This window comes from Pelophylax lessonae (genome assembly GCF_965119305.1).
Source record: "Pelophylax lessonae genome assembly, chromosome: 8".
NCBI classification, from domain to species: domain Eukaryota; kingdom Metazoa; phylum Chordata; class Amphibia; order Anura; family Ranidae; genus Pelophylax; species Pelophylax lessonae.
Genome location: NC_138775.1, coordinates 251,009,163 through 251,153,341, shown reverse-complemented (window position 1 = coordinate 251,153,341; position 144,179 = coordinate 251,009,163). Strand labels below are relative to the sequence as shown.

At 44.6% G+C, this 144,179-nt stretch overlaps 1 protein-coding gene across 1 annotated transcript; it reads right to left on the bottom strand.

Annotated features, from left to right (window-relative positions):
- Positions 1–67,475: 67,475 nt before the first annotated feature.
- On the bottom strand, positions 67,476–128,756 carry LOC309562238 (calcium-activated chloride channel regulator 1-like). Its single transcript, XM_082266359.1, has 14 exons — positions 128,670–128,756; positions 115,838–115,978; positions 110,651–110,801; positions 110,125–110,233; positions 106,864–107,041; positions 93,740–93,964; positions 91,929–92,156; positions 87,926–88,106; positions 82,943–83,049; positions 78,084–78,305; positions 76,389–76,659; positions 72,897–73,061; positions 69,921–70,145; positions 67,476–67,912 (listed from the first exon to the last, which is right to left on the bottom strand). Exons 2-14 carry the CDS (start codon positions 115,973–115,975, stop codon positions 67,491–67,493), a joined length of 2,622 nt encoding a protein of 873 aa, XP_082122485.1. The 5' UTR covers positions 115,976–115,978; positions 128,670–128,756; the 3' UTR covers positions 67,476–67,490.
- Positions 128,757–144,179: the final 15,423 nt, after the last annotated feature.

Below are 144,179 nucleotides of genomic sequence, written 5' to 3'. Positions count from 1 at the left end.
CATTGACGGACACAGCACCCACCCCTCTATTGAGTTGGGTTATATGTTATTCTGACACTGCTTGTTAGAAAACTGACCACCTATAGCAGGAAGTGGGAGTATACCCCCTGGGACTGCCCTATAGGCGTAGTCAAATTTTTTTCCACCTAGTGTCCTACTCCTGTAGGGGGCAGCATAAACCCAAGGGTCAAGAAGATATGGAGCTGTGTCCATCAATGAACATCCGAGAAAAGGATTTTACTGTAAGACAAAAGTCCAGTTTTTTCATTTTGAATAGAGCACGGGAGGGTTATAACCCCGGTCAGATTTTTTTTCGACATCTCTGTCCCATTGTGGAGATTTTTCATAATTTCCTGTTCCATAGCCAAACAGAAAGTGAGACCAAATCCCTTCAAATAAAGAGAATTCCTTGGGGACCCCCAGGTTACCAGAACTAGTGTCCCCAATGGAAGATTCCCCCTCTATTACTTTTCTGGGGAAAACCCGAAATTTGGGATTTTCTTTTACTTTCACTTTCAATGATAATGGTAAACAGGACAAATATAGAGGTTGAATCTCTTCAACGGAGGCACAGACAACAATAAAAACTGACGGGGGTTGTAGTCCCTCTCCACTCTATCCAAAACAAAAAAAAAAGTTTTGCCTTTAGTTAGTACAGTGGTACAGTACAGTGTAGTGGTTAGCGCTTTCACCTAGCAGCAAGAGGGTTGCTGGTTCGAATCCCAACCACGACACTACCTGCCTGGAGTTTGCATGTTCTCCCTGTGCCTGCGTGGGTTTTCCTCCGGGCACTCCGGTTTCCTCCCACACTCCAAAGACATGCTGGTAGGTTAATTGGATCCTGTATAAAAAAATAAAAAAATGGCCCTACTGTGTATGTATGTGAGTTAGGGACCTTAGATTGTAAGCTCCTTGAGGGCAGGGACTGATGTGAATGTGTAATGCATATGTAAATCGCTGCATAAATTGACAGTGCTATATAAGTACCTGAAATAAATAAAAATAAATAAATAGTTATCCTTTGAGTTACTATCACCCTAAAATCAGTTCGCAAAATGCAGTGCAATTTGCAGAATCGGATAGCGTTGGTGCGAACATCTATGCAATCTGATTCTGGTGTGGCAAAAAAGGGTCCTTTTTCGTGCAGATGAAGTGCGTTTTGAGCCATACAAAATGTATGGGCTCAAATCGCACTGCTGCAGAATTGCATGGGATTTTAACAAGAATGCAGTGCGATTCCTATCCAAATCACATGCTGTTACCCGCACCTCAGCAGTGCGAACCGGGCCTAGAGCGGAATTAATCCCAAAAGCAAACTTTTATTATATTGCAGCTTACCAATTCTTAGATGTGATGGCCGCATATGTTTTTTGATAGTCTCTTTCCTTTTTTTTCACCTAGTTATCTGGCCAGCAAGTCTTTTTTTTTTTTTTTTTTCAAAAGAACAAGCTCTCTTGCAGATGTAGTGGTAAGAGAGAGCGTTGTGACAAGCTACTTAACACTGGCAGGTGTGCTTACAATGATCAGCTTTTATTCATGTCATCCTAAAAGAAAAAACAGTTTGCTGTAACTGCTTTTGAAGTATTAACTGGAACTTGGCTTAAATGTGTTTATTGTATTCAAATCTGCTGGTACATCTTTATACTCCCTCCTCCCAAACTGACAATGCTGCTGTCCAAAGGTGCCCCCTGTGCTCCTTTATCCAGAGTGGGGGCACTCTAATACAAGATGTGGGCTACTCGCCAGATCATCGGGTGAAAACAGAGGGAAAAAAGTATAAAAAAATAGAACTAATGCAGCCACTAGAGCTGCACGATTAATCGTTAAAAAAATCGCAATCTCGATTCACCCCCCACCTCGATCTTAAAATGGCATTTCCTTGATTCATACAGTGCAGAGCTGTTCTCTGCTCAGTCACAGCTGTAAAAAAAAAAAGAGCCTCCTTCAAATGTTTATCAACATTGGTAAGGCTGAGATACCTATAAACACAATGTTTTACAATGTATCATTTCGTTATTTTAGATCAAAGGAATGAGCTTAAAGAGGAAGTAAACCCTCCTCAGGAAGTTGTACCTATAGGTAAGCCTATATTAAGGCTTACCTATAGGTACTGTAAATATCTCCTAAACATGCACCGTTTAGGAGATATTTACCTTTAATGCAGCCAGTGACGTCACTGGCGCATGCGCTCTGAAGGAACGGCAGATCGTGCCGTTCCTTCAGAGCCCCGTGCCGTGACCGTCGGCTCCCGCGCGCGTGCGCGGGAGTGACGTCACCGCGGCTCCGGCCAATCAGATGGCCGGATGCCGCGATCCCGGAAGACGGGCGACTATACATGTCGCCCGTCATACAGGTAAGCGGACGGCACGGCGGGGGCTCGTTCTAAGGTAAGTATTTCATAATGAGCTAGTATGCGATGCATACTAGCTCATTATGGGTTTCTCTTTCAGGATTTAAAGAAGAGAAAAAAAAAATTTCTCGGTGTACAACCTCTTTAAAGGAGGGCAGTTTAACCTCTTAAAGACTAAGCCTTTTTCTGACACTTGTTGCCTACAAGTTTAAATCAGTATTTTTTGTTAGAAAATTGCTTAGAACCTCCAAACATTATATATATATATATATATATATATATATATATTTATTTATTTATTTTTTTTTTTAGCAGAGACCCTAGAGAAAAAAATGGCGATTGTTGCAATCTTTTATGTCACACTGTATTTGCGCTTCAGTCTTTCAAACGCAGTTTTTGGGAAAATAATACACTTTAATGAATTAAAAAAAATAAATAAAAAGTAAAGTTGGCCCAATTTTTTTTTGTATAATGTGAAAGATGATGTTATGCCGAGAATCGTGATCTTTATTCTTAGCAAAAAAATTGTGATTCTCATCTTATCCAGAATTGTGCAGCTCTAGCAGCCACCACATCTAATGATTGGTAGAGATGTACCGAACTGTTCGCCGGCGGACAGTTCCCGGCGAACTTAGCATGTTTGCGTTCACCGCTGCGGGCGAACATATGCGATGTTCGGTCCGCCCCCTATAATACATCATTGAGGCAAACTTTGACTCTGAACTTCACAGTCAGCAGGCACATTTCCAGGCAATCAGCATACCTCCCTCCCACACCCTCCCACCTCCTATAAATAAGCAAGGGCAGCATCCATCTTAGATTATTCTGAAGCAGTGTGTTAGTGAGAGCAGGGAGAGCTGCTGCTGCTGCTGCTGTTAATAGCTAGGGACAGTTGTTAGTCAGTGTTCCTGGTCTTGCTAGTCAGTGTTCTTGGTCCACTACTGCTGTAAGGACAGCATCCTGACAGCACCCCAAAAAGCCCTTCTGTAATTTTTATATATATATATATATATATATATATATATATATATATAATCTAGTGTCCCCAAAAGCCCTTTTTAGGGCTGGTAATTGAGTATTTTTTATATATATATATATATATATATATCTATTGTACACTGCAGTTGCCTGCCCACTGTGTGTGAGAGGCCACAGATCCACCACAGACTGTACTGTGTGCACACCACACTCATTTCGGGTGGCACAGGCACAGTACCTTGCATTTTAAAAAATATTTTTTTTTTTCCTCTGTCATAATTGCAGTGAGTGCTGTGTCAGGTCCACAGAGTGCACTGTACCCACTGCAGTGCACTGCCCACCACTGATATATATACGGTGGCACAGCATCTTGTTGCAAATTGAAAAAAAAAAATATTTTTTATTATTGCAGTTGCCTGGGCTGCCAGTGACTGTCAGGTCCACAGAGTGTACTGTGCCCACTGTAGTGCCACTGCGTGCCTACCCACCACTGATATATATACGGTGGCACAGCAGCTTGCAAAGTAAAAAAAAATATATTTTTTTTATAATTGCAGTTGCCTGGGTGCCAGTGACTGTCAGGTCCACAGAGTGTACTGTGCCCACTGCAGTGCCACTGCCCACCCACCACTGATATATACGGTGGCAGGCATGACTTTTTTTGGATTAGTGTCTGGGGGGTCTAAAAAGCGTACCTGTGAAGTTTCAGCTCTGTAGCATGTCCAGAACCAGAAAAAAAAAGATCATATAGGTGTAAAAGGGGTTCCCACCATCCCTGCTCTACTGAAAAATGATCTTTTTTTCTGGTTCTGGACATGCTACAGAGCTGAAACTTCACAGGTACACTTTTTAGACCCCCTAGACACCAAATCACACAAAAAAGTTCTTAAAAATTGTCATTTTTGACAGAGAGCCAATTATTGGAAAAATTAAAAAAAAAAAACTTAAAAAAAAAAAATTTCTTTGGATTTATTGTCTGGGGGGGGGGGGGGGTCTAAAAAGTGTACCTGTGAAGTTTCAGCTCTGTAGCATGTCCAGAACCAGAAAAAAAATAGAATTAGGGTTAGGGCTAGGGTTAGGGTTAGGGTCAGGGCTAAGGTTAGGGTTATTTTTAGTGCTTAGGGTTAGAGGGTTAGAGTTAGAGGGGTCGGGGTAGGGCTACTAACTCTAACCCTAAGTATCTCACCGTAACCCTAACCCTAGCCCCTAACACTAAACCTAACCCTAACCCTCTAACCATAACCCTAACCCTCTAACCTTAACCCTAACCCTCTAAGCCTAGCCATAAAAATAACCCTAACCCTAACCCTAGCCCTAGCCCTAACCCTAGCCCTAACCCTAATTCGTAATTTTTTCTGGTTTCCGGACATGCTACAGAGCTGAAACTTCACAGGTACACTTTTTAGACCCCCCAGATGCTAAATCCAAAATTTTTTATTTTTATTTTTTTTTTTTTTCCAATCATTGGCTCTCTATCAAAAAGGACAATTTTTAATAACTTTTTTTTTGTGTGATTCAGTGTCTGGGGGTCTAAAAAGTGTACCTGTGAAGTTTCAGCTCTGTAGCATGTCCAGAACCAGAAAAAAAATTTGAATTAGGGTTAGGGCTAGGGTTAGGGCTAGGGTTAGGGTTATTTTTAGTGCTTAGGGTTAGACGGTTAGGGTTAGAGGCGTAGGGGTAGGGTTACTAACTCTAACCCTAAGTATCTCACCGTAACCCTAACCCTAGCCCCTAACACTGAACCTAACCCTAACCCTTAAAGCCCAGTTCCTGTCCCATTTTGGTCGGTTCTGGTCTGTTTGCGGTTGTTTGCGGTGCGTTAAACGGGGAGTTTGGTCTGTCACTGTGAAGCGGCTGTAACCCTTACACTACCTGATCGAAACAACATCATACCTGATCGTATACACACACTGGATGTTTTAAAGCACATTATTCCAAACAATTTAGGAATGTTAGGTGATTTATGCCCTTTATGGAATAAAACCCGACTCTGCGTCAACTACGTAATTTTCCATGGCAGTTTTGCCATGGATCCCCCTCCGGCATGCCACAGTCCAGGTGTTTGTCCCCTTGAAACAACTTTTCCATTACTATTGTGGCCAGAAAGAGTCCCTGTGGGTTTTAAAATTCGCCTACCTATTAAAGTCTATGGCGGTTCACAATGTTCGCCGGTTCGCGAACATTCGCCGATGTTCCCGTTCGCGAACGGCGAATTTTATGTTCGCGACATCACTAATGATTGGTAAGCTGCAATATAATACATTTTTGGTTTTAAGTTTGATATTACTTTAACCTAAAACCTCCCTGGAGTTTTTATTTATTTATTACAGCTACTTATATAGTGTCATCAATTTATACATACAGTATCTCACAAAAGTGAGTACACCCCTCACATTTTTGTAAATATTTATTATATCTTTTCATGTGACAACACTAAAGAAATGACACTTTGCTACAACATAAAGTAGTGAGTGTAGAGCTTGTATAACAGTGTAAATTTGCTGTCCCCTCAAAATAACTCAACACACAGCCATTATTGTCTAAACCTTGGCAACAAAAGTGGGTATGCCCCTAAGTGAAAATGTCCAAATTGGGCCCAATTTGCCATTTTTCCTCCCCGGTGTTACAAGGTCTCAGGTGTGAATGGGGGGCAGGGGTGTTAAATCTTGTGTTATCGCTCTCACTCTCTCTCATATCGGTCACTGAAAGTTCAACATGGCACCTCATGGCAAAGAACTCTCTGAGGATCTGAAAAAAAGGATTGTTGCTCTACATAAAGATGGCCTAGGCTTTAAGAAGATAGCCAAGGCCCTGAAACTGAGCTGCAGCACGGTGGCCGAGACCATACAGCAGTTTACCAGGACAGGTTCCACTCAGAACAGGCCTCCACCAGGTCTACCAAAGAAGTTGAGTGCATGTGCTCAGCGTCATATCCTGAGGTTGTCTTTGGGAAATAGATGTATGAGTGCTTCCAGCTTTGCTGCAGAGGTTGAAAGGGTGGGGGCCAGCCTGTCAGTACTCAGACCATACGCCGCACACTGCATCAAATTGGTCTGCATGGCTGTCGTCCCAGAAGGAGGCCTGTTCTAAAGATGATGCACAAGAAAGTCTGCAAACAGTTTGCTGAAGACAAGCAGACGAAGGACATGGATTACTGGAACCTTGTCTTGTGGATAAACTTATTTGGTTTAGATGGTGTCAAGTGTGTGTGGCGGCAACCAGGTGAGGAGTACAAAGACAAGTGTGTCTTGCCTACAGTCAAGCATGGTGGTGGGAGTGTCATGGTCTGGGGCTGCATAGGTTCTGCCGGCACTGGGGAGCTACAGTTCATTGAGGGAACCATGAATGCCAACATGTACTGCGACATACTGAAGAAGAGCAAGATCCCCTCCCTTAGGAGACTGGGCCACAGGGCAGTATTCCAACATGATAGCGACCCCAAGCACACCTCCAAGACGACCACTGCCTTGCTAAAGATGATGGACTGGCCAAGCATGTCTCTTGACCTAAACCAAGCCAAGCATGTCTCTAACATCCACCAGCTCTGCGTTGTTTTCATGGAGGAATGGAAGAGGACTCCAGTGGCAACCTGTGAAGCTCAGATGAACTCCATGCCCAAGAGGGTTAAGGCAGTGCTGGAAAATAATGGTGGCCACACAAAATATTGACACTTTGGGCCCAATTCGGACATTTTCACTTAGGGGTGTACTTACTTTTATTGCCAGCGGTTTAGACATTAATGGCTGTGTGTTGAGTTATTTTGAGGGGACAGCAAATTTACTCGGTTATACAAGCTGTACACTCACTACTTTACATTGTAGCAAAGTGTAATTTCTTCAGTGTTGTCACATAAAAAGATATAAAAAGTTTATAAAAAAATATTATCAAAAATGTGAGGGGTGTACTCACCTTTGTGAGATACTGTATATTGTACATTTACATCAGTCCCTGCCCTCAATGAGCTTACAATCTAAGGCCCCTAACTCATATTCATACATACACATACTAGGGCCACTTTTGACAGGAGGCAATTAACCTACCAGTATGTCCTTGGAGTGTGGGAGGAAACCCACACAGGCAGAGCGAGAACATGCAAACTTCGTGCAGATAGTGTAATGGTCGGGATTTGAACCGATGACCCTAGTGCTGCTAGGTGGCAGTGCTAACCACATAGCCACTGTGTTCTAGGCCTTTCTCATCCTGAGACAAAACTGGAATAGTATTTAGTATATGTACACTGTATAATCAGTTTCCAGTGCCTGCACTGCTTTGTAGTCTTTTGGGTTTGTGCAGATAGGTACTTGGGTACTCTGATGGTTTGCAGAGAGGTATTCGGGCACTCTGATGGCCTCGTGACAGGTACTCGGGTACTCTGATGACAGGTACTCGGGTACTCTGATGACAGGTGCTCAAGTTTTAGGAAAGTGTCTATAGGAATGTTTGACCATTCTTCCAGAACGCATTTGTGAGGTCAGGCACTGATGTTAAACGAGAAGGCCTGGCTCGCAGTCTCCACCCCAATTTATCCCAAAGGTATTCTATCAGGTTGAGGTCAGGCCAGTCAAGTTCCTCCACCCCAAACTTGCTCATCCATATCTTTATGGACCTTGCTTTGTGCACTGGTTGGAGGGGGGATTATGGTGTGGGGTTGTTTTTCAGGGCTTGGGCTTGGCTCCTTAGTTCCAGTGAAGGGAACTCTTAAGGCGTCAGCATAGCAAGACATTTTGGCAAATTTCATGCTCCCAACTTTGTGGGAACAGTTTGGGGATGGCCCCTTTCTGTACCTGTTTATGGTCCAAAAACACATGGATGAGCGCGTTTTGGGTGGAGGAACTTGACTGGCCTGCACAGAGTCCCTACCTCAACCCAATAGAACACCTTTGGGATGAATTAGAGCAGAGACTGCAAGCCAGGCATTCTCGTTCAACATCAGTGCCTGAACTCACAAATGCACTTCTGGAAGAATGGTCAAACATTCCCATGAACACACTCCTAAACCTTCCCAGAAGATTTTAAGCTGTTATGGCTGCAATGGGTGGGCCAACTTAATATTGAACCCTACGGTCTAAGACTGGTCAGCCATTCAAGTTTATGTGTTTAAAAGCAGGCGTCCCAATACTTTTGGTAATATAGTGTACTTTAGATGGAAAAAAAGTAGTGGCTTTAAAAAAAAAAAAATGAAGGCCCCATTCTCATTGTTACGCTATTCTGCAACAGTGCACGCATGTTAAAAGCTAGGTTCACCTTTACTTACATGTTACACCTGTATAGAAAGTGCAAATCTTGCAGCAATAAGGCCTGGTTCACACCTATGCATTTTTTTGTGCGTTTTCAAACTAGCAGAAACACACTACAGTCCATTTAAGATAGTTTCCTATGGGTCATGTTCACATCTGTGCATTTTATGGAAAGGTCCAGGGACTTTTTTCTGGTTTTTGGTTCCATAGACTCCAATTGATCAAATATGTGTATTGAAAAATGCAAAATGCACCTGGAATATGCAAACTGCAACCTGCATAGGTGTGTGAACCAGGTCTAAAACCTAACAGGGTTTCTAAATCCCTCACCAGAAGGCTGAACAAAAGAAAAACTAACAGATTTCCCCATCTACACAAGCGAAGTCGATGGAGGAATCCCCCTTGCAGAGACAATGGGGTTTATTTACTAAAGGCAAAAATACTGTGCATTGCAAATGCACTTGCTCCAGAGCTCAGTAAATGAAGTAAAGCTGCACTTTGCAAAAAATACCCAAACACATGAAAGAAAAATTAAAAACAGCAATTTTGTTTGCACATGATTGGATTATAGAAATCAGCAGAGCTTCCCCTCAGATCTTGAGCAATTGCACTTGCAGTGCACAGTATATTTGCCTTTAGTAACCCTTTAGAAGCCCTGTATTCTAACAGCGGCTTCTGCTTCTGTCAGAATACACTGATTAGTGACTGCAGCCAATTGGATGCAGCCGCTGATCAACAAACGTTTTCCAGAGTGTCTGTTCAACAGATGTCGATCCAAGGATCGACTTCTGTCAGGCAGGGAGGGCCGCACACAAATCAAAATTAGTCTGGTCCCTGCTTAACTGGCTAAATTTCGATCCATCTTTGCCAAACCTTGGCTTGAGTGTATTGACGAAGGCCGGCCATACACGGTTCGAATCTCGGCTGGTTCAGCAGGAACGGGCCGAGATTTGAACCGTTAATGGGCAGACTGAATTAATCTGATTAATCTGTCAAGTTGGGTACAACCAGCCTGCCAGATTCTCTTCTTGCGATTATCGCTAGTGGCTGCTATAGCCACTAGCAATAGTCACTGTGTTCTATTGGGAACGGCTTCCCCCGCCGGGAAAAGATAATTGCTGATTCCCTTGTCAACACTGTTTGTATTGATAGGGGAATCGTACACGGGTTGCAGGAAAGAAATTTGTACCGTGTATGGCCGTCCTTAGGCATTTTGTGTGTGCATATTTGTATGCACATTTTTGGCAGGACAATTGTTTACTTTTGGCCCCATAAACTTTTGAATAGGAACTACTGAAAACTGTGTGTAAAAAAAAAAAAAACATTTTTCAGGCACGCCCGTTAACGTGTATGGGGCTACAAATGCGCAATTCTATCCCACAGAATCTCATGTCGTTTTTCAAACTTCAGGCAACAAGTGACACAACACTCATGTGTGAATGGGCCCATTGAGAATAATAAGATTCTTCATCTTGAGCATGGTCATGATTTGGGAATCCCGTAACAAAAAGCTTAGGTGTTTTGCATAAGATGTAAATTAGCAGATGCAGAGATTTAACCTGGGTTAGGTTTTAATTAGACACTGTCAAGAAACCCCTTTGGGCCAGAGCGGCAGTGTCTCTGCAAAGGGACCCCTAATCACTTGCCGACTGCTCACAGTAATCCTACTGCGGCAGTGCGGCTCCCCTGGGTCCAGCGACGACCTACGTCGCTGGACTCTTAGCGGTCTCGGTGGCGCGCTCACGCTGTGTTTAGACATGGCGGGAGTCGGACTAGAGGGGGAGAGGCGGCGATCGACGCCTCCCTTCCCAGATCATCGGGGAAATTGTGAGAAGACCCGCCTGCTTATGTAAACAAAGCAGGCGGATCTTCTCAGTGACAGAAAGGGAGAGATCACAGGATTTAGCATAGCGATCACCTGCAATCTCTGTCTGTGTCACAGAACCCCCTCCCCCCGCACATGTCAGTAAGCATGAGGCATACATTTAACCCATTGATCACCCATGGGGTTAACCCCTTCCCTGCCAGTGTCATTATTACAGTAACAGTGCATATTTATAGCACTGATTACTGTAGTAATGTCACTGGTCCCCCCAAAAGTGTCAAAAATGTCAGTTAGGGGTCCGATCTGTCCGCCGCAATGTCGCAGTCCCGCAAAAAATCGCAGATCTCCGCCATTACTAGTAAAAAAAAAACCAATAAAAATGACATAAATCTTTCCCGTAGTTAGTAAACGCAATAACCTTTGCACAAACCAATCAAAATACGCTTATTGCGTTTTTCTTTTACCAAAAATATGTAGCAGAAAACAAATTGGCCTAAAATGTTAAAAAAATTTTGATTTTAAAATTTTTTTCTTGGGAATGTTATATAGCAGAATGTGAAAAATATTATTTTTTTTTTTTCAAAATTGTCGCTATTTTTTTTGTTTATAGCGCAAAAATTAAAAATCGCACAGGTGATCAAATACCACCAAAAGAAAGCTCTGTTTGTGGGAAAAAAAGGACGTATATTTTGTTTGGATACAGCATCGAACGACCGCGCAATTGTGTGTTAAAATAACGCAGTGCCGAATCTCAAAATAGGGCCTGGTCAGGAAGGGGGTAAAATCTTCTGGTCTTAAGTGGTTAACCCAGTTATGATAACCTTACCATCTGTCCCCTGTCATTCCTCCCGCTCTTGCAGCTAGTGATGATACATGTTGATTCTGGGTATGAGGGAGCATGTGATCCCCTCGCTGGTGAAAGTGATGGGGTCTAGTAGCCACTTGCTAGGCCAGAGCGCTCTCACATAACCAAGGTAGCCACATCACCACTCCCCCAGTTCCCAAAACTCTTGATTCTAGTGCCGGCTGCGATGGAGGAAGGAGTGCTGAGGGAGCCCTAGTAAGGTGAGTTGGTAGAGCCCTTTGCAGAAAAACTGTCACTGTTCCCATAGTTGCCAACATTTGAAAAAAATTTCCAGGGACACTTTGCAGCACAGCTATCAATTACTTACCACACCCACTTCCCTGAAGCTCCGCCCATTCTGCATAATTAATCTCCGCCTACCTATCAGATTATAGGGTCTACTTCATAAAGAGAGAATTACAGGAATTTGAAAAGGGAATTGAAAACTTGAGGCCAAAGTAGCAGAGTTGGAATAATTCTCCCATTCAGATGCACTACTTCTGCCTAAAGTTTAAAATTCTCATCACAATTCCCTGCAATTCTAAAGTCTCAGCTTGTCGGAAGGTGCTCTGCCTCCCCCTGCTGGCGGATTTCGGAAAGTGCACCATGCTGACACCCTGCCTCCGGTGACATGTTAAATTTGCGACAGGCGGGAAGAGTGAGCAGGCACCCAGAGAGAGACAACCTGCTGCCAGAACTACAACACCTAGCTGGGGTGAGAGCGACACTGTGTGAAACAAAATTAAAAAAAAAAAATGATTTAATGATTTACATTGTCCCTGATTAACAGGGACAATGTAAATTACCCGGGACAGGCTCCTATTTGCCGGGATTGTCCTGGGAAAACGGGACAGTTGGCAGGTATGTGTTCCCTGAGTAGGAAACATCTCTTTAAAGCTGAACTCAAGGTGTGTTGTTTACTGCATAGTTACATTGCACCAAAGGGTAGTTGATGCTTAGAATAAACTACCAGCAGACAGGCAACAGTAAACGGTTTCAACAGAGGCGTAACGAGAACCTTCAGGGCCCCGGTGCAAGAAACCATGAAGGGCCCTCCGGGCCCATGGCTGGAGCCCTTCCCTTTAAGCCTGGGGCTCTTCCTACTGATCCTGGGGCCCTTTACTATCATTGCGGGGCCCTTTATTATGGTCCCGCAGCGGGACCCTTCGTAAGTTCTGCAGTGGGCCCTCTTCCTGCCATCTTGGAGCCTCCCCACGGTGGTGGAATGCCAGGGCCCGGTTGCAAGTGTGACCTTTGTGATCCTGAAAGTTCACCCACTGGTGTCAGTTTTTATTTTTTTGGTATTTTTATTGTATTATGTTTTATAATTTTATTTTATTTTTTTACAATGTCACTGACTATGACTCTGTCCATTCAGAACAGGAAGGAGCTGGTAAATTACATATTTACCGACCCTTCCTGGTTCTCTATTGTGACACATCCCCTGCAGCAGTCGGCAGGAGAGGGGAGGGAGCACGGGGGGGGGGGGGGGGCAGGGGGGCAGGGGGGCACACAGGGGCCTAGAGGAAGCAGAACACAAGTGAACTGGATAGGAGGAGTGGCGGGGGAAGCATACAGAGGAACCAATCTCCTCCATTTTCCTCCTACAGCTACAAGAGGAAAAAGGAGGACAGTGATTTCTCTACATTCTGCCCCCGCCGCCCCTTCTATCCAGGTGTACATGGAGCATGGGGCCCGGTAGCAATTGCAACCCCTGCAACCCTGTAGTTACGCCCCTGGGTTTCAAACATGCTTGGGGCAAACCTAGATCTATAGTCAGACAAAAAATGTAATGAATAAAAACAAAATTAAACCCTCCTCCCCCAAAAATGTTTTTTAAAAAAATGGGCAGACTCGATGGACTAATAGATCTTTTTTCTGTCATCACTTTATGTTTCTATGACCCGAAAGACCATGGCAACCACTGTAGTAGCCTCGACTACTACAATCATTGTCTGCTTCTACAGCGGCCCCACATGAGTGGAATATGTATGATTACATTGTCCAAACTGGACCAATGTGACTATTCAATAAAAAGCATTCCTGGAGTTCAGCTTTAAATAATATGCTGCCTATATTGAAAAGGTAAAGTCAGGACTCATTTGCAGATTGTGACTGATCAGTTCTAGGATTTCTTATTACTGAACAAGGGATGTTTAGCCAAAATGTCACCCTAAGGGTGTAGGGGCTTGACTGGATCATATATCATTATTGCCCAGAATCTCTCAGTTAAGCACGTACACAGCACATATGGAATTGTATCCAAATCACATGGGGTTAATGTAGGTAAAGGAAGAGGCCTGGGGCAGTAAGGCAGAGGAAAAAGTGAAAACATATTTTATAATAAGTGATTGAGTTTAAATTCTGTTGCCAGAGTTTCCTAAAATAAAGATGATACTATGTCATGACATCATATTTTGTTGGTTTGTAATCTTTTAAAAGGAATCTTACTCAAAAAGACTGAGGGGATTTTAATCAAGTTCAAACATTTATCCAGCTTATACATGACAAGAATCTCATTGAAGTGTTTAGGACAACTTTGGGGTTGATTTACTAAAGGCAAATAGACTGCGACCTTTGCAAATACAGTTTTACTCTGCAAGCACAGTTGCCCCAAAACTTAGTAAATGAGGAAAAGCTCTGCTGAGTTCCATCATCCAATCATGTGCAAGCAAAAATGCTGTTTTCTTTTTTCCTTGCATGTGATTCGGTATTCTTTGCAAAGTGAAGCTTCACCTCATCTACTAAGCTCTGGAGCAACTGCACTTCCAAAGTGCACAGTCTATTTGCCTGTAGTAAATCAACCCCTGAATGTTTGGGAAGAAGCTGCATTATGTTTAAGGGTTTGTAATGCCCAGCAATTATTTATTCTCTTTTGGTTTGTTAAATACTACTGTAGTATTGAAAGTGTTTTAAAGCGTTTGCGTTTGTTACCCTAAAAAAAAAAAAAAGGATCCTGTTCATTTAAAGCATGTTATGCAGCACAGCGCTTGTGCTGTGTCATTTTGGCTCTTTCTATCATCTGAAATACCTTGCTGATCCTACCATGCCTTCCCTGATTTAAACTGACCACGTTTCTATTGGCTTCTGAGCCCTGACACCGTGGTCAGTTTATGTGCCTCTGTCATTCGCAGCTCTCCTCTGTTGTCCTTTCCCCTGTTCACTCTCCCCTCCCCTCCCTACCTGTCAGCTCCGATCGCTCCCTGGCCCTTCCTTATTGCTCAACTTAGTGTTGAGGCTACAATCCCCTCAGTGGATTTGCCCCAGTGTATGTGTTTTGTAAAAAAAATATGCCACTAAATACCTTATTTTATAGTGCTGCTCGGCTCTCACGTACCTCTCTTCTTCTCTCCACCTCCTATCTGATGTCAGTGGAGGATTCTCAGCCCCGCCCACTTTGCTGTCAGTTTAAGAGAGGAGAGAGGCTGCCGGTCACGTGAGCGCCGAGCAGTGCTAAAGAATAAGGTATTTAGCGGCATATTTTTTACAAAACACATTCACTGGGGAAAATAATTTATTATAACAGAGGGGATTGTAGCACCAACACTAAGTGGCTTAACAGCCAATTTGTTATACTTATTTGATAAATGCAAAGAAATACCAGTTTATCCTGCTAGAAATGTTGTCAGCTGATAATTTCCCAAACTCAGCTCTGCTGAGACGTGAATGGTGACACTTGAAATGAGGAAGTGAGCAGGCAGTACACTGAAACCTGCATCACACCTCTCTCTGCTGGACCTCAACACTAACAGCAACCCTTAGCCTAGGTTCATACTAGTGTGGGTCGTGCATAATCGCATGTGTAGTGCTACCCCCACAGGAGCCGCTTAAGTATGATTGGTTCTGTACTCTGCTTCTCAACCCCAAGAACAAGCTCCGCCCCTCTGTCACACCTGGCAATAGTGTAAGTGCAAGACCAATGAAAACACACGTTATGATAAAACACAGAAATGTCTTTACCATAAGGTCTCTGTGTAAAAATGACAGACAGTAATAGTGTATTCTTGAATGAATTAGCAATCACCGAGATTAAGAGCAATATAACTCAGTGTATTATATCAGACTGCTTCTAGGGGATTCCACATCCGTGAACTATCCCAGAAGCAGAGATAAGCACTTAAACAAAAATTAATCACAATATAACAGGGCTTTAATAAGACCCAGGTTCTGGCAAGTGAGAGCAAAGTAAAATAACTCTGTCTGTGTGCAGTGTCCTTGTTTCCTTCAGATGGGCAAGTGCCCCCTCACCAATCCTGCGGTCAGGGCCCAACAAATATCCCAGAACAGGCATGCTCTTCTGATAACCCGAATGGTCATCTCACACTGGAGTGATTCACTCAGCTGAAGCAGGTGCGTCTGAACAGGCACCCGGGATTCCCCTTTAATCAGGCTGGATGTCTGGAGCACAGCAATGGACTGACCTGGAAGGCAACACCTCTCCCCTAGGTCCAGTCTATTCCCCTGCTTTGTGGTAACTGCCTTCTCCTCAGCAGATCAGATGGGGTCCTTCATTCCTTCCTTTCCAGAGAATCCTGGGGTTTGTAGTCCTGTCCCCAGTGATGGATCCACCTATTTTGGGAACTACACATCCCAGAGTTCTTTGTATCTCTACAATCCTCCCTGGATTGGCTAGTTCCTTCTGCAAATGAGAAACAGGGGAGGGTTCTAAGTGCCTGTGAATTTCTCTCACTCACTGCACAGTGAGAAGAAGGAGAGGGGGGGGGGGGAATTCCCCCACAGCTGCTGGCAGACACTTTGTCCCTTTAGTGAGAGCCTCAGTCAGCCTGGCGTGGAAGCTGGAAAATGCGAGGCACCCGCTACACATGCATTCCCGAGCTGCAAAGAAACGCACAGCATTTAGCAGACGCAGTCGTGCCATTCATTTTTAACCACTTTACCACCGGAGGATTTTGCTGTTTTCCGTCCAGGCCACTTTTTGCGATTCGGCGCTGTGCGAATTTAACTGACAATTGCGCGGTCTTGCGACGCCGTACCCAAACGAAATTTACGTCCTTTTTTCCCCACAAACAGAGCTTTCTTTTGGTGGTATTTGATCACCTGTGCGATTTTTACTTTTTGCGCTATAAACAAAAAAAGAGCGTTTATTTTGAAAAAATAACAATATTTTTAACATTTTTCTATATGAAATTCCCCCCCAAAAAAATGTAAAAACCAATTTTTTTTAAAATTTTTGGCCAATTTGTTTTCTGCTACCTATGTTTGGTAAAAAAAATCACAATAAGCGTATTTTGATTGGTTTGCGCAAAAGTTATTGCGTTTACTAACTAAGGGAAAGATTTCTGTCATTTTTGGTGTTTTTTTTTTAACGCGTAATGGCGGTGATCTGCGATTTTTTTTGCGGGACTGCGACATTGTGGCGGACAGATCGGACCCTTGACTGGCATTTTTGAAACTTTTGGGGTTACCAGTGACATTACTACAGTAATCAGTGCTATACATATGCACTGTTACTGTAAAAATGGCACTGGCAGGGAAGGGGTTAATTTTATTGGAGAGGGAGGGGTTAATGTATGCCTGGTGCTTACTGACGTGTGGGGGGGAGGTGACTTTGTGAGACAGGGACAGATCGGATGTCCAGCTATGCTGAACAGTCCGATCTGTCACTCCCTGTCACTATGGAGATCCGCCCACTCTGTTTACACAGGCGGGCGGATCTCCTCACTCGCTTCCCCGACGATCGGGGCAGAGCAGCGGCGATCGCCGCTGCTCCTCCCCTGGCCCGACTCCCGCTGTGAATGAAAACAGCGGGAGCGCGCCTCTGGCGGCGCGCGAGCACCGCCTACAGGGGGAGGAGTCCAGCGACGTAGGTCTACATCGCTGGACGGGATCGTGCCACTTTGCCGCAGTACGCTCCATGTGAGCGGTGGGCAAGTGGTTAATGGTACCCCCACACATCGGTACCCATGGCCGATTTAAAAAAAAAAGGGGACAGGGAATTCTTTCTCTGCGTTTTTTGCGAGGTGTGCACAAAAGCATGCCGTATGCGAGGTGTGCGCACCAGGGCTTAAAGAGTGCAATGAAATTAAACCATTTCCCATTTTTGTTGTGAAACATTTTAATATTAATGTTTTTATTTTCAGTTTTCTAAATAGAACTTGCAATCCTGTGAATGGCCTTTTCTTCCTATCCTGATGGTTTCTGCAGACATTCCACCAGTCTCAGTATTGTGAGAGAGAGGATGGATCAAACCACATGAACATTTTTATAGTATTTCCCTACTGTCACTGGGTTGCTACAGGTCGAATTGTATGTAAGTGGCTAAGTCAGCAGTTTGCTTCTGTAAAGTAGTCTGTTTCCATTGCAGAGTCATAATGAGTTTTTCAGACGTTGATTTAGGAAAGGGCCTCACATAATTATATTTCCGACAATTTAAAAACCACACATAGATGTCTATTCACAATGGAATAACAACATTCAGCTGGGCAAACCTTACATAATTGTCTGTAACAGCTACTGCATACTGTGTAAAACACAGTTGTGCATGTTGTTTGTAAGAAAAAGACAAACTGTCAAAGCTCAGTCCGTTTATAACTAACTGAGAAGGTGTAGAGGGGGGGAGGGTCCATTAGTGACGTCACGTCACGTACACTACTATATACAGAGGATCCCTTGCATTTAAAGAACCCTAATGAAAACCTGCTTCTGAAATGTCTGGTTGAACTGTCATACAGGCAGATTCAAAGGACACTAGTTAAAGCAGAACTTTAAGCAACAGCGGAGGTTTTGCTCTACTTCCACCTCCCCACCCCCTTCTTATCATTTGGGACATCATTTTTTTGGGGGAAGGGTTACCTGATTTTGAGAGGTACTTGTTTCCCTTCTTCCGGTCAGTTCGCCGGAAGTTCCGCCTCTCCTTCCCCCGCAGCTTTCTGCGACATGTCACATGTCCCAGAAAGCTGCGGGCCAAATTTAAATAGCGCAGCTCGTCTTGCGCATGCGCAGTGAGCAGAGAGCAGCTGGCTTTGAAGCTGAAAACAATCACAGCTGGCTGCCCACAATTAATATGCTCCTGGGACCGAAGCCCAGTGAAGAAACCGGCCGGGTGAGGACTTCGCTGGATCCTGGGGCAGGTATGTGTCCTATTCTTGAAACTCAACAGCTGCAGTTTTTTTAGTGTTTACTATTAATTTTTGATCAGATGCCTGGAGGACTGCTTTAATGCTGCTCTCTATTTATTACATTAATAAGGTTTGGGACTTTGAATGAGGTGGAGACCAGAGAGCTAGGAGACATGGGTAATAGAAACATTTTATTACTGTAACCAACAGTTGGCAAAGTACAACATATAAAATAGCAATTCATGTATAGACAGCATATTACAAACATTTGGGTCAGTCTGATGCATGTGCAGGTACACAAAAAAAGCATAAAGGGTATGGGGACTATGGCACTTCGTATTGGCCACACATTCCAAAGTTGCTACATTGTTGCTGTACTGTAAACGGTCTGCAGGGTGCAACATGGTAATGAATGTTGAATCATAAACTTGCTACAGCAGTCATGGACCTAATATATATGGTGTATTGAATTACACAAAATTGCAATGTATATATTCATTACCATGCTGCACCCTGCAGACCGTTTACAGTATGGCAACAATGTAGCAACTTTGGACTGTGTGGTCAATACGAAGTGCCATAGTCCCCATACCCTTTTTGCATATTTTGTGTACCTGTACATGCATCAGACTGACCCAAATGTTTGTAATATGCTGTCTATACATGAATTGCTATTTTATATGTTAATTTTAATGTTTCTATTACCTAGGTCTCCTAGCGCTCTGGTCTCCACCTCATTCAAAGTCCCAAACCTCTTCCTTTATTCATGTAACCAGGAATGGGGGCACAATAGTTGGTGCTCCATTTAAAGTCCCAACTTTTTGTCCTTTTTCTAGTTTTACTCTATTTATTACATTATTATTATTATTAATATTTTGTTTTAATGCAAGCAATGTAAGTACCTGAATTAGACTTGGCAATAGAATCTTGCACACTTAGCAGCGCTTCACTGGCTTATTGCTCACGGGCTAACAATGAACAGTAAGGAGAGAGCAGAGTGAGGGCTAGGTTATACTAGCATTGTTTTCTGAAGAGCGGTCAGCATTTAGATCGCTCTGCAGAGAACATTTGAAAAGCAGTGAGGAGGTGCCTCCTCAGTGCCTGCTTTAACCCCCTGAACCCCGAACTAGTGCGCTGCACCTGCATGCATTGCATGTGGTTACAGAATGACCGCCCATATTCAGATGAACGAGTCACGTTCAGCAGGTGTTATTGCCTGCTAAACGCAACAGTGGGGGTCGCTTTTGGAGCACTGCAAAGCATTGTGGCTATGACATATCTACCCCCCCCCTTCACTACCTTTGCATAAGAAGGAGCAATTGGGGGTGGGGGGTAAAGCGTGGCTCAGACACATTTTTATTGTCCCCCAAATGTGTAAATGAAGTCTGATAGAGATGACCTTGTCATTATTCTGCTTCTCCTTTCAATGTCTAGTCACAGGGCGGGGAAGGGACAGGACATGTACAGTAAGTTTTTACCTAGCTACAGCAGGAAATATCAGGTCTCCTCCCCTGCTAGACAGGGAGATGGTTTGCAGCAGAGCTATGTAAATCTGAGGACGGGATAGACTTATATACAAACCCTTTGGCACCTAAAACAGATCTCTTTATATGTACAGTATTTAATTTATTTATTTAGCAATTTGCTTGGAGTTCAGCAAACTGAGGTTTCAATACACATGCCAGCAGTGGCGGCCGGTGCATAGGGGGCGCTAGGGCGCCGCCCCCCCTGAAAAAAGGAAGAAAAAAAAAAAAGATAAAAAAAAAAAAAAAGATTGCAAAACGAGCAATAAAGTTTGAAAAAAAAAAAAAAATTGCGTTCGCCGCCGCCGCCGCCAGCCGATGTGGAGGGGGTGGGGGGGTGGGGTTACCACCCAGAAGAGGCGCCGATTGGCTGCCTTCTGGGGGGCGTGGGGGGCGTAACCTGGGCGCAAGGCAGATTCCTTGGAAACCCCCACTTCGTGGATTCCTGGCTGTGATTGGTCCAGCCTCCAGCCTGGACCAATCACAGCATCCAGGACATCCAACGCTGACCCCGCTGACGTCACTCGCAGCAGTGGACCGGACCGCGGGCGATGGAGTCGGGTGGACACCGGACGGGAGTGACGGCGGCACCGGAGAGGAGACCAGACCACCGGAGGTCATCTGCTGGAAGAAGACATCACCACCGGTGAGTCCTCCTGTCCTGTCAGTCCTCCATGACCATCCATCCAGCTTTTCCACCGCCATCCCCCTATGCTCTGCCTCATCCCATGAGTCATGGGATGAGGCAGAGCAGAGGGGGATGGCGGTGGAAAGGCTGGATGGATGGATGGTCATGGGATGAGGCAGAGCAGAGGGGGATGGCGGTGGAAAGGCTGTATGGATGGTCATCATGGGCCATGACCATCCATCCATCCATCCATCCAGCCTTTCCACCGCCATCCCCCTCTGCTCTGCCTCATCCCATGACCATCCCTCCCACCGCCATCCCTTTGCCTGATCCCATCTCTCCCACTGCCATACCTCTGCAGGGGGCATGTACGCTGGTCACTGTATTGAAAGGGGGCATGTACGCTGGTCACTACATTGAAAGGGGGCATGTATACTGGTCACTACATTGAAAGGGGGCATGTACGCTGGTCACTGTATTGAAAGGGGGCATGTACGCTGGTCACTACATTGAAAGGGGGCCTGTATACTGGTCACTACATTGAAAGGGGGCATGTACGCTGGTCACTACATTTAAAGGGGGCCTGTATACTGGTCACTACATTGAAAGGGGGCATGTACGCTGGTCACTACATTGAAAGGGGGCCTGTATACTGGTCACTACATTGAAAGGGGGCATGTACGCTGGTCACTACATTGAAAGGGGGCCTGTATACTGGTCACTACATTGAAAGGGGGCATGTACGCTGGTCACTACATTGAAAGGGGGCATGTACGCTGGTCACTGCATTGAAAGGGGGCATGTACGCTGGTCACTGCATTGAAAGGGGGCATGTACGCTGGTCACTACATTGAAAGGGGGCATGTATGCTGGTCACTGCATTGAAAGGGGGCATGTATGCTGGTCACTGCATTGAAAGGGGGCATGTATGCTGGTCACTGCATTGAAAGGGGGCATGTATACTGGTCACTACATTGAAAGGGGGCATGTATACTGGTCACTACATTGAAAGGGGGCATGTACGCTGGTCACTGCATTGAAAGGGGGCATGTACGCTGGTCACTGCATTGAAAGGGAGCATGTACGCTGGTCACTACATTGAAAGGGGGCATGTATGCTGGTCACTGCATTGAAAGGGGGCATGTATGCTGGTCACTGCATTGAAAGGGGGCATGTATGCTGGTCACTGCATTGAAAGGGGGCATGTACGCTGGTCACTACATTGAAAGGGGGCATGTACGCTGGTCACTACATTGAAAGGGGGCATGTATGCTGGTCACTACATTGAAAGGGGGCATGTACGCTGGTCACTACATTGAAAGGGGGCCTGTATACTGGTCACTACATTGAAAGGGGGCATGTACGCTGGTCACTACATTTAAAGGGGGCTTGTACGCTGGTCACTGTATTGAAAGGGGGCATGTATGCTGGTCACTACATTGAAAGGGGGCATGTACGCTGGTCACTACATTGAAAGGGGGCATGTACGCTGGTCACTACATTGAAAGGGGGCATGTACGCTGGTCACTACATTGAAAGGGGGCCTGTATACTGGTCACTACATTGAAAGGGGGCATGTACGCTGGTCACTACATTGAAAGGGGGCATGTACGCTGGTCACTGTATTGAAAGGGGGCATGTACGCTGGTCACTACATTGAAAGGGGGCATGTACGCTGGTCACTACATTGAAAGGGGGCCTGTATACTGGTCACTACATTGAAAGGGGGCATGTACGCTGGTCACTACATTGAAAGGGGGCATGTACGCTGGTCACTACATTGAAAGGGGGCATGTACGCTGGTCACTACATTGAAAGGGGGCATGTACGCTGGTCACTACATTGAAAGGGGGCATGTATGCTGGTCACTACATTGAAAGGGGGCATGTATGCTGGTCACTACATTGAAAGGGGGCATGTACGCTGGTCACTACATTGAAAGGGGGCATGTACGCTGGTCACTACATTGAAAGGGGGCCTGTATACTGGTCACTACATTGAAAGGGGGCATGTATACTGGTCACTACATTGAAAGGGGGCCTGTATACTGGTCACTACATTTAAAGGGGGCCTGTATACTGGTCACTACATTAAAAGGGGGCATGTACGCTGGTCACTACATTGAAAGGGGGCATGTACGCTGGTCACTGTATTGAAAGGGGGCATGTACGCTGGTCACTACATTGAAAGGGGGCATGTACGCTGGTCACTGCATTGAAAGGGGGCATGTATACTGGTCACTACATTGAAAGGGGGCATGTATGCTGGTCACTGCATTGAAAGGGGGCATGTACGCTGGTCACTGCATTGAAAGGGGGCATGTACGCTGGTCACTGCATTGAAAGGGGGCATGTATACTGGTCACTACATTGAAAGGGGGCCTGTATACTGGTCACTACATTGAAAGGGGGCATGTACGCTGGTCACTGCATTGAAAGGGGGCATGTACGCTGGTCACTGCATTGAAAGGGGGCATGTACGCTGGTCACTGCATTGAAAGGGGGCATGTATACTGGTCACTGCATTGAAAGGGGGCATGTATGCTGGTCACTGCATTGAAAGGGGGCATGTACGCTGGTCACTACATTGAAAGGGGGCATGTACGCTGGTCACTGCATTGAAAGGGGGCATGTACGCTGGTCACTACATTGAAAGGGGGCATGTACGCTGGTCACTACATTGAAAGGGGGCATGCACACTGGTCACTACATTGAAAGGGGGCATGTACGCTGGTCACTGCATTGAAAGGGGGCATGTACTGTGTGGTCTGTGCTAGGGGGTCTGTACTGTGGGGTTTGTACAAGGGGCCTGTACTGTGGGGTTTGTGCCACTCTGTCAGTGTATCCCATAATAGGGCCCCTGCTCCCTATTATGGGATATACTAGTACTGATGGACCCCTTAATATGTGATATATTGGGAGAATTGGTTCACGCAAGCAAAATACAGGGGACAAAATGGGTGGGGTCTAAGGGGTGTGGCTTCTGAGAAATGGGAGGGGCCAAAATAGAAGGGCGGGGTCTTGCGCCCCCCCATCTTAAAACTTCACCAGCCGCCACTGCATGCCAGCATCAAGTCCCCTCAGTACAGTGTGCTCCCTACACTGATCTATAACAGAAGCCTCACTGGGGATTTGCTGTATATAGCAGTGTATAACCTGAAAGCAATCTTTTGTTGAGGTTACCCCTTGTGTCTTAACAGTGTAACTGCATGCAGGGTCCCCCTGTTGACTCATGGAGTCTTTGGAGCACATTTCCCCACCCGATCCCCTCTCAGAGGCTGTGGGGCCCTCCTGGTCCCAATCATCCATCGATGCACTGACGCCGGTCCTGGAGTCCATCGTGTCCCATGTGGAGGTGGTTTTTGGTCGTCGGTCTAGCAAAAAGCACCCCCTTACTTCCCCTGCCTCATCTGTTTCCTCAGATCCTGAATCGTGAGACACTCTGCTGGGTCTGCAACCACTCGCCCTGAGTTCTCAGATCATGAGGATGATTCCTCCACTTCTGCAACCAGGCATGAAAAGGCGCTGATAGATGCACTGATTGTATCTGTGCATGAAACCTTAAAAATGGAGGACGCAGGTGAAGCTGCAACCGAGGCGTTGGTTCCCTTTGGCACTCACAAGCCATCCAGAGCGACAAAGGTCTTTCTATTCCCCGCCTATTTTGACAGAATTGCTGCTAAAGAGTGGGAACAGCCAAAACGTCCCCTTGTGGTCCTTAAGCAATTTGCTATGCGGTACCCCTATGAGGAGTCCCTTCCTAAAAAGTGGACTGTTCCACCGGTGGCGGACCGTCCGGGCTCCATATTGAACAAAGCAACCATGATTCCGGTTGAAGGGTCCACAGCCTTTAAAGACCTGGCTATCAGGAAGGCGAAGGCTGTGGCCAGCAATATGTACACCCTGGCTGGTTCGGCACTGAGGCTGGTATTTACCATTGCACTGGTGTCGCAAACTCTGACCGAGTGGGCTAAGCTTTTACGCCGTGACCTGGAGGGGAAGCAGCTCCCCCTGCCTTTGCTGAGCTAGCGGACCTGTTGGTCCAGGGGCTGTCGTTTATCTGTGATGCCTCTTTGGATGCGGCTCCCCTAGTCGCTAGGCTCTCTGTTTCAGCAGTGGTTCTTTAACGTATTTTTTGGCTCAAAGGCTAGTCTGCGGCCCAGACTTCTAAGAAGGCCTTGAGTGATCTTCCTTTTCAAGGAGATCGCCTGTTTAGAGCTACCCTGGATGACATCCTTAAGGGTCTCACGGGGGGAAGAGTACCTTTCTTCCACAGGCTACCAAGGGCAAGGACCCTCGTCGCAGATGTGGACCATCCTTCCTCGACTCATAAGAAGTTCTTTCATCCCTCAGGGGCGACTGACAAGGGATCAAAGCCGTTCAGAGCCCCCTCTGGTGGATCCAAGCGAACTTGGTCTGGCAAGTCGAGAGCGGGCTTATCCAGACCCACGGACAAGGCTCCTTCAGCATGAACGTGTGCCCTCACCCGTATCAGGGGTGGGGGACGTCTTCGCTGGTTTCCAGACCTGTGGACTTCCCTGGTACAAGATAAGTGGGTCCACAAAGTCATACAGCCTGGCTACAAGATCCAGTTTCACTCTTACCCCCCCCCCCCCCCCCCCGCAAGGTTCTTTCTTTCCAACTTGCACCTGTCCCCGGACAGCTTACAGGGTCTGTTTGGGGAGGTACAAGACCTGTTACTTCAAGAGGGGATTGTCCCGGTTCTGACATCAGAACGTTTTCAGGGTTTTTATTCAAACCTGTTTACAGTTCCCAGGAAGGAAGGCAAGGTGCATCCAATCATGGACCTCAAGGCGCTGAACTGCTTTGTGCTCGTGCAGAAATTCATAATGGAGTCCATTCCCATGGTGGTGGCATCCCTGCATCAGAAGGATTTTCTTGCCTCTATCGACATCAAGGATGCTTACCTTCACATTCCAATATGTGCCGGTCACCAGAACTTCCTCTGCTTTGCCGCGGGAGAGGAGCATTATCAGTTTGTGGTGTTACCCTTTGGTTTTGCCTCTGCTCCTAGGGTCTTCACAAAAGTGTTAGCCCCAGTGCTAGCTTTGTACGCCAATGGGGGAACGGTACAGGGCTACGTTCTATCACACGACGGCCATGTTTTTGAAGTCTATGGAGCGGTGAATCGGTGGTGGGCCTCTTTGAGTCCTTGTGGGTGCTAAACGGCTCCCTCTTTCTGCTATAGCGGTATTTGGTGCGCTGGGACTTGTGGTGCCGCTGGGGCAGCTGTGGGGGTAACTTTTAACAGCAATTTTTACACTTCTTGCTGGCGGTTCCCAGGTTAACCATGTAGTCCCTGGAGCAAGTGTCACCAACTGACCCCCTCTCAGATGCTGCAGGGCCTGCAGAGTCCCAGTCTACCTTGTCTGCTATGATGGCGATCCTGCAGTCACTGGTGTCCAAAGTAGATATAGCCCTCCAAAATAGGATGAGCAAAAAGCGTCTTCCGCCTTAACCTGCACCCTCTTTCTCCTCAGATTCTGAGGTTGATTTAGCCGCCGTGCACGCCAGTCACCCTATGGGTCTGCGTCCACGCACTCTGAGTACTGAGATAGTGAGGATGATTCCTCTTCCACTACAGCCACACCAGTGGATGCGCTGATTGAAAAAGTGTTAGTGGATGCGCTGATTGTATCAGTGCAGGAAACTTTGAAATTTGAGGACGCAGCTACTGCTGCGTCGGCTGCGCAGGTGAAATTTGGTAACTGCAGAGCCTTAAAAGCGGCAAAGGTGTTCCCCTTTCCCACCTATTTCGACAACATTGTCGGGAGTAAGTAGAGTTCTTCCAAATGCACTGTCGGGTCCCTAAGCTCTTTGCTAGAAGGTATCCCTTTGAAGAGTCGCTGTTAAAGAAACTAACAGTACCACCTGTGGTGGACTCGCAGGTTTCCAGGTTGAATAAAGCCACCCTTCTCCCGGTGGAGGACTCTTCATCCTTTAAGGACCCTTTTGACAAGAGAGCTGAATCTCTGGTCCAATACCTTTTTTAACATGGCAGGTTCCATACTGCAGCCTGTTTTTGCCATAGCCTTGGTTTCCCTTAACGGAATGGGCTAAGCTCCTGCGCCAGGATTTGGAAGGGGGACAGTCCCCTCCTGACCTGGCAGAGCTGGCGGACCACTTGGTCCAGGGGTTGCAGTATATATGTGATGCCTCTCTGGATGCGGCCCCCTTAGTCTGTAGGGTGTTCATGACAGCGGTGACTCTTCGTTGCATGATATGGCTAAAATACTGGTCTGCAGACCAGGCTTCCAAGAAAGTATTGACTGATCTCCCTTTTGTAGGAAACCGTTTGTTCAGAGATTCCATGGAAGAGATCATTAAGGGTCTTACTGGAGGTAAGAGTACTCTGCTTACACAGACTACCAGGAGCAAAGAGTCTCATCGCAAACGTGGCCCCTTCTTCTCAGCCTATAAGCGGTCCTTTGGTCGCTCGGGATCTAAGGACCAGGGATCAAAGACCGCCCGTAACCCCGGGTTCCAAGAGACCCTGGCTCGAGAGCGGATTCCTCCGGGACTGCAGACAAGCTCGCTTCTGCCTCAAGGGGCGCCCTGATCCGTATCGGGGGTGGGGGGACTTCTTCGCTTCTTTCCGGATCCGTGGACCTTCTTGATTCAAGACAAATGGGTCCACGAGTGGATTCAGTCTGGTTACAAGATCGAGTTCCAGTCCTTGCCTCCGGCAAGGTTCTTCCCTTTCAACCTGCATTTGGCCCCAGATCGCCTAAAAGGTCTTCTTGGGGCGCTACAGAATCTGCTTTCACAGGGGGTCGTTGTACTTTGTAAGGCAAAGTCAGTCCAATTCTGGACCTCAAGGCCCTGAACCGTTTTGTGTGGGTTCAGACATTTCAAATGGAGTCCATTTGTATGGTAGTGGCATCCCTTTATCAAGGGGATTTCCTGGCCTCGATCAAGGACGCTTACCTTCATATTCCAATAAATGTCGGGCATCAGCGTTTCCTTTGCTTTGCCGTGGGCGAGGAGCACTATCAATCCGTGGCATTACCCTTCGGTCTTGCCTCGGCTCCTCGGGTGTTTACAAAAGTGTCGGCCCTGGTGTTTGCTTAACTGAGGCAGAAGGGGATTGTGGTACTGGGGTACTTGGACGACCTCCTTCTGCGAGCAGAGTCTCCGAATGCCTTAAAAGACAATCTGGACATTTTTGTGCGAACTCGGCAAGAGTTCGGATGGAAACTGATTTTCCAAAAATCTGTTCTAGTCCCATCAACCAAGCTGGACTATCTGGGCCTGACCCTGGACACGGCCTCAGCCCGGGTGTTTCTTCCGGAGGCGAAACTCCAGAAGTTGCAGGATATGAAATGGCTCCTGTTGTCCAGCCGGCGGTCATCTCTCAGGACTTGTATGCAAGTGCTGGGCTTGATGGTCTCCACCTTTGAGGCGGTTACGTTTGCTCAGTTCCATACCAGATCTCTGCAAAAGGAGATTCTTGTTGAATGGAACAAGAACCCATAATCTCTAGACAATCTGATCCTGTTGAGCTGGGGTACGAGGGGATCCCTCATCCGGTGGCTCCTCTCTCTGGCGATTCAACAGGGAAAATCCTTTCTCCCCCTGTACTAGATGGTGGTCACTACGGATGCCAGCCTGTCTGGGTGGGGAGGTGTCTTGGGCACAGATTGTGCTCAGGGGGTTTGCACTCTGAAGGAATCCAGCCTGCCGATCAATATCCTGGAAATTCGGACGATCAGGCTTTGCCTAACCAAATTAACGGTTCCTCTGCAGGGGTGCCGGGTAAGGATTCAATCAGACAATGTCACGGCCATGGCAAATGTCAAACATCAAGGGGGCACCAAAAGTGTCCTAACGGCCCAGGAAGTAGCCGGGATTCTAAGGTGGACAGAGTGGTTTGTTCCAGCCATTTCTGCTGTGTATATTCCAGGGGTAGATAATTGGCAGGCGGACTACCTCAGTCGGCAGTTGTTGGATGAGGGAGATTGGTCTCTCTAGCAGGAGGTGTTTTATCGACTGTGTCTCTGGTGGGGGACTCCTGATGTGGACCTGTTGGCCTCTCATCTCAACAGGAAGGTTCGTAGATAGATCTCGGGATCTTCTGGCCGACGCCACAGATGCTCTGGTGCCTCCTTTGGGTCAATATCGTCTGATGTACGCATTTCCCCCGATAACTCTTCTGCTGGGATGAAACCCATAGTTCAAGTAGAACGGACTTTGCTTCGTGGTACTGTGGGTTGCGTTGTTGTAAGCAAATTCTGCTAGAGGAAGGAGATGCACCCAATCATCCTGCATGTATGATGTGTAGCAACGTAGATATTGCTCAATGCACTGGTTGACTCTTTCAGTCTGTCCGTTGGTCTGAGGATGGTAGGGAGAAGTGAGCTTTCGCTCAATGCGTAAAATTTGACAAAGTGCTTGTCAAAATTTAGAGATGAATTGTGAACCACGGTCGGACAAAAGAGTTTTTGGAATTCCATGCAACTTAAACACATGTTTCATCAGTAGTTCTGCTGTTTGTTTAGATGAAGGTAATCTACGGATAGCAATGAAATGTGCCATCTTTGTCAAGTGGTCCACTGACACTAGGATGGTATTAAATCCTTTAGAGGGTGGTAGTTCTACTATGAAATCTAAGGATACAACTTCCCATGGGACCTGGGGTATTGGTAGACTACAAAGTAGTCCAGATGGTTTTGTAGTGTCAATTTTGGACCTTGCACAGATGTCACATGAAGAAACAAATTTTTGTACAGACGTCTTCATATCAGGCCACCAAAACTGCCTGGTGAGCAAATTAAAGGTTTTCGTTATACCCATATGTCCTGCCATGGGCACATCATGCGATAACTCCAAAATCTTGGTGCGCATAGTAGGGGGTATGTAGAGTTTGTCATTGTAATAGAGGAAGCCTTCTGCATCAGTACTTAGTTGTGGTGGAGGTGAATCCATTCTTATACTGTGCAAAATCTCTTCCTTCAAGGAACGGACAACACCAATAATGCGTTCATAGGGTATTATGGGAATGGAAGGGATTTCGGCGCAGTTATCTTCGGTTAATCGTGATAGCGCATCCGCTTTTTTATTTTTGTCTGCAGGCGTGTAGGTCACTAGGAAATTAAATCTTAAAAAGAATAATGACCATCGTACCTGTCGGTGGGAGAGAGTCTTGTTAGTCTGGAGGTATTGAAGGTTTTTATGATCTGTATATATGAGTATTGGTAACTGGGTATCTTCGAGCAGATGTCGCCAATTCTCCAGTGCCAGTTTTATGGCAAGCAACTCCTTTTCACCCACTGGGTAATTCACCTCTGGGCTGCTTAGTGATTTTGAAAAGAAAGCAACTGGGTGGAGTGATGAAGTGTTTGTTGGTCGTTGGGAGAGAACTGCTCCTACTGCCATATTTGACGCATCTACCTCTAGAATATATTGGAGGGATGGGTCTGGATGGCGTAGTATGGGAGCAGAAGTAAAGCTTGATTTTAACAAGCAGAAAGCTTGATTTGCTTCTACTGACTATTTGAATGTTTTTTTTATACTTGTCAGTTGTGTGAGAGGTCTCACAATAGCGGAAAAGTTCTTGATGAACTTCCTATAGAAGTTCGAGAATCCAAGGAATCGCTGTAGGGCCTTACGAGTTGTTGGTATAGGCCAGTCTAGAATACAGGATATCTTACTCATATCCATCTTAATTCCAGTTTTGGATATGAAGTATCCTAGAAATAATATTTCTTCTTTATGAAATCGACATTTTTTTAATTTCACATATAGTCTGTGTGAGAGCAGTCTGGACAACACAAGTCTTACATGTTTTATGTGTTCAGGCATAGATCGAGAATAAATAAGTATATCGTCTAGGTATACTACAACACAGACATCAAGTAAGTCTCTAAAGATGTCGTTTATGAATCTTTGGAAAGCTGCGGGAGCATTACATAGCCCGAATGGCATCACAAGATATTCGAATAGTCTGTATCTGGTTCTGAATGCTGTTTTCCACTCATCCCCGTCACGGATTCGGATTAGGTTGTATGCCCCTTTCAGGTCTAATTTGGTGAAATAAGTAGCCCCACGCACCTGTTCAATAAGTTCAGGGATGAGCAGCAAAGGATAGCGATCCTTTATCGTAATCGTGTTTAATTGCCTATAATCGATAATAGGCCTGAGACTGGAATCCTTATTGCGGACAAAGAAAAGTCCTGCAGCAGTGGAAGAAGTAGAGGGTCTAATGAACCCCTTTGTCAAATTCTCATCTAAGTATTCCTTGAGATGAGAAAGTTCATCCTGTGAAAGGGGATAAACATGACCGAAAGGCAATTTGCTGTTAGGGAGTAGATCGATAGTGCAATCGTAATCCCTATGGGGAGGCAACACTTGAGCATTTTTCTCAAGGAACACTTCGGACAGATCCTGATAGCATAGTGGTGCAATTTCATCTGACACCACAGACAGAATCTTCCCATAAGATGGGAGGTTACACGTATTCTCACAATAGTGAGAAGGGAAAACCAAAGTCCGTTTTTTCCAATCTATGATTGGTTGGTGTGTGTGTAACCAGGGAAGTCCCAAAATAATAGGAAAATGGGGTGAGGATAGTATGTCAAAGATGATGGTCTCCACATGTGATTCGTTGGTAGTAGCAAGGAGTGCCTGTGTCTGGTTGGTGATTGGACCAGAAGACAGTGGAATACCATTAATGAAACTAACAGAAACAGGCTTAGATTTTGAAATAATAGGTATTTTATTTAAGGTAACAAAGCGTGTATCAATATAGTTTCCACAAGATCCAGTGTCGACCATAGCCTTGGTGGTGATCCTAGTTTGGTCCCACTGTAATATTAAATGAACAAAAAGATAGGGGTTAGAAAAGGAAGTCGTTAATCCTCCCAGCAAGACATGTGAACACTCACCCTCTTTTTTGCGGACAAGGGGACAGGTGTTTATCAAATGATCCGAGGATGCGCAGTACATGCAGAGATTTCTGGATGTTCTTCTAGCTCGTTCAGTAGTCGTTAAAGGTGGGCGTATGGTTCCTACATCCATGGGAGTAGGGTCAACGGCCGAAATCTGAGAAGGACTAGACAATGGCATTCCCATCTTTTCAGCCCTTGTTTCTCGCAGTCGTCTGTCGATGTTGATACTAAGTTGTATCAAGGCCTCCAAGGTGCCAGGTAAATCCGCTCGGGCGAGCTCGTCTTTAACAGCTTCCGATAACCCGAGTCTGAATTGAGTTCGCAAAGATGTGTCATTCCACCCTGAATCAAGGGTCCATCTTTTGAACTCAGATACAAAGTCTTCTACAGGTCTCCTTCCTTGTTTTAAGGCCCTCAACTGAATATCAGCAGTACTCTGCCTATTGGGGTCATCGTATAAACTAGCGAGTTCCGCTAGGAATAAGGAATAGGTGTTGAGAATCTGATCATTATTCTCAAAGAGAGAGTCTGCCCAGGCCCGTGGATCACCCGTCAAGTATGAAATAACGGTACAGACTTTTATTTGATCAGTGGGGTATGTACGAGGTTTTAACAAAAAAAGCAATTGACATGCGTTTTTGAATTCACAAAATTTTTTCCGATCACCTGTAAACACTAGAGGAGGATTTATTATAGGTTCAGGAGGCTGAACAGCAGTAAGCCGTGAGAGCTGGGTTACCTGCTGTGTCAGAGTCTGATTCTTTTCTTGTACGTCAGTCAGAGCAAGTATTAACGTTTTTACTTGTTGTGTTAATTGTGTCACTTGAGTGGGTAATTCTGCTGAATCCATTTTTAGGGTTCGTTCAATCTGTAACGCTCCTGCGTTTTTATTATAGGCTGGATTTGCAGCTGCAAAATCTCCACTCAGTAGTCATGTAGAGATGTGTTGAATACCAGATCCAACTCTCCAGGACTCATCACCGTGGGCCTGTCAGCTTCAACATACAGATATATACACACTCAATGAGATGTTCCTGGAGTGATAGGATGTATATGATAGTATGAAGGTGATGTGCTGAAGGGACAGGTGTGAACAGTGACAAGGATGGTAATCACTTGATAGGTTTTGTATAGGAGAGTTCAAGATGGTATTTAGGAATGCAGATAGGTTAGTATCGAGTATGCTAACAGGTGGTGAGGACAGCAGATGACAAATACAGGATAGACTAACCCAGTGCAAGGATAGATAGTAGAAGACAGGAGAGCTAGCAATCTATGCAGCAGTGCAGATGATAGATGGTAGTAGGCTGAAGAGCTAGCAATCTATGTAACAGTGCAGATGATAGGATAGTATGGATAGGTAGTAACAGTCCTTAATGTGCATAGGTAGATAGTGCAATAAGGTTATGGAGGGTTCCCCTGCGGGGTACTTATCACTTGTAATGTTAGTAGTTTAGGGAGGTCCAGTAGATTAGGAATGATCCGGTAGCGAGATACAGGGATCAGTATCGAGGTTCCGGTCTGCTCCAGGTAAAGGGAATGGCTGGAGGTTCCGATCGAGAGACAGGCTTGAAAGCATGTGGATAACAAGGCAGGTTGAACGAACAATGTGAGTGAGACCGCCGGCGGTTGAAATAGCCACTCTGCGGCGCTCAGCAGTGACATCATCGTTCTTAAAGGTATATGCGTACCACCTGAAGAGAAAGGTGGGACGCATTACAGAGAAAGTGGTGATTAAGGGTACCGGAGGTACCAGAATCTTACAGTCTGGAGGGCGTACATTGCTTGGTGTGAGTCTCGGGGGGTCTCCCCCCAGTTCCTTTTCAGTCTTGTGTTTTGGAGTTTCTCCAAAGAGGTGTAGATCAGCGTTTTGGCCTTGGGTACCATCAATGGCCAGATTTCAGCCCTGGCGATTTTCTTTCAGTGCCCGTTGGCCGCAAATTCCTTGGTTCACACTTTTGTTTAGGTGGTCTGCCACCTGGCTCCCCCAGTGAGATCTCCGTTACCTCAGTGGGACCTCAATTTGGTGCTGTCTGTTCTTCAGAAACCGCCTTTTGAAAATATTCATGAGGTTTCTCTGCTTACTTTGTCACAGACGGTAGCCTTCTTGGTGGCTATTACATCTGCGTGCAGGATGTCAGTGTTGGCTGCGTTGTCTTGTCGTTCACCCTATCTGGTGGTTCACAGAGACAAAGTTGTGCTTCGTCCCTGCCAGTCGTTCCTTTCTAAAGTCGTCTCTGGTTTCCATTTGAATGAAGACATTGTGTTGCCTTCCTTGTGTCCTAAGCCTAAACATCCTAAAGAGATTGCCTTATATTCTTTGGATGTGGTTCCGGCAATCAGGGTCTACCTGGCGGCGACTGAGCCATTCCGAAAATCGGATTCTCTTCTTGTTCTTACGAATGGACCCCTTAAGGGGCTGGGCGCGTCTGCTGTGACCATTTCTAGATGGATCAGGCAGACGGTGGTGCAGGCCTATTCCATTAAGGGTCAGGATCTTCCTTTCCCTGTTAAGGTGCATTCTACAAGGGCACTTAGTGCCTTATGGGCCTTCTGTCAACAGCCATCGGTAGTGCAGGTTTGCAAGGCGGCCACCTGGTTGTCCATGCACCTTTTCACAAACCTTTATATGGTGGATGTGTTTGCATCTGCGGATGCTTCTTTTTGCTGCAAGGCTTTGCAGGCCACTGTTGGAGAGGATTAGTCCTCTTTAAGAGTGTTTTTTGATTTTGTCTGGTGAGCTCCAGTTGTTCCTGGTTGAGCTCCTGTTTTACCTGGTTGGATATATTTAGCCTTTGGGAAGTGTGTTTTCTTGCTGTGTTCTTCCCACCCCTCATGTTGATACAGCTTTGGGATATCCCAAGGGTCAAGAAGATCTGGAGCTGTGTCCGTCAATGAACGAAAGAGAAACTGGATTTTTGTCTTACGGTAAAATCCTTTTTTCGGATGTTCATTGATGGACACAGCACCCCGCCCCTCTATTGAGTTGGGTTTTTCTGTTCTTCTGACACTGCTTGTTACAAAACTGAAGACCTATAGCAGGAAGTGGGAGTATACCCCCTGGGACTGCCCTATAGGCGTAGTCAAACTTTTTTCTGCCTAGTTTCCTACTCCTGTAGGGGGCAGCATAAACCCAAGGGTCAAGAAGATCTAAAGCTGTGTCCGTCAATAAACACCACAGAAAAGGATTTTAGAGTAAGACAAAAATTCAGTTTTTGTGAAGTATCTTCAGGGTGGTCTCATGACTCCCACCCGCTCTGCTACTACGATCCAGGGCTACAGCAGAAGGAGCTGAGCTCTCCCTCTGACGTCAGCCGGGAGACACGTGACTGCTGAGCTGCCGCTTGGCTCCTCCAGCTGTAGCCCTGGATTGTGTTATCAGAGCGACTGGGAGTCACGTGACTGACCTGAAGCTACTACACAAAAAGGTATTTAGAGCCTTTGTTTCTTACAAATACTTTTACAGTGCAGGATGGGAGCTTGAAAGAGGGGGGCTGGCAGCAACATTTTACTTTTTTTTTTACCGCAGCGGGGGAGGGGGGTGGAGACAGAGACACAGACTCCCAAGCTGACAGGCAGGGAGGGGAGAGGGGAGGCACGCAGGCAGACCACAGTAGTCAGAGCTCAGCAGCCATGATTATCGTGGTCAGCACACAGAGGGGGACACAGGAAGTGGCAGGATCAGCTAGGTTTTTTAAAAGCTTCCAGAGGGGCAGGTTAGACAGCACAAGAACTGTGCTGTTTAACCTGCTATAAGGAAACAGGATCTCTATGGGCTTATTTTTTTTTTAGGGTAACAAACACTTTAAATCTGATTATGACAGATTCCCAGGAGTGATATCTTTTCATGTACTGGGTTCTACCTCATTAGTCTAGGGACCTGAAATGAATTTCTGTCTTATACCACCAACAACCTAATGTACACTAGCCAATGGTACTAATTTAGACCATAACTGCAGTAGTGAGCTGAGCTGAACATGACCACATTGCTGCTGTGCCTCTGGCTACATAGGGGCATGTAGGAACTTAACACTAAGTTTGCTTTTATGTAATATTTAGGTGCAAAGAGATGACACAGGTGGATGCCTGCAGCAAGTTTCTTTTTTAAATTTTACATGCATTGAAGCTGTATACACATACAGACGTTTACAGGTTTCAGACAGGTTGCCAATAGATATTTGCCTTTCTATACTTTATTGTATCAATACGCTGCCAGGAAAGTATTTAGCAGGATACAGACTATAGAGACTATACAGACTATCCAGTTAAATAAAACAAAATTAATGTTTGTGGTATTTGTGGTGCCTCAAGTCAAGGTGGGATTTTAAGGGCAGGAGTAAAGGGGATATCGAAGGTAGTATAGTAGGTAAAATTTATTTACAAAGTATGAATATAAATACAAACATTCATAGTGAAAATGGGTAAAGGCCCATTGTGCCAGTGAGAGAAGAAAAGTTCAGATGTGATAACAAGTGACAAAATTGTGACTTGAGTTGATTTTGGTGATCCTGCTCTGCTGATTCTCATGTCAGAAGACCGGAATAGACGCAGAGGAGGTAACCAATCGGTTAATCCGACATGTTTCGGCCAACTATGGCCTTTATCAAGGATCTGTCACCGATTCTAAAATAATCAAAGAGATATATGGTATCAAGTAATGGCAATTTGAAGAGAACCGTAATTGTAAGGCAAAAGCGCACAATATGTGAGTACATACATTAACCACTTTACGACCGGCGCACGACGATCTACGTCGGCACTCAGCCCCGGCCAGGCAAACTGACGTAGGCCTACGTCAGCACAATTTGCCGGCCCTGTGCGCGCTCCCGCGCGTCTCCGCCGCCGATGATGACTCGATTGGGTTCAGAACCGATCAGTCATCAGGTCCAGGCCAATCATTTTTGGTCTGGACCTGTTGATCGGTCCTGCCCAATCAGATCATCCTCTAAGCCTGTGAAATGTAAACACAGGCTTAGAGGAGATGTGCCCTCCCCCCACAACGGTCTTTTTGGATCCAGCGTGAGAGGAGAGCACATCTTACTGTGAGTACTGCACCAAGCACACCCACACACAGTTAGATAGGCACATTTCACCCCTGATCGCCCCCCCCAATTAACCCCTACAGCACCTGACACAACACACACTATATACAGCATATAGCATATACCTATATACCTGTATAAGTGTGATTTGTGAACAGGTGTAGCCCTTGCGACCCCCCCTTTTCCACTCAAATTACCCCCCACCCCCCCTAATAAAGATTTAACCCACTGATCTCCCCTGACCCCCCCCTGATCACCGCCGTTAACCCCTACACCCTCTGTCACATCAGCACTAATACAAACGCAATATACGGTGTTATTGTATTTTTGTATTAGTGTCATTGTGATCAGAATTAGCGCAGGCGACTAAGTTTCTGTCCCAAGAAGGTTTAGGGTCCCCGCCACCCGCCCAATAAAGATTTAAGCCCCTGACCCCCCCCTGATCACCCCTACACCCCCTGCCATAACACACACCGTATACAGTATATAGCATTTTGCTATATACCCGTATAAGTGTGATTTGTGGTCAGGTCTAGCGCTTGCGACCCCCCTTTTTCCACTTGAATTACCCGCCACCCCCCCCTAATAAAGATTTAAGCCCCTGATCCCACCTGATCCCCCCCTGATCACCGCTAGTTAACCCCTACACCCTCTGTCACATCAGCACTAATACAAACGTAATATACTGTGTTTTTGTATTTTTGTATTAGTGTCATTGTGATCAGAATTAGCGCAGGCGACTAAGTTTGTGTCCCAAGGAGGTTTAGGGTCCCCGCCACCCGCCCAATAAAGATTTAATCCCCTGATCCCCTCCTGATCACCCCTACACCCCCTGCCACAACGCACACTGTATACAGTATATAGCATTTTCTATATACCCGTATAAGTGTGACTTGTGACCAGGTTTAGCGCTTGCCACCGTTCCTTTTATCCTTAGGATACCCGCCAGTCCCTTCCAATAAAGATTTAAACCCCTGATCCCCCCCTGATCACATCCCGTTAACCCCTACACCCTCTGTCACATTAGCACTAATACACACATAATATACTGTTTTTACTGTATTTTGTATTGGTGTCATTGTGACTTGAGGTTGCGCTAGCTAGCTAGTTTCTTTCCCAAAGGAGGTTTAGGGTCCCCGCCACCCCCCCCAGATCCCCAGCGCATAGTTTAGAAGTAACCCCTTGATTGCCACACACGCACGCACGCACGCACACACGCACCTACACTTCCATTTCTAGTATAGTGTTTGAACAGATCAATATCTGATCTGATCAGAACTATACTAGCGCCCCCATAGTTTAGGGTTCCCAAAACGCGGTGTTTGCACGATCAGTACTGATTCCGGCCAGCACCTGCGTTTAACCCTTTCACCCAGGCAATTGTAGTAATCAATAGATTACTGTCACTTGCAAAAAAACACAAGACACAAAACCGCTGTGTTAGCAGAGTCAGGCCTGATCCCTGCTAGCATTAGCAGTTTTTTTTGTAGCGCTTGAAATAATCTTCGACAACCAGGTGCTTTTATTACCTGTGAGTCGCATCACTGTACGAGTAAATTTAGTTACCAAAATGACCAAACGTTCGTACAGGGATGAAGAGCTTATCAGTTATATGCTGACCGAGTCATCTGATAGCGAAGGGGAAGCTACAATGACCGAATTAGTGTCAGTATATGAACCTGATGACGGCAGCGGCTCCCTGACAGATAGCTCCGACGACAGATGGGTCCCTGTTAGACCCAGGCGTACCCGACCCCATTCTGAAGTTGTTGTGATGCAGGAATCGCAGGGTGCTCGTATGGAGCAGAGTGTGGGTACTAGTGCCGCTCATCCTTCTGGCGACCTGGCAAGCGCCAGCGGCCTAGTACAACCTGGACCTAGTACAACCAGCACTGCAGTAAGACCTGGTGACGTGGCGAGTCCCCTAAGTGCAGTTGAAGCTGGTGCGGTGGCTAGCACAAGTAGTGGCCCGCAGCCACCGCGTATTCGAAGACAGGCCCGTAGAGCCCATAGTGCCCTCCCTGATGCGCTGGCATTTCCTAATTGGCAACCCACTGATACTACTGCGCCAGTACTTCCCCCATTCACCGCCCAACCTGGAATCCACGTGGAGACAGCTGGTTTTACGCCCCTGAACTTTTTTGAGCTGTTCTTCACGGAAGATCTTTACAGATCTATTGTGGATCAATCAAATTTATATGCACAACAGTTCATCGCCGCCAACCCAAATTCACACCTTGCCAGACAATTCGGCTGGAAACCTATAACGGTTTCCGAATTTAAGATCTTTCTGGGCCTTTCCCTCCACATGGGCATAACTAAACAGAGTGAATTGCGGCTATATTGGTCCACTAGCCCAGTTCACCATATGCGCATGTACTCTGCCTCTATGTCCAGGACGAGATACGAGCAAATTCTGCGATTTATGCATTTCAGCGACAATGAACTCTGTCGTCCTCGGGGAGACCCTGCATACGATCGGCTCCACAAAATTCGGCCCCTCATAGACCACTTCAATCAGCGGTTTGCAGCCTTGTTTACCCCCGAACAAGTTGTCTGCGTTGACGAGTCCCTGATTAAATTTACTGGCCGCCTTGCTATGAAACAGTACCTCCCCAGCAAGCGTGCCAAGTACGGGGTCAAACTGTATAAATTGTGTGACAGGGCCACAGGCTATACAGTTAGTTTCCGGGTCTATGAGGGAAAAGATAGCTGTGTGGAGCCCCCCAACTGCCCAGACTACATAGGGAGCAGCGGTAAGATCGTTTGGGACTTGGTGTCACCCTTATCCGGAAAGGGGTACCATTTGTACGTGGACAACTTTTATACAAGCGTGCCACTATTTAGTCACCTTCTCGATTTACAAATTGGCGCATGTGGCACCGTGCGACCTAATCGCCGGGGCTTCCCCCAACGGCTTGTAGATTCCCGTCTTAGTCGGGGGGCGAGAGCCTGCTTGAAAACGGACAAATTACTTGCGGTGAAGTGGAAGGATACACGGGATGTTTATGTTCTGTCCTCCCTTCACCCAGACACGACGATCCAAATTCCTACGGCAACTGGCGTTATGGAGAAACCCCTCTGTGTCCACGAATATAACCTTAACATGGGAGGGGTGGACCTTAACGACCAGCTTTTGGCGCCGTATTTAGTTGCCCGTAAAGCCAGACGCTGGTACAAAAAAGTGTCTGTTTACCTATACCAATTGGCTATGCTGAACGCCTTTGTCCTATACAGGGCGTCAGGACGAACTGGATCTTTCCGGGAATTCCAGGAAGAGATCATCCTTGCCTACCTGTACCCAGGAGGCATGCCTGCCCAACTTCCCCTTCCAGATGCAGTGAGCCGGCTGCATGAGAGGCATTTTTCACATGTCCTCCCGAGTACCCCTACCCAAAGATGGCCCCAAAGAAGATGTCGTGTCTGTAGCAAGCGCGGATTTAGGCGTGACACCCGTTATTATTGTCCCAAATGTCCTGACCAACCTGGTCTCTGCATCGGGGAATGTTTCGAGCGCTACCATACACTAGTGGATTATTAGCGTAGGGTACAGCACGACACAGTGTAGGGCACATAAACACAGGGTCTCGAAGGATGTTGGATGTCCATCGACATATTGAGAGACCCAAGCTGGAAGAGAAGATCGCAGATGATCGCAGTCCCTCCCAAATCAAGAAGTAAAGGAACAGTTAGAAAGAAAAATAAAAGGATCCAAAAACTGTTGTGGTGTCAGTAATTTTATATGTCCTTCTACTCCTTCCTACTATACTTTTTTTCAATGTCCTTTGTTTGTTTTTTCATTCTTTTGTGACCTGTTTCTCTTGCAGGTCCCTCGTCGGCTACCACGCATTGATTTTATATATTCTGACACAAACAGCGTTTGCGCTCAGCATATATGGATACCTTTGCTGATAGCAGCTGTGGTGATTTTCTGATTTCAGCACTGCAGTTAAAATCCTATTTTGGTATACGTGGATAGCGCCGTGTATACCCATCATTAAATTCAGTGGGTGGTTGTTTGGGCGGTTAATGATGAAGATCCAAAAACTGTTGTTGTCAGTCATTTTATATGTCCTTCTACTCCTTCCTACTATACTTTTTTTCAATGTCCTTTGTTTGTTTTTTCATTCTTTTGTGACCTGTTTCTCTTGCAGGTCCCTCGTCGGCTACCACGCATTGATTTTATATATTCTGACACAAACAGCGTTTGCGCTCAGCATATATGGATACCTTTGCTGATAGCAGCTGTGGTGATTTTCTGATTTCAGCACTGCAGTTAAAATCCTATTTTGGTATACGTGGATAGTGTCGTGTATACCCATCATTAAATTCAGTGGGTGGTTGTTTGGGCGGTTAATGATGAGTAATACTACGCATTATTCCTGTGCTGATTTCTGATAGGTTCTCTTTTTTTCCGTTCAGCCCACAGGCTGCATGAAAAAAAAAAAAACCTATATGCCAAACAAGGACCAGCAATGTACTGGTACGTTGCTGGACTTTGAGTGGTTATACCAGGATGATGCCTGCAGATTTAGGCATCATCTTGGTATCGTTTTTTACAGCCAGCGGTCGGCTTACATGTAAAAGCAATTCTAGCAGGTAATTGGCCGCTAGACTGCTTTTACATGCAGTGGGAGGGGCCTCCCCCCCCCACCGCCGCCTTCCGCAGCCTTCCATGGTTTTTCTCTGGCTCTCCTGTCCCACCGGTTAACCCGAGAGTGCAGCCGGTGGTTCAATTATCTAACCATAGAGCTAATTGGAGATGAGAATGGCTCCAATCATCTCTATGGCCTAAGATGCCGGAGGCTACGAGCATTTTATGACTTCTGTTTCGCCAGAAATAAACAGGGCCATTGGGAAATTGGGAAAGTATTTTATCACACCAATTTTGGTGTGGTCAGATGCGTTAAGGTCAGAGGAGAGATCTAGAGTCTAAAAGACCCCAATTTTTTTAAAAAAGAGTACCTGTCACCACAGATTGCTATCATAGGGGATATTTAAATTCACTATGATAACAATAAAAATGATTTAAAAAAAAAAAAATTAAAGGAAAGGTGTCAAAATAACATAAAAAAGCAAAAGAAAAAAGAAAAAAAAAAAAAATTGAGCCCCCCCCCTTACCCCCGGTGCTTGCGCGCAATGGCGCACGCAAGCGGTGGTCTAGTGTCATATGTAAACCACAATTGCAGCATGCATGTGAGGTATCGCCGCGATCGCCAGATCGAGTGCAGTAATTCTTGCAGTAGACCTCCTCTGTAAGTCTAAAGTGGTAACCTGTAGAGACTTTTAAAGGTTTTCAAAAATGTACATACGTTTTTGTCGCTGCGCAGGCATGCGCAATTTTTAAAGCATGTCATGTTAGGTGTCTATGAACTCGGCATAAGATCATCTTTTAAATTTTACCAAAAAAATTGGAATTATATAGTGTATTTGTGCAATAAATTAAAAAAAAATGTATTTTTTTCGCAAAAATTGCGTTTGGAAAATCTGTGCGCAAATACCGTGTGACAAAAAAATTTGCAACATCCACCATTTTATTCTATAGGGCCTCTGCTTTAAAAAAATATATAATGTTTGGGGGTTCAAAGTAATTTTCTAGTAAAAAAAAAATATTTTTTCATGTAAACAAAAAGGCACAGAAAAGGCTTGGTTTTCAAGTGGTTAGAAGAGTGGGTGATGTGTGGATAAGATTGAGTATAAAATGCCGGAACTGTTCAAACACCCCCCTAATGACCCCTTTTTGAAAAGTAGACACCCAAAGCTTTTTTCTGAGAGGCATGGTGAGTCCATGGAGTATTTTATATTTTGCCACAAGTTTCGGGAAAATTATTATTTTTTTTTTTTTTGTTGTTTTTTTACAGAAAGTTGTCACTAAATGATATATTGCTCATGCATGCCATGGGAATATGTGAAATGACACCCCAAAATACATTCTTTTGCTTCTCCTGAGTACAGGGATACCACATGTGTGAGACTTTTTGGGAGCCTAGCTGTGTACGCGCCCCCGAAAACCAATCCACATCTTCAGGTTTTCTAATGGCGTAAATTGCTGATTTTACCCCTGACTACCTGTCACAGTTTCAGAGGCCCTGAAATTTCAAGATGGCACAAAACCCCCCCAAATGACCCCATTTTGCAAAGTAGACACTCCAAGCTACTGGCTGAGAAGTATGGTGAGTCCATGGAATAGTTTATATTTTGCCACAAGTTTCGAGGAAAAAATTTTTTTTTATTTTTTTACACAAAGTTGTCAGTAAATGATATATTGCTCACACAGGCCATGGGTATATGTGAAATGACACCCCAAAATACATTCTGCTGCTTCTCCTGAGTACAATGATACCCCATGTGTGAGACTTTTTGCCAGTCTAGCCGCGTACAGGACCCGGAAAACCAATGCGCACCTTTAGGCTTTCTAAGGGCGTAAATTGTTGATCTCACTCCTTACTACCTATCACAGTTTTGAAGTCCATAAAAAGCCAAGATTGCACAAACCCCCCCCAAATGACCCCATTTTGCAAAGTAGACACTCCAATCTATTTGCTGAGAGGCATGGTGAGTATTTTGCAGCTCTAATTTTTTTTGGAAAATGAAGAAAAAACAGGAAAATGCATTTTTTTTCCTCTTTTTTCAATTTCCAAAACTTTGTGACAAAAAGTGAGATCTGCAAAACACTCAACATGCCTCTCTGCAAATAGCTCAGGGTGTCTACTTTCCGAAAAGGGGTCATTTGGGGGGGGGTTGTGCTGTCTTGGCATTTCATGGCCTCCAAAACTGTGATAGGTAGTCAGGAGTGAAATCAACAATTTACGCCCTTGGAAAGCCTGAAGGCGATGATTGGTTTTCGGGGTCCTGTACTCGGCTAGACTGCAAAAAAGTCTCACACATGGGGTATCCCTATACTCAGGAGAAGCAGCAGAATGTATTTTGGGGTGTCAGTTCACATATACCCATGGCATGTGTGAGCAATATATCATTTACTGACAACTTTGTGTAAAAAAAAAAAAAAAAATATATATATATATATATTTCCCGGAACTTGTGGCAAAATATAAAATATTCCATGGACTCACCATGCCTCTCAGCAAATAGCTTGGGGTGTCTACTTTCCAAAATGGGGTCATTTGGGGGGGTTTTGTGCTATCTTGGAATTTTAGGGCCTCCGAAACTGTGATAGGTAGTCAGGAGTGAAATCAACAATTTACGCCCTTGGAAAGCCTGAAAGTGGGGACTGGTTTTCGGGGACCTGTACTCGGCTAGACTGCAAAAAAGTCTCACACATGGGGTATCCCTGTACTCAGGAGAAGCAGCAGAATGTATTTTGGGGTGTCATTTCACATATACCCATGGCATGTGTGAGCAATATTTCATTTACTGACAACTTTGTGAAAAAAAAAAAAAATATATATATATATATATATATTTCCCGGAACTTGTGGCAAAATATAAAATATTCCATGGACTCACCATGCCTCTCAGCAAATAGCTTGGGGTGTCTACTTTCCAAAATGGGGTCATTTGGGGGGGTTTTGTGCTATCTTGGAATTTTAGGGCCTCCGAAACTGTGATAGGTAGTCAGGAGTGAAATCAACAATTTACGCCCTTGGAAAGCCTGAAAGCGGGGACTGGTTTTCGGGGACCTGTACTCGGCTAGACTGCAAAAAAGTCTCACACATGGGGTATCCCTGTACTCAGGAGAAGCAGCAGAATGTATTTTGGGGTGTCATTTCACATATACCCATGGCATGTGTGAGCAATATTTCATTTACTGACAACTTTGTGAAAAAAAAAAAAATATATATATATATATATATATGTATTTCCCGGAACTTGTGGCAGAATATAAAATATTCCATGGACTCACCATGCCTCTCAGCAAATAGCTTGGGGTGTCTACTTTCCAAAATGGGGTCATTTGGGGGGGGTTTGTGCTATCTTGGAATTTTAGGGCCTCCGAAACTGTGACAGGTAGTGCAGAGGTGACATGCACAATTTACGCCATTAGAAAACCTGGGAGTGTTGATTGGTTTTCGCGGTCCTGTACACAGCTAGGCTCCCAAAAAGTCTCACACATGGGGCATCCCCATACTCAGGAGAAGTGGCAGAATGTATTTTGGGGTGTAATTCCACATATACCCATGTCATGTGTGAGAATTTTATCTTTTAGTGACAACGTTGTGTAAAAAAAAAAAATAAAAAAAAAAAATAGTAATATTCCCAAAACTTGTGGTAAAATATAAAATATTCCATGGACTCACCATGCCTCTTAGCAAACAGCTTGGGGTGTCTACTTTCCAAAATGGGGTCATTTGGGGGGGTTTTGTGGTATCTTGACATTTCAGGGCCTCCTAAACCGTTAGAGGTAGTGAGAAAATGCAATGAAAAATGTACGCCCTTTGAAATTCTGATGGTGGGGATTTGTTTTTGTGGTCCCGTACACAGCTAGGCTCCCAAAAAGTCCCACATATGTGGTATCCCTGTACTCAGGAGAAGCAGCAGAATATATTTTGGGGTGTAATTACACATATACCCATGGCATGTGTGAGCAATATATCATTTCAATGACAACTTTGTGTAAAAAAAAAAAAAAAAAAAAATTTTTAGTCATTTTTCAAACACCTGTGACAAAAAAATGAAATATTCAATGAGCTCAACATGCCTCTCAGAACATTCCTTAGGATGTCTACTTTCCAAAAAGTGGTAGTTTGGGGGGGTTTTGTACTGCCCTGCCATTTTAGCACTTCATGAAATGAGATAGGCAGTCAAAAATTAAAGCTGCGTAAATTTCTGTATTTACACCATAGTTTGTAGACGCTATAACTTTTGCGCAAACCAATAAAAATACGCTCATTGAATTTTTTTTTGTCAAAGACATGTAGCTAAATATATTTTGGCCAAAAAAAAATACATAAATTGAGTATATTGGATATTTTTTAAAAGACAAAGTTGAAAATGTCATTTTTTTGCAAAATTTTCGCTCTTTTTTTATTAATATCGCAAAAAATAAAAAGCGCAGAGGTGATCAAATACCACCAAAAGAAAGCTCTGTTTGTGGGAAAAAAAGGACGTAAATTTCGTTTGGGTACCACATTGCATGACCGCACAATTGTCAGTTAAACTCACGCAGTGCCGAGTCGTAAAATACCCCCTGGTCGGAATGGGGGTAAAATCTTCCGGGGCTTAAGTGGTTAATTAATGTATGTACTCACATATTGTGCGCTTTTGCCTTACAATTACGGTTCTCTTCAAATTGCCATTACTTGATACCATATATCTCTTCGATTATTTTAGAATCGGTGACAGATCCTTGATAAAGGCCATAGTTGGCCGAAACATGTCGGATTAACCGATTGGTTACCTCCTCTGCGTCTATTCCGGTCTTCTGACATGAGAATCAGCAGAGCAGGATCACCAAAATCAACTCAAGTCACAATTTTGTCACTTGTTATCACATCTGAACTTTTCTTCTCTCACTGGCACAATGGGCCTTTACCCATTTTCACTATGAATGTTTGTATTTATATTCATACTTTGTAAATAAATTTTACCTACTATACTACCTTCAATATCCCCTTTACTCCTGCCCTTAAAATCCCACCTTGACTTGAGGCACCACAAATACCACAAACATTTTTTTGGGATGGTGGCAGACACAACTATTGAACCTCCAGTAGATCCAAAACCCTATATTCTAAAACAAAATTAATAACAGCATCAACAAGATCTCCCTAATTAAAAAAAACTGTTCTGGTTGCTCCTTCTCCTTTACCTCTTTTCCAGTACTGTCCCCAAATTCATGATGATGATGATGTGCATGTTAATGCAACATCCAGGACAGTGCAGTGCTGGAGAAGAAGTGAAGAGGACAATGCAGTGTCACGTGACCAGCCTGAAGACATCTGTAACATGGAGAGATAAAAGAAAAAGTCATAAATACATATTGGGGTGTCATGTTAACTTGTGGAGTGACTCACATTAATTGTGTGCAGTTAGTCCTCATTCACACAGGTGCTGTGGCCATACAATTTGAATCAGCTATTTACTTATATGGCTGGAGCCACCAGGAGCTGCATGCAGGCAACCAATGTAACGCTATGGAGATGCAGTGTCTGTATGGATATAGCAGCTTGCTCTAATTTAACAAGCGTGCAGGGTGGGTGAATGGCCTCAAACGCAGACAGCTTTACATAAACTGCCTGCATGCAGCTCCTGGCGGCTCTAGACACATAAACATATAGTCAGATTGCTTTGTATGGGCCAAAGCACCCTTGTGAATGAGGTGTAAATCACTGGCCTTGTGAATGATTTGTAATGCACTCCAACCATCTGAATTCACCTTTCAGTTAAAAAGGGAAGGTGAGTGTTAGGGTTACAGGAAGGGGTAGTGTATGGCTTGTGTCAGCAAACTTTGAGCCTGTGTCAATAACACCAGTTTGAGATGCTTCTGAAATCACTCAGAATGTATCAATAGGTGCATTTGACTTGCAGGTGACCTGCAACTGGCTTACATTTGATCTGCTTCAATCAGGATTGCATTCCGATAGATAATGTACCCATCGACAGGGTCACTGTAAGGGGTAGTGTAAGGATCAGTGTTAGGGTTACAGGGAGAGTAAATAGGAGGTAGAGTATGACATGGATTTCTGCATAGGGAGCCCTGTGCTACAAACATCTCTCTGGTAATGCACCATACTGTTTTTAAAGCAGTTCTAAAGGCTGAAGGTTTTTTACTGTAATGCATTAGGGTTAAAAAACCTTTTAAGTGCAGCTATCCCCCCCCCCCCCCCAGCCCCCTCTTATCTTATACTAACCTGAGCTCGATCTCGATCCAGCTATGTGCACAAGAGCAGTGGCTCCCTCTGTCATTATAGGCTCAGAGACAGCCATTGGCTCCTATTGCTGTCAATAATAGCCAGTGAGGAGATGAGGAGAGAGCAGGGGCCAGGGCTGAGTCGGGCTCTGTGTGTCTTTGGACCAGGAGTGCCGACCCGAGAAGAGGAGGATGGGGGCTGCTCTGTGCAAAACCATTGCACAGAACAGGTACGTTTCACACGCTTGTCATAAAAAGTAAGGGTTTACAATCACTTTAATAGCCTAGGTCAGGGATGCTCAAACTACGGCCCTCCAGCTGTTGCAGAACTACACATCCCATGAGGCATTGTAAAACCTTGACATTCACAGACATGACTAGGCATGATGGGAATTGTAGTTCCTGAACAACTGGAGGGCCAAAGTTTGAAGACCCCTGGCCTAGGTGGAAATGCCTAAACCTTTAAACATTTGTATATAACAGAAAGTGGGAGGGCTTTTTTTTTACCATCCTTTAAAGTTCTGCATTTTTTTTTTCTTAAGAGTCATACTTGCCTAGGTGGATGCTGCATCTATTCCCCGCTGGCTCTAAGACTGACAACTGAGCGATCAAAGACTGCTGATCGTTCAGTTCTCAGTGCTCCGTAAGCAGAGAGCTGGTGACTGTCAGGGTGCAGGAGCGGCTGGCTCAAGCTCTCAGTGGCTCGCTGAGAGGCCGAGCCCGGTGCTGGTCCAGGGTTGTGGGCTTATCCTGACCATATTGTTGCAATCTTTCCTTAGCCTGGACAGGCACTGTGACGTCAGCCGATAGCAGGATTCAGTCCGCTGTCTGCTGAAAATGGGTCACAGCAATGCAGAATAAACTGCACTCCTGTAATCCATAGGAGAAGTACAGCCAAACAAGCTTTGGCTGTACTTCTCCTTTAAGAAGATTGATTTCCTTTTGTATCTTCAATTTACTCAAGCTGCTTGATCCTTATCTACATGTAGTGCTGAGCAACTTGCCTTAATAAAGAAGTAAACTTTAACCACAGCATATAAACTTTAACTGCTGGGTGAATTTCCCTATAACTGATTTAAGCAGTGTATTATTGAGGGGATCAATGGATTTTGTCAGATAAGGCTCTGCGTAAATCAGTCCAACTGAAATCAAGCCAAGGCTTTAAAATAAACCAAATGATACTTTTAACTGTTATTAGTATCAGGTCTTCATAGAGCACACAGCCTGTGTTTAGGATAGGGGCCTCTTGGATTTTGGCAGCCTTTGCAGAAATCATGAACTGGATTTTATGTTTTTCAGATGTGATAAGAATGCTGTGTATGAAAATATTGGATAGTTCATAATGGATGAGGACCTTCTTGTGCCTATTAGGGGTTCTTCCTGGAAAATAAAGAGAACCTTCCGCCTTGCAACACTCGGGTCCTTGGTTTGAATCCTGGACAGTACACTATCTGCATGGAGTTTGCATGTTCTTCCTGCGTGTCCTTCCATGCATGTGAGATAGGGACCTTAGATTGCTCCTTAAAGTGGAGTTCCGCCCTAAAATTATACTTACCTCCATCTTCTCGCTCTGGGTCACCTAAAAAACAAATGGATAATCGCAATTTTTTTTTTTTTACTTACCATGTTTAGAAGAAAATATACTTACCTTACTTCCTCGCCGCGGCGAGTCGTCACTTCCTGGCATGCAATGATTCCTGGGAGCTGAACGTCATCGCTCCCATTAACCGCTTGCCGACCGCCGCAAGTAAATTTACTGCGGCGGTCAGCCCTTGCCAGGCAGAGTGACGTTAATTAACGTCACTAGCCTGGGAGGGTCTGGGGAGCGAGCACGCGCCGCCGGAAGCGCGCTCCCGCGCGGTCACGGACCCCCCCCGCGCGTGTGACCGGCGGACCCGATGTCCGCCGCTCACTCGGCGATCGTCGGGGGAGAGGGAGAAAGTCAGGCAGCTCGTGTAAACGAGCTGCCTGTCATTCTCCTCGGTGTTAAAACACTGATCAGACAGATCTACTATGTAGATCTGTTGATCAGTGTCCTTTCACCTCAAGCCACAGCCAATCACAGTTAGAATCACGCCCCTAGGGACACACACAGCCCCTCCCTCCCAAATAAAGTTAACCCCTTCACTACCAGTGTATTTTTACAGTAACAGTGCATATGTATAGCACTGATTACTGTAGAAATGTCACTGGTAACCCCAAAAGTGTCAAAAATTTCAGTCAAGGGTCCGATCTGTCCGCAGCAATGTCGCAGTACCGCAAAAAAAAAAAAAAACGCAGATCGCCGCCATTACGCGTTAAAAAAAAAAACAACAAAAATGACAAAAATCTTTCCCTTTGTTAGTAAACGCGATAACTTTTGCGCAAACCAATAAAAATACGCTTTTTGCGATTTTTTTTTTACCAAACATAGGTAGGATAAAACAAATTGGCCGAAAATGTTAAAAAATTTTGATTTTTACATTTTTTTTTTGGGGAATTTCATATAAAAAAATTTGAAAAATATTGTTATTTTTGCAAAATTTACGCTCTTTTTTTGTTTATAGCGCAAAAAGTAAAAATCGCACAGGTGATCAAATACCACCAAAAGAAAGCTCTGTTTGTGGGAAAAAAAGGACGTCAAATTCGTTTAGGTACAGCGTTGCACGACCGCGCAATTGTCCGTTAAATTCACGCAGTGCCGAATCGCAAAATACCCCCTGGTCGTTTAGCAGGAAAATCCTCCGGGGCTTAAGTGGTTAATCAATGCGCCTGCACCGGCCCCGACGTCAGTTCCGGTGCAGGCGCCGTCATACCTTGCAAAACAGCTTCTGGGCATGCCCAGAAGCTGTGCAGGGATGACGATGCGGCACTGGAAGTGACGGCGGGGCCGGTGCAGTGCATCGTGGGACCGAAGAAGACGGAAGAGGACACAGAAGAGGATCGCGCTGGCTTCAAGCTGCCCACACCTGAGATGGCAGCGCTGGAGAATGCATTTTCAAGGTAAGTATTTCTTCTAAAAGGTAAGTGCAACCCGGGACAGTTCAGAGGCTAGCCATTGTGGAATGCACTAGCCCTGACTGTCCCGGGGGTATTTTTATACTGGGTGGAACTCCGCTTTAACCGGTTGCTGACCGTCGCCTTTTTATTGCGGCAGTGCGGCTCTCCTGCGCGAAACGACGTAGGTCTACGTCGGTCGTGCGCCTGCAGCTAGGGGGCGAGCGCTCGTCAGCGGGGACTCCGATGCACGGGCATTCGGCTCCGATTGCCGCCTGACACCCGCGATCGTTCCCCACTGAGAGAGAAGAACAGTCAGCTGTTGTAAACACAGCTGACCGTTCTTCTCCCTGGAATGATCACAGAGCGCCTGTGATCCTTCTATATAGGATCACAGGTCTCTATGATCATTTCACAAGCCACGCCCCCCTACAGTTAGAATCACTCCCCATGGCTCACATTTAACCCCTTGATCACCCACAGTGTTAACCCCTTCCCTGCTAGTGTCATTATTACAGTAACAGTGCATATTTTTAGCATTGATCACTGTAGTAATGTCACTGGTCCCCCCTAAAAAAAAAAATGTCGGTTAGGGGTCCGATCTGTCTGCCGCAATGTCGCAGTCCCGCTAAAAATTGCAGATCGCTGCCATTACTAGTAAAAAAAAAAAAACAATAAAAGTGACATAAATCTTTCCTGTAGTTAGTAGACGCAATAACTATTGCGCAAACCAATCAAAATATGCTTATTGCGATTTTTTTTTTTACCAAAAATATGTAGCAGAAAACAAATTGGCCTAAAATGTTAAACAATTTTGATTTTTACATTTTTTTTTTTTTTGAGAATGTCATATAGTAGAAATTGAAAAATATTGTTTTTTTATTTTTAGAATTGTCGCTCTTTTTTTGTTTATAGCGCAAAAAATAAAAATCGCACAGGTGATCAAATACCACCAAAAGAAAGCTCTATTTGTGGGAAAAATTTTATTTGGGTACAGCACAGCACGACCGCGTAATTGTCCGTTAAAGTAATGCAGTGCCGAATTGCAAAATATATTGCAAAATATAGCCTGGTCATTAAGGGGGAAAATCTTCCGGTCCAGAAGTTGTTAAGGGCACGGACCGATATCAATGTTTAGTATGTAAAGCACCCCCTAAATTGTCAATGCTATATAAATCGCCTCCAGGTCGCCCCAAAGTAGTACAGGACCCTTTTTCTAAGTCGGAGCGACTTGTGTCGCTCCTATTAGAACGGGTCCTGTGCTAATCAATGGCAGGCGACCGACTGCGACTTGTCAGGCGACCAAGTCGCCTGACAAGTCGCGCTAGTGTGAATGGACCCTTAAGGCATATGCCATTCAGAGCATCTGATACATTTGTTGGGGCCTGCAGATTCATGGAGAAAAAGGACTTATACAATTACAATTTTAATTGATTTCCCTATTTTTTTCTTTTTCTTTTATTGGGAGTCTGAATCAGTTAAGGGAAGGACTGGTTCAGCTCCTCTCCTATCCCATGCACCACTGTAGCAATGCATCCCTTATACTGATGTACTATTGCTCAGTGTTGGAACTTGGCAGCAAGCAGTAGAGGAAGTGGCAATGACATTTCGCATTACACCATGGTACTCCCCCTTTTAAGCACATTTCAGAAGCATGTTAGCAGCACTTTGTGCTGGAACTCTGCTGTCACTGATAGCCAGCAGGATCATCACTTATCCCAGTCAGGACCTGCTGCAGTCACTGAAACTGGATGCTGTCTTACACTGATGTGGGGACAAAAAAACACTTATCCAGGAGCTATTGTTAAATGGCTGCCTAAATATAATTTATTAAAATACCTGCCCTCCACTACCAGGCTTGTCATAATTGGTATGAACTGTACAAGACAAAAAAAAGCAAAAAAAAAAAAAAAGCTCACAGCTCACTAAGGCAGGCCATACACAGTTCGAATCCCGAATGGTCAGCAGGAACCAGCTGAGATTCGAATCGTGTATGGGCAGGCTGAATGTACCAAGTTGATCGATCAATCAACCAATCAACCAGCATGCTGGGTTTTACCTGCGATTATCTGTAGCAGCTGCTATAGCCGCTAGAGCTAACCACTGTTTTCTCCCAGCAGGGACGGAAGAAAGAAGACAATAGCCCAGTAGGGGGAATTCCTACATCATCACTGTCTGTGTTGATGGAGAATCTAGCGAATTTCTTCAACCCATGGTTGCAGGAAAGAAATTTGCTCCATGTATGGCTGGCCTAACTTGTCCTGTGAATAGGCTACAATCTAGATGAGAGGTCCTCCTTGGTCACTGCTCTTCTTTAACCACTTGCTGACCGCCCCACGCAGATTTACTGCAGTAGGGTGGCTCGGCTGAGCATAATCACGTACAGGTACGTGATTTTTTGCACACGGTCTCAACAGCGCTCGAGCGCCGCCGGTGCCGCGCTCGAGCCGTGACTAGACATAGCGGGAGGCAGACCGCGGGAGGAGTGGGCTTGATCCCTGCTGGCCTCCCACGATCTTCGGCAATACTGTCAGGAGAACCGTCTGGTATGCAAACAATGCAAGACGGCTCTCCTGTCAGAGAGGCAGGGAAAGATTGTGTGATCTCTCTCTCTGCTTCTGTTAAATCCATCCCCCCACACAGTTAGTAAGCACAAATAGGAAACAAATTTAACCACTTGATCACTCCCAGTGTTAACCCCTTCTCTGCCAGTGTCATTTATACAGTGCATATTATTTAGCACTGATTACTGTATTAATGTCACTAGTCCCCAAAAAGTTTCAAAAATGTTGGTTAGGGGTCTGATCTGTCTGCCGCAATGTCGCAGTCCTGATAAAAATCACTGATCACCGCCATTACTAATAATAAAAAAAAAAAAAGTCCATAAATCTATCCCGTAGTTTGTAAACGCTATAACTTTTGTGCAAACCAATCATTATACGCTTTTTGGGATTTTTTTTTTACCAAGAATATGTAGCAGAATACATATTGACCTAAACTGATAAAAAAATGTGTTTTTTACATTTTTTTGGGAATGTTTTAGAGCAGAAAGTAGAAAATATTGGTGTTTTTTCAAAATTGACGCTCTTTTTTTGTTGTCTATAGCGTAAAAACGAAATATCGCAGAGGTGATCAAATACCACCAAAAGAAAGCTCTATTTGTAGGAAAAAAAGGACATCAATTGTATTTGGGTACAGCACACGACCGCGCAATTGTCAGTTAAAGCAACGCAGTGCCGAATCGCAAAAAATGGCCTGATCATTAAGGGGGGTAAAACCTTCTGGAGCTAAAGTGGTTAAACTTGCCTAAAAACAGGCCCCTCCCCCACACCTCAATACTTGAATCTTGTTAGGATTGTTTAATGCAATATGGTAAGGCATAATTAGTTCACAGCAAGCCATACTGTAACAACCTTACTTTTTTATTAAATTATTGAATGGGACTATGAAGGATTAATATAAATATTGCATTCAGGAATAGTTTACTGTTTGGGATGAAGACACTTGGATTACTGGGATTGGCATTGACAACACAAAAGATTTTACAAAAGTAACAAATGTAACTGCTTAAAAATGGAGCTTTGCTCTCAAGGAATGATTACATTTTAATTTTGCTGGGTGCCAGTGCCATCTAGTGGCTTTCATAGGTGCATCTAAACCTGACTAAAGCTGGTCATACATACACGATTGAACTGATCCCTGCTGGACCGGCCACATTTCGATCAGTCAATTGCCAGAAAATTTTTGAATGGTCAGCGGCTTTAGCCACCAATCCGCGTTTTCTTCATCCACCTCACATTGGCTGAAATAAAAACTCACCATGTATGGCCAGCCTAAAAGGCCAATTTATAAAGCAGCAGTATGGCCTTACCACTGCTTAAAAAAGAAAACATTTTTAATACCTGATGGTGTGTTTTATGGATTTGCATAGCCCTTTGCCTTGGGGCTTTAAAGCCAATGGAGCCTCTTTCATTTTCACGAATGGGGAAAGGGGAAAGTATTGGGAAATGCAGAGCCTGGTCACTGGACCTTTCAAAGTCATGTGTCAGGCCTTTTCTGCTAGTCCTCTCGTCATCATTATGCAGAGAAAACACTGTAGGACATTAAAAGCTCCACATCGCGGCCCACATTTTATGCATTACTTGCAGGCGTTCTTCATTCTAAAAAGGCCCTACTATGTGTGGTAATAATTGGATTAGCTGGTGGTTCTCACCTTCCGCCTCTAATTTAGCTCCTACCAGTGGCGGCTGGTGAATAAAAATTTTGTGGGGGTGGCAAAACCAACCCCCCCCCCCCCGGCGGGACGGCAATCAAATCTACCACCCCTTCCAGGGACGGACGGCCAGCACCTTTACCTGCTCCTACCCCGAGCGGCAAAACCAAGGCCCCCCCGACGGGTCGGTTATTAAATCTACCACCCCCTCCCAGGACGGACGGCTGGCTGACCGACCTGCTGGCCAGCCGAACAGCCAGCATCCTTACCTGCTCCTTCCCCAAGCGACTGTGAGTCTCCTCCGGCCGTACATCCCCACCCTCTTCCTGGCCAATGGCCAGTAAAATCACTTCCCTTTTTAGCCACGACCCGCTTCCTGATTGGCTTGGAGGAGAGTCAGTGTGATAATAGCGAATATTCATTTGCTATTGTCATACAACTGGGTGGGCTCAGGGCACAGTGCTCTGCGCCCGAGCCCACCCTTTTTTTGAAGCCTATTAGAGCCTCAGGCTCTAATCACGTGCTTAAAAAACCCAAAATCCCCTATTGAAATCCATGCGTCCGGCGCCCTGCATGTAGAATAGGGGGCTGGACGCATGGATAGAGTGGTGGCGCCCCTGCGCCCCCAATGGACGGGCCGCCCCTGGCTCCTACATCATTTTTTTTTGCCATAACTTTTTTGTACTGAGACACATACAGATGCATGGAAGACGAGGAGCCCGGATATTGCAGACCCAATCCTGATCATACACATGACAATGTATAGGCATCTTCAATTACTTTTAGCTGAAAATGACTGTATGAAACTGTATGATCAAAGCAATCTGCCTCAGTTTTGGTCGTTTCAAAGTGCTGATAGAAACTGATAGTGATTTTTGTTAAAAATAATAAACATGTCATACTTACCTACCTACCCTGTAAAGTGGTTTTGCACAGAGCAGCCCGGATCCTTCGCTTCTCAGGTCCCTCACTGGCGCTCCTGGCCCCTCCCTCCTGTTGAATGCCCCCACAACAAGCAGCTTGCTATGGGGGCACCCAAGCCGAGCCGAACCGCAGCTCCCTGTGTCCATTCAGACACAGAGTCGTGGCCTGGCCCGGCCCCCTTTTTCTCCTCATATGCTCACTGAATTTTGTGATAGGTTGCCTTGACCTGTTTGGACATTTTTTTTTACAATAAAAACATTTTAAATGATTAAAACATCTAAACCAATTCCGGACTGCCCACCCGCCTCAGTTTTACGTCGGTACTTTGATGTTAAATCCCTGTGTTATGGCACAGGAATGCATTTCGATTTCTGTGTGAATCACATGCTGTGTGCTGCACTGCTAATATGTGAACCAATCTGTAAAGTTAGTAAACCATATCTAAAGTCACATTTTTTTTTTTTCAGTTTTGGATAGAGTAGGCAAGGGTTAAGACCCTCATTTTTTTTTTACTTCCTGCCCTATAGACACAGCAGAAAGTAAGAAGAGATCTGTTTAACTACTTCCAGACCGCCCGCTGCAGTTTTATGTCGGTACTTTGATGGTTAATACCAGGGTTATAGCAGCAGATAGCTTATAGTGCGGGCGGTCCTCTTTACATAAAAATGGTCCCAGCGGTGGATTCGCTGCAGGATCACTTTTATGGGTGGTGGGAGAGGTGCCTCCCGCCGCATCCCGGTTGGTTTCCCCGCTTACCAGAGCCGTCGGTAGCTGCGAAAATGATCCAGTCCATGTCCCAGGCAGGAAGTCGAGTGAGGACAAGATGGCCCCCACTCGACTCTATGGCCTTGGAGGACTGGAGCGATGTCATGCGTCGCTTCCTCCCAACGGACTTAAAGGTTCCATATTTTTTTCTTGCTAAAAAAATGACATTTTTTTTCTTTGTTTTTAAGGGTAAATGTAAGATCTGAGGTCTTTTTGACCCCAGATCTCACAATAAAGAGGACCTGTCCTGCTTATTTGTATTACAAGGGGCGTTTACATTCCTTGTAATAGGAATAAACGTGATCAAAACATTTTTTTTTAAAGGGACAATGTAAAAATAAAAATGAAAAAGGTAAAATAAATAAGAAAAAAAAACAAACAAATGAAAGCGCCCCGTCCCTCTGAGCTTTCATGCAGAAGCGAACGCATACACAAGTCGTGCCCACATATATAAACGGTGTTCAAAATACATGTGAGGTATCACCACAATCGTTAGAGCGAGAGCAAAAATTCTAGCCATAGACCCTCTCTGTAACTCTAAACTGGTAGCCTGTAATAATTTTTAAAGGGTCAACTTTGGAGATTTTTAAGTACCAATGTTTGTCGCTATTCCATGAGCCTGCTCAGTTTTGAAGCATGACATGGTTGGTATCTATTTACTCGGCGTAACATTATATTACACATTTTAAAAAAGATTTGAGCTAACTTTACCGCATTCTTATTTTTTAATAAAAAAAAGTGTCATTTTTTTTTAAAAAAAGTGCGTTTGTAAGAGTGCTGCGCAAATACAGTGTGACATAAAGTATTGCAACAATCTCCAATTTATTCTCTAGGCTAGGGTTTCTGCTAAAAAAATATATAATGTTTGGGAGTTCTAAATTTTCTAGCAAAAATATTGATTTTAACTTGTAAAGAACAAGTGTCAGAAATAGGCCTGGTCCTTAAGTGGTTAAAACTGTTGCATGTATGGTGCTTGTATGTGCATCCACAGAAAGTGAACAAACAGGAGAAGAAATACACAGAACTTGTGGCCAGACTGAATATGAAAGCTTTTGCTTTCATATTATTAATAAGCAGAGCACATTGGTTTGGAGTTAAGCATGAATAAGAGCCTTAGAATTTTGTGGGTGGCTGGCTGGCACCCTGTTGTGGGTAGGTGGCTGACACCTGGCAGAATGGGTGGCTTTTCTGGCACCCTGTTGTGGGTGGCTGACTTGTTGTCACCCTGTTGTGGGTGGCTGGCTTGCTGGAACACTGTGGCGGGTGGCTGGTTTGGTGTCACCCTGTTGTGGTTGGCTGGCTTGGTGTCACTCACCCTGGCCTGTTGTGGGTGGCTGGCTTGCTGGAACACTGTGGTGGGTGGGTGGCTGGCTTGGTGTCACCCTGTGGATGGCTGGCTTGCTGGAACCCTGTTGTGGGGTGGGTGGCTGGCTGCTGGCACCCTGTTGTAGGGTGGTTGGCTGGATGCTGGCCTGGCACCCTGTTATGGGTCGATGGCTGGCGGCTGGCACCCTGCTGTGGCTGGCGGCTGGCACCTCGCTGTGGCTGGCTGGCACCCTGTTGTGGGGTGGGTGGCTGGATGCTGGCCTGGCACCCTGTTATGGATTGATGGCTGGCACCCCGCTGTGGCTGGCTGGCACCCTGTTGTGGGGTGGGTGGCTGGATGCTGGCCTGGCACCCTGTTATGGATCGATGGCTGGCACCCTGCTGTGGCTGGCTGGCACCCTGTGGTGGGTGGCTGGCTGGCACTCTGTAGAGGGTGGCTGAGGCTAGGGCCTGTGGGTAGCTGGCTGGCACCGTGACCGGACTGCAGCTGCACAGTGTCCGAGGCCTGGGAGGTGGTCTTAGAAGGCAGAATGTGTCAAATTATAGGCCCAGCGCGCGGAGACAAGTAAAGCAATACGCGCAATGATGTCACGTGTGCACCGCACACAATATCGGCAATATCTGTAACTTCCGGGGCCGATTCCGATATATCGGGGAGCCTTTACCTCCATGGGACTTGAACTTGGTTCTGTCCGTGTTACAGCGTGCTCCCTTTGAAAATATCCGGGAGATATCTTTGCCTCTGCTGTCTAAGAAGGTTGCCTTTTTAGTGGTGATCACTTCGGCTCGCAGAGTATCAGAGCTGGCGGCGTTGTCCTGCTGCTCTCCTTACTTGGTAATTCACAAGGATAAGGTAGTCTTGCGTCCACATTCCTCTTTTCTCCCTAAGGTGGTTTCTGAGTTTCACCTTAATGAGGACATTGTCCTGCCTTCGCTTTGTACGAAGCCTAAGCATCCTAAGGAGGTTGCTTTGCACTCCTTGGATGTTGTCAGGGCGATCAGGGTTTACCTGTCGTCTACGGAATCCTTTCGGAGGACGGATTCCCTCTTTGTCCTTCCTGAGGGACCTCGGAAGGGCATGGCTGCGTCTGCAGCAACTATTGCCAAATGGATCAGACAGACCATTGAACAGGCTTATGCTTTGAAGGAACGGGTTCCACCCTTCCCTGTTAAGGCGCACTCTACCAGATCTTTGAGTGCGTCCTGGGCCTATTGGCATCGTGCCTCCCTGGCCCAGGTGTGCAAGGCTGCGACTTGGTCGTCGGTGCACACCTTTTCCAAATTCTACAAGGTAGATGTTCTGGCATCAGCTGATGCCTCCTTTGGCCGCAAGGTTCTCAGTGCAGCAGTGCCATGAAGGACCCTTGTGTTTTTTTGTGGGTCCCTGGCTGTTGGTATTTGCTTTCCTGGACTGTTGCTCCTGTTGAGCCTTGTTTTTTTCTGTTGCCCAGAAGGTTCCCTTACTGTGCTGGTAAGGTTCCTTTCTCTGATGTGGGTACTGCGTTGCCTTTTCTACGGTTGCGTCTCCCACGCCTCATGTCTACACTGCTTTGGGACATCCCAATAGTGATGACTTAGAGGAGGCGGCGACTGTCGGAGGACGTAAGAGAAAACTGAATTTTTGTAAAATCTTACCTGTAAAATTCCTTTCTCTGAGTCCTCCGACAGTCGCCGCCCCCGCCCCTCTTTTGGGGTTCTTATTACCTACTGCTATGCTACCAAACTGAGTTGGGAGTGGTCACTGCAGGGGGGTATTGACCAGTGGGACAGCCCCCATGGGTGTGTATATGCAAATGCTTTTGTTTTTTTGACTAAGTCTTATGCCTAGCTACTCCTGCGGAGCGGAAGTCAATACCCAATAGTGATGACTTAGAGGAGGCGGCGACTGTCGGAGGACTCAGAGAAAGGAATTTTACAAGTAATGTCAGTGTAATTCTTAAAGGTGTACACACAATGTCTGAACCTAGAGTGTTATGTGGGCTGGACGTTTACAGGGTCACAGTAGTGCTGAAGAACACCCATTAACCAGCAACCCCACGGTGGGCAGTGCTAAATTTGGGGGCGTCGTCCAGGATGCAATTCTGGGTTACCGCAACGGTTGCCAACGATAACGGCCAGAACATCTTGCAAAGTAACGTCATGCTTTCTTAAGAAACGTACTTAAGAAAGATCCCTTGGAATACCGGGCCAGGATCATTTACTATCTCATAGCCAAAAGGACACTTTACAAAGAAATTTGGGCCATCGGGCCAAAGGAAAGAGTACAGAACAAGAGGACCCCTTCACAAAGATACTTTGTTCAAAGGACACTTGGCGAAGATCCTGTTGGGCCAGTTGGAGAAACTTTGTGCAAGTTACTACCTCTGGAGAGCAGGTAGTGGCTTGATGTCTCTTCAGAGAAAGGGATGCCAGAGTGAAGGGCCCCTTGAAGAGATTTGCAATACTTACAGGTTGGACAAGCTTGCTCAGGCTCCAGCAAAAATGCTTGTCATAAAAGAAGACATGGTGCCTCGGTGTTACAGGAGGGAAGGACACTGTGAACACCAGTTGGGTGGACCCTGCATGTTTTCTTTCTGAACCTGTGGGATCTGACTGTGATAGGAGAATTGTCAGTGCCCAATGCCTATCATTTAGTCACCAAAATGGTTCACAGAGATTAGATAGTTAGCTCGGCAGGGTTTAATTGCTACCTGTTCCAGGAGAAACCGTGAGATGCTGAGTTAAGTATGACCCTGATGGCTCGAACCACAGCCAAAGAATGCAAAGCAACCTCCTTTCGGATGCTTTGGCTTAGGACATAAAGGCAACACAATATCTTCATTTAAGTGAAACCCCGAAACGACCTTAAGAACGAATGACTGATAGGGACGTAGCACCATTTTGTCCCTGTGACAGGGTAGGCAAAGGAATATTATGAATATTCTCAAAGGGCGGTCTTTGAAGGACTGACAGCACCAGGTTAAGGTCCCATGGGACCGCACCGGCGGGGCCAGTTGGTGAACCCTCTGCACAAAGGTGTGAACCAAGGATTTCGCAGCCAACGGCCTCTGGAAGAAGATTGCCAAGGCTGAAATCTGGCCCTTAATGGTACCCAGAGCCAAACCGTAGCAAATCTCGGAACCTTCCAGGTGAGACGAGAAGCCAACAGGTCCACATCAAGGGTCCCCCGCCAGGGACATAGTTGTTGGAACACTTCTGGATAAAGACACCATTCGCCTGGGCACAGAGCCTGGGGACTGAGGTAGTCCACCTGCCAATTTTCCACCCCTTGAATGTGCACAGCAGAGAGCGCTGGAACAAAGCGTTCTGCTCACCTTAGAATACTGGCCACTTCTTTGGCCGCTAGGGCACTCCTTGTGCCCCCTTGGTGATTGATGTATGCCACGGCCGTGGCGTTGTCTGATTGAATCCTTACCGGACACCCCTGCAGACGATCCATCCACTGGGACAGGCATAACCTGATTGCTCGAATTTCCAGGATGTTGATCGGCAGACTGGACTCCTCCCTGGACCAGAACCCCTGGGCCGTTGCCATGCCCAGGACCCCTCCCCACCCGGAAAGGCTGGCATCCGTGGTAACCACTGTCCAGAACAGGGGGAGAAAGGATTTCCCTTTGTCGGAGTACAGGGGAGCGGAGCCACCAAAGCAGAGATCCTCTCCCACCCCGATTTAACAGAATCAACTTGTCCAGAGACTGGGGATCCTTGTCCCATTTGATTAGAATCTCCTTTTGCAAGAGTTTGGTATGGAACTGTGCGAATGGAACAGCCTCGAAGCTGGAAATCATCAGGCCCAGCACTTGCATGCAAGTTCTGAGAGACGACCGACGGTTGGACAAGAGGAGCCGAATCACATGTTGCAATTTTAAGAGTTTTGTTTCCGGGAGGAACACCCGAGCTGAGGCTGAGTCCAGAGTCAACCCCAGGAAGTCCAACTTGGCGGACGGAATCAAGGCGGACTTTTGAAAATTCAGAGTCCAGCTGAACTCCTGCAGAGTTCTCACTGTGATGTCCAGATCCTCCTGCAGAACAGAGGATGATTCCGCCCTCAAAAGATCGTCCAGGTACCCCAGTACCAAAATCCCCTGCTGTTCTGAGCAAGGGTATTACTGGAGCTAACACCTTTGTGAATACCCGAGGAGCGGAAGCGAGACCAAAGGGCAACGCCACAAATTGGTAGTGCTCCTCGCCTATGGCAAAACGTAGAAAACATTGATGCCCGGCGTATATTGGGACATGAAACTAAGCATCCTTGATGTGGATGGAGGCCAGAAAATCTCCTTGATGAAGAGAAGCCACCACCATACGGATGGATTCCATTCTGAATTTCTGAACCCGCACAAAGTGGTTCAGGGCCTTGAGATCTAGGATTGGGCGAACCTTCCCCTCCTTCCTGGGTACTGTGAAGAGGTTTAAATACAAGCTGAAGCGTTCGGACGGTGGAATTGGGACTATTACCCCTTTTGAAAACAATTCCTGCACTGCTCCCAGAAGACCTTGAAGCTGATCGGCGGAGGGGAAGAATCTTGCCAAGGGCAAGGATCGAAAGTCAATTTTGTAACCTGACCAAATCAACTCGAGCACCCACTTGTCCTGGATAAACTAGTTCCATGGGTCCGGAAAGAACCGAAGACATCCCCCCCACCCCTAAAACAGGTGAGGGCGTCCCTTCAGGTCGAGAAGGGCTTGTCCGCGGGGCTGGAGGGACCCACTTTGGACTTACCATCACAGAGTCTTTTGGAACCCCCCGAGAAGGAACGAAAAGATTTTGACCCTTTGTCCTGCGACCCCGCGGGACGAAAGGGCCACTTGTGAGCAGAAAAAATAGGACCACACTCTCTGCTCTTAGAAACCTGCCGAAATAAGCTGCTTTTGCCTGCCGTGAGCCCCTTTACTGATCTCTTCCATGGAGGCTCCAAACAGACGGTCCCCTACAAAGGGGAGATCCGTCAGAACCTTTTTGAAAGCTTGGTCCGCAGACCAACATTTCAACCAAATCATCCGACGCTCTGCAGGTCAATGGGGCCACATCCAAGGACGCATCACAAATGTATTGCAACCCCTGAATCAACTGGTCCACCAACTCTGGCATTTCATGTGGGTGCTGACCCTTATTCAAATCCTGGCGTAGAAGTTTCGCCCACTCCGTCAGGGTCTGAGAGACCAAGGTTATGGCAAACACTGGTCTTAGGATAGAACCCGCCACGGTGAAAAGATGGTGGACCAAGGATTCAGCCTTTCTATCTAGTGTCCTCTACAGGTAACAATGTAACGTTATTCAGTCTAGAAACCTGGGAGTCCACCACCGGTGGTACCGTCAGTTTCTTCAAAAGAGACTCTTCAAAAGGATACCTCCTAGCAAAACGCTTAGGTATCCCAGCCATGTGTCTTGGAGACCCCATTGACTAGTGACAATCTCGTCAAAATAAGCGGGGAAGGAAAACACTTTAGTCGCTCTGGATGGCCTGCGGGTGCCAAATTGCACCGGAGTAGCCTACGTAGCATCCAATGACTTCCTCCATCTTTAAAGTTTCTCACACTGACAAAATCAGTGCTTCTACCAGCGCTTTCTCATGCGCGGAGGTGAAAGAGGAATCATCCTCACTATCTAAACACTCGAGGTGCGTGGACGCAGACCCCGTGGGGTGGCTAGCGTCCGCGGTGGCCATTTTAGCCTCAGAGTCTGAGGAGGTGGATAAGGCAGGTGAAGGCAGAGGGTGCTTTTTTGTCAGGCCTTTTTTACAAGACCAGTTCCTCTTTAGTCACAAATGACTGTAGGACCGCTGTCACGGCCGAGTGAGACCCCGACGATCCCCCCACTCTGAGAGTGGGTCCGGTGGTGAGATATGTTATGCAGGCTCCATATACTCTGGTGTCACAGTGCCCCAAAAAAACCTATGTATATATGCAAGTATATAGCTATAAGTTGTAAGCACCCCACAATACTGACACCGGTGGGATTACAAGTCCCAGCGGTACTGTCTGCGAAGAACAGGGCGGGAGATACCCCCAGGACTCACCACCACCACGTCTCAGATGAAATGGGAGAGAAAAGAGCGCCAGCTGCAGCATGCCGATCCCAGGAAACAGGAAGCGGCCGTGCCACCACTAGAGGTCGCCGACCACTCGCTGCTCATCACGGTTACAGTAAAATTGGCGCTACTGCCAACCAGGCAGCCACCTAAAACATGGCGGCTGAGCGGCTGCACATGTTCCCACTGCCAAAATGATGGCGCCGCCCATGGCGTGCGGATCAGCTGGGGAGCAGCCCGGCACTACACACCGCGCTGAGCGGACCGGATATACAGATTCACACACACCTCAATCCTGTACTATCACTGAAGTGATAGTGCAGATAAAACAGAGAAAATACACTTGCCAATCACCCACCATCCTGGGGAACAACGCCTACAGAGGGAACCCCAGAGGGAGGGAAGGGAGATGGGGGAAAAGTGGGGAGGGGAGGACCCAGGAGACCTACCGACCCTAGGAGGACACCGCAGACACCTCAGAATCCCGAGGGAGCCAGGGCACCACTCGCCATGCTGTAGAAGCCAGGTGGGGATTCACTCCACGCAGGTCACCTCAGCACGGGGGATGCTGCAGCCCAGGGTCATGTGCGTCCATGCGAGGTCCCTTCCGTAGGACCCTGTCGCTGCCGACCTAGCGCAGATCTGTAAGGATCTAGGATATCCAGTGCATCACCCAGTCCGGAAGTTGATTGTAGTTCTCACAGGAACAACTTGATTGTAGAAAAGGAAAACATTTCATTTAAAAAGGGAAAAAAAGTGCCTGGACCAAAGATCCCACAGAAGAAAAGATCTAGGCAGAAGAAAAGATCCTAGGAGTATACCACCTGAGACTGCCCCATGGGCGTAGTTAAGCCTTGTTAACTTTTGTTAACCCTTTTCCGCCTAGTGTCCTACTCCTAGGAAGTGCAGCATAACCCATCCCTCTAATGAAGATATGAAGCTGTGTCTGTCAATGAACGAAAGAGAAAATAAATTTTTTCATCAATTTAGGCCAATATGTATTCAGCTACATATTTTTGTTAAATAAAAAAAACCTGAATAAGTGTATATTGATTGGTTTGTGCAAAAGTTATAGGGTCTATAAACGATGCAATATTTTTAAAGAATTTTTAGTTTTTTTGTTTTTTACTAGTAATAGCGGCGATAAGCGATTTATAGCGAGACTGCAACATTGTGGCGGACAAATTAGACATATGTCATTTTTGACACTTCTTGGGGTCCAGTGACACTAATACAGTGGTCAGTGCTAAAAAATATACACTGTCACTGCATTAATGACACTGGCAGGGAAGGGTTTAACATCAGGGGCGATCAAAGGGTTAAGTGTGTCCCTAGGAGGTGCTTACTAACTGTAGGGGGGTGGGGGGTTACACTGATTGGGGTAGGACAGAGATATGGGTTCCTGCTTAACAGGAACACAAGATCTCCATCTTGTCCCCTTGCAGAACAGCGATAGGCCTTGTTTTCATAGGCAGATAGCGTTCTGCCTCTCCTGGGGATGATCGTGGGTGGCCGGCAAACATTGGGTCCATAGGACCTGCTGAGTGACATCCCCACTATCCATTCAGGGTGCGATGGCGCCACCTAGTGGCTATTTAATGAAACGACATACATGTACATCGTTTCACGCAATAGCTCCACTTTTCCGCAGTAAATACACGGCAGCCTGTCGGCAAGTGGTTAAGATAAAAAACCTTCTGACTTTATAACCACTTTAAGAGCCATAAAGGACTGCTGTAGTCATAAAAGTCTTTGTCAATTCAGACTGTTCTGTTTTCTCATCTGCATATCGAGTTATGAAAAATAGGCATACTTTAAACGTGTAGGCTCCATGGGCACTTGATTTGATGTAGAGATGAGAGTAGAGAAATATCAAGGATGCCTTCTTTTAGAAAATATGTCAAGACATGTTGCATACAGAACTGATGATTTTTGTGTTGTAGAAATAAAGGAGCTGAATAGTTTTAACTTGTAACCAGAGTTGTATAAAGTACTCGAAACCCATACTTGAGTAAAAGTACAAGTGCTCGATCAAAAAGTGACTTGAGTAGAAGTGGAAGTGCTCGATCAAAAAGTGACTTGAGTAGAAGTACTAAAGTATTCAACATTTTTTGTACTTAATTATTGCAAGTAGTTTTTTTAAAAAATTTTGCTACTCAAGTACTGAAAGTAAAAGTACCAGTAGTTTTGAAAAAAAAATTGCTACTCAAGTACTGAAAGTAAAAGTACAATTACTGTTATGTAGTTATTAAAGAAAGAAGTCAAAAGTTTGAGCATAATATTGTTTTTTATTATTTCAAATGCAGCTTTTATTTATGAATACAGTAGCATTTATTTCCGTATGCGCTGATAATACACATGTTTTGAGCTTCATGAAACCTGCCATCTACTGTTCTGGCAGTGGTAATTTTTATAATAGTAACGAGTAACTATGCAGCACAAAAAAAAATATTGGAATAGAAGTATTGAAATCATTGAAAAAATGTAGTGAAGTAAAAGTGGAAGTAGGAGAAAAAAATTCTACTCCAGGAAAGTACAGATACCGCCTTTCGGTACTTAAGTACAGTAGTGAAGTAGTTCTACTTAGTTACTATACATCTCTGCTTGTAACATGAAGGTGCATTTATGCTGTAAAGGAATACCAGACACATTTCAGCACAACTAAGTGTACCAGCTTAACTTTAAATTTATTTTCCCAATCAGTGTGACAAATTATAAATATAGTAGATCTACTGTGGGGGTAATAAAAAAAGCAGTAACAAAAATGAGATTTATGTTGATTTTAATGAAAATCACGTCTACACAAACTGTACCTATATATTTAAACTGAAGTGTAAAGTCAGCCCACATAAAAGATTATATCGGTCAATCAGACATCGGCTTCATATTTCTCAAGGGCACCAGTTATCATATCGCCCTTCTGGAGTTTTTGGGTGTTCCCCTTTCTGTATTTTATTTAATGCAAAACAAAACAATTGAGAAATCAACGGCAAAATTATGGTTTGAGATCAATGAGACCGCACTACAACTATGAGCCAACATGCTCAGCCTGCAGTTGCGGTGCGGTAATCCTATTCAAGACCCTAGTTTGGGTGGGTGGGGGGGGAGCCAAAAAAAAATAAATAAATTTTGTTCAAGAGCTGGCAGTATCGCCTTTTGAATGCCTACAAACCACACCCCAAAAAGGGATCCATCCTGGATCGCTTTCCAGAGGGGAGGTAGAGACTTCTGAACTTATCTAAAGAGAAGAACTAGACTGTGGTGTTTTCAACAGATAAAATAAAGAGCGCACTGCAAAGCAGATGATACTCAAGCTGGCTATATGGTTCATTTTTTTTTTTTTTGTTCAGCCAGCAGGCTGACAGGGTGATTGAACAAAATTCAATTGGTAGATTGACTTCTGCTCAACCACAGTGGCACAACGGATGGCATGTTTTTTTATGTATAGAATGTCAGAAAATTTGCAGAAAATCAAAGTGTTCTTAAAGTGTTTCTAAGGGCCAAAAGTTTTTTTTTATTTTTTTACCTTTAATGCATTCTCTGAATTAAGGCAGAAAACCTGAGTCCAGCTGCCCCAACCCCCCCCCCCATACTTACCTGAGTCCCATCTCGATCCAGCGCTGTGCACAAGAGCAGCAGCTCTCCCAGTTCTCTTGCTCCTCATAGGCTGAGAGAGAGCAGTAGGAGTCATTGGGTCCAGCTGCTGCCAACCACAGCAAGTGAGGAGGGAGCATGAGGCAGGGATGAGTCATGCTCTGTGTGTCTATGGACCCGCATAGTACCCCCATAGCAAGTGGCTTTTTAAGGGCACCTCAATTTTATTTATAAATAAACTTTTTTTTAATCCAAATTATTAGTTTGGCACTCTTGTTGGACCTTGTATTTATGGAAAAAAAAAAAAAAAAAAAAACTTAAACATTTTAACACTTCAACTCTATCCAACACTAAAAATTAAAGATTTTTTTTTTTTTTTTTGCTGGAATGAGGGTTCAACTCATGAAGTGTTGTATTGAAGATGATTTTGGTGTTGGCTTAGTCTGTTGTTTGTCCTTGTGTGGGACACTTTGGGGAGGGTTTAGGTGGACATGTGATGGGCTGTTTTGGGTTGGTTGTTGGGTCACATTCCTCGATGAATTTGATAGTGGTACAAGTTTTAGGTTGTGGAGTGGAACATTTAGTGATTGGCTGAGCAGTGGATCTTGGCTTTGTGGGGGGTAGGAAAGCAGCTTGTGCTATGTTAGATATGGCTGATTTCTGGAGGTTTTTATCAACTGCAATTAGAGCAAAATATAAGACTGTCCCATTTTCTGTGTCAAGGTCTGGACTGAATTGAAACTCTTCTCTTGTTCCTGCTGGGCTTGGGGTAATACTGGAAATGTCCAACACTGTAGATCCTTTGAAGTTGTCTCTGAGTTCTTTAATGTTCTTGTTCATTCTTAAATCATAAATCTGAGCTGAAAAAGATGAAAAAAAAACAAAAAAAAAACACTATCATTGAATATTTCCCAACCAAGCCTGGAGATTAGTTTGTGATTAGTTTTTGAACTGCCAAAATACTCAAATTGCAATTAACCCCCTTGCCTACCAAAGGTATGTTTATAAATTTCCTGGTATTCAAGGGGTTCCGACAAGCTCATGGCTGCAGCTGTAACCATGGGTTTGTATTAAAGTGGAATTCCACCCATTTTTTTCACTTTAGATCTATGTAATCCCCTTTACGACTTTTACCAATGGAAAGTTTTTTTTTTATTTTTGTTGCTAGTAAATATCTGATTTTCTGCTTTATTTATCCTCTTCTCACTTCCCGGTCCGGTCGGCGATTATGTCATTCAGCGATTCGCAGTGTGTGCTGGGATTTATCTCAGGGCATGAAATCTTGCATTATTACACAGGAGATGAGCTGTACTGTGTGTTCTGCCCCGCCTCCTCCCCACCTCCTCTCAGTGAGCTTTATGTATGTAGTGTATTCAGGCCGTGCTCCGCCCCGCCTCCGCCCCGCCTCCTCTCAGTGAGCGAGGACTGAAAGCATTATATCCTCACTGAGCTCACTGAGAGGAGGCGGGGCGCAGGACGGCCTGAATACACTACATACATACAGCTCACTGAGAGGAGGCGGGACGGAGCACAACCTCAATACACTACATACATACAGCTTACTGAGAGGAGGCGGGGCGGAGGCAGGGCAGAGCACGCAGTGCAGCTCATCTCCTGTGTAATAATGCGAGATTCCATGCCATCCCAGCACACACTGCGAATCGCCGAATGACGTAATCGCCGACCGGACCCGGAAGTGAGAAGAGGATAAATAAAGCAGAAAATCAGGTATTTACTAGCAACAAAAAAAAAAAAAAATACTTTCCATTGGTAAAAGTCGTTTTAAAGGGGATTACATAGATCTATGTAATCCAATTTATTAAAAATGGGTGGAACTCCACTTTAAGTTATAAAGTCCACAAACTATGACTTTCTTACCTTATGTCCTTCACCTTCTTTACCTGCTGAAGTTTTCTAAATGCACACTTCTGTGTGATTAAATACTTATGCCATTTATTCATCTGTTTCTGGTAAGCAGAGCATACATCAGATGTGGATTCCTGCACCTAATCACTTGATTGATTTACTTTGCACCTAAGGATTTATTAACTTATTTTTGTGGACTCTAATTTCACCATTGGTTATATTTATATTTTGCTTTATCACTTAGCGGATACCTTGCAGGAATGAGAAAAGAAGAAGAATGTTAGACTTTGAGGACTTGCTGGAGAATGGGCATTTAAAGTGGCACTAAACTATATCCTTATTCTCAAAAAATAACCCATACACATCCACTACTTATTGGCCCTGTAATCTCTCCTTTCCCCCCTTATTTTTCTTTGTTTGGAATGAGCAGTGCACCTACATTAATAGTCGTGTGTGCTGCTCTAAGCACACTGCAAATCCTATAGTCCATATTCCCAAGTCTATATCAGGAGTGAACAAGAGAGGGTGACTATGTTCTTACATACAGTGGGGCCATGGAGAACAAACAAACATAGCCACCCTCTAACAGGAAGAAAGATTACAGCAGCAAAAAAAAAAAAAAAATAATGGGATATTTGGAGAAATAGATTTTTATAAACCAGAGTTTAGTGTGACTTTAAAAGCTATCTGTGGCCTTTGACCCCTAGCAGCACTGGAACCTGTCCTTTGCTTGATACTACCAACCAAACCTAAAATCTCAAACTGAATCCAACGTTTCTGAAAGAAAAAGGACATGGCAAATGAAGCCTGGTCCTATTATGGATAATCCAATACTAAGCACTGAAAGAAAAGGTGCTTCTTATACTGAATTTTCACATCAATTAGGTAGTTATCAGTCACCATACATACATAGTACCTACAACTTAATTAGCTATCGGCACATAAACAAAAGATGATTTCACAACTTCCCCTAGTAAATAATCAGTAAATAAAGAAACATACCAGTTCCCTGGTCCATATCATCACCGGTTGCAGTCCATGATAAGATAACGCTGTTGTTTATAATCTGAGCTTCCAAGTCTGTAATTTTCCCCGGTGGATGGATATCACCTACATCAGCTACATCAGACACTGTGAAAGAGCAGCCAATGCTGGTTAGTTTGAATCTTCCCAGTACAGGTAGAACATTATCGCCCAGAGGATCTGATGGTTTCATAACAACTTTACCTATAAGAACATACCAAAAGCGAAAAATCATGAATTAATTTGTGACAATGTCAAATCCTCTTACAATTATTAGACCATGTCAATCCCATCGAACAATATAATAGAGCACAAATACACAAAAAAAAGTTGCTTTCAAATCTTGCAAGGCTACTTAAAAACACCTGCTCTTATTAAGTAAATACAGGGATTTAGACTCGGTTCACATTACCGCTACTTGTCAGGCGACTTGTCAGCCTGACAAGTCGCTCTCCCTCACGGTCCATTGACCGCTACAGGACCCGTTCTAATAGGAGCGACACAAGTCGCTCCGACTTAGAAAAAGGGTCCTGTACTACTTTGGGGCGACCTGGAGCGACTTGCATAGACTTCCATTATGTGAAGTCCATGCAAGTCGCTCCGAAGTTGTGGTGCATGGTAATGCTCAAGTCGCCCCCGAAGTCCTGCAGAATCGTGTCGCCTTAGTGTGAACCGACTCTTAGTCACACCATATGGCCATATTATGCTTAAACTCACCACTACGTCAAAGTACCCCATTTTCAGTGGGTCCTACACTATTCATAGCAAAGATAAATCCCACTTCTCAGAACCATAGGGCAATACTCACTCCTTCCATGGGAGAAGTTTGCTAGCTGCAGATTCCGCTGCTAAAACTGCAATAAAGGGACCACTCCTATAACTACTCACAGGTGGACAATGATAATGAGATATTGGTGTGGGAGAGTGGGGTGCTCCACCCAGAAGTCTGGTCAGGACTATCTTTTTGTTACATGTCAATCCGAATTCCTCTGAAATTTAAAAATCCCTACAATAGAACTGTTAAATTAATCATCAACCACGGTAGATGTGAAGAGACATGCAGAACACAGGTCATAAAATAATAGGTAGTTTCATTAAAAGCAAAGAATGGCCCTAAATGTATTGCTCATGCTCCGATGTTCTTGAGGATATGTAATATGTGTAGCCCAATCATTTTTTGTAATGCATTTATGATGTTACAATCGTGTACCTGGAGGCAGGGGTCTTTAAAATATGTTTTATTTTAAAGTATATGCTACTTTTTGTTAACATTTAAAGTGTTACTAAACCCAACAGTAAAATCAGTCTGTATATGCAGTAAAGCATGCTTGTTATACTCACTGTGGAACCTAAGGGCCTAATCCTCTGCATTGTGTAAAAAGACTGTTTGATCCTGTATGCACAGATCCTCCTCTTCTTCCACTGACTCCAGGCTGCACATGCTCAGATTGGTGTGTAATTCTAGAGAGGTTCTTTTTTTTTTTTTTTTTTTTTGGGAGAGTGCATAATTAGTACAGGGCCAATCAGCACTGTCCAGGCAGAGGGTCAGGAGTTTTGCTGCCTCATAAAACAGCTCAGTGCAGTATAAAAGCTCCTCCTACAAGCTTCCCCGGAAAAGATAGAAGTCACAAGACTGCTATATACTGCTGATGAGAAAAGGTATTTAGCAGTTTATATTTACTAAAAGTATTGCATTTCCATTTTTGTACACTGTGGGAGACCAGATATAATGAATGCAGAGTTTAATAATCCATAGTGAATGGGTTTAGTAACATTTTACCTTTATTGCCAACACATAGGGTGCCAGTAGCCCCCTATGTGATAGCAAATTGTAATGACAGGTTCTCGATTTATTTACTAAGACATCAGGGGTCTGTTAGACCCCTGATATCTCCCCTGCCCTCCACTGAAGCTAATGGAGTACAGATCATGCTCCACCAACTTCTTTCCCAGCCACAGCAGCTGGGGAACATGACAATCCAAGCCCAGAAATGGCTATAATACATCATAATATAAATCACTTTTGTGTTTATTTACCAGAGGGGAGATGAGCGAGTACCATGAAATGCCCAGTGACAGAAAAAACTGCCAGAAGTGACAGATGCAGTTTGCAGAAGACAGAGAGAAGGACCTGGACACATACTGATGACTGAGGCAGGTACGCAGTACACACTATATGCTTTGTTTGTTTTGCAATTTAAAGGTTTGCAAGCACTTTAAAACTACACTACATTGGGAATATTACTTGCCCCGTAAGGCTAATGCCCCGTACACACGTACCGATTGTCAGCCGAACGATCGGCCATTTTTTGTCCAGTGCTGTCGTGTTGGTTGAAAAGTGCTCAAGACTGCACACGAATTTTGTTGGCCAACAACAACCAACTTCAGAAGTGATGTCATGTGATGGTTAACTTTCCGTGTGTTCTTTCTTCTCTGAGCATGCCCAGTCTTGCTCATCTGGCTTTTGTCGGCCAAAATCTGTACTGACTGACGAACAATCGGGCGTTCTGGTGACGGCCAACAAAAATTTTATAGCATGCAGACCAGATTTTGTTCCGCCGAAAAGTCGCAGTCGGTTGTCGGAAGCATCATACTAACAAGCCGACAATCGGCCGATCGGACGTTGGCCGAACATTTACGGCCGACAATCGGTACGTGTGTACGAGGTTTGTGTTTAAACTTGTTCATGCCTTTAAAATGATCCATAGTGGATCCCTTTTTTCTTTTTTTGTTGCCAAGCAGACATTTTTTTTAAAGTTATGTAAAGTTTGTTTTTTTTTTTTTAGTTTGTACTATTATACTTTTGTATTATTATATTTTTATTTCAAATAATAAAAAGAAAAAGACACAAATATAAATAAAGCCTTTTTTTTTTAGCAACCTATGCATACTTAGTATGGAGAATCCTTTTTTTTTTTTTTCTACCTTACTTTCTAATTGCCACAAATGTCTCACCACTTTCCACAAAGCCTTGTAAGTAGAGAGCACGGCCCCTGGGATGTGTCAGTCTGCATTCACCATCTTTGCATTCCACCAATACTTTCACATTGTATCTCCCATTTACAGGGAATGTAAAGAAATACTTGGAGTAGATGCCGTCATCCTTTGCTATATCAGCCCCTTTTCAACAAAAGATTACAAAAGCATAAACCATCAATGAACCCAAAATGCAGAAAGGAAAAAAAAGAGAAATAATGGAAATCTGGCATACAACTCACATCGGCTATGTCATCTATAAACATGACAATATTTACATGATAAGAACAGCAACTTGACATTGATAGGTAGCATATTTGAGTTTAAAAGCTTGCTAGAAGCAGTGGTTTAGCTGTACAACTCTTAACTTCTCTGGCGGTCTGATTATGTCTGAATTGTTTATCTAAAAGCGGTACATTGTTTTGCATGGAAATCTGTTGTTTCATATTTTAGGCCTGTAATTCTTAGGAATAACCCACTTAAATCTGTCCAAACAATAGACTAGTAGAAATCCCGGATATGATAAAGTTTGAAACACAAAATCATAAATTATAATATAATAATAATACATTTCATCAAATTCTTCATTGTTTTCAAAGTGGAGATATTTCATTATGAGGGAGAATCTGTACTCTGACATGACCGTGCCAAAAAATGGAGTGGCAAGTAATGTATTGGTTGTCCAATACCACTTCTGTAGGGGTTTCCCTACCACTCCCTGAAGAATTATTAGGTCCAGAAATTTCCAAATGTCATCTTTGGTCACTGGTTCCCACTTTCTGCATCTTGCAAACTTTCGATGCGTAGCCAATTGTTAGAAACATAGAAACATAGAATGTGTCGGCAGTTAAGAACCATTTGGCCCATCTAGTCTGCCCAATATATCTGAATCCTATGAATAGTCCCTGGCCCTATCTTATATGAAGGATAGCCTTATGCCTATCCCATGCATGCTTAAACTCCTTCACTGTATTTGCAGCTACCACTTCTGCAGGAAGGTTATTCCATGCATCCACTACTCTCTCAGTAAAGTAATACTTCCTCATATTACTTTTAAACCTTTGCCCCTCTAATTTAAAACTGTGTCCTCTTGTGGTAGTTTTTCTTCTTTTAAATATGCTCTCCTCCTTTACCGAGTTGATTCCCTTTATGTATTTAAATATTTCTATCATATCCCCTCTGTCTCTTCTTTCTTCCAAGCTATACATGTTAAGGTCCTTTAACCTTTCCTGGTAAGTTTTTTCCTGCAATCCATGTACTAGTTTAGTAGCTCTTCTCTGAACTCTCTCTAGAGTATCTATATCCTTCTGGAGATGTGGCCTCCAGTACTGCGCACAATACTCCAAGTGAGGTCTCACCAGTGTTCTGTACAGCGGCATAAGCACTTCTCTCTTTCTACTGCTTATACCTCTCCCTATACATCCAAGCATTCTGCTGGCATTTCGTGCTGCTCTATTACATTGTCTTCCCACCTTTAAGTCTTCTGAAATAATTACTCCTAAATCCCTTTCCTCAGATACTGAGGTCAGGACTGTGTCAAATATTCTATATTCTGCCCTTGGGTTTTTACGCCCCAGGTGCATTATCTTGCACTTATCCACATTAAATTTCAGTTGCCAGAGTTCTGACCATTCTTCAGAATCTTTGCTCTTTTTACCGGTTTGTCTCTGTAACTACTTTTTCAATAACCTCATCGGTCAGAAATAATTGTAGGTATGCCAAGGGGTTGTCATGGTCAACGTCAACTTTCATACCAGGTACTCCAGTAAATGGGAATCTTGGGGGCGCTGCCTGATCCGTACCGCAGTCAATAGAGCACCAAGTTCTCACATCGCTGAGTCCATTCACAGAATCATCGTTGTTGTCACTTTTAGTACCTGATGACGAATTTTCCCACAATTCACTATCGCTCAGTTCTTCAAATAATTCTGATTCACTGTCTCTGTTTCCAGTTCGTCCAAAAGGACTTTTGAGCTAAAAGAATGCTTTTTGGACACCATGGATGTTCTCAATTTTCCAGGCACAATGAACCGCAAAAGTACAGGCAGGGCAGTGGAAAAGCCACTAGGTGAAAACCTGTGGTGAAATGGCATGATAAAAAGTTGTAAATCTAACAGATTTCACTGTATCATGTCATTTGTTTTATTTATTTTTTGAATCTCCCACCAGTTCACCCCCCTGCGTCGCGCCGCTCGCAGGAAAGGGAACTGGAAGACAGGTGACTGCATTGGCCGGACCACACAGCGAGGACAGCGGGAGGATGGCTGAAGGATGTAGTGGAAGGTAAGTGTAATTGTGGGGTAATCCTGAGTGTGGCTTGGGGTTACCGCTTTTGGCACTTTATATTAACCCCGAGCCACACTCGGGAATACCGCCAGGGAGGTTAAAGCAAACCTGTCCGCCATTTTAAACTAAAATTCCTGCCTTGGTAGCAGAGAGTCCACTATTACCTACTGTTCTTTGCTCACGCTGATTCTGGCTCGGTTCACATATATGCAGGATGGGAAATGCATTGAGTCCTGCGTGTTTCTGGCATCGCATTGAAATCACACAGCATTTATGCGAACCGCAGCAGGTGTCAATGTTAAGTTAACGACACCCCAAAACAGTTGACAAAACGCAGTGTGATTGACAATACGGAATCACATAGGTGTGAACACCCATATAATCTGATTTCAGTGCGGGGGAAACAAAAGGGTCCTGCACCTTTTTTGTGCAGATGTGGTGTGATTTAAGCCATACAAATAAATGGCTCAAATCGCACTGCACAGACATAGCATGTGATTTGCACAGGAATGCATTTCGATTTCTGTGTGCTACACTGCTAATAAGTGAACCAAGCTGTACAGTTAATAAACCATATCTAAAGACACATTTTTTTTTTTTCAGTTTTGGATAGAGTAGGCAAGGGTTAAGACCCTCATTTTTTTCACTTCCTGCCCTATAGACACAGCAGAAAGTAAGAAGAGATCTGTTTAAAGTGCGTGTGTGGGGGGAATATCTCTTCTCATTTGTCACCAGAACAATCCTTTATAAAGCATACATTAATTTTTTTTTTTCATTGTAGTGTACAATGACTGGCATCACAATGCACTGCATATAGAGTAGTGTGTTGCCATGTGTTGTGATAACATGCACATTGCTCCAATGCACTGGTGTAATGGGTCTTTAGTGGCCATTTTCTTGGACCCTTTTTGTATACAGATCACTCATTGCAAGTGCATCCAGTACATTTTTAAAAGTGGCCTGGGCCAGAATTACAAAGCAATGTGAAGAATGAAAAACATGAAAAAGATAATAAAATGCAGAAAAAAATGAATTATATGAGAATAAAGGCACATAAAGTTCACAACATGGGAAGACAGTGAGGTATATCCATAGCAAAATGATCTATGTCCACTAGTGTCTTGAATTCATTCTGTATACTGGTATAAGTTTGGCTGAACTTAAGTAGAAAGGAATGGAAATTACCTGCTCCATTGTCCAGAAGTTCAAGCGAAGTCAGGCTGCCATTTTCTGGAGTGATGATGGCAGTGACCTTTGCCCCCTTCACTGGCAGTAGACCTTGGCTTACTGTTGCATACACAATCATTGTAGTACGGTAATTATTTGTGTCCTTGTTCATGTGAACATCTACAGAGATTGGTGGGACTTTAGCACTTACAGCTTTCGATGTCACTATCTGACCTAAGGCCTGGCTGGATGTATAGTTATTGCATAGGCCATAGGACCAGACTCCAGTCTACAAACAGATAATAGGGATTTGTTAAAGAACCAATGTATTTTAGCAAAAACAAATAATAATAATAATATACAGCATATAACAATATGTATAATATATAGTGTGTGTGTGTTTATGAGTGCAGTTATGTACAGGAATCATAGTCTATAATACATTATACTAGGTTAATTAGATCCTATCTAAATTGGCCCTACTATGTGTATGCATGAATGTGAGTTATAAATGATTGGGATTTTAATCCAGCGCAAAAGGTATGAAAATATACAAGAATAAATAAGTGAAAAATGGAGCTGCTGCCTACCCATCTCCTTCCCCTGAAAGAAGTAGGTAGTAAAATCAAAAATGAAAGGGTAATGGCGCTGCTCTAAACTAATAGTTGGTATCCCCACAACTGTACTATAGTAGGTACACAATTTTAACAAAGAAATGATCTAAAAAATCTTAGATGAAGTAATAAAAATGACTGTGTGCTCAAAAGTGCTATGCATGTAAAATGATATTATTATCTATATAAAGTGACTGTGTGTTTAGATATAATTGTATAAATTTGCAGCGTTTAAAAACAGACATCTAATAGTACTATTAATACACTGTTCCAATATACAATATTAATAAATAAATAAGTGCAAAGATGTTGATATAAGATGAAATACAAATATGCATAAAAAAAAATTAATGAATTCCCATCAAATAAAGGTGACAAGTGCTATTAAATTCCATCAAGGATATATATAAATAATAATGAAAAAAAGTGTCAAGTGCTCTTCACAGTGTTTCAAAACTTGTATCCGTGTTTACAGTGATTTTGTCACTTTATATAACCAACATAAGAGAACTATTAATAATACTGGTTGACAACTTACAAGTGATATTTGGGACAGGCTAATCACTGTAAACACGGCAGCAGTCCCTACGGGGGCAGTGCTACATTACATAACTGCATTAATTTGTGTTTTTTAATATCAAACAATTCAGCTTTCAAGTGGGAAGAAATATCATAACTCTCTTGCAGAGATCGAGCAATGCCATTTCAATCTATTTGCCCATACCATCTTCATGCCACCAGATATTGGTGGAAAGAAAAATGGATTCCTTGGTAAAAACCAGTAATACAAATTGCAAGAACAACCTTGCAATGAACACATAGGGAGGAGATTTACTAAAACTGGTGCACACAGTATCTGGTGCAACTGTGCACAATAACCAATCAGCTTTCAGGTTTTATTGTCAAAGCATAATTGAACAAGCTGAAGTTAGAAGCTGATTGGCCACCATGCACAGCTGCACCAGATTCTGTGTGCACCAGTTTTAGTAAATCTCCCTCATACTGTCCAAGAATGTACTCCATCCTTAATAAAACATTTGCAAACACGTTATTTCTTAATAACATTTTCAACTAATAAAGAAGGGAAAAAGTATATTACCCTGGCTGAATCGGGAATCTTCAGTCTGCTTAGGTGGGAAGTGTCATGGATAGTGAAATTTTCTGTTGAATACAAGTTTCCTGCCGGATCTGTCAGCTGAATATGTGGTGCAGCTGACTGCCAGGTAACAGTGAAGAAAGTCTCCGAACCCATTATACTGTCTACTAGGACAGTGCCATTAAAGCAGAGGCCTGGATTCACATTTGAACTGATGCTTTCTAGCTGTAACATGAAAAAAGGAAATATTTAAAAGGGTCTATTATCTATGTCAGAGCAGAACATTCATATCAACTTTAAGACAAGAGCAGTTGGTGCTTTTCAGTGCTGCAACAGTTTAAAGAGGATCTCCAGGTTCTCCCCAAAAATTGTAAAAGTCCTCACCCGAGCCGATTCTTCAGTTGGTTTTGGGTGCAGGTGGTGGCATCTTAAGTAAGGGAAACCGACAGTGAAACCTTGCCGGGTTCCTACTGTGCACAAGCTCTAGGACCTGTGATGTGTCCCAGAAGGCTGCGGGGGAAGCTGAACTTCCAGCTTAGATTGTCACGCCGCATGTGCCTGGAAGTGGTAGCAGGTACCTGTCAAAAGCAGATACCTGCTCCCCCCCACCCCCAAAAAAGTGCCAAATCAGGCGGAGGGGAGGATGCCAACAAGCAGAACTTCCTCTTTTGGATGAAGTTCTGCTTTAACTATCAGTATTTCTTATTTGTAAGATATCCATCTGCATCTTATACCTTTTACCTAACCGATTGCCAGCTTTAATGGCTATACTTAAGAAAAATAAAGAAACATATTTGAAAAGGTACAGTATTTTGCTTTCTACCTGCCAACTAACTGATCTGAAATTCTTCAGTTTTGTGCTCTTTTTTAACCACTTCTGGACCGGAAGGTTTTACCCCCTTAACCTCCTTAGCGGTATTCCCGAATGTGGCTCGGGGTGAAATTTCAGAGCCATTAGTGGTAACCCCGAGTCACACTCGGGGTACTGCTAGGAAAATTGCTGGATCCTGTAAGAGAGGGTACTCACCTTGTCCCCGGGATCCAGCGATGTATCCCGGCAGTGTGCGGCGACCGGATCTTCTGCCCTATGCTCTGTGCCCTGGCTTCCGTCTCCTACGACGTGACGCTCGCAGGGGGGTGGAACTGGCAGCAAATTCAAATAGTAAAACACACCAAACACACTGATACATATAATAAATATATATACAATAAATTCACATTAGTTTGCCCCCCAGTGCCCTTTCCTGCAGTTTTACTGTACTTATATATATATATATATATATATATATATACACACACACACACATATATGTATATATACGGTATATATATATACATACATACATACATACATACTTGTTTATAGTTATTTATTATATTATAATTTATGATTTTGTGTTTCAAACTTTATTATACCCGAGATGTTATAAAGAAGAATGCACAGTAAAAAAAAAAAATCATATGTAAATAGTTGGATTGGGCTGCTTGTTCTTAAGAATTACATGCAAAGTAATGGTACCGCTTTCAGCACCTAAAATCAGAAACAATCATACCGCCAGGGAGGTTAATGAGCAGGCCATTTTTTTGCGATACAGCACTGTGTTATTTTAACTGACAATTGCGCGGTCGTGCGACGCTGTACCCAAATAAAATTGATGTAATTTTGTTTCTATGGTATTTGATCACTGCTGCGATTTTTATTTTTTGTGCTATAAACAAAAAAAGAGCGACAATTCTGAAAAAATATATATATTTTTTACTTTCTGCTATAAAACATTCCCAATTTAAAAACATTTAAAAATCTATTTTTTTTCATCATTTTAGGCCAATATGTATTCTGCTACATATTTTTGGTAAAATAAAAATCCCAATAAGTGTATATTGATTGGTTTGTGCTAGCGTTATCACGTCTACAAACTAGGGAAAAGATTTATGTTATTTTTATTTATTTATTTATTTTTATTTATACTAGTAATGGTGGCGATCAGCGATTTTTAGCGGGACTGGGACATCGCGGCTGACAGATCGGACCCCTAACTGACATCTTTTACTCTTTTGGGGGGACCAGTGACATTACTACAGTAATTAGTGCTAAAAATATGCACAGTTAACGTACTAATGACACTGGCAGGGAAGAGGTTAACACCAGGAGCAATCAAAGGGTTAAATGTGTCCCTAGGGGGTGCTTTCTAACTGTGCGGGGGAGGGGCTTGCCGAATGAACACAGAGAACTGTGCTAAATAGGAGAAACACTGGATCTATGTGTTCATTACTTACAGAACAGCGGTCTGCCGTGTTTACAACAGCAGACCACCGTTCTGCCTCCATGGGGAGCGATCGCGGGTGCCCAGCAGACATCGCGGCTGCTGGACCCGCTGATTGGCTCCCCCTGTAGCCAAGCAGTGCATGCGCCCCTACTAGTGGTCCTGCAAAACAACGTACAGGTAGGTCGTTTCACGGGACAGAGCCGATCTGCCGTAGTATAAGTACGGCGGCTGGTCGGCAAGTGGTTAAAACCTGGAAAGCATGAGTCTTGTATTAAAGTCCAACTCAAGGCAAATATATCTTTTAAAAAAATACTCCTTTGGCAAGTGTTAAAAATAAAAATAAAATAATGTTAAGACTATGTAGTCAATGACAGTTAAGACTGCAGTACTAACCTTCTGTCCAGAGCTGTCCCAGGCAGTAACCCCTTTTTACAACAAAATGTTGCATGGGTTAAATGATGCCCGGGGCCCTTCACTGTAAGATTGAGCAGATACTGTGAGTGTCAGGTGTCACCACAGGGCATTTCACTCACACTGTACTGATGCAGAGAAGCTGTGCTGAAGCGATTACATCAGCAGCACTCACCACATCAACCAGGATCCCCCAGCATGGGGAAGTGACTGCCCTGAAGACATATAGAAAATATTCATTTAATAGAGAAAAAAATCATAACATACTGCCCAAAGAGGGGGGGGGGGGGGTGGTAATTGGCCTATTATTATCTCTAACATATACCACACTAGATAAAGTACTATGCCAAATGCACACAAAAATACAAAAATGCAGCTACCACCAGAAATGTATCCCTGAAGTATATAAGCAGATTCCCCGCAGACTGCAGGAAGACTGTGTTGATGTCATCCAGTGGATAGCCAAACAGGTCAGAAGCTAGAATCTACAGTAAGTAAAGTTTATATTTATTGCTAATTGCCTTATTTGGAGGGTTTTGAATTAGAGTTTTTTCTTTACGTCAGGGTGGAGGCAGGGCCATCTTACCAAATGGGCACGCCGGGCAGTTGCCCGGGGGCCCCAATTGCCCAGGGGGCCCCACCTGCACAGCAACTCAGCCCCAGCCAAGCATTAGTCCCGATTCCTGTGTGCATCCCCCTGCCGAATTTAGCAGGTGGCAATCGCCTGTCGGCCCTGCGCTGCTGTCAGGCCACTTGGGCCATGGAGGGGGAGCCCACAACTGCAGGAATGCCTGTCCGCCTCCATGGGAACAGGCACACACAGGACAGTCGAGTCTGACTCCTGTCCCTGTGCGTGTTCACCGAACCCAGCCGCCCAACTTGGAAGCTGTCATTAGCCTGGCACTGCTGTACCAATAAATATCGCCTTATTGATAATTTGCATTTTTATTCTTGTGGGTGATTGTGTAGGTGGGGCCCCAGTGCACTGCATTGCCCGGGGCCCTTTAATGCTCTTAAGATGGCACTGGGTGGAGGCCTAACAAATGCTGAATAGTTTAAGTAATAGGTCCTGTTTAAGTGACCTTGTCAATGGGCTTTGGGCTTGTGTCGGTGGCAACAAATTTATATCAGTTGGAGATGCTTCTGAGATCATTCAGAATTCAATGACAGGTGCATTTAACCTCTTTTTGACCTGTTTTAGCACTCCTATAGACTTCAAAGCCCTCTTGAAGGGGACAAAAGCCAATGGACACAGGCCCTATATTGAATCTTTTACTTTTAAGAAAAATCTAAAAATTGGTTCCTTTTAAAAGAAGCTTTCAACTCTGCTGTGTTAAGGTGCTACAGCCTCCAAGAGAATCTCTATCATTTGACTATTGTGGAAGAGAGATTTATCTATGATTACCACCACAGCACAGTGAGTCTAATTCCTGCAAGTCCAAGGCCTCCACAACCTGATCCCTTAGATATTATCATCAAGCCTATGCAGGAAGAAAATGAAAATAACCCTGCCATGTCATGTGTCCCCCCCCAAAAAAAAGCTATGTTTGTGTATGTACACAAAAGTATGTAAGAAAAATTGCAGGGGTAGGGTTGTGTTCCAGGGGGTCTACCCAACCTAGAGTTGGGCTTTAAATTGGTTGTAAAGGCAAAAGATTTCTATGCATTAAGGCTCCGTTCACATGTAGGCGTTTTGGGGGGTTTTGAGGGCGTTTTTCTGCTCTAGGATCAGCTCTCAAAACGCCCAACAAGACAAATCCTATTAATTTCAATGACCTCTGTTCACATCTGAGCGTTTTGACGCTGTGAGCAAAACGCCCAACGCTAAAAAAAGTACATGAGCTTCTTTTTGGGCAGATTACAGGTGTTTTCCATTGGTCTCTAGTCAATCTAAAAACGCCTGCACAAAAAACGCCTGTAAAACGCCTGCAAAAACGCCCATAAAAACGTCTGTATTAGCAACGCCAAGATGTGAACGTAGCCTAAAGTGAAAAAAAACCTTCTACAAGCAGGTCCCCCCCCCCCCCCCAGCTCCCTCTAAATATTTACCTGAGCCCAATCCCAATCCAGCCGAGGCTCTCATGCACTTTACCTTTTAGATGCGACCTGCACTTTTTTTTGTGGTGTATTGTACATTATAGATTGCACGCACACTAGTTAACTGTAGTTAAAAATTGACATTACCTGATTAACCCTTTGAGTGACATCCACATTTTCATTTGAGATTCCAATAAAGGCATTAATGAGATCATTGGACTGAAGATTATCTGTTGCAAAATATTTCAAACCACCTGAATAAAGAGTAAAATTACTGTTATTAGGTATTATGTTTTGTGTGTCATCATCTTGTTGTTCACAATACTCTGTGGTCTATTATTTCATCTGTCACATCAGTCTCCAACAATAGAAAAAAAAAAAAAAAAACCACAGGCCTCATTTATGAAAACAATTCAGCAACAAATTTTGTTGCCATTCCTAAGGCTGCTTTTATATGGGCATTGTCTGGTGGCAAAACCTGTTGCTTAAGGCTTGCTTTTAACCTGCCTTAGCAACTGTCAAAACCAGGCAATAGCCACCAGACATCCCCATACACATTGCTGTGGTTGCAAAACTGTGCTTTGCAGCGTAGCAAGGATAGCAAATGTTGAATTCCCCAAGCAATACTGCCTGCCATCACGCCCCATAGAGTGGCTGCACCACAACTTTGTCCAATGGACATAGATGCAGCATGGTGAATAGAGATTTGTCTTTCTTTCTAGATTTAAGGGCGTTCTGTCTATGTCAGCGGATTGCGCTTTATACTGTTTTTATACATATTTATGTTCTTTTTGGAGTATATCCTAGTTCTGGTCACTTCACGATAACATTGCTGACCGGGGCAATAATTTACTGTCCTCATCTCTCACTGAAGGTAGGGTGTTTTCTTTTATACATATTGGTATATATCTAGGGATTTCTTATACAGGTGATTTTTTGTTTGGTTATCCATCTCGCTACACCAGTCTTTGTTATCTCTTTTGGGTTTTTGATTATCGCTCCTCTGATGCTTTTCTCCCCCTCCCCCCTTTTTTTTTTGTTTTAATATATGTTGATCTTCCTGAATCTTGATCCTTGATTTCTCTTATACATTACTATGTGTTTTTGTTGGAGATGTGTATGTTACTATCCTGTTATTTATATGATTTTACTCAAATATAATTTTTTTACCAAAGAATATTGAAATTCATTTGATTGTATTTTATGCTCCTAGTGGTGTCTGTTATATCTGTTATGGGATCCTGAAGAAGCCCTCCTCCCTGGGCGAAACGCATAGACCCAGCCTCAGATTGACCCACATCTGATGTTTAACTGTTTCTGTGGAGATACACTATATGATATGATGTACTCCATATTATAGTTATTTGTTGTACTTTTTACATAACTTTTTTGATACTAATAAATACTAATTTTTATGTGAGTTGTAATGTAAATGCCAGACACTATAGAAATCCCTCTTCACTCATCCCTTATCTCCTACGGAGTAAGGGGGTGAATGCTCCCAATTTTTTTAGTTTTTATGTGGAGCGCTGCTTGCCCATGGGGTGTTCCATCTCTTGTTCGTTATTCAAGACTTTTAGTTCATTCTTCGAGTGGGTGGTCTGGGATGTGTCTGGGATTCCATCTGTCATTCACTGGATTATTTCCTGTGTATAGGCCCTGTGTCCTCCAATCATTGCCGTGTTCTTCTGGCAAAGGTGCAGTATGGCTGATCATTTCGGCGTTCCCTTGGCTCCAGAGATAAGACGCAGGGCCCTTCTATGGCCCAAATTTTTCTGGGTTTAATTTTCGCTTGTCATATTATGCCTATGGGCCAGATATTTAATCAAAGGTTGGCAGTGGCTACGGTGGGAGTTAAGGCTCCTGGGCATCGCATCCGATTTAAGAGGAATCTAAAGGCTGACTTGCTAGTTTGGGAGACGTTTCTGGAGTCTTATAATGGGAGGTCAGTATGGATGTCTGAAGCGCTGAGCATTTGGGATTGAGAGCTTTTCACGGACGCTGCGGGATCAGCTAGATATAGTGCGTATTTCGGTGGATAGTGGTGTGCTGGGCCTTGGCCTGAGGAGTGGAGGGAAGTGGGCTTTATAAGGAACATGGTGCTATTGGAACTGTTTCTGATTGTGCTCTCAGTGGAACTGTGGGGTCCCTTTCTTTCGGAACAAGAAACTCAGTTTTAATTGTGATCATTTGGTAGTGGCGGGGGCGATCAACAGTGTATCCGCATCCTCCACCCCCCCCCCGGTAGTTCGTTTGCTGAGGCATTTGGTTCGGACTAGTTTAGGTTTTAACTCTTTTGTGTATGCTGTGCATAACCCGGGCTGTACTAATTCATTAGCCGATGCTCTTTCTCGGTTTCAGTGGGGCAGGTTTCGATTGTTGGCCCCAGAAGCGGCGCAACTGGGAGTTCCTTGTCTGGAATGGCTGTAGAAGATTGCCTTGGAGTAATGGCTGTGCTAATTCATCGTTCGGTGAGTGAATCGACATGGGCAGCTTATTCCAAGGTGTGGGCGGAATGATTTGGCTTGGTGGGTGGTGAGGATAGGGTGGTACAGGAAGCCACGTTTTGGGTGTGGTACTTTATAATTCGAAATTATGAGAACGGGGTCTCCGTGTTGGTACTGAACAGGAAGTTGGCAGGTTTGGCTTTTTTGTTTAAGCTTTCTGGTGGTGTTGACTATACCAAGGATTTTTGGTTAGACAGGCATTGCGAGGGTATTGGAAGGGTTGGCGTCCCGTGGATGCACGTCGGGCAGTGTTGTTGAGTTGCTGCATTCTTTGCTTGGGATTCTTCCTAGGGTTTGTTCGTCCTCTTATGAGGTAGCATTATTCAGGGCGGCATTTGCATTGGCCTTTTTTGGGGCATTGTGCATTGGGGAACTGGTTTGTTTGTCTAAATGAGGGACGGGTGGCCTTCTAGCATCTGATGTGGAGTGTGGAGTCGGGTCCGTTGCCTTTTGGATTCCACGGGCAAAAACAGACCAGGTGGGCTGTGAAGTGCGGGTGGAGTTGTTTGAGGTGCAGGGTTCTGAGGTGTGCCAAGTTCAGGCAGTTTCTCAGTATTTTGCAAATTTGTCCGCGATGGTCTGGACCATTTCTAGTACATAGTGATGGCTATGCGCTGTCTCGTTATCAGTTTTTCTGTATTTCGGATGGGTCTGTCGGCTTTGGGGCTGAGTGCTGCTGAATTTGCTTCTCATTCATTCCACATTGGAGCACCACTGAGGCGGCGAAGTAGGGTTTGAGTGAAGGGGTGGTCAAGCGCATTCCCATTGGTGGGAATCTTGGTGATATCGTCTGTATGTTTTGCCCGCATTTGTTGTAGGGGGATTGGGTTGGGGTCTGTGTGTTAAGGTGAAGCCAGCTCCGTGTGGGATTGTTTTTTATTGTTATATGGAAAGTCTACTGGGGGTGTTTTTTGCTGTCGGTTTCTGTTTTGTTTTATTTTGCAGGTGAAGGATCGTGTCTCGTGTGGATCCTGGGGCATTCCTACGTACACTGGGGTGCTCGGAGAACGTACCTGCGGCCAGATGGCCAGCAGCTTGGGATCCCTCTGGAGGAGGCTATTCTTACATAGTTACATAGTAGGTGAGGTTGAATAAAGACAATAGTCCATCCAGTTCAACCTGTATAGGTGTGTGTGGCTGTAATCATCTCACATAGCCCTGAATGTTCTGATCTTTGAGATGTACGTCTAAGAGTCTTTTGAAAGCCACCATACTTCCCGCAGAAACCACCTCTTGTGGTAGAGAATTCCACAATCTTGTAGCCCTAACAGTAAAGAACCCCCCACGTTGCCTGAGGTTAAAACGCTTCTCCTCTAATTGCATTGTATGCCCTCGAGTCGTCATGCAATCCCTTCGACTGAATAGCTGTTTTTCTATGCCGAGATCCCCGTTGAGATATTTATAAATTGCTATCATGTCCCCCATCAGGCGTCTCTTCTCCAGGGAGAATAAATCAAGCGATTGCAGACGCTCTTCATAATTAAGGTCCTCCAATCCCCTAATCAGTTTAATTGCCCTTCTCTGGACTCTCTCCAGCTCCAACACATCCCTCCTGAGGACTGGCGACCAGAACTGGACAGAATACTCCAGATGCGGTCGGACCAGAGTTTTATAAAGTGAAAGGATTATAGTCTTATCTCTGGAATACATCCCTTTCTTTATGCATGCTAATAATCTGCTGGCTTTGGCAGCTGCTTCTACGATGGATTGGAGTGCCTGGTCTAAAGTGGAGTAGGGTTATTTCTGAAATAGAACATTATGTTGGGTTGGACGTATGTTGGTTGGTGGGGGCCTTGAATAAGGCCCATAAAAAGGTGTATATCGCGGTTTCTAGATTTTTGGTGAGGAATGGTGGTGTGTTTGTTTGGCATCCAGAGTTGGAGGTGGACACGTGCCGGTTTTTGCAAGGTTATGGTGTTCACTTGAATCATGTTGGGACGGACTTATGGTGTTTGGGACTGCAGGAGGGCATTCAAAGGGCCCTGCGGGTGTGGAGGACCACACAAACATAAGGTATCATGCTTGTGTGGTGGTAGCGGGGTGCAAGGTCCTTGAGGTTACTGTGGCCACTAAATAAGGTACTTGGTAGGAACCCATCTGAGGTATGGATCCCAGTTGTTCTAATATTGCAGCTGGTTGTCTCCAAGACGGTGGTGTTGCAGCTGGAGGCCTGTTTTAAGTAGGTCGCAGGTATTTTTCTTGTGAGTGATGCCTACAAGGACCTTGAGGCTCCAGTTCTACTGTGTTTACATTGTATTCACGTTGTTAAGTTTTATGTATTATCTATTACTTTGGGTAATAAAAGGCTGTTTTGGCCATTAAGTCCAGCTGGTTGTCCGTGTGATTATTAAAGGGTTGGAGGGTGTGGTATAGGTCAAAGCGGAAGGTGACAAGACATCTTTAGTACCCTAGTCAAGGCTCACAGTGTCGGGGCAATCACGTTTCTTTTTTAAAAAACAAATGAAGAATCCTATTGGTTGATGTAGGTAATTTGTTGTATTTTTACTCTAGTCTCTGTAAATCATCCCTCCCTGGTATTTGTCACTGGTAATAACATGTGCAGTATATATTTCCAGTTCCTTCCAATCTCGTCTCAATACAAGATTTCTGATCTACTTCTCACCTGTCATATCAGCAATCTTTTCCAAATCCTCTGCTGCTTTAGAGCTCAAAGCAATTGTATGAATAATGGCTCCACTGGTTTTAATGATAGGGAAGCACAGGCTGGTGATATGAAGGTCATATCCATCTGCCAGAAATATAATTTCAGTTCCATCTAATAATCCATAAAGGTTCTTGTTCACCTGGGTGATAAGAGTTGATTTTATTTCCTTCACATTACAAAAGTACCCCAGACAAAATTAAAATTGAAATCAAGGCAAATAGCTATATACACTATTGAGATACATGTGCAGTAGATGTTTTCCCTGCCAAATAATATGGATTTCTGACCATCCAGTCCTGAGATTTACACAGCCCTGGCAAACCACACAGCCGGCCTGGTGATCTGACTTTCCTCCAGTGCAGTTTGGCAATATAGCACGATTACCTACCTGCCTTCAACCTGTGGTTGGACCATAAAAGAAGCAGCAGGCTAATGAGCTCATCTTCTAGGTTTCTCCTCATATCAGCAATGTTCCTTGTCAGCTTGTGCATCAAGCACTGGATTGGTTCCCAGTTATGCCTCCTCTTCTCGCAGGAGTTTTCAAAAGGCTGATACTAAATCAAGTTCAGGAACTTACTAGTTAGATTTAAAGTTACATGGAATTATTTTTTAAATTAATATGTAACTACATAGATAGGTGTTCTTTTATCTGACTGGAGTTCTGCTAAGAATTGAATTCTAGGTACCATATGCTTTTTTGCATAGTTAATTGCTCCTGTATAGAAAAATGTAAGTATGCAGATACCATACCTCTGCGATCCCTGTGGAAGCAGAGAATCATTGCAGTAGTCATGGCTAACACACTATTCGCTGCTGTCTTCCAGACCCTGTGCAGTTTCGGATTGGACAAGGTGGAGAGAGCAGGCAGTTAATCACAATCTCCATCTCATCCAATCAGGGAATGCTTTGCATTCATTGAAAAAAAATGCAAGGTATTCTGTGAATGGTGTCCATGCCCAACAAGCATCCTCAGCACAGGAACCCAGAAGATAGTGGCAATTGATGTAGTAGTGGTGATTACTGCACTGATTCTCGGCTTTCAGTGGGATCCCTCAGGTATGGCATATGCATACTTACATTTGCTCAAACTGGACCAACGGCACACTGCAAAAAAAAAAAGTGTATCTTTTCCACTTATTTACTGTATATGTAGGATGTCACAAAGTAATAGGGTTCTGAGGTTCTCCTATCTCTGCTGCGATTTTAACCAGTTGCCGACTGCCCACCGCAGATATACTGCGGCAGGGCGGCTTGGCTGCGCAAAATCACGTAGATCTACGCGATTTTGTGCATGCGATCTCAGAGGCGCTCGTACCCTGCCAGAGCCGCGCTCTTGCTGTTTTTAGACACAGCAGTAGTCAGGCAGCGGGAGGAGCGGCGGCGGCGATCGCCACCGGCCTCCCGCAATCGTCAGAGAAACTGACAGAAGACCTGCCTGCTTATGTAAACAAAGCAGGCAAGTCTTCTGTCACACAGGCAGAGAGAGATCAGGAGTTTCAGCTAAGCTGAAACCCCGATCTCTCTGTGCCTGTCACAGAGTCCTTCCCCCACACAGTCAGTAAGCATTGTTAGGCATACGTTAACCCCTTTGATCACCCCCAGTGGTAACCCCTTCCCTGCCAGTGTCATTTATACAGTAACAGTGCATATTATTTAGCATGGATTACTGTATTAGTGTCACTGGTCCCCAAAAAGTGTCAAAAATGTCAGTTAGGGGTCCGACCTGTCCACCGCAATGTCGCAGTCCCGCTAAAAATTGCAGATTGCCGCCATTACTAATAATAAATAAATAAATAAATAAAAAGTTCAAAAATCTATCCCGTCGTTTGTAAACGCTATAACTTTTGCGCATACCAATTAAATACGCTTTTTGGGATTTTTTTTTTACAAAAAAATGTAGCAGAATACAAATTGGCCTAAACTGGTAAAAAAATTAGATTTTTTAAAAAAATTTTTATTGGGAATGTTTTATAGCAGAAAGTAAAAAATATTGTGTTTTTTTTCAAAATTGTTGCTCTTTTCTCATTTATAACACAAAATCTAAAAACTGCAGAGATTATCAAATACCACCAAAAGAAAGCTCTATTTGTGGGGAAAAAAAGGACATCAATTGTATTTGGGTACAACGTCGCATGACAGCGCAATTTTTCATTAAAATAACGCAGTGCCGAATCCCAAAATGGCCTGGTCATTAATGGGGTAAAACCTTCCAGAGCTGAAGTGGTTAACATGCATCACTGTGCCTTTTTCCCCCCTTTTTTCTTTTTGTTGACTTCTATGTTTTGATTGTGGGCTTTAATGCATTGCAGCATGTTACAGTGTGTGGGAATTTACTGCCTAAAATTGCAATATTCTTTTCCTCAGTGCGCAATATTGCAGCGCATCGGTGTGAACTAAAACAATAGGACCTATAGCTGTTTGCTTTACACTGGGATTGCATTGGGCACTGAAATGTGCTGCTGGTGTGAACAAGCCCTAGAAGCCTATTTATAGTCTGCAAGCTATTGGAGGGGATGATAAGAAACTATATACAAGATTTTAGTAATAAAAACTGTATCATTAGGAGTAATCAGCAAGGATTCATGAAGAATCATTCTTGCCAGACCAATATATTAACCTTCTATGAAGAAATGAGCTGCCATCTGGATAAAGGAAGGCCTGTAGATGTGGTGTATCTGGACTTTGCAAAAGCATTTGATACAGTTCTCCACAAACGCTTACTGTACAAACTAAGGTACGTAGGTATTGACTACAGGGTGAGTACCTGGATTGAAAACTGGCTTCAGGGGCGAGTCCTGAAGGCGGTGATAAATGGGGAGTACTCGGATTGGTCGGGTGTGGAAAGTGGGGTCCCCCAAGAATCTGTCCTGGGATCAATCCTGTTTAATTTATTCATAAACGACCTAGAGGATGGGATGACCAGCACAATCTCAGTATTTGCGGATGATACTAAGCTAAGCAGGGCAATATCTTCTTCACAGGATATGGAAACCTTACAAGAAGACCTGAACAAAATAATGGGATGGGCAATTACATGGCACATGAGGTTTAATGTTGAAAAATGTAAGGTAATGCATTTATGTGCCAGAAATACGAATGCAGGTTACTTGCTAGGGGGGCCTCTGGGGGAATCTAAGATGGAAAAGGACCTGGGGGTCCTAGTAGACAATAAGCTCAGCGATGGAATGCAATGCCAAGCTGCTGCAAGCAAAGTCAACAGAATATTAACATGTATAAAAAGGGGATTTACTCCAGAGATAAAACAATTATTCTCCCACTCTACAAGACTCTGGTCTGGCCGCATATCGCGTATGCCGTCTAGTTCTGGGCACCGGTCCTCAGGAAGGATGTGCTGGAACTGGAGAGAGTCCAGAGAAGGGCAATAAAGATAATTAGGGGAATAGACATCCAGTATGAGGAAAGACTACAAGTATTGAACTTATTCTCTCTGGAGAAGAGAAGCTTGAGAGGGGATATGATATCAATGTACAAATACTGTACTGGTGACCCTAGCATGGTGAACAAACTTTTCAGTGAAAGGGAATTTAAAAAGACATTCACTAAAATTAGAAGAGAAGCGTTTTAACCCTAAGCTGCGTAAAGGGTTCTTTACTGTCAGAGCCATAAGGATGTGGAATTATCAGCATTGGTATCAGCAGGGAGCATCGATAGTTTCAAAAAACTATTAGATGGGCACCTTAACGACCACAACATACAGGGGTATACAATGTACGGTTAACTGCAAACAAACACACACACTCAACATAGGTTGAACTGAATGGACTGGTATTTTTTTTTTCAACCTCATTAACTATGTTACTTTGTACTGTATGTAATTTATCATTTACATTGCTCAGTAGTTTAGCCCTTACAGGTAATGTGAATAAGACTGGGGGGTGAGTTGCGAAAAATAATGCAATAAACAGGGTATACTGATGTATAAAGCAAAAATCCATTTTACCTCAAAAGCCTTTTGAATGGCCTTGCAGAAATCTGATCCATAGGTTGAGGCTGTAGTCGGAAAACTTGATTTCAGTTTCTCACGGTCTGAGTCACTATTGATTTGAATGGGCTCAGACAGGATGAATGGGTAAAGTGAGAATTCAACAAGGCCAACGTACGTTCCTGGAGAAATTGCCTCAGTAAGAAATAGGTCTACTGCTTGGTGAACTCTCCACAAACGATTGTTCTGCAGACAAAAAAATAAGAAGAATTTAACTGAACATGTCACATAGGCGTACCTGGGAACTTTTGAGCTTTTAAAGTCCCAGAGAACGGGAGCAGAGCTAATAACGGCACTGCAAATGGTAGGTGTGGAAAAATTGTGCTTCCAGTGGGAGAAGCTTAAAACTTAAACCTATGTACAGAGTGCAGGAGTCAGAAGTATGTAATGTACATAGTGCAGGGGTCTGGGCTGGGTAACCTACATCATGTGGGGGTCAGGTGTGTGTATTGTAAATAGTTTAGGAGTCACAAATATATACAGCCCAACACATCACACTTCCTGTTATTCTTTTCATTCCTACCCTATTATATAGCACCCTCTATGTACATGCATGCATACACATACAGTACATGTAACATACATTCACACTGTATACACCTATATGCAACATACATACACACATGCATATATTTGCATGCAACATTCATACACAAACACCTCTCTGGTGAGTGTTTTTCTCCTGTCACCGATGCTTGTTTTTACCCTGGGGGCAACTCACTCTCACCCAGAATAGAAATTCCAGGGATGTAAGAAATCTGGTAATGACCCGACAACCAGAGCTCAAGTCCAGTATTGCCGGGTCTATTCTGATAAGTTCCCAGCCTTATAGGATCTGGAGGCAATGTGCCCTCTATGTGAAATTCCTCTGGCTAGACGTTTCCCAATAGGACAGCTGCCATAATAGAAACATGCTGGCTTTTATTGCTGTTAGCTCTTTCTGAAAATGGTAGCTGCCTGGCCAACACACTGCCTCTTCGGCTTCAGTATTTTGGACCATTGACCTAAAGCAAACATGCAGATTGACGTCTCTGCTATCTCCTAATCTGCATACAGACCTCTGGGTGGGGAAGGATTAAAACCTCTGTCAGGTTTTTGTTGGCTGTCTGCAACTTTCTGTTCTGGTGACACCCAGTGGCTTTGGTGTCCCCGAGGCAGGAAGTGAGAAGAAATCTTCCCAAATGAGACAGGGGCAGCAAAAAAAAAAAAAAAAGTTATAACTATTCCCTACTCAAAACGAAATAAAATTTTTAGCTGAAGTTTGGCATTAAAATTTAAATTGGTAATGCAGGACAGGGGTATTTTCTAAACACAAAGTTGTCTTTCTATCTTTTGTAGAAGAGAACCATTTACTAGCATTTTCTTGCTTCTCTTTGCAGCCAAAAGTAACCGTAGGAGCAGGAACAAGCTTCACCACTAAGTGGCATCAATGGCAAATGGTATTTCAGTTTTAGAAGTGGAGAGGAAACTTTTACATATGCAGTTCATATGTACATAGAGTGTAACTTATTTATTTATTTTTTTAAGTATCACCTAATTTTGTTTTGGGTATTGTGCCCCTTAAAACATACTTAGATATATTCTTTAGTATCAAACTCCTCTGCACGCTGTTCATATGGTTTGTAAAAGGCCTTATTATTTTTGAAAGAAGCAAAAGATTGCTGCAAATTATTTCAAAAAGTTGTCAATAACAGCTCAGCTTTACAACAACTTTTACTAGTTGATCAACTACAATTTTTTTTTAAAACAATGCAGGTTATAACACGTACGGTAGCCATGGTTCCAGAAACATCTATCAAGAGAGTGATCACTCTTTCTCTATAGCGCAGAAGAGAGAAGACCGGCTCAGGAAGGCTGAAATTATCTTTTGCAGGTGACAGGGAGATATCACTGGAATTCTTAATAATGTCCCATGTACTATGACAGTCACACATCCGATTCTGCATTGTCGGAGCTTCCATGTTGTGAGTATTTTCAGTGCAGAATTCAGATATCTGCAAAAAAAAAGCAGTTTTTTATTTGTCTTTTCTAGTATTTATTCAATAAGATGTAATAGAATAATTATTCAAAACTCAATAAAGAGAATCAAAAATCATGACTTTAATAGCAGAATCATATATATTAAGTCAAAGAACAAATTGCTAAATGCCGGTGTCCTGTCGAACAATGCCTCCAGTCAAAATGCATCCGACGAACTATGCATGCGCAGTACGTAACCCCGATGATCAGCTGGCGTGACGATGACACTGCGCATGCGCAGTTTCTCTGAGGTATTATCCGACAAGAGGCAAACCGCGGAGAGCGCGGAGGGTGTGGAATAGAAATGTCAGATTCTGCCTCACTCTCTGCACATGCTCGCAACAGAAAACTATTAATCCTATTGGAAAATTGCGGGAATATTGTCGTGAGTAGAGTACATATACACACAGCTCTGACTGGGACAAATAGAAGTTTATCTGGGCACCTGATGTAAAGGAGCACTCTGATGGGGACTCTGCTGTAAAGGGGCACTCTTATGGGGACTCTGATGTAAGGGGAACTCTGATGTAAGGGGCACTCTGATGGGGACACTGATGGAAGGGGGACTTTTATGTAAGGGAGACTCTGATGGGTACCCTGATGTAAAGGGGCACTCTGATGGGGACACTGATGTAAGGGGGACTCTGATGTAGGGGGCACTCTGATGGGGACACTGAGGTAAAGGGGCACTCTGATGGGGACACTGGGGTAAAGGGGCACTCTGATGGGGACACTGGGGTAAAGGGGCACTCTGATGGGGACACTGAGGTAAAGGGGCGCTCTGATGGGGACACTGAGGTAAAGGGGCGCTCTGAAATGGAAACTGATGTAAAAGGACACTTGATGTAAAGGAGCACTGTGATGGGGACACTGATGTAAAGGAGCACTCTGATGGGGACACTGATGTAAAGGGGCACTCTGATGGGAACGCTGATGTAAAAGGGCACACTGATCTGATGGGGACACTGATGTAAGGGGGACTCTGATGGGGACATTGATCTAAAGGGGCACTCTGATGGGGACTCTTATGTAATGGGACTTTTAGGAACCTGTCAGGAAGGCTCTGGCAGATGATGAGTTAAGACTCACAGGCTATTCCGGCTCCACCCCTCTCATCTAGAAAGAGCTCTATTTAAGCTGGATCAGCACACAGGTTCAGTGCTGTCTTGTCTTCAGCTCCTGCCATTGTTCCTGAACCTGTGACCTGTTTGCTGCTGATTTCCTGTTGACCTTTTGGCTTGTTCCTGACTCCGCTCGCCTGCTGCCCGTCCTGACCCCGGCTTGTTTGACCATTCTCTCGGATCTCCCTTGTCTGTTTACCCGCCTTCGGACCTTGATCGGTTCACCCTTGGTGGGGCGACCCTGAGGACCGCGACCTGGTATCCACACGCAGCAAACTCCATCCTCACCACTAGAGGCTCTGGCGAAAACCGGTGGATACTTAGACTCCGCACCTCAGGCTAGCCTGTGTCACTTACCTTGGGGGTTCTGTCCAAGCTCCGCCCTCTAGCGGACATAGGGGCCTATCTCTGTCGCCAGGTTACCACCAGCACCCTAACAGGGACACTCTGATGGGGACACTTGATGTAAATGAGCACTCTGATGGGGACACTTGATGTAAAGGAGCACTCTGATGGGGACACTGATGTAAAGGGGCACTCTGATGGGGACACTGTGATATATTTAACACACTGTGCTGTATACAATGTGCTGTGTGTGTTCCTTTAAAGCTTAGTGTGTTATATTCAGCACAATGTTATATATATAGCACAGTTCATTATATATTGTACCATACATAACACAGTACACATTGAGGTCTGTATAACACATTGTGCATTTGCAGTAAACGCAACCGGACATTGCGAGGGGTTGGTGGAATGTTCAACTGATGTCACTGCTGCGGCGTGCCGGCTCGCCCCAATTATTTATATAATTATAGAAGTAAAAAGGTGACCGTCATAAATTTACGTTCTGCTAAGTGTTTATTAAAAAAAAATCTTATTTTTGCGATCTAGACCATGAATCTGCACCAGCAGACTAATGACATTTAATTTGAATGAAATTAAATTATTTTTCCTTTGTGTCTACAATGATGGGAGTTGGAGCTGGGGGCTCAGGCAGCAGTACATCCTGTCAGGAACCCTCTAAAAGTTGTAGTCCAGGTCAATATGGAGATTCTTGTTGATTTAATTAAACTTGTAATTTTAATTTTTTTATTTTGTTTTCATGCATTGATTAGCAGTCTTACACATGAATTTCTTTTGCAGGATCCACTGTGGGGGTTATGAGGAACCTTGGTGATCATCTCAGGCCTAACAAAGGATCTGCATTAGTCCCTGAAACCTGGCTTCAACATCGTAAAGATAAGGATCCAACTCCCTATCACCGTCCCTCTATCACACTCTCTCTCATGCTGTCACTTATTCTCTCAATCTCTAGGTGACAGAGTGAGAGAGAGAGTGACAGAGATATAGACAGTGGAGTCACACTCTGTCACTATGTGTCAATAAGAGCATAACACTGTGTCTCCATTTCACTCACATTTTGTATCACAGAGAGTATGTCAGTAAAATGACACTGTGCGTGGCGCAGAGTGCGTCTGTTTCCCTTCCTCATAATCTCTGTAACTCACACTCCATCATAATGTCTAAGCCACTCACTCTTATGGGCCATACACACTATAAGATTTTCTGAAGACTTTTTCCTTTAGACTTACCAAAACCATATAATATGAGGTCAAACCTAAACACTTTCAATTTGTATGCAATCTGGCAATCCCCTGCACTACATAGAAAAGGTAAATCTGAAGGAAAAAGTCTTCAGAAAATCTTATAGTGTGTATGGCCCTTTACACTCAGTGACACTGTGACATTGAGAGAGTGATACACACTCTTTGTACTACTCACCCTCCCACAATCTCTGTGTCACTCCATCATGCACTCCCAGTAAGACACAGACACTGCCTGTGACACTCATCCACTCTGTCATCCATTGTTATACCCTTTGTGTCACTTGACCTGTCTCTCACTATGTGAGAGGGAGAGAGACCGAGAGAGACGCACACTGACTCCCACTATGCAAGAGAGAGAGAGATGCACACTGACTCCCACTATGTGAGAGGGAGAGAGACCGAGAGAGATGCACACTGACTCCCACTATGTCGGAGAGAGAGACGCACACTGTCTCTCACTATGTCGGAGAGAGAGACGCACACTGACTCCCACTATGTGAGATATTGTCTTCCACAGAGACTGTGAGACGGAGTGTCACTCTCTCTATGTCGTAGACAGTGTGAATCATCTCCATTGAATAAGGGCTACTCCAGGGAAGAAAGGAGAGGGGGATCCTTTTGTGTGGGAAATATGTATTGGTTGCCAGTGGCATTTCAGTTGCCTAGGCCAGTTGTCCCAGTTCCCGGTTTGAACCCCACAGCCACTGCTGGGAACCCGTGCATGGCTCCTACTTCCACAATGAGCATCTTTGAAAACTGAAAAGAAACCACAGGTTTTATTTGGTAAGAGTAAAGGTACATCCCATGATGCATTTACAATCATGTGGGTTCTATTCTGTTTTTAAAGATGCTCATTGAGGGCAGGGGAGTGGGAGACATGTATGGGTTCCCAACAGTGGTTGCGGTGCTCAAACCAGGAATTGGGACAATTGGCTGTGGCAACTGAAATGCCGCTGGCGACCAATACATGTTTCCCACACAAAAGGATCCCCCTCTCCTTTCTTCCCTATAGCACCTTTTATTCAATGGAGAGGATTCACACTGTCTGTGACATAGAGAGAGTGACACTCTGTCTCACAGTCTATGTGAAAGACAATCTCTCACATAGTGTGAATCAGTGTGCGTCTCTCTCTCTTAGTGTGAGTCATTGTGCGTCTCTCTCTCTCTCACATAGTGAAAGACAGGTCAAGTGACACAAAGGGTATAAGAATGGGTGACAGAGTGGATGAGTGTCACAGTCAGTGTCTGTGGAAAAAGGGGTTTGATCCTCTAAATGGCCCTGTAATAAGGTTTTGCCACCGTCCCTGGGGTAATACTTGTGTAGGTTTTTGGTGCCTCAAACCAGGTTATATGGGACTTTAAGGGCAAGAGTGTACAAAGTTATATGGCATATAAGTAAAAATTTCAACAATTTATTTTTTAAGGTTTTACAAGGTAATAGACGGATTGTCGTGTATGGGTTCGAGACCCATTAGTGGAGAGGTGAGGAAATTAGAGGTTAAGTGACAAGGTGAAATAGGTGACCTTTTGAACATTTGTCTCTTATTGTTCCATGCATGTGTGTCAGGCTTGGAACTCGTTCAGAGTAAATATCCAGAAAATTATCCTACGCGTTTCGGCTTAATGCCTTTTTCAAGGATAGGTCACCATGTATCATTCTTTTGTCTGATCCATGTATGAAAGGTAATTCCCTCGGGTTCTTAGTTCACATCAGGAACTATTGCTGCTTAAGCTAATCATATAAGTTAGCTGTACTGGTGGGATCCAAATTCATTCTTGTCAGATAATTGGTAATTTTGTAAGCAGCAGAGTATGGTTCCAAATGCAGCGTCTCTCAGGGTGTTGCCTGTTCCTCTGACTGGGAGGAATGTGCCTTCAGTGATGTGTCTGTGACAAAGGATCATTCGCACGTGTGAATATTCGCCATTTAAAAAGAAGCATACGTGTGGAGCAGGAGGAGCGTGTCATGATGCAATTGGCATGCACGTGAATGCCGCTTAGCATGCTGCGCATGCACAATACAACCACAAACGGCGCGATTTTAAAAGGAGATACTTCCAACGTGCAAGCCTCTGTCAGGGTGCTGGAGGGACACAGAGCAGCAGCAGCTGGGTTGCATGAGTCCCTGTGACTCTGTTATACTTAAAGTGACACTCAAGCTTAAAAAAACAAATCCATTCAAGTATATATTCTTAACTCCAAAAAAGTCTGCTCTCAGCCTCCTTCAAATCTCAAGTCTTTATCTTCGCTTAGGAAATCCGACTACTTATTAGAGGATGGCTAAGTTCATTCTCACTGTATGTAGGAACATAGCCACCCTCTATTACTTAATTCTGTGATGGACTATGGAATATGGACTATGGGATTTGAATTTGCAATAAGGCACTGCACATGGCCTTAGTTAACATGCACCCTCTGATCCCACACAAACTATAGTGAGGGGGAAAAGGAGAGGTAATGGTTTTTTTTACAAATGCATTTGTGTTGGAGGATAAGGGGCTGACAAAAAACAGAGCCTTCCGTTTGACCCAGAAGGTCCACTTTATGGATAAGAATGGTCGTCCTTAAAAAGTTGATACTAACCTACTGCCAACAATAAAAACAGACTGCCCAAAACTTTTGTTTTGAATAGAGCGGGGAAGAATTAGAATCTCTGTCAGGATTTTATTGCAGTCTGGTTTACACTCCCTTTCTGTCCCAGTGACAGAGTAGACAGAGGCACAGAAAGTCACAGCCTGCAACAAGAGGCTGACAAAATTCAGAAATCAGCTACAAATATTCCATGAAAAGAGAAACTGTAGTATTTTTAATGACCACAAGATGGTGGTAGAGTCATTGTTTTAAATCTTTATACTGTATGTACAGTATTGCACAATTTGGTTTGCAGATATGAATACCTTTAGATGTTTTATGTTAATAAAAAATGTTTAATTATAATGGGAAGAGGGTGGTTCAGTTTGCATTACAACCTGCCAATGCTGGAGTCCTGGCTTGAGATTTTTAAAAGGCATGCTATCTCTATGGTCAGGGATAGATGTTCTTTTTGGCGTCAGGAATAGATGGGAACAGCCCTGTGTCTCTGTACAATACCATTCAAATGCAGAAAATACTCATACACTATATTACAAACACATGCTGTGTATATAATGCATTCTGTGTAGTACAGTAAACTATATATAACATTTTTCAGGCATCAGGACTTCATTGTTCACACGGTGTGTTGATGTACAAAGAATGGAGCACTTACACCTAGCGGCAAATCCAGTTACTTTATTGGCAATATAAAACCTGTTTGGTTGCTCTAGGACAGGGTTTCTCAACTTTTCTTCAGTCAAGGCACCCTTTAAAAATAATGAACAGTCTCGGTGCACCCTTTAAAAATAATGGAAAGTCTCTGTGCACCCTTTAAAAATAATGGACAGTCTTGAGGCTCCTCTCTAAAAAAAATGTAAAAACTTTTCTATTTGTTTTGCATAACACAGCAACATGCTCACAATTGGGACACCCAATGTTTATTCTTCCATAGCAAATACACTTTTGCAAACTGGTACTGGCAAGTATTTCTCTTCTCTCTTGATTTTTATCCATCACTCAGCCAAGGTGCCCTCAATAAGTTTGTAAGGGTGCCCAATGAAAACCTGTGGCTTTGTGTAACTAAAAGGCAGCTTTATTCATAAGCCCGTTTGTATACAATTTTGGGGCAATTTTTAGTCATTTTGCCAAGGCAGCCCTGAAGAAACCTCAAGGAACCCCAGGGTACCTTGCCACCCTGGTTGAAAAAGGCTGCTGTAGGAAAGTGCTGTTGTTATCTTCAGTTCAGTTTTTGTATGGTATTATGGTATATCATAGTGACATTTAGACCCACTTATCATGGAAGATGCAGCCATCAGCTGGCACATCGTGTATAGTTATCTGCAATGTGTGCGGAAGGTTAGTGGGTAAAAGAGTCACTGAAACTGTATCTGCTGACTGTAAACATCTATAGATTAGAGTTTTCCCTGAGTTACTCTTTAACAAAGTGAGGGGGTGCTGAAAGTATATTGTTTCTGGCACATTATGAAAAATATGGAGCTAATTCATAAGTACTGGGTCAGCAAATCCATCTGTGATGTCTATGGAATGTCAGATATCAGATTTATTATTTTTTTTTATCAAGGAAACTGAAGCAAAAACCTGATTCTTTGCTTTTGAGCAGCAGGCCTATGTATATCAAAGGAGAAGAGTAGCTGTAAAGGAAAGGAACTCCTAATAGAATCACTATAGAGCTTTCTGACTCTTTCATTTTTATTTTAAAGCATACCTGTCATTAGAAAACCAATCTCCCATCTACAGTGTCTACAGTGCAATTATCTTCTGGTGCCATGACTTATTTGGGATCCTGACTGCTGCTCTACTTATTCCTGTAACTCCTCCAAAGATCCTATAGAAGTATTACCTTTTCTGAAAGTCGATATTTGTATATTGCTATATTGATAGGCTTGCCGTCTTTTGATAGAATGTGGGGTGGTGACTAGTTGCTCAGGGAGGGAAAGGGAAGCATGCGTGAGTGCTGTAGGACACACAGGGGACTGGAACACAGATCTAGGCACTAGACAGAAGCACTTTCTAATTAAATTACATCTCTGTTCCTGATTGGTGCCCTGAGTGTTGGAGTTTTTTTTTGTTGAAAAGACATAACTACTAACTTTTTTACAAGTATGCTTTTTAAGCACAAAGTATGCAGGCATATAGAACACAACCCTATCACACTCCCAGTTATGCTGACCATTAAGAATTAAAGTTATACTAAACACTATCCTTATTTTCCAGAAATGATCCATTAACATCCACTATTTATTGACCCTGTATTCTATTTTTTATTAAATTGCTTCTTGTTACTCCTTGGCGAGCTCCGGAACCTCTCCTTTTCTCTCCTGTGTCTGTTTGGAATGAGCAGTGAACATTAGTTGCAGTCATGTGCATTGCTCTATGCATGCTACAAATCATATAGTCCAGTGGTCTCCAAACTGAGGCCTGGGGACCAGATGTGGCCCTTTGCTTGCCTTTATGTGGCCCTTTGCTTGCCTTTATGTGGCCCTTTGCTTGCCTTTATCTGGCCCTTAAGGCACTATTCCGCCAACTAACACCAATGATGGAGCACCATTCCCTGTACTGACACCATCCATGGGGCACTATTCTTCTCATTGATATCACCAATGGGGGCTATTTCTCCCATTGAAACCAACGATGGGGCAATGATGCCCAGGCATTTTCTACTCCCACTGGCCACAGTCTGGCCCCTCTAAAGCTTGAAGGACAGTAAACTGACCCTTTGTTTAGAAAGTTGGGAGACCCCTGCCATAGTCCCTAGTCCATATCAGGAGTGAGCAAGAGAGGGTTGCTACATGGGTGTGACTATAGAGAATGAACGTAACCACCCTCTAACAAGAGGTCAGATCACATTAACAAAATCCACAACACATATATATATATACACACACACACACACACACACACACACAATGCCTTGAAAAGTATTCATACTCCTTGAAATTTTCCACATTTTACAATGTTACAACCAAAAACGTAAATGTATTTTATTGGGATTTTATGTGATAGACCGACATAAAGTGGCACATAATTGTGAAGTGAAAGGAAAATGATAAATTGTTTTCAAAATTTTTTACAAATAAATATCTGAAAAGTGTGGTGTGCATTTGTATTCAGCCGCCTTTACTCTGATACCCCTAACTAAAATCTAGTGGAACCAATTGCCTTCAGAAGTCACCTGATTAGTAACTAGAAGTCCTCCTGTGAGTAATTTAATTTCAATATAAATACAGCTGTTCTGTGAAGCCCTCAGAGGTTTGTTAGAGAACCTTAAGGCCCATACACATGATAAGAAAATCTGTAGGGAAAATTCGTCCGACGACCGATCTGTCGATTTTCGGATTGTTAGTATGGTGCTTTTGACAGCCGACTCTGACTTTTCGGCTAACAAAATCCTGATGTGCAGGCTATATCATTTTTGTCGTCCGTCAACACAACGTCTGATTTTTGTCTCTTTAGTATGGATATCGACGGGAAAAAAATCTTAAGAGCAAGATTAGGGATGCTCAGAGAGGAAAGAACACATACAAAACAATCCAGCACATGACATCACTTCTGAAGTAGAATTCTGTCATACGGGAAAATTCGTATGAAAATAACCTCTTCACTTTCCACATCAGACTAGCATGCTACAAAAAACGGACGACAGATCGTTCGATAATCTGATCATGTGTACGGGCTTTAGTGAACAAACAGCATCACGAAGGCCAAGGAACACTCCAGACAGGTCATGGATAAAGTTGTGGAGAGGTTTAAAGCAGGGTTGAGTTATACAAAAATCTTCCAAGCTTTGAACATCTCACCGTGCCCTGTTCAATCCATGATCCGAAAATGGAAAGAGTATGGCACAACTGCAAACCTACCAAGACATGGCTGCCCATCTAAACTGACAGGCCGGGCAAGGAGAACATTAATCTCAGAAACAGCCAAGAGGCTCATGGTAACTCTGGAGGAGCTGCAGAGATCCACAGCTCAGGTGGGAGAATCTGTCCACAGGACAACTATTAGTCACGCACTCCACAAATCTGACCTTTATGGAAGAGTGGCAAGAAGAAAGAATGCCAGCAGAAGTCCCATTTGCAGTTTGCGAGAAGTCATGTGGTGGACACAGCAAACAAGTGGAAGAAGGTGCTCTGATCAAATGAGACCAAAATTTAACTTTTTGGCCTAAAAGCAAAACGCTATGTGTGGCGGAAAACTAGCACTGCACATCACCCGGAACACACCATCCCCACCGTGAAACATGGCGGTGGCAGCCTCATGTTGTAGGGATGCTTTTCTTCAGCAGGGACAGGGAAGCTGGTCAGAGTTGATTGGAAGATGGATAGAGCCAAATGCAGGGCAATCTTAGAAGAAAAAACCCATGTTGAGGGCATGCGGCCTGGTAATGGTTGGGGGGGGGGGGCGCTCGCTCGTCCCCTTCTTTTCCAGACCTGCTGGGCTGCATACTAGTATGGATTTTGGGGGGGACCCCACGCCATTTTTTTTAAAACATTTTGGCATGGGGTTACCCAAAGGGCCTGGTATGAATTTGGGGAGGGACCACATGGCGTGTTTTTTACAAATTTTTTTGCTCGCAATTTTTTCTTTTACATTCAGCTGTCAGTGGGGAACCCCGCTGACAGCCAATGACTCATCAGTTGTTAAGTATGCAGCGGCTGGCTTCTGGGCCCGCTCCTTAGCAACCAGCTATTTACAGGGTTTTTAAAGGGGGAAATTAAAAACACAAAATGCATGAAAACTGAATGCAAAAACGCAACAAAATTGAGGGTGCTACCCTCCAAACTGTGGCTGGGGTGCCTGAGTAATGGTACAGATTCAGCACTGCAACACTGTTTTCCCATTGTCTATATTAGGAGTTATGTAGGAGTCATGAGCCAAGGTGAGAAACTTCTAGTGTAGTAATTTTGCCCCTTAATAGGAACCTCCCTGCTGTCACCGGTAGTTGAGGGAATAGCTAAACCTAGTGGATTCGTCCAACCTTCCAGTTACCTCAATGTGTCTGATGGAAAGCTTGCAAACAGTCATGGTACTCGACTCTAATAGAGCATTTATTTTCCTCATTCCTAAACCCCACAAAGACCACAGCGATGTAGCTAACTATCAGCCCATATCCTTAATTGTGGACCGGAAGGATTTGCCCCCTTAATAACTAGGCATTTTTTGCGAAAATGGCACTGCGTTACTTTAACGGAAAAGTGCACGGTCCTGCGACCATGTACCAAAATATAATTGATGTCCTTTTTTTCCCACAAATAGAGCTTTCTTTTGGTGGTATTTGATCACCTGTGTGATTTATATTTTTTTCGCTATAAACAAAAAAAGAGCGACAATTCTGAAAAAAAAACAAAAAACGATTTTCACTTTCTGCTATATAACATCCCCAAAAATGTTTTAAAAATCTAATTTTTTCATCCTTTCAGGCCTATTTGTATTCTGCTACATATTTTTGGTAAAAAAAAAAAATCACAATATGCGTATTTTGATTGGTTTGCGCAAAAGTTATCGCATCTACAAACTAGGGCAAAGATTTATGTATTTTTTTTTTTTTTTTTTTACTAGTAATGGCTGCAATCTGCGTTTTTTAGCAGGTCTGCGACATTGCTGCGGACAGATCGGACCCCTAACTGAACTTTTTTACACTTTTTGGGGGGACCAGTGACATTACTACAGTAATCAGAGCTAAAAATATGCACTTTTACTGTAATAATGACACTGGCAGGGAAGGGGTTAACCTACTGGGTAATCAAAGGGTTAAATGTAAGCCTAGGGGTTTACTAACTGTCGGGGGCGTGGCTTGTGAAATGACCATAGAGACATGTGATCCTATATAGAAGGATCACATGAGCTCTGTGATCATTTCAGGGAGAAGAACAATCGGCTGTGTTTACAACAGCTGACCGCTCTTCTCTCTCAGCGGGGAGCGATCGCGGGTGTCAGGCAGCAATCGGTTCTGCCAGCCCTGTGCATCGCCATCCCCGCTGCCCTAGCACCACGCACGGGACCAACGTAGTACTAACTGCAGCGGGCGGTCAGCAAGTGGTTAACACCGACCTGAAATAATTCACCAAAATTCTTAAAAATCGTCTATCGACGTTTTTAGCTGATTATATACACTCTGATCAGGTGGGTTTTCTGCCGCATAGACAGGCAGCCGTCCAGGTCGGCAGAGCAATCAACCTCATATCCATACTTCATTCCTCCTGGGATGGCAGGATGAATAGGACAGGGATACTGCTGTACCTTGACATCAGCAAAGCTTTCCACCTTCTATCATGGCCCTTCCTTTTCCGGGTATTGTCGAGATGGAATTTTGGTCCCAAGTTCTTGACCTCGCTGCACTCACTATATAGCCCACCCACACCCCTGATAGTTATGCATGGCCATAGATCGGGTCTGATCCAAATCTCATTGGGTACTCTGGAGAGATGCCCGTTATCCCCCATATTGTTCGTCATAGCTATTAAAAACACTCGCAATAGCAATACGTCACTATCTGGACATTTTAGGAATAGGGAGTGGGGGAAGGACCCATAAGTGCGCGTTTATTTTGCAGATTAACAAACTTTGTTGCAGATTCCTACCTTTTGTTATTCTGCCGAAATCATTGATTGTTCCTCTGTGCCTCTGTGCTAAGTGGGTCTAATGTTTCATAATTATCTATCAGCTGTGGCAGCTGCAGGACACTAATGAGGAAATCTGCTGGGCCTGCATCCCTTTAGACGTGCTCATACTGGGAGTATCTCACAAAAAATTACATTTTTACTGCAGGGGATGCCAGAAATCTGACTTGTATCTTAGGCAGACTTCTGGGAAAAACAGTGAGCCAATCACACAAGCAGGATATGATGTTTCTGGGGTGTGGTCAGTATACATTCTGTGTACAGAAAAGCTCCAGGTAGCCATATTGCATTGCAAATTCAGAAAATTACAACAGCTGCAGATTGAAAAGGAAAAGTGTTTTAATAACATTCAATTACAATATGATTTGTGTCGCAATTGTATACGTTATATTGTTTTTTCTTTGCAATTTTCCCCCACGAAAGTGGAGTTACCCTTAAGTTATCAATGTTACATTTGGGTGTCCAAAGTCCCATATGTGGGTCCGGTATAATGTTTGGAAATGAATAGAACTTGTTGAGAGCTGTGCTCACTGGATGTGGGCTTTCCAACCTGGTGGGTCTACAGCCGGTGCTTATGGTTCGGTATGGTCTCGATCTCAAAGTCTAGGGTTTTACTGTTCCATATAATGATTCAAGCAATGATCAAATAGATGACCACCTACCAGTGTTTATATTGTTCTTGTTGTTCTATCCATTTTATCACACAAAACATGCTCATTCAGTTCACTTTATTTGATGGCTAGGTGCGCACCTGTGATCTTAGAGAAGACCTAATTTGATTGCTAAGATTCTCTGTTGTTCTACTTCCCTCCCACTTATGTGCCATTTCTTAGTGTCTAAATAGAGCATGCGAGAATTGTTTGCTGCTCTACACTCTACAATACTCCTGTTGCTTTTATACTGTCAAAATATTATTAAAAACGGTACTCACAGACTGCAGACCAGGGAAATACATGATAGATTCTCCAGCAATCTGATTCTTCTCTGGAAAGAAAGTGCATTGTTGTTCATACAGACCAGTTTTGGGATCTAATTTACAACTCTTGGTTAGACAAGAATCTTCCCTGTGCTCCGGAACTCTGTAAATACCACTAATATTGACCGAACATCTGCAATAAAATTTAAAAAAAATTTAAAAAAGCATACTTGGGCTATTTATGAACTTTTAATTGCACATTTTCAAGAAGAAACTATAAAAATACACAAGTTACTGTCAGGCAGATCATGTATTTACATATAATTACATTACAAGGCAACATTTGCTTTACTGCTTTACTCATGAAAAGATTTTTCAGTAATAAATACAGGCCTGAACAAATCTTCCAAAAATCTACGCAGTCACTTCAAAAAGTTAAAGGATAAGTCCAGGCAAAACCTAACTAACCCTCAGGGGCGTACCAAGGGGTTGGCGAGACCAGCGCCTGCCAGGGGCACCGGCGAGAGGAGGGGCGCCAATGGCGTTGGCAGGGGGGGTGCTGACCGGGGTCATAGCCCCAAGTGGGCCCCCAAAAAGCCCCGGGTCTCTTATTGCTTATTTAAAATTATTAGTCCCAAGGCCTGGGGTTGGCTGGGAACTCGGGGCTACATACCTCAGCAGTGTAACATCCATCCAGCATCCAGTGATTTGGCAGGCAAGCCAGGGGCCGCCGCAATGAAAGCGAGTGGAGCTGTCAAAATGAAGCACTCATGTTGGGGTGGGCTGGCCGATATGTGGGGCTCTGCCCCTTTGTCCTGTTTACTTTTTAGACAAACAGCCGCTGGCTGGGGAGGAAGGTGGCAGGGGACAGGACCAATTGTAACTACTGTATGTGCATCCACACCGGTGTATAATAAACCTGAATTATACACTGCTGTGGGTGCACATATAGTAGTTACAATTGGTCCCGGCCCCTGCCACCTTCCCCCCCCGGCCAGAAATGTATACAAGCCGCCGATGTTGGCTGGAACAAAGGGGCGGAGCCCCGCATATCAGTCCCGCCCATCCCGACATCACTGCTTCAATTTGATAGCTCCAATCACTCTCATTGCAGCCGCCCCGACTTGCCCACCAATCACTGGCTGTCTTGGATAGATGTTACACTGCTGCATGTCCTGCTATAAGCTTCACTCATTTATGTTCTATCTGATGCTGCCATTCTTCCCTCGGCTCCTGTATGCTGCTAATCAAGATTTTAAGATAAGTGTGCAATGTTTAACTAATTGGCGTCTTTGCAGTTTAACTAATTCCTGAACCTTGTACCCCGTACAACGCACTCCTGAACCTTGCACCCTGTACAATGCATTCCTGAACCTTGCACCCCATACAATGCATCCTGAACCTTGCACCCCGTACAACACATTCCTGAACCTTGCACCCAGTACAACGTATTCCTGAACCTTGCAACCCGTATGACACACTCCTGAATCTTGCATCGTGTACAACGCACTTCTTAACCTTGCACCCCGTACAACGCATTCCTAAACCTTGCACTCTGTACAACGCACTCCTGAACCTTGCACTCTGTATGTAACACATTCCTGAACCTTGCACTCTGTACGTAATGCATTCCTGAACCTTGTACTCTGTACGTAACTCATTCTTGAACCTTGCACTCCGTACAACTCTGGGAGAGGGGGCTGTGTAATGCAAAAGGGGTCCAAAGGTGTGGGGGGGGGGGCACTATGTAATGAAAAGCGGTTCAGAGGTGTGGGGGGGCTGTGTAATGTAAAGGGGTCCAGAGGTGTCATCCCATCAAAATGCTCTAATTGGTGTTACACTCATATATATATCCAGCACCGGGCAAAGCTCCCTGGCGCTAATCTTCATGCCCCCTTCTGATGTTAGAAAGGGACGTTGTGGGATCAAATTTACCTTCGGGCTCAAGCCCCTGGTCTTTTTCCTACCTAGCAACACCCCTGGGGGTACAAAAATCAATTGGCAGTATTAGCACCAGCAGTGATTTTTTGCACCCTCCGCTCAGCATGTGCCCCTGGCATCCGCATCAAGGAACCGCATGCACAGTACACAGGTGGAGCACCTCCCCCTTGCGGTCTGCGTAGGAGCGCCGGGTGTTACGTGACTACCCAGGGCTCAGCATGACACAAAGAGCAAACCAGACATCGGGCGCCCCCTCCGCTCCCCTCCCCTGCCAAGACAGGCAAAACAGCAGGGAGAAAGTGAGGATAGCCATTTATTGGACAGCTGGCTCTGTGAGTGCTGCATGGGATGAGGATTGCATGGGTAGGTAGATTTCAGGAAGGGAGGGAGGGTATATTGAGTAAGGGGGGGGGGGGGTTGGCAAGGGTGCTGGAGATATTGAGGAAGGTTGGCAGGGGGGGGGGATATTGAGGAAGGGGGGAGGTTGGCAAGGGGGCTGGAGACCATAGGTATGCCTCTGCTAACGCTAAACCTGCTGTGTGCCACATTCTAAACCTAATCTATCTAACCCTGTAAGGCAAAAATCACAGCAGTTACCTATTCTACAGCCAATGCTGAGCTGTCAGCGGTGGCTTCAGCGTGGAGGTGGTTTCAGGAAAGGCACTCGAAAACAGAAGCTCCATAATAAGTCTATCGGTGACGTTACTTCTCATTCATTTCATGAACAGGATCAGATCGGATAGCAGTGGGTGTCAGCGGACATGTCAGCGCTCACATCTGCTCCCCCATAGAGGTACATGGAGCGTTCAATCAGGTCTGCCTGAAAAACTGACAGGCGAAACTGATCGGAAAGCCCACGTGAAAGGTCCCAAATGCTCTTTTAGAATCAACTGTCTGCTGGACACCTGATAAATGAATAATTAGATTCACCTGTAGTGCTTAAGGATTTTTTGTCTAAAATTGATCTTTGCATAAAAATATCTCTTAAAGCTCATAAATACCTCTTACAATTAATCCCCAACAATCCCCATGTGTTGTCATCCCTGACAGAGCTGAGTGTATTTGTGGTGCAACAGGTATTGTTCTGTAAATTTGTTTCATTGGGGTGTATTCATTTTTGCAACATGGTCTTAAAAGAATTTGTTAGGAAATGCAATCAATGGTCCGCATTTGTGGGAGTATTTTGTAGTATAATGTCCCATAGAAAATGTTGATTCTGAAAGGAATGTAAAGGTTTTCTGGCAAATGGGGCGTACTCATTTATGCTGATCACTGTACTGTATATAATGTATAATCTTTTCCTTACATCTTCTAAGAAAATAGATGAAAACATACCGTGTTGCCTCTTCTTGAAGGTTTGGTGAAATGTAGAACGGCTGGTCAGTGTTGTACTCCTCAAAGACTCCCCAACGAAGGCGAGCCCATTCTCGGACAAATAACTTTCCTACAATTGCAAAATTATTGATCAGAAGAGGTTAGATGCTCAGAAAAACATGTCAAGAAGGTTTGACATTCATTCAATGCAGGATTTTTCAAAGGTATTTCAACTTTTATTTAAAAAAAAAATCATGTTTAATTATTTGTAGAATTTAGTGTTCGTAAAAATATTTAGTTCAACATGTAGCTAGCTTTGGTTTCCATAAACTATCAAATAAATATTAACATGGCTTTCTTCTTTTGGGGGTATAATAAACACAACTGGTATACATAATTACCTGTAACTTCCTGCTCCTGTGATTGGCCCACAGAACGTGTGTTAGCTTGTTAGTACTATAGATTACTTTTTTGCCATGATGGGGTATAGCTACCTTTTGCATTGGGCAGAGTTTACATATAACTGATTACTGATAATTGTGCTCACCATGAGCTCCATACACTGAGATCAAATCTTCATTCATCAAGAAGTCTGGAGTCAGATGAATAAACCGTCCATGCTCTCCGCAACCCCCATACTGCTGTGTGTAAGGACTATACCTGATATTCAAGAATGTGTTGGCAATGATAACATCTGCCTGGTAAAAGAGAATAAAATGGATATCCCATATATACATGCTGTTTATAATTTCACAATTTCTCTTTGATTCTTACATGAGCTGGCCTATTGGATAAAACGAAATATAACTACTGCAGTTCCAGTATGGGTTTATGTATCTTATGCAGTTAGTACTGTTAGTTATAGTACAGCACCATCATGCAGAGCATTTACCACAATACATTTACTGAAACATTACTTAAGTTTGGTGGTTTTGTGAACATTTTCTATATTTGTAAGAAATTTTTTTTTTTTTTTTTTTTATTTCAGTGAGAGACAGTGGTGTCTGAAACGAGTTACTTTTGCTGTATTGTCTTCTCCATTGCGGCAGCATCTGTGCATGCTCCCTGAATTATATGGGGCAACTATTGCTGCTATCTTGGGCATAAGTGGTTTTCCTCCCCCCGTTCCATTTCCTCTCCCCCCCCCCCCTTTTTTCCTTACATCCCCTCGGCTGGGGATAAAAAAAATATTTTTGTGCATTCTGTAGGGTATTTGTTGTTATGTTGTACCTGTACTCTGCACTTGTACTACTTTGTACCTCATGTCCTTGTTTCCTTGTGATGTTAAGGCCGGGTATACACCACTAGTTTTTTTAACTTTCAACCCAATGGGTTGAATGGAAAAAACCTCACAGCTCAGATCGGAGTCATTGTACTAACAATCCGTTGTTAGTACAGTAATCTCCCCTGCTGTGCCCCCTACCAGAACACACCAGTCCACAACAGTCAGCGCTCTCAGCTAACGGGCTGCCATACACACGGGCTGAATGTCGCTTGTTTTTTTTTTTTAACTGGCCGATGTCGCCCAACTATCGGCATGTGTGTACTAAGCTTAAGATACCAAATGTTGGTTGCATGATATTATATGTTATCTTTTGTACTTTTTTTTTTTTGTAGAAAAAAAAAACCTGTTCTGTCACAAGGAATGCATGAGGACACAAGGCCATACAATGTGATTAGAGGAGAAGCGCTTTAACCTCAGGCAACGCAGGGGGTTCTTTACAGTGAGGGCTACAAGACTGTGGAATTCTCTACCACAAACGGTAGTAACTTCGGGAAGTATGGCTACTTTTAAAAGACTCTTGGACGTACAACTCAAGGATAAAAACATTTAGGGGTATGGGAAATGATTCACACCTACACAGGTGGAACTGGATGGGCTATTGTCTTTATTCAACCTCAACTACTATGTAACTATGTACTTGTTTGTACATTGTGTAAACTATAATAAATCTTTTAGGCCCCTTGCAGACAGGACGGACTCCGCCCAGCAGATCCACCTGCTCAGCGAGGAATCTGTCTGCTGATCAGGTGGATGACATGTCTGTGTCTGCTCCACTATGCAGAGTGGACACAGACACAACTCACTCTTCTCTATAGGTCGGTCGGATGGACACGGACTGTCTGTTTATTTGCATATGGCTGTAATCCAATCTGCAAGACCGAGGGGGAACGGATCCCTATCTGTCCATTTTTAGCAGCCTGGATCGGATGCCAGCAGGTGAGAGCTATGCATAGTCTCCTCAGACCTGCCTAAAAAACTGACAGATGGACCCGATCCATCTGTCAGTGTGAAAGGGGCATTACGGGTAAAACAATAAAAAAAGTGGACCTATTATTATCAAATATGTCAGTAATAATAGCACTGTATTCATTACAATGTTATATTACAATGTTAAATCAGTATTAAATCTAAAAGCAAACATTTATTAAGAGCTAGTTCACACCATGAATTGCACAGGCTGTGATTTCTTGTGCAATTCACATGCGATTCAGGTGCAGTGCGATTCACCTCATTCATTTGAATAGGCTATTGTCCTTGACCGCATATATACAGTGGGTACGGAAAGTATTCAGACCCCCTTAAATTTTTCACTCTTTGTTATAATGCAGCCATTTGCTAAAATCATTTAAGTTCATTCTTCTTCCTCATGAATGTACACATAGCACCCCATACTGACAGAAAAACACAGAATTGTTGACATTGTTGCAGATTTATTAAAAAGAAAAATTGAAATATTACATGGTCCTAAGTATTCAGACCCTTTGCTGTGACACTCATATATTTAACTCAGGTGCTTTCCATTTCTTCTGATCATCCTTGAGATGGTTCTACACCTTCATTTGAGTCCAGTTGTGTTTGATTATACTGATTGGACTTGATTAGGAAAGCCACACACCTGTCTATATAAGACCTTCCAGATCACAATGCATGTCAGAGCAAATGAGAATCATGAGGTCAAAGGAACTGCCTGAAGAGCTCAGAGACAGAATTGTGGCAAGGCACAGATCTGGCCAAGGTTACAAAAAGATTTCTGCTGCACTTAAGGTTCCTAAGAGCACAGTGGCCTCCATAATCCTCAAATGGAAGACATTTGGGACGACCAGAACCCTTCCTAGAGCTGGCCGTCCGGCCAAACTGAGCTATCGGGGGAGAAGAGCCTTGGTGAGAGAGGTAAAGAAGAACCCAAAGATCACTGTGGCTGAGCTCCAAAGATGCAGTCAGGAGATGGGAGAAAGTTGTAGAAAGTCAACCATCACTGCAGCCCTCCACCAGTTGGGGCTTTATGGCAGAGTGGCCCGACGGAAGCCTCTCCTCAGTGTAAGACACATGAAAGCCCACATGGAGTTTGCTAAAAAAACACCTGAAGGACTCCAAGATGGTGAGAAATAAGATTCTCTGGTCACATGAGACCAAAACAGAACTTTTTGGCCTTAATTCTAAGCGGTATGTGTGGAGAAAACCAGGCACTGCTCATCACCTGTCCAATACAGTCCCAACAGTGAAGCATGGTGGTGGCAGCATCATGCTGTGGGGGTGTTTTTCAGCTGCAGGGACAGGACGACTGGTTGCAATCGAGGGAAAGATGAATGCGGCCAAGTACAGGGATATCCTGGACAAAAACCTTCTCCATAGTGCTCTGGACCTCAGACTGGGCCGAAGGTTTACCTTCCAACAAGACAATGACCCTAAGCACACAGCTAAAATAACTAAGGAGTGGCTTCACAACAACTCCGTGACTGTTCTTGAATGGCCCAGCCAGAGCCCTGACTTAAACCCAATTGAGCATCTCTGGAGAGACCTAAAAATGGCTGTCCACCAACGTTTACCATCCAACCTGACAGAACTGGAGAGGATCTGCAAGGAGGAATGGCAGAGGATCCCCAAATCCAGGTGTGAAAGACTTGTTGCATCTTTCCCAAAAAGACTCCTGGCTGTATTAGATCAAAAGGGGGCTTCTACTAAATACTGAGCAAAGGGTGTGAATACTTAGGACCATGTGATATTTCAGTTTTTCTTTTTTAATAAATCTGCAACAATGTCAACAATTCTGTGTTTTTCTGTCAGTATGGGGTGCTATGTGTACATTCATGAGGAAGAAGAATGAACTTAAATGATTTTTGCAAATGGCTGCAATATAACAAAGAGTGAAAAATTTAAGGGGGTCTGAATACTTTCCGTACCCACTGTATATAAAATATATACTGTGTGTATGTATATATATATATATATATATATATATATATATATACATACATACATACATACATACATACATACACAGTATCTCACAAAAGTGAGTACAACCCTCACATTTTTGTAATAATTTAATTTTATCTTTATCACTCTCACTCTCTCATACTGGTCACTGGAAGTTCAACATGGCATCTCATGGCAAAGAACTCTGAGGATCTGAAAAAAAAAATTGTTGCTCTACATAAAGATGGCCTAGGATATAAGAAGATTGCCAAGAACCAGAAACTGAGCTGCAACACAGTGGCCAAGAACATACACCGGTTTAACAGGACAGGTTCCACTCAGAACAGGCCTCGCCATGGTCGACCAAAGAAGTTGAGTGAACGTGCTCAGCATCATATCCAGAGGTTGTCTTTGGGAAATAGAGGTATGAGTGCTGCCAGCATTGCTGCAGAGGTTGAAGGGGTGGGGGGGTCAGCTTGTCAGTGCTCAGACCATACGCTGCACACTTCATCAAATTGGTCTGCATGGCTGTTGTCCCAGAAGGAAGCCTCTTCTAAAGATAATGCACAAGAAAGCCCTCAGTTTGCTGATGACAAGCAGACTAAGGGCATGGATTACTGGAACCATGTCCTGTGGTCTGATGAGACCAAGATAAACTTATTTGGTTCAGATAGTGTCAAGCGTGTGTGGTGGCAACCAGGTGAGGAGTACAAAGACAAGTGTGTCTTGCTTACAGTCAAGCATGGTGGTGGGAGTGTCATGGTCTGGGGCTGCATTAGTGTTGTTCATTGAGGGAACCATGAATGCCAACATGTACTGTGACATACAGAAGCAGAGCATGATTCCCTCCCTTCGGAGACTGGGCCACAAGGCAGTATTCCAACATAACGACCCAAAACACACCTTTGAGGCGACCACTGCTTTGCTGAGGGTAAAATGTAATGGACTGGTCAAGCATATCTCCAGACCTAAACCCTATTGAGCAACTGTGGGGCATCTTCAAATGGAAAGTGGAGGAGTGCAAGGTCTCTAACATCCACCAGCTCTGTGATGTCATCATGGAGGAGTGGAAGAGGACTCCAGTGGCAATCTGTGAAGCTCTGGTGAACTCCATGCCCAAGAGGGTTAAGGCAGTGCTGGAAAATATTGGTGGCCACACAAAATATTGACACTTTGGGCCGAATTTGGACATTTTCACTTAGAGGTGTACTCACTTTTGTTCCCAGCAGATTAGACATTATTGGCTGTGCGTTGGGTAATTTTGAGGGGACAGCAAATTTACACTGTTATACAAGCTGTACACTCACTACTTTACATTGTAGCAAAGTGTCATTTCTTCAGTGTTGTCACATGAAAAGATATTAAAAATATTTACAAAAATGTGAGCGGTGTACTCACTTTTTGGGAGATACTGTGTGTATAAATATATATATCTATATACTGTATATATATATATATATATATATATATATATATATTAACAACCTTTTTTTTTTTTTGGTCTCATCCTTCTGTTCAGAATCAGTATCTTACCTCCTCATAATTTTCTCTTCCACGATTGCCATAAGTGGCTTTTTGTGACCAGGTTAAAGGAATTAAGATTTTGATGCTTCTAATAAAAAGTCTTTGCTTGGTTGCTTGAAATAAATCATGCGTAGCTTCCTTTATCATTAGCTGCAAAAAAAACAAAGAAAACAGAGTAACAAATTAGTACAGAAACAGTGACAAAAGCAAGTTCATTGTACAGTAACCCACAGCAACCAAATGGATTCCATGTTTCCACCACAAGGTAATAAAGGGAATAGTAGATGATTACTGATTGTGATGGTTTGCTGTACATTACTCTTCAGGTTTGTAGCGCTACTCCCGTAGGAGACGTTTATTAGAATGGGTCCTATGTTCTTTGCCTCAACCTCCTCAAGAACCTCAGCTCCTCTGACACACTGGGTTGAGTGTAGGGGCATGCAATGACACAGAGATTCACTAGAATTAGTACTTGGCAATCGGCAGTAACACTTTGACACAGAAATAGGCATTAGGCAAGTTAGTAAAGCAACTTAATGTATTACCAAAGCTGATAAAAAAGTAAGCAATGGATTGAATCAACAATGATGGTAACACTATTGGCATACAGAATGTTGATTGGTAAGGAGGACTAGGTATAAAAGTAACACTCTGTTCCCAGATCAGCATAAACAGTAGCAACACCCCCTTAGGTGCAGCAGTGGGCAGAAATGAATTTAATCTACCAAATAGGAGACTATACTGCTATGCCTAGGCTAACTGATATACACTGTCTGTGGAAAAGTAATAGTAAATGGAAAGAGACAAGGGGGGATGTGTGGGGTGATTCAACAGGAGGGGCAATCTCTTAAGTGGTTCTTCTGCTGGTTATATTTGGGGCCCTTTGAGAAGCATTGGTATTCCCAATAAATCAGCATGCAGTGTGGGGAAGTAAAGATGCAACAGAATAGGCACTAAAATAGTTCCCAAAAAGGGGGAAGGTATAGGTTCAGGGTAGGTTAGACACAAATGTGATATGCTTAATGTCCTGCTAACAGGGCATATAGTGGGTGATGAGCCCTCTCACCAGTCCCTGCGATCCAGCTGGATGCTTGCAGCAGAGATGGGGCACCCCACTCTCTCTCTCTCTCTCTTTCTCTCTCTCATGTCTCTGAGGACTTGCGGTGGAAATCTGCGGGTGAGAGGTCCCCCAGTCCCTCTGCAGCAATGGCACAGCTCAATCACAGCAGTCTCTATTGTACAACAAGGGGATCTCTTTCCCTCTCCTCCTGGCAGCCAACCATGGATGCAAATGTCCTCCCCCCAAGTCCCTGGTGCTAAGAGTGTGAATTTTCCCTGGCAGCCCAGTAAAAACCATTTCAACCCTCCTCCTGCTCCTCAACGCATTTTGGGAACTGTAGTGTAAAGTGTTTACTGGCCCATTGCATGGTTTGGCTTTGCTCTCAAAACTGCTTACAGCTGGTCGGAGGGCATTGTCTCCTTCGCCATGATGCCCAGCACCTGGCTACATGTTATTAAGTGAAAGGTCAGTTTTCGCAGATACTGGAGAGTTAAATCACTTGGGAATGTCATATCTCTTGGGAATCATATTGGTGAGCTCTCTGTTCCTGGGTCTGCACACCTTCTGTGGTCGACTTGAGGTTTTTACAACAATTCTGTTGGATCTTTATTTTATATTTTGTAACAGTAGTAGTCGCAAACCCCTGGTGGAAATGAAAGTTGGGAATTACATAGATAGCAAGGTTGAAAAAAAGACACAGGTCCATCTAGTTCAACCAATAAAAAAAAAAATTAAAATTAAATAAATCATACAATTCCATATACACAATCCTATACCCAGAGTTGATCCTGAGGAAGGCGAAAAACCCCAGCAAAGTATGATCCAATTTGCAGGGATAAAAATTCCTTCCTGATCCCCCGAGAGGAAAAATGGATTTTTGTAAAATCTTACCGTAAAATCCTTTTCTCTTAGCTCATTGACAGACGTAGTCCTCGGTGATACACCACCTTCGGGTTATGTTGCCTCCACAGGAGCAGGACTAGACAGGAAATTAAAAAGCTCTGGCCACACCCCAGGGGCAGTCCCAGAGGGTATATCCTCTCTCTCTCTGCCTCAGCAAATCAGTTATGTGAAAAAGCAGTCTTTAGAGATTTTAACCCAACTCAAAAAAACAGAGGGGCGGGGACTACGTCTGTCAATGAGCTAAGAGAAAAGGATTTTACGGTAAGATTTTACAAAAATCCATTTTTCTCTAGCGCTCATTGACAGACGTAGTCCTCGGTGATACACCACCTTCGGGACGTCCCAGAGCAGTATCACAACTGAGGGGTGGGAAAATGGAAATCAAATCCCAATCTAGAAGGCCCAACCGGTGCCAACTAGAAGTTTACAATGCTCATCCTTAATGATGAGACTCAACAAAAAAAGAGAAAACAATTTTTTTTTTTTTTTTTTTTCAAACAGAAAAAAACCCTCGAGGTAGACCACCGGTCTCCTCAAATTGCGGCCTGCAAAACCTTGCGGCCAAATGAGGCATCCGCCGATGCCGTCACATAAATTTTATAGAATTTTGTAAAGGTATGTACTGACGACCAGGTGGCCGCCTTACATACCTGGACCACTGACGCCTGATGGCGAAAGGCCCAGGAAGTACTGAGCGCTCGAGTGGAGTGCGCCCTAACAGGGAACGGAGGACTCTGACCCTTAATAGAATAAGCCTGTACCACCGTTTGTCTAATCCATTTGGCAATGGTCGCGGCAGATGCAGGCAAACCCTTTCTGGGGCCATCCGTGATCACAAAAAGTGAATCCGTCTTACGGAATGATTCCGTAGCTTTCAGGTATACCCTGATTGCCCGAACCACATCTAAGGAATGCAACGCATGTTCCCGATGATGCTTGGGCTGAGGACACAAGGAAGGTAGTACAATATCTTCATTCAGATGAAAATCTGAAACCACCTTGGGAAGAAAAGATGGCTTAGGATGAAGTACTACCTTATCCCTATGAATCACTAGGTATGGGGACTGGCATGATAATGCAGCCAGTTCTGACACCCTGCGAGCAGAAGTAATAGCCACCAAGAAGGCCACTTTCTGGGATAAAGTAAGCAAGGGAATCTCCCTGATGTTTTCAAAAGGAGGTTTCTGTAGAACCGACAAAACCAAATTAAGATCCCAAGGCGGTAAGGGCGCGCGGACTGGAGGAGCCAGGTGCCGCACCCCCTGGATGAAATTCCGCACCAAGGATTTGGTAGCTAAAGGCTTCTGAAAGAAGATTGCTAATGCTGAAACTTGACCCTTGATGGTGCTCAAGGCTAGCTTCTGCTCAACCCCTTGTTGCAAAAAGGCCAATATTCGAGACACCGAATAGGTACGTGGAGGAAATCCTAAAGATTCGCACCACGCAATATAAGTTTTCCATGTGTGATAATAGACTTTGCTGGAAGTCGCTTTCCTTGCTTTAATAAGGGTAGGAATGACTGAAGCTGACAAACCTCTGTCCTTCAGTACTTGGGTCTCAATGGCCAGGCCATTAAACCCAGCGACTGTAAAGCATGATGGTAAATTGGTCCTTGAGACCACAGACACTCCCTGAGACGAAGTTCCCACGTAACGTCTACGACTAACATGTCCAAGTCGGCCAGGCCGGCTTGAGGAGGCCAGCCTAGAATTTCTAGGACCACTGGCGCTGATTGGGTCTGAACCAGGCGTCCCTAGAGGTATCTGGCCCCGACCATCCGAGAAAGTCTGGTCGTTTTCTGTTCCCACACATTTATCAGATACCTGATAGTTATCAGGAAAGGTGATCTTTTCTGGTTGAACCTCAGGGACAGAAGTCACCCGACTAGAGGCTACTTGGCCTATCTGGTCAACCAGATCCGATTCCTGTGAGGTATCGGGACTAATCTTAGGAAAGGGTAAAGGAAAAGATCTATTCAGGGAACGGTAATTACCGCTTCCTGTAGTACTTAAATGTTGGAAGGGAAGAATCGCACCGGTAGTAGTGGTTGATGCTCGATCTAATGTCCTGAATACCGGTGAAAACGTCCCCCCACCCTGAAACCGGGTGGGGGCGCACCTTCAGGCTGTGTACTCCTTTGCTTCGGGTTTGGCTGGGTTGGTCCTTTGCTTGTCCGACCAGCCCTTCTTGAACCCTCCTGGAGGAGTCTTGCCTTTCCCGCTAGTACCAGCCGGGCGCCCTTTATGGGCGGTAAAGAAAGGTCCTCGCTTGTTGCGAGGTCCCTTAGCTTTAGCAGCCTGTGGCAAAAAAGTGCTCTTGCCCCCAGTGGCATCCTTAATCATTTCATCTAGGTTGGCCCCAAATAGACGATTCCCCTGAAAGGGGAGATTTGTCAAGGTCTTCTTGGAACCTAGGTCAGCTGACCAGCATTTTAACCACAGCACACGTCTGAGGATCACCGCTGTCTTAGATGCATGCCCTAATAAGGGAGTAGTGTCCAAGGCTGCGTCACAGATAAACTGTAGCCCTTGTATAATCTGTTCCATCAAATCAGATGTCTCCTGGGGAATATCTTTTCCCCTAAGATCTTGGCGTACCATTTTCGCCCATTCCGTAAGTGTCTGGGAAACTAGACCAATAACAATTACTGGTCTAAAAGCTGACCCTATCAGAGAGAAGATGGTGCGGGACTCTGCTTCCATCTTTCGATCCACCGGATCCTTAAAGGACGAAGTGTCCTCCACTGGAATAACCGTGGCTTTATTCAGCCTGGAAATAGGCGGATCCACGACTGGTGGTACCGTCCATTTCTTAATGATGGATTCCTCAAACGGATAGCGTCTAGCAATACGCTTGGAAATAGTAAAGGTACGTTTAGAATGCTCCCATTCTCCTTTAATCTGATTACCGAAACATTTAGGTACAGGAAAAGCCTTCATCGTCTTGATGGGCTTATTAGTACCAAAGGGAATCTCTGTTTCAGTTGCCTCTGCCGGTAAAGCCTCAAGTTTTAAGGTTTCCTGCACTGCCACAACTAGTGCATCCACCAATGCTTCTTCCTGAATAATAGCAGGAGAAGAAGCGTCCTCCTCACTGTCTGAGGGGGCTTTACCTGGGATAACAGCCCTTGCAGAGGAACCTGCAACTGCCGTGACCACCTCTGAATCTGAGTCAGAGGTGTCAGATGGTATAGGGGTAGGCGGGGGTTGCTTCCTTGACCCCCGTCCCTGACAGGCCGCCTCCACCCGAGCCACCATAGACTCCAAAATTGCTGTAAATGACTCTATACTCTGTGCACCGGCGGGTCCCGTGGCCCCCTCGAGGGAAACAGGTGGGGGAATATGTGTGGCAGGGTCCATGATAACTCCAGTTACTTCCTGGAAAATATAATTAAAAAAAAAAACGTTTTTTTTTTTTTTTTCGACCCCCAGCGCCACAAAAGCCCCTTAGTGTTACCTGCTAGGGATCCCTATCGATCGAGAGAGAGAGAGAGATAGACCCCCAGGCTCACCACTTGATGCTCAGAGTTTAACTGCAACAGGTTACAGCGCTGTCTTAACAAACAGGAAGTCTTTTGGCTGGCTGCCCAGGAAGAAAGGAGGCGGCTCCGCCCCTCTGTACGCCTTCCGGCGCCTCCCCCAAGCTCCACGAGGTGTTTGGATCACCTCAAACATGGCCGCCCCCATGCTGGAGACACGAGGCTACGCCAAAATGGCGGCTCGTGCGATCCAGCAAAAAAAAAATGGCGGCGGCCCGTACTGAATAGCGGTGTGCTGCAGGGCACACAACACTCTAACTGCATGGGGATATGGCGTGGTTGGCGGTACCGGCCCTGGCGGACCGCATGGCCGTTCGGGAGGCCTGCTAATAGCTGGGGATCTGATTAGGAAGGCAGTCTACATGTCCGTGGCTTCTGACTGGTAGGTAGCTTATTCTTAACCCATAAGATTCCCAGAATGCCACAGATTACATCTTTAAAACATGTATACAATTAGATTGTTAGCTCCCAAACCAAGCCTCCTGGCTTTTTGCACACATAAAATCACACTCAAAGTAGGAGGATCTGTGTCATGTTGTAGGATAGAAAGGGACTCTATCTTACCATACAGAGAGGGGCCCGCGTTCACCACAAAACCCGTCAGGGGGAAAGGGGGAACATACTACTCACCATACCGGAACCAGGCGGGCACCAACTCCTGACAGTACCCCTCTCCACCGGGGCGGGAGGGCTGTCGACCGATACGGACGCCGTGACTCATGGTCTTTGGCGTTTCAGCGAGACGTTTAACTCGCGTGGACAGTCCTTTAATGGGACTTTGTCGCGGCCGACCCAGCGCGGAGCTATGGCCTGCACGCGCTCGTAGGCTGAACTGGGGTGACCACCGGATCTCAACATCCAGCCCGTCGCCCAGTTCAGCTTTCTTGCTTGAAGATCTCACAGGAACACTGGAGAAAAAAAGCTGTCTAAAAAAATCCTTTAAGAAAAAATTCTTGCCAGGACCTAAGATCCCAGCAAGGTATCTAGGTCCTTACTCCTAACTAGACAGAAAATAACTGATTTGCTGAGGCAGAGAGAGAGAGGATATACCCTCTGGGACTGCCCCTGGGGTGTGGCCAGAGCTTTTTAATTTCCTGTCTAGTCCTGCTCCTGTGGAGGCAACATAACCCGAAGGTGGTGTATCACCGAGGACTACGTCTGTCAATGAGCGCTAGAGAAATTGGATTTTCCCTGGATCAACTTTACCAATAAATGGTAGTATCCAGTTATATTATGTACATTTAGGAAAGAATCCAGGCCTTTTTAAAAGCAAAATACTTAGCTGGCCAAAACCACCTCTGTAGGGAGTCTATTCTACATTCTCACAGCTCTTACTATGAAGAAACCTTTCTGTATTTGGAGATGAAATCTGTTTTTCTCTAGACAAATTATGGCAGGAAGGTCTCATTGTTGTAGTATCAAAGAGTATAGGAGTATTGTATGTAAAATATCACTTTTTGCTGGATCAATTGATCTATCTATTTTGCTTACATATATAAGCCACTCAGTAACTATGTGGTTGGCACTCTTGACTGGTGTACTGGTGAGTGGACACACTGGATGCCTTTGCTGCCATTGTGCTATGAACTGGGCCTCCACTGTGCCCTCAAGTGCCTTTAAGGAGGGTTACCTCCAGGCTCACCTGCCCCCTATCTATCCATTAGAGTGCATGTGCTTCCACTGTGGAGACTCTCATAAATTTACAGGAGTTAGGACTGCAGGTAATACAGGGTGCCGTGAAGTGGCCCTGCAGCTAACACATGTGTTTGCAAATGTGTGCTTACTAAACCCCGGTTTTTAATGCATACTGTTAGACAGGTTAATTAGTTTGGTAAGCAAACTGGTTGGTGAATTGAGTGAATTGAGCTGGGATTTTTTTCTGTTTGTTGTCTTGCATGCGTTGCCCTTCCATGTGCTCTTTGCTATGAAGTCCAGTTAAAGGTGGGGGCAGGGGCCATTTTGTTTGTTGTTGATCTCCTGTACCATGTCCGCAGCCTCTGACATCTCTTGTACCATGCCCGCAGCCCCTGCATCTCCTGTACCATGCCCGCAGCCCCTGCATCCCCTTTGCCATGCAAGCAGCCTCTGCATCTCCTGTACCATATAAAAGTGGATATTTCTGCGCTAATATAATTATATAAAAAATTAGTATTGTAGGGTGAGCTGCTGCACAAAGGAATCACAGAAAAAACCCATAGTAGAAATTAAACGAAAATGTGCTGCGCTAGAAAATAGTGAATAATAAAATCACCAAAAAATACAAAAATTATATAATACAGAAAATATATATATCACTCTGTATGTGTGTCGGGATAAGGTAACCTGAAATTAATCAGTATTCCTTAAAAAAGTGAATTTCACCAATGTATATCAATAATCACATAAATCATAAATCATCCAGTGTAAAATATAATAGAGTGAAAAAATTAGGATAATAATTAAATTAAATCCCAATAAGGTCCATGCAAAAATTAGGAGAAAATCCAAGAAGGTGTGCCACAGGATCCCAAAGAGTGCATCCACGCAGTTCCTTGTAAGAATATAATAGACACCAACGTGTAAATCACCCAGGGAAAATCAGATGGCTGCTTACCAGAACGAGTAGGTCTCTCAAGCTAATGAGTAGACCACAGAAAGCTTAAGTGTAATGCCAAGGATGGCCACAGGATGTCTCCTTTAAATTCTCAATGGCGATGTCCACATAGTGGGAAACAAATTATGACAGGGACATAGTGTAACTCCGTATACAAGGCATTTATTAAAAAGTAAAAAGCAGATAAAACCACTCACATTTGCGATGTGAATTCAAGGCATCTAAAGGTTACAGGTACGCTGGAAACGAACGAACATCTCCCTCGCTGTTAGTATCTAGGTAGCCGGCTTGTTGGGGGCGTGGTCTCGTCACGTCTGGGTCACCCAAATGACCCAGACGTGACGAGACCACGCCCCCAACAAGCCGGCTACCTAGATACTAACAGCGAGGGAGATGTTCGTTCGTTTCCAGCGTACCTGTAACCTTTAGATGCCTTGAATTCACATCGCAAATGTGAGTGGTTTTATCTGCTTTTTACTTTTTAATAAATGCCTTGTATACGGAGTTACACTATGTCCCTGTCATAATTTGTTTCCCACTATGTGGACATCGCCATTGAGAATTTAAAGGAGACATCCTGTGGCCATCCTTGGCATTACACTTAAGCTTTCTGTGGTCTACTCATTAGCTTGAGAGACCTACTCGTTCTGGTAAGCAGCCATCTGATTTTCCCTGGGTGATTTACACGTTGGTGTCTATTATATTCTTACAAGGAACTGCGTGGATGCACTCTTTGGGATCCTGTGGCACACCTTCTTGGATTTTCTCCTAATTTTTGCATGGACCTTATTGGGATTTAATTTAATTATTATCCTAATTTTTTCACTCTATTATATTTTACACTGGATGATTTATGATTTATGTGATTATTGATATACATTGGTGAAATTCACTTTTTTAAGGAATACTGATTAATTTCAGGTTACCTTATCCCGACACACATACAGAGTGATATATATATTTTCTGTATTATATAATTTTTGTATTTTTTGGTGATTTTATTATTCACTATTTTCTAGCGCAGCACATTTTCGTTTAATATCTCCTGTACCATGCCTGCATCCTCTGCATTTCCTGTACAATGCCCACGCAGCCTCTGACATCTCCTGTACCGTGCCCACGCGGCCTCTGACATCTCCTGTACCATGACCGCAGCCCCTGCATCTCTTGTACCATGCTCGCAGCCTCTGCATCTCCTATACCATACCCGCAGCCCCTGCATCTCCTGTACCATGTCCACAGCCTCTGACATGTCCCCCAGTACCATGCCCGCAGCCGCTGCATCTCCTGTACCCTGTCTTCAGCCCCTGTATCTCCTGTACTATGCCTGTAGCCCCTGCATCTCCTGTACCATGCCCCCTGCCCCCTACCCCTGCATCTCCTATACCATGTCCGCAGCCTCTGACATGTCCTCCTGTACCATGTCCACACAGCCTATGACCACCTCCTGTACCATGTCCGCACTTTAAACCCGAATGTGCTTTCATATCTGTCTTATCTACTGCATATTTAATACACTCTTAAAATGTTCTTTAAAATGCATGGTTTTCCCTTTTATGAACAAGAAAATAATGATGTTATTCTGTTGGGCTGATATAATAATGCTATGGGGCTGGTATGAAATTATTTCCAGGGCTGAATTTTATTTCCAGTCTGGCCCTGAGGCTATTCAAGCTGTGTATGCCTGTCTTTTGCAAGATTAGTTGCCTACTAATTCTGGTAAGTGCATTTCTAAAGTTTAATGAAGGGATCACTGATGGACTGAATATTTATTGGATTGAAGATTCACCTGATGGTTTTTCAAGAAATTATTTTATGAACTATTTTTTTTATATTTAGGTTCACATCACTAGAAGGTTTTGGTTGGACCATTTGTTTATTTTACATTGATGTATTATTTTTCATTACACAAATGATTTATTAGGTTGATTTGAGCGCTAATATTGACTTTACCTTAATTATTACACTAATGATTTATTAAAGGAGAGGTATGGCCAAAGTTTACTTTACTCTACTTCTCCTATGGATCACAGGAGCGTAGTTGGTTCTGCACTCCTGTGACCCGATTTCAGCGGACAGCAGGCTAAAGCTCCCTGTCAGTGGATGTCACTCAGCCGGTCCAGGCTGGGGAAAGAATCCAATTTTAAAGTCAAGATCAACCCAGATGGCTAGATGAGAAATTGGCTCAGCTCTGCCACTGGGAGAGTGAGCCAGCAGCACCCACCCCTCCCCAGCACTGCAGAGAGCCGGTGGCTGACAGTCACTGCTCTCTGCTCAGAGCAGAATGGGGAACTGAGTGATCAGTGGTCTTTGATCGCTTAGGTTCTTAGTGCAGAGGAGGTGGGGAGAGATGCAGAATCAAATCGATGCTGCATCCACCTAGGTGAGTATAAGGGGTTTTTTTTCTGTAAACCCCAAACTTCTCTATCACTGTAAATAGTCATTTGCACTCATATTGATTAGTTCGTGAAAAAATTGGTATTAGAGTGTGTGTGTGTACTAAAATTCTTTTAACTGTATTTTTACCTGAAAATTTGCATTTGATAAATGTGACATAAAAAATGCAATAGCCACCATTTTATTTTCTAGGGCCTCTCCTTTTAGAACATGTATACTGTTTGGTGGTCTAATGAACATATGATGTTTAGGAGGTACACTCTGGGAACCTGAGGCAAAAGTGTAACAGATCCAGTTTGCATCCTGTTTTGCCAAAATAGTGTGATGATAGTAGAGCTTTAACTTTAGCAGCCGCCTTTCCATTAAAGCTAGTATGCCTACTGTTACTCAGATGCCCCTAAGACTTTGGCAATATATTTGCAGAGCTGGGATGCCCACCAGGATACCCTAGAGGGAGAGTTCAAGTATTGTGCTAGATCGTCCAGAAGGTAGGCAATTCATAATCCAGGGCTAGATTCTTAGCAGGTGGTGATCCAAGGAGTAATCCTTTAAACAAGCAGTGGTTGGGGTTCGCAGCGTTCAGAGAGAGAGAGAGAGAGAGAGAGAGAGAGAGAGAGAGAGAGAGACCATATCCAAAGCAAGAAGTCAAGGCAGACAGAGAGAAAGAGAGAGTCTGTAATCTAAAGCAAGGGTCAGTCGCACTCGGCTGTGACAGCTTGCAGCTTCACGGCTGGGTGCCCACTGCGCTGCTTTCCCAGAAGGCTGCCGAGTGGGGGAGAGGAGAAATTCAACTCAGATCACCTAGGCAATTTGACCCGGAGTGGTAACCCCTCCCCACCTCCCAGCCAAAAAAGTTGCATTTGCTGAAGAGGAGGGGGGAGAAGGCCTTAAAGCAGAATTTCCCCTTTTGGGGAGAGCTCCGCTTTAATGTATTTGACACCCAGGGCTGATCTATATGACAATTTTCAGATACTGTATAGTTAATGTAAAATAAAAGAAAGATAATGGGAAAGAAAAGAAATGTAGACAGTGAATATTGTGTTTCCCTCACAATGGTGGTCAGAAAAGTGACCTCTTATACAGATGGCCAGTGAAATGCCCACTTACAGTGGTGGTCAGTGGAAAAGGCCCACTTAGGTTAGTGGTCTTTGGGAAATTGCCCCCTTACACTGGTGGTCAGTAAGAGAAGGGACCCTTTACCACTGGTACTGGAAATTATGTCTACTAAATTGATGGTCATTGGGAAGAATGTCCCTTACTTTTGTGATAAGTGGGAAGAATGCTCATTATATTTGGGGTCATTAGGAAGAATCTTTACCTCACAGATAACTGGTGTCATCATTGGTGACTTATGTAAGAGGCAGAAATTGCTCATTGCTTAAGGAACACCTAGAACCTCCTAGAAACCTCTGAAGGAACAATAGAGTTACACAAAACCTTAGTTAAGAAAGACTACGCCAAAGGATACATTGCACAGAAGTTCTGTATCAAGTGTTCTTCACCATCTGAGAACATGTAGAGAGCCCCAAGGAAGGAAACACAGGTTGATTCACTGGAAAACATAACTTCTAGCTTGTCATGGGATTGCCCTGTCCAAGGTCCATAGACAACAGGGGATCAAAAACGGTGTCAACCCACCCAAAACAGAGAAATTAACACTTGGCAGATTTGTTTCTTAAGGTTCAGTTCACATATATGCAAACATAGGTGTGCGCAGCCAAATGCATTAGGGTGTGCACACCAAAGCTCAAACACACACTACCGATCACTCATGATGTTTATTCAGAAAAGGAGGGGGCCGCCAAATTATATATTTACTGGTCCCTTTCCCCACTCATCCTAAAACATCCCCATAGCAACAGTCGGCTGGAGAGGAGGGAAGCCGGATGCTGTGGGGGTAAGGGGGAGGGGAGCCAGGGCACTAGGGGTAATCTGTGCTGCACAGGGTGATTAGGGTGTGCCTGGGCACACCCTGTGCGCACACCTATGTATGCAAACTGTGTGCGTTTGGAACCACATCTGATTCGCATTCAATGTGAACCGAACGGCTTTCAATTGAACCGGTCAATTGAGTCCTGTGCGTTTTTCAGTCTGGTTCAGGTGTTATTTCAAGTAAAAATTCGCACCTGTACCTGTGAACAAAACTGCAGCGGACTCCTTAAAAAACCACGCTAAAACCACAGCTGGACATTTGTGAACTGAGCCTTAGGAGAATCTGTCAGTTTGCCTGTTAAGCTGTGTGGTAAAGCTAAGCTTTGCATGGGTAGGTTGGTGGTCTTGCAAGAGAGAGCAAAGTAACAGATTGTCTTTAAGATTCAGTTACTGATCTGAGCCTGTGCAATGCTCTTACCTGTATTTTTTCTATAATAGTATCATTTTCAGGCACTGCAGGGTGGATTGCAATCACAATGTCATCATATCCTCCATCCGTAAGTTTCACCTTAGAAAAAGAGCAAACCACAGCGCAGAAGAAATGGAATCCCAATAACACCAATACAGGCCAGGCCGCCATCCTGTGACACCTTCACCCAGCACCTCTCCTCAGTTATGAGTTCTGATATGCTATGAAAACTTTTCTTAGAACTTTATAGGTTTTTATTGCTCCATGTTTCAAGCTATTGGTGGACACTGCAGTCCCAGGTAGTTATATACATTTACAACACAGCTGAGCTATACTGTCAACAGAGCAATTAAACCATGAACCAGCTATTGTCTGTACAAAACTGTAGTTTGATGCAAGCAACCAACTTTACCACCGGAGGATTTTGCTGTCTTACGTCCAGGCCACTTTTTGCGATTCGGCACTGTGCGACTTTAACTGACAATTGCGCGGTTGTGCGACGCCGTACCCAAACAAAATTTACGTTCTTTTTTTCCCACAAACAGAGCTTTCTTTTGGTGGTATTTGATCACCTGTGCGATTTTTACTTTTTGCGCTATAAACAAAAAAAGAGCGTAAATTTTGAAAAAATAACAATATTTTTCACATTTTTTTATATGAAATTCCCCCAGAAAAAATGTAAAAATCAAAAAATTTTTAAATTTTTGGCCAATTTGTTTTCTGCTACCTATGTTTGGTAAAAAAAAAATCACAATAAGCATATTTTGATTGGTTTGTGCAAAAGTTATTGCGTTTACTAACTAAGGGAAAGATTTCTGTCATTTTTGGTGTTTTTTTTTTTTTTAACGAGTAATGCCGGCGATCTGCGATTTTTTTTTTTTTGCGGGACTGCAAAATTGCGGCGGACAGATCGGACCCTTGACTGACATTTTTGACACTTTTGGGGGTACCAGTGACATTACTACAGTAATCAGTGCTATATATATGCACTGTTACTGTAAAAATGACACTGGCAGGGAAGGGGTTAATTTTATTGGAGAGGGAGGGGTTAATGTATGCCTGGTGCTTACTAACGTGTGTGGGGGGGGGAGGTGACTGAGTGACACAGGGACAGATCGCAGGTTCAGCTATGCTGAACTCTGCAATCTGACCCTGTCTGTCACTTAGGAGATCCGCCCGCTTTGTTTACACAAGCGGGTGGATCTCCAGACTCGATTCCCCGACGATCACCGCCGCTCCTCCCCTGGCCCGACTCCCGCTGTGACACAAGGGGAGGAGTCCAGCGACGTAGGTCTACGTCGCTGGACGGGAACGAGCCACTTTGCCGCAGTACAGTCAACGTGACCGGTCGCCAAGTGGTTAATATTACCCCATTCTCATTTCACACCATTTGATACCCTTTCTATGGAAAAAAAAAAAAAACATTGTTTGAGTTTGCACATTTCTGATAAACACCTTTAAAAGTATTAAGCCCTGTGTGTGGTCCGTTTACGTTCTTAGTGTGCCATAACTGAGAAGGTAAAATGATATTAAAGTATAGAACCCCTGGTAATGTTAGAACCCCTGTCAGGTTTTACTATTTTCCAGGACTATCTTCCCTTACTCACTGTCCCGGGAACAACCTTTTTACCAGACAGAAATTGAAGGAAACAGCAGACAAGTTAAAATGTGTTTTTTCTTAACCACCTCCTGCTTGTCATATGGGCAAATGATGACAGCGACTGGCTCTTTTGTTCTAGGAGGATGTCATATGATGTTATCTCACTCTCGCAGTGCTTGCACGCCAACTGGGGCACGCAGCGATCAGCAGCGTGCTGTGTCCCTAACCATACCACAGCGCATCCCCGATCTCAGTAAAAAGCCGATGACACGGCTCTTTACCCATGCGATCGACTGTGTCCAATCCATGCGATCGACTGTGTCCAATGTGGCTTTCCTCTACTCACACAGACAGAGTGTGAAGAGAGGAGAGTCGATCAGCGGCATTTCCTCACAGGGGAGGTCTGCACAGATAATCAGGGTTTTTGATCATCAGTGCCCTGATTATCAGTGCAGCCCAACCGTGCCCATCAGTGATGCCAATCAGTGCCGCCTATCTGTGCTGCCTATTAGTCCCATCAGTGCGGCATATTAGTGCCTCCTCATCAGTGCCCATAAGTGCAGCCTCATCAGCACACATCAGCGAAGGAGAAAAATTACTTATTTACAAAATTTTCGAACAAACTAGGAAACACTTTTTATTTTGATCAGGTATTACATGCCAAATAAATGTATTTTACTTGGCACTTGCCCCTCCTTGCGGAAGTCCATGCCTGCAATCCATCTCCCCTTAGCTTAGGCATGCAGCTTAGCTGAGAAAACCCCTCCTCCCTCCTCCATATTAATGGAAAAAAAAGTAAATATGATATACCTTCCTATCTGTTTAAAAATAGTTCATGTCAATTGGGAGAGTCCAGTTCCGCTTTAAGCTTTTTTTTATTTTTTAGGAAAGTCTGTAGTCTTAGTTCTGCTTTAATTAATTTATGAGAATTTTTATATTTAGCCCCGTGTCTATTTGTTTTTTTTTTTTTTTTTTTTTTTTTAAATCTCATTGGGTTCAACTTAAAATAACTCACTTTTATTTAAAAAAAAAAAAAAAAAAAGTTTCCTTGTCATTGTCTGCTAGCTTTGTAATAGGCAATGCCATTTATAATTGTTAATTTGTTTAAATTACATTTAAATGGGTACATTAAAGGTCTTTATCTTTGTGCTATTAAAGCTTTGTAAATGGATCCTACTGGGTTATTTAAGGCTAAACTCATACACAGGTGTTTTATCCCTTTTTTTTAGTATTTGAATCCTTTGCAATGTACTGAAAATGCATTGCTGCTATGGCAACATCGTCCACCAGTGACCAGTGATTCAAGTTGGCCTTGGCCCTTGGAAATTAACTGCCACATTTTTGAAAATAAGGCTCAACCAATCAATGATCAGCTGACAAAGATCAACAGAATTCTGTGCAGTGTTCCATAGAATCTGATCGGCTAGCTTGGTCTTAGGTGACTCACGATGACATCATCAGAAAATAGGGCGGTTGTTTATATAAACAGCAGACACTGGAGCTCAGAGTGGCAGTTGAGATTGGACTCAGCAGTGACAAGACGTGTGTGACTGTGCTCCAGCAATTACACTTATCTTTATTGCTCTAATATCTCTAATTTCTTTGACACACTTAATTTGTAATCAAGGAGATTTAATTTAACATTATTTATCATTTTCTTTGTCACATTTTCTATCTTTGTGATAAAGCTTTAGAATGAGCCTCTTAATAAAAGGGTTCATATTTCTGTGCTTTCTGCAATTGACAGCAGGTAAGTTAATACAATAATTTTTCATTTCAGATATTTTAATGGAAATATCTAATCAGTGGGTTCAGTTTTGCTTTGGCACATTGAGGAGGAATGTGGTTTTCAGCCATGTAACGGATTTTTTTTTTTTTTTTTTTAATCTCACTGGCTGAAAACAACTGTCAAAACTGCAGCTGGTATAAAAATAGCAATCCATGTCCTGGTGTGCTAGCTTTGTGAATTGAGTTTAAGGGCCAGTTCACAACATACAAACGCAGTCTGGATGCATTCCTGATGCTTTTTTGCATGTGCCTTTTTGATGCATTTTTGATGTGTTCCAGTGCTTTTTTGACACATTTTTGGTGCGTTTTAACTGCAGTCCAGTGCATTTCCCCCCCCCCCCTTTTTTCTTAACCTTAAATAAGGACATATGTGTTCCAGTGCGTTTTAGGTGCGTTATGGCGTTTTTTTTTATGCATTTTACCGCATTCCAGTAAAGTCCAGTGCAGAAATAATGCAGCATGTTCTACTTTTTTCTGTAACTGTAACTGACCACACTGGTGTGAACTATGCTATTGAAAACAACATAACCTACTTTCCATGTGTTTTTTAAGCAGAAATAAACACACTGACCTGCATGGGGTGTGAACTGGCACTAAAGCACATATCAATCCAAAACAGCATCTTCTCCTGTAACACACTTTCTGCCTTAGTCTGGCTAGATTGTACAATCCCCTTTAGATCTATCAACTGGGTAGTGCCTGGTTTTATACTAATAACTTGTTTTTTTTTACGTTTGCCCTAATATTATATAGGGGATAGAGAAATTGTAAAATCAGATTGAATAAAGGGTGTTATTGTCTGCAAAGTACTCAAACACTAAGTGGCGCTAAAAATGTTCTGATCTAGAGAACCAGTGAATAATGAAAATATTGAAGAGAAGGAGGGTAGGGTGCATAGAGCAGGCAGGGCCGGTTTTAGACAAAGTGTGGCCCTGGGCAAACCTAAAAGTGGGGCCCCAAATTTTTTTATATTCTTCCAAAAATATTGGCGCATTTAATCAATTTAGCCAAATAAAACATACAACTACATAAAAATATGCTTTAATTAAATAACATTAAATTAATTATAATCATAATCATTATAATCACATCAATTATAATATTCTATTATGTTTACTGCTCCTCATCCAGATCTATTATAAGTAGGCCTGGGTGAGGAGCAGCAGAGCCATATAAAGAACATACACAGCTCTGCACATAGCGCTACCCATTTACACTAAATAGAAAGCCCCAGGGCAACAAATATAGAATAAAAACTCTAATACTATCACCAATGACGGATTACACTGTAAAAAAATTGTGTGACTTAACAAACAATCATTAGGTTGGTTCAAAAATGACCAGCGTGTCCCCATCAATGCACAGTGACCAGCATGTCCCCCATCAATGCACAGTGACCAGCATGTCCCCATCAATGCACAGTGACCAGCATGTCCCCATCAATGCACAGTGACCAGCATGTCCCCCATCAATGCACAGTGTCCAGCATGTCCCCCATCAATGCACAGTGACCAGCATGTCCCCCATCAATGCACAGTGACCAGCATGTCCCCATCAATGCACAGTGACCAGCATGTCCCCATCAATGCACAGTGACCAGCATGTCCCCCATCAATGCACAGTGTCCAGCATGTCCCCCATCAATGCACAGTGTCCAGCATGTCCCCCATCAATGCACAGTGACCAGCATGTCCCCCATCAATGCACAGTGACCAGCATGTCCCCCATCAATGCACAGTGACCAGCATGTCCCCCATCAATGCACAGTGTCCAGCATGTCCCCCATCAATGCACAGTGACCAGCATGTCCCCCATCAATGCACAGTGTCCAGCATGTCCCCCATCAATGCACAGTGACCAACATGTCCCCCATCAATGCACAGTGTCCAGCATGTCCCCCATCAATGCACAGTGACCAGCATGTCCCCCATCAATGCACAGTGTCCAGCATGTCCCCCATCAATGCACAGTGTCCAGCATGTCCCCCATCAATGCACAGTGACCAGCATGTCCCCCATCAATGCACAGTGACCAGCATGTCCCCCATCAATGCACAGTGACCAGCATGTCCCCATCAATGCACAGTGACCAGCATGTCCCCCATCAATGCACAGTGACCAGCATGTCCCCATCAATGCACAGTGACCAGCATGTCCCCATCAATGCACAGTGACCAGCATGTCCCCCATCAATGCACAGTGACCAACATGTCCCCCATCAATGCACAGTGTCCAGCATGTCCCCCATCAATGCACAGTGTCCAGCATGTCCCCCATCAATGCACAGTGTCCAGCATGTCCCCCATCAATGCACAGTGACCAGCATGTCCCCCATCAATGCACAGTGACCAGCATGTCCCCCATCAATGCACAGTGACCAGCATGTCCCCCATCAATGCACAGTGACCAACATGTCCCCCATCAATGCACAGTGTCCAGCATGTCCCCCATCAATGCACAGTGTCCAGCATGTCCCCCATCAATGCACAGTGACCAGCATGTCCCCCATCAATGCACAGTGACCAGCATGTCCCCCATCAATGCACAGTGACCAGCATGTTCCCCATCAATGCACAGTGACCAGCATGTCCCCCATCAATGCACAGTGACCAGCATGTCCCCCATCAATACACAGTGACCAACGTGCCCCCCATCTATCCACAGTGACCAACGTGCCCCCCATCAATGCACAGTGTCCAGCATGTCCCCCATCAATGCACAGTGACCAGCATGTCCCCCATCAATGCACAGTGACCAGCATGTCCCCCATCAATGCACAGTGACCAACATGTCCCCCATCAATGCACAGTGTCCAGCATGTCCCCCATCAGTGCACAGTGTCCAGCATGTCCCCCATCAATGCACAGTGACCAGCATGTCCCCCATCAATGCACAGTGACCAGCATGTCCCCCATCAATGCACAGTGACCAGCATGTTCCCCATCAATGCACAGTGACCAGCATGTCCCCCATCAATGCACAGTGTCCAGCATGTCCCCCATCAATGCACAGTGTCCAGCATGTCCCCCATCAATGCACAGTGACCAGCATGTCCCCCATCAATGCACAGTGACCAGCATGTCCCCCATCAATGCACAGTGACCAGCATGTTCCCCATCAATGCACAGTGACCAGCATGTCCCCCATCAATGCACAGTGACCAGCATGTCCCCCATCAATGCACAGTGACCAGCATGTCCCCCATCAATACACAGTGACCAACGTGCCCCCCATCTATCCACAGTGACCAACGTGCCCCCCATCAATGCACAGTGTCCAGCATGTCCACCATCAATGCACAGTGACCAGCATGTCCCCCATCAATGCACAGTGACCAGCATGTCCCCCATCAATGCACAGTGACCAGCATGTCCCCCATCAATGCACAGTGACCAGCATGTCCCCCATCAATGCACAGTGACCAGCAAGTCCCCCATCAATGCACAGTGACCAGCATGTCCCCCATCAATGCAGTGACCTGACCAGCATGTCCCCATCAATGCACAGTGACCAGCATGTCCCCCATCAATGCACAGTGACCAGCATGTCCCCCATCAATGCACAGTGACCAGCATGTCCCCCACCAATGCACAGTGTCCAGAATGCCCCCATTCAATGCACAGTGACCAGCATGTCCCCCACCAATGCACAGTGACCAGCATGTCCCCCATCAATGCATAGTGACCAGCATGTCCCCCATCAATGCACAGTGACCAGCATGTCCCCCATCAATGCACAGTGACCAGCATGTCCCCCATCAATGCACAGTGTCCAGCATGTCCCCCATCAATGCACAGTGTCCAGCATGTCCCCATCAATGCACAGTGACCAGCAAGTCCCCCATCAATGCACAGTGACCAGCATGTCCCCCATCAATGCACAGTGACCAGCATGTCCCCCATCAATGCACAGTGACCAGCATGTCCCCCACCAATGCACAGTGACCAGCATGTCCCCCACCAATGCACAGTGACCAGCATGTCCCCCATCAATGCACAGTGTCCAGCATGTCCCCCATCAATGCACAGTGACCAGCATGTCCCCCATCAATGCACAGTGACCAGCATGTCCCCCACCAATGCACAGTGACCAGCATGTCCCCCATCAATGCACAGTGACCAGCATGTCCCCCATCAATGCACAGTGACCAGCATGTCCCCCATCAATGCACAGTGACCAGCATGTCCCCCATCAATGCACAGTGTCCAGAATTCCCCCATTCAATGCACAGTGTCCAGCATGTCCCCCATCGATGCACAGTGTCCAGCATGTCCCCCATCAATGCACAGTGACCAGCATGTCCCCCATCAATGCACAGTGACCAGCATGTCCCCCATCAATGCACAGTGACCAGCATGTCCCCCATCAATGCATAGTGACCAGCATGTCCCCCATCAATGCATAGTGACCAGCATGTCCCCCATCAATGCACAGTGACCAGCAAGTCCCCCATCAATGCACAGTGACCAGCATGTCCCCCATCAATGCACAGTGACCGGCATGTCCCCCACCAATGCACAGTGTCCAGAATTCCCCCATTCAATGCACAGTGTCCAGCATGTCCCCCATCAATGCACAGTGACCAGCATGTCCCCCATCAATGCACAGTGTCCAGAATGCCCCCATTCAATGCACAGTGTCCAGAATTCCCCCATTCAATGCACAGTGTCCAGCATGTCCCCCATCAATGCACAGTGTCCAGCATGTCCCCCATCAATGCACAGTGACCTGACCAGCATGTTCCCATTCAATGCAAAGTGACCAGCACAGCATGTCCCCCATCAATGCACAGTGACCTGACCAGCATGTCCCGACTCCCTGGTGACCATGCTGCTCGGGAGTCGACTTCTTCCTCCTCCATGGCGTCACGACTCGGTCGGACCGGTGTCCTCCGACCGGACACTGGACTATTCTTCCTCCATGCGCGCCGCCCACTGCCTTTTCTCTGATGGCGGGTGCACAGTGTCCAGCATGTCCCCCATCAATGCACAGTGACCAGCATGTCCCCCATCAATGCACAGTGACCAGCATGTCCCCCACCAATGCACAGTGACCAGCATGTCCCCCATCAATGCACAGTGACCAGCATGTCCCCCATCAATGCACAGTGACCAGCATGTCCCCCATCAATGCACAGTGACCAGCATGTCCCCCATCAATGCACAGTGTCCAGAATTCCCCCATTCAATGCACAGTGTCCAGCATGTCCCCCATCAATGCACAGTGACCAGCATGTCCCCCATCAATGCACAGTGACCAGCATGTCCCCCATCAATGCATAGTGACCAGCATGTCCCCCATCAATGCATAGTGACCAGCATGTCCCCCATCAATGCACAGTGACCAGCAAGTCCCCCATCAATGCACAGTGACCAGCATGTCCCCCATCAATGCACAGTGACCGGCATGTCCCCCATCAATGCACAGTGACCAGCATGTCCCCCACCAATGCACAGTGTCCAGAATGCCCCCATTCAATGCACAGTGACCAGCATGTCCCCCATCAATGCACAGTGACCAGCATGTCCCCCATCAATGCATAGTGTCCAGCATGTCCCCATCAATGCACAGTGACCAGCAAGTCCCCCATCAATGCACAGTGACCAGCATGTCCCCCATCAATGCACAGTGACCAGCATGTCCCCCACCAATGCACAGTGACCAGCATGTCCCCCATCAATGCACAGTGACCAGCATGTCCCCCATCAATGCACAGTGACCAGCAAGTCCCCCATCAATGCACAGTGACCAGCATGTCCCCCATCAATGCAGTGACCTGACCAGCATGTCCCCATCAATGCACAGTGACCAGCATGTCCCCCATCAATGCACAGTGACCAGCATGTCCCCCATCAATGCACAGTGACCAGCATGTCCCCCATCAATGCACAGTGACCAACATGTCCCCCACCAATGCACAGTGACCAGCATGTCCCCCATCAATGCACAGTGTCCAGCATGTCCCCCATCAATGCACAGTGACCAGCATGTCCCCCATCAATGCACAGTGACCAGCATGTCCCCCATCAATGCACAGTGACCAGCATGTCCCCCACCAATGCACAGTGACCAGCATGTCCCCCATCAATGCACAGTGACCAGCATGTCCCCCATCAATGCACAGTGACCAGCATGTCCCCCATCAATGCACAGTGACCAGCATGTCCCCCATCAATGCACAGTGTCCAGAATTCCCCCATTCAATGCACAGTGTCCAGCATGTCCCCCATCGATGCACAGTGTCCAGCATGTCCCCCATCAATGCACAGTGACCAGCATGTCCCCCATCAATGCACAGTGACCAGCATGTCCCCCATCAATGCACAGTGACCAGCATGTCCCCCATCAATGCATAGTGACCAGCATGTCCCCCATCAATGCATAGTGACCAGCATGTCCCCCATCAATGCACAGTGACCAGCAAGTCCCCCATCAATGCACAGTGACCAGCATGTCCCCCATCAATTCACAGTGACCGGCATGTCCCCCATCAATGCACAGTGACCAGCATGTCCCCCACCAATGCACAGTGTCCAGAATTTCCCCTTTCAATGCACAGTGTCCAGCATGTCCCCCATCAATGCACAGTGACCAGCATGTCCCCCATCAATGCACAGTGTCCAGAATGCCCCCATTCAATGCACAGTGTCCAGAATTCCCCCATTCAATGCACAGTGTCCAGCATGTCCCCCATCAATGCACAGTGTCCAGCATGTCCCCCATCAATGCACAGTGACCTGACCAGCATGTTCCCATTCAATGCAAAGTGACCAGCACAGCATGTCCCCCATCAATGCACAGTGACCTGACCAGCATGTCCCGACTCCCTGGTGACCATGCTGCTCGGGAGTCGACTTCTTCCTCCTCCATGGCGTCACGACTCGGTCGGACCGGTGTCCTCCGACCGGACACTGGACTATTCTTCCTCCATGCGTGCCGCCCACTGCCTTTTCTCTGATGGCGGGTGCACAGTGTCCAGCATGTCCCCCATCAATGCACAGTGACCAGCATGTCCCCCACCAATGCACAGTGACCAGCATGTCCCCCATCAATGCACAGTGACCAGCATGTCCCCCATCAATGCACAGTGACCAGCATGTCCCCCATCAATGCACAGTGACCAGCATGTCCCCCACCAATGCACAGTGACCAGCATGTCCCCCACCAATGCACAGTGACCAGCATGTCCCCCATCAATGCACAGTGACCAGCATGTCCCCCATCAATGCACAGTGACCAGCATGTCCCCCACCAATGCACAGTGACCAGCATGTCCCCCATCAATGCACAGTGACCAGCATGTCCCCCATCAATGCACAGTGACCAGCATGTCCCCCATCAATGCACAGTGACCAGCATGTCCCCCATCAATGCACAGTGTCCAGAATTCCCCCATTCAATGCACAGTGTCCAGCATGTCCCCCATCGATGCACAGTGTCCAGCATGTCCCCCATCAATGCACAGTGACCAGCATGTCCCCCATCAATGCACAGTGACCAGCATGTCCCCCATCAATGCACAGTGACCAGCATGTCCCCCATCAATGCATAGTGACCAGCATGTCCCCCATCAATGCATAGTGACCAGCATGTCCCCCATCAATGCACAGTGACCAGCAAGTCCCCCATCAATGCACAGTGACCAGCATGTCCCCCATCAATGCACAGTGACCGGCATGTCCCCCATCAATGCACAGTGACCAGCATGTCCCCCACCAATGCACAGTGTCCAGAATTCCCCCATTCAATGCACAGTGACCAACATGTCCCCCATCAATGCACAGTGTCCAGCATGTCCCCCATCAATGCACAGTGACCAGCATGTCCCCCATCAATGCACAGTGTCCAGAATGCCCCCATTCAATGCACAGTGTCCAGAATTCCCCCATTCAATGCACAGTGTCCAGCATGTCCCCCATTAATGCACAGTGACCAGCATGTCCCCCATCAATGCACGGTGACCAGCATGTCCCCCACCAATGCACAGTGTCCAGAATGCCCCCATTCAATGCACAGTGTCCAGCATGTCCCCCATCAATGCACAGTGACCAGCATGTCCCCCACCAATGCACAGTGTCCAGAATGCCCCCATTCAATGCACAGTGTCCAGCATGCCCCCCATCAATGCACAGTGACCAGCATGTCCCCCATCAATGCACAGTGTCCAGAATGCCCCCATTCAATGCACAGTGTCCAGCATGCCCCCCATCAATGCACAGTGATCAGCATGTCCCCCATCAATGCACAGTGTCCAGAATGCCCCCATTCAATGCACAGTGTCCAGCATGTCCCCCATCAATGCACAGTGACCAGCATGTCCCCCACCAATGCACAGTGTCCAGAATGCCCCATCAATGCACAGTGACCAGCATGTCCCCCACCAATGCACAGTGTCCAGCATGTCCCCCATCAATGCACAGTGTCCAGCATGTCCCCCATCAATGCACAGTGTCTAGCATGTCCCCCATCAATGCACAGTGTCCAGCATGTCCCCCATCAATGCACAGTGACCTGACCAGCATGTTCCCATTCAATGCAAAGTGACCAGCACAGCATGTCCCCCATCAATGCACAGTGACCTGACCAGCATGTCCCGACTCCCTGGTGACCATGCTGCTCGGGAGTCGACTTCTTCCTCCTCCATGGCGTCACGACTCGGTCGGACCGGTGTCCTCCGACCGGACACTGGACTATTCTTCCTCCATGCGCGCCGCCCACTGCCTTTTCTCTGATGGCGGGTGGGAAGGTGACGTCGGGACGGGGGGGGGGGGGGGATAGGTAGTAGTGAATGATCAGGTCTGAAGGGGATCGCATATTGGGATGGGGGGGATCACAGTGTTGTGTTGAATTTGGGGGGAGATCATATATTGGTGGGGGGGCAGTGGTGAATCATCAGCCCCGAGTGTCAGTGGGGAATTGTGTGTTGGGGAATGAGAGCAGTATTGAATTTGGGGGAGATCACATTTTGTGGGGTGTAAGGGGGGGGGGTGACACAGCAGTGGTGAAATTGGTGGGGGATCACATATTAGGGTGGGGGGTGTCAGTGGTGAATTGTGTGGTTTTGGGGGGGCTACACCACCATTGTATCATACCCCCCCGCACACAATTCACCGCTGATCTCCTCACAAAATTCACCACTGCTTTGTCATTCCCTCCGAATGACAAAGCAGTGGTGAATTTGGTGAGGAGATCAGCGGTGAATTGTGTGTGGGGGGGTATGATACAATAGTGGTGATCGGTGAATTTGGTGGGGAGATCACATGTTGGGGGGGGGGGTGTCAGTGGTGAAATGTGTGGGGTATGACACAGCAGTGGTGAATTTGGTGAGATTACATATTGGGGGGGGTGTCAGTGGTGGTAAGGGGGGGGGGGGGATGACACAGCAGTGGTGAATTTGGTGAGATTACATATTGGGGGGGGTGTCAGTGGTGGTAAGGGGGGGGGGATGACACAGCAGTGGTGAATTTTGTGAGGAAATCACATATTGGTAGGGGGTTTGTGCCACAGACCCCCTACCAATATGTGATTTCACCACCGCTGCGTCATCCCCCCCCCCTTACCACCACTGACACCCCCCCCAATATGTGATCTCCCCACCAAAGTCAGCACTGCTGTGTCACGCCCCCACCCCCGACACCACACAATTCACCACAGAGTCTGAGTCTAAAAAAAGTCACAGAGTCTAAAATAAAAAGCAATTCCAGAGAGAGAGAGGTTGGAATTGCTTTGACAAAATTTGTTTCCCACCATATTAAGGGCTGCTTCCAAAGCCTATAAATGTAGCACACTGACACCCCCCTCCCCCCTCCCCTTGCTACTGTGCTTCAGAATCGGAACTTCACAGAAGCACAGTAGCAGCAGAGGCAGAGCAGACTAGAAATCTCCACGTACCTGTCACAACCTGTGGGTGGCTGCCGGCTGGGCTGGCTGAGAGATGTCTTCCGCTCTCTTCTCTCTCTGCACTCTGGCTGCCCCCCGCGGCGGGAACGTGTGGCCCCGCCCCTCAGCTGAGCAAGAGTGTGTAGGCACCTCCAGGGACAGACTGCTGTGGGGCCCCCCCCTCAACCACGGGGCCTCGGGCAGTGCCGCCCGACTGCCCGAATGATCAGTCTTCCCCTTGCCCGCCTGCATATAGTGTCACGCTGCCTCCGCTCCGCTGACAGGGGGCGGCTGGGGGCCCCTGGACACTCGGGGCCCTGGGCAGTTGCCCAGTTTGCCCCCCCCTAACGCCGGCCCTGAGAGCAGGGGACTTTATAGAGGAGTGCTATTATATAACAGATAGATTCAGAAAGATAAATATAAAAATATCAAAAAAGTTTTTATTAGAGACAAAAATGAGAATATAAAATGTATACTGTATTTACAGGATACAAGACCAATACAAACATATTACTTTTAAAAACAATTGCAGTTGTAGACCGTGTTCTAATATATTGAATATAGATAGAGATGTTGGATCCTACACAGGGGTTAATAGAAGTTACAATATACCCTTTACCATCCAGAAGTGGTGTCTGTGCAGAAAGCGATGTTGCCCACAAATTATTGACCCAACATGTTTCACGGCAATAGCCGCTTCTTCAGGGGTGTTTGGGGGGTTTTCTATACAAAATTCAAATAAGAACTTCTTAAAAAACTCGTTAAAAAAAAAACCCACCAAAAATGACAATCTTTCCCTTTGTTAGTAAACGCGATAACTTTTGCGCAAACCAATCAAAATACGCTTTTTGCAATTTTTAGTACCAAACATATGTAGCATAAAACAAATTGGCCGAAAATGTTAAAAAATTTTGATTTTTACATTTTTTTTGGGGAATTTCATATAAAAAAATGTGAAAAATATTGTTATTTTTGCAAAATTTACGCTCTTTTTTTGTTTATAGCGCATGATCAAAAAATCGCACAGGTGATCAAATACCACCAAAAGAAAGCTCTGTTTGTGGGAAAAAAAGGACGTCAAATTTGTTTAGTTACAGCGTCGCACGACCGCGCAATTGTCCTTTAAAGTCACGCAGTGCCGAATCGCAAAAAAAACCCCTGGTCTTTTAGCAGCCAAGTCCTCCGGGGCTTAAGTGGTTAATTAATTTATGAGAATTTTTATTTTTAGCCCCGTGTCTATTTGTTTTTTTTTTTTTTTTTTTTTTTTAAATCTCATTGGGTTCAACTGAAAATAACTCACTTTTATTTAAAAAAAAAAAAAAAAAGGTTCCATGTCATTGTCTGCTAGCTTTGTAATAGGCAACGCCATTTATAATTGTTAATTTGTTTAAATTACATTTAAAGGGGTACATTAAAGATCTTCATCTTTGTGCTATTAAAGCTTTGTAAATTGATCCTACTGGGTTATTTAAGGCTAAAGTAACACACAGCTGTTTTATCCCTTTTTTTAGTATTTGAATCCTTTGCAATGTACTGAAAATGCATTGCTGCTATGGCAACATCGTCCACCAGTGACCAGTGATTCTAGTTGGCCTTGGCCCTTGGAAATTAACTGCCACATTTTTGAAAATAAGGCTCAACCAATCAATGATCAGCTAGCTGACAAAGATCAACAGAATTCTGTGCAGTGTTCCATAGAATCTGATTGGCTAGCTTGGTCTTAGGTGACTCACGATGACATCATCAGAAAAAGGGGCGGTTGCTTATATAAACAGCAGACACTGGAGCTCAGAGCGGCAGTTGAGATTGGACTCAGCAGTGACAAGACGTGTGCGACTGTGCTCCAGCAATTACACTTATCTTTATTGCTCTAATATCTCTAATTTCTTTGACACACTTAATTTGTAATCAAGGAGATTTAATTTAACATTATTTATCATTTTCTTTGTCACATTTTCTATCTTTGTGATAAATCTTTAGAATGAGCCTCTTAATAAAAGGGTTCATATTTCTGTGCTTTCTGCAATTGACAGCAGGTAAGTTAATACAATAATTTTTCATTTCAGATATTTTAATGGAAATATCTAATCAGTGGGTTTAGTTTTGCTTTGGCACATTGAGGAGGAATGTGGTTTTCAGCCATGTAACAGATTTTTTTTTTTTTTTAAATCTCACTGGCTGAAAATAACTGTCAAAACTGCAGCTGGTATAAAAATAGCAATCCATGTCCTGGTGTGCTAGCTTTGTGAATTG

Excerpts from the sequence above, each read along its gene's own strand:
- LOC309562238 (XM_082266359.1), bottom strand. The coding sequence starts at position 115,975 with ATGATAAAGGAAGCTACGCATGATTTATTTCAAGCAACCAAGCAAAGA. Across the intron at positions 88,107-91,928 it reads CCATTCAAAAGGCTTTTGAG|GTGAACAAGAACCTTTATGG; the intron begins GTAAAATGGATT and ends CTTATCACCCAG. Across the intron at positions 70,146-72,896 it reads ACAAGGCTTTGTGGAAAGTG|GTAAAGTTGTTATGAAACCA; the intron begins GTGAGACATTTG and ends ATGTTCTTATAG.